Source organism: Camarhynchus parvulus, chromosome 28 (genome assembly GCF_901933205.1).
Source record: "Camarhynchus parvulus chromosome 28, STF_HiC, whole genome shotgun sequence".
Lineage (NCBI taxonomy): Eukaryota > Metazoa > Chordata > Aves > Passeriformes > Thraupidae > Camarhynchus > Camarhynchus parvulus.
In genome coordinates, this window is record NC_044598.1 from 2,629,462 (window position 1) to 2,742,831 (window position 113,370).

A 113,370-nucleotide genomic window follows, 5' to 3' on the forward strand; every position below is an offset into this window, starting at 1 on the left:
ACCGGGGTCCCGGCGGGTCCGTACCGGAGCCGCGGGCGCTGCCCGGGAGCCCCCTAGCGGGGCCGGCCGGACGGGCACGGGGCTCACCCCGCGCTTGGGGTCGAACGGGACTTTCAAGCCCACCCGGTGCCATCCCCCGGTGCCGCCCCCGCCCCGCACAGCGATTCCTCGCACCGGCCCCCGGTGTTCCCAAGCCCGCCCGGTGCGAACCCGGTGCTCCCCCAGCCCCGCATCCCAACCCCCAATCCCATCCCGGGGCTCCTCTGAAACACCGAAGCAAAACCAGCGGAGCAGACGGACAGAACAGGCCTGGAAGACCGAGGGAGTGTAACAACTCTTTAATAAATTAGCTAAATAAACAGCATTTCTGTATATTTTTATATTCCATTGCTGCATCTCCATGGATCACAGGAGTTAAACCAATGTTGATTCCCAAGTCCCACGGCAACACTGATCCAGAAGTCTCAGTTCAGGTACCCCCAAGGCAATGCTCAGCCTTGCAGTACTTAAAAACCTAAAACCACTGAGAAATAAAACAGCTTTTTCGTAAGCCTGAGACAGCTCCCGAGGGGCAAAGTGAATTATCGGGTGATTTCACCTGGCTGGCTCCAGGTGGAAGTGATTAAAAAGATACTGATCCAATTTTTTCCCTCTTAAGAAAAAAATAAAAGTGTTCCTCCACCCCGCAGGGAGGAGGAGGAGGAGGAGGAGGAGGAAGGAGCTGATCTATTGCATGGAAGGATTATCAGTTTAACAATAAACCAGATTGATTAGCAGGGTTCACGTCTCTGTTGCGATGGGTGGAACTGATCGAGTATTTAGGTCATGCATCAGCCGGTGGTGAGCAGGGCCAGCCCCCATCGCGGGCTCCCTCAGTCCTCATCCCGCACGTACTGCCCCGCCTCCCAGCGCTGGGCCATGAGGCTCTTGTGGCGAAACACTCGGGTGCTTTCCACCACCTGCAGAGACCAGAACGAGCGGGATCTTTGTAAAGAAGAGACTTTCACAACGGTCTGGTTTGCAGAGCTGCTCCCACTCTCCTGCCAGCTCCCCAGCCCGCTCTGCCTAACCCAGTGTCCACCCGAGTGGTGCCCATGGGAGCCAGGACCATCCTGGCCACCCCTGTCCATCCCACAAAGCCTCCAGGAGTGAGGGGAGCTGGGGAAGGTGGGGGGTCTCAGGGCTTTACCTCTGTGTTGACCTTGTCAACGGGTTCAATGCCTGCGTACTGTGGGAAGAGGAAAACACGATTAGATAATGGCAGCCTGGCAGGGGAATATCCAGAAGTTGCTGGATCTGGCTCCCAGCAGGGGCACAGGAGAGGCAAGGGAAGGCAGCACATGCAGCCAAACCCTCCCTGGGGCTGGGGAACAAGCCCAGACCCGGATTCCTCACAGGAATCCTCTCCAGTCCCACCCAGTGCTGGCAGCTCTGAACAGCAGGCACTGCTTGGGGGCTCACATGGCCCCTTGATGGTGCCACCACCACCAGAGCTGAGCAGCCGGATCTCCAGCTCCAGCTGGGAGTCAGGAACAGCCACCTCCAGCCCCAGAGCCACCAGTATTCCCCAGGCTCAAGCTCCTCAACCACTTGGCGTGTTCACCTTTCCATCCTCCTTCACCCTCCTCCTCCGCTCCTCGAAGGGGCTGGAATGTGACGAGTCAGGGGTGAGGGTCTCTGCACTGCCCTGGGAGGAACTGGTCACTCTCAGCGGGGTGAAGGATGAGATCAGCCCCAGGATCCCCGTCTGGTGTGAGGCAGGAGAGGAGGCAGGAGACTCGGACACTGAGTAGTTGCCACTGGCACCTGAGGCAGCTGTGAGAGAAAGAACATTTGGGGGGTGACCTCAGTTCCATTCCCAGGGGGTGGAGACCCACAGGAGTGTCAGGCCCCCGCCCCAAACCTGCTTCCATAGCAGGTCCAGCAGGTTTGGTCATAGCTGGGACCCCATGCCTGGGGCCCAGTCAAGGAACAAGGGGTAAAATGCATGAGCTGGGCCCTTCCAGCCCTGTTTGCTGCTGTAACGTGACACAAACTCAGCAAGACCTGAGCATCTGGAGTCCTGCAGAGCCTATCCCTCCTCAGCAGCAGTTCTGCTGACTCCAGTGTGCTGGTATCAAGCACACAGGAATCCTTACAGCCATCCCACCAAATCACTTCTCCGTCCCTGTGCTCCCTTACCAGAGCTGTGCCGAGAGCGGGAGCCCTCCTGAGGAGCAGCACCGCTGTAGGTGTCCATCAGCCTCCTCCGCTGCTCCTGCAGCTCCTCTTCCCTCTGCAGGTCACCCCGGATCTCCTCCTCGATCAGCGCCGACGTCTGCGGCTTCCCCGTGCGCAGCCGGTACTGCTCCTCGCGGCCGTCCTCCCTCCTCTGCGTGCCCATGTCCTCCACGAAGGACACCTTGGGCTTCCAGAAGGAGAGGTTCAAGTACTCTCTGGGCAGGACAGCAGTGCTGGTGGGGCTCGGGGTGGAGCTGGGAAGTTTTCCTCCCCAGGAATCCTCGCTCCCCCATTTGCTGGCGCTGGCGGAAGCGTGCGGGGACGCCGAGGGCAGCTCCCGGCTCCTCTCGCTGGCGGCGAAGCGCGGCTGGGACAGCTGGAAGTGGGCGATGCTCGCTGTGTAGCTGGGGATGTTTCTCCCAGCCTTGCTGTCTTCTGTGGGGCTGGGCTGCTCCGCCACAAGCTCTTTAAGCCAGCTCCTCCTCTCCTCTGCCCGCTTCAGGGGAGTGGGCTTCTCTGGGGGGGCTTCCTCCTGCTCGAACACCCTCCTGCGCTCCTCCAGCTCCTGCTGCGTGCCCCTGTCGTACGCCCCCAGCAGCCTCCCCTGCCTCTTCAGATCTTCCTCACGCTTCGTTTCCTGCTCAATTTCCCTCTGGACATAAAGGGAAGCGCGGCCTCTGTCCTTCCCTTTCCTGCCTGGGCCGGGAGACGAGTGAATGTTGAGGACAGGCTTGGTCTGGATCTCCACCAGCTCGCTGCTGGAGGTCAGCCGCTGGATCCCCCTTTCCTTCCAGAGGTTCTCCTCCCTTTCCATGGCCATGCGGATCTCCCTCTCGATGGGTGTCTCGTTGCTGACCTTCGTCCCGTTGCTGCTGGCCCTCGGATCCACGTTGAAGGTCTCGTTGGAGGTGCTCCCATCGCTGGCATAGCCCGCAGTGGTTTCGGTGTACATCTCGCCCAAGCCAGAGTCCAGGTCTTCTCTGGACCCTGCTTTGGTCAGGATGGACATCTTCCCAACGGGATATGATCTTTCTGTGTGAGATTTTCTGGGAGTGTAAACCTCCTCTTTCTCAGGTGTCTTGTATGAGGACACACCATAAACCTGGCAAAGGCTCTTGTCTGTCCCGCTCTGGCTTGATGCACCAGCACTGCTATAGCCTCTCGTACCCTTTGTGGCCATCTCAGGGCTGTACCACTCTTCTCTGGAGACTTTTGTCACTGACTCTGGCCTTGGGGACATGGCCTGCTGCCCTGGGCTGAAAAACGAGCCGGGGTTGGTCTTCTCCAGCATCAGGAACTGCTGCCGAGCCGCAGAGAAGTTGATCTGCTCTGTGTCAATATTCTCAGGGTCAACGGGCGTTGCAGCCCTGCCCGGGGAAGGTTTGTCAAACCAGATGGCAAAGCTGGTGGGGACGCTGCCCATGTGCCTGCCTTCACCCTGGCTGCTGATGGAGCCCAGCTCATCCATGGAGCTCCACCTCTCCGCAGTGGTGGAGCTTTTCCTCATCGCCTGGCTCCGGATGACCTCCTTCCTCTCATCTTCCAGCTCCCTGGCTTTCTCAGGTGAGATGTTGGGTGGAGGGACCCTGTACAGATCTTGCTCCTCATCATCATAGAGCTTGGAGGGTTTCCTCTCACCCTTGTAAGCCCGGAGGTCGTACAGGCTTCCCGATCTCACCACCTCTATCTTGGACTCCCTGTCCGGGGACGGGGTCCAGACATCTCTTCCACCCTCCAGGAAATACGAGGGTGACTGGGACCTCCTCTTCCAGCTGTAGCCATTTTCCACCCTCTGGGTGCTGTGCTGAGCAGAGCTGAACACATCATCATCACTGCTGGCCCTCAGCTCTGCCAGCGAGTCGTGCCTGTGCGAGGCCTGTGGCTGCTGGAACACAAGGTGCCTGGTGACCCTGTCCATCTCCTGGGAACTGTCACTCCTGTGCCAACCTTGTCCCACACAGGGGCCACTGCTCGGTTTTGGGGTCACCCTCAGAGTCCCAGTTCAGCAGAGGCCAAGGGTCTCGACCTGGCTGGCCCTGCAAGCAGGAGGGGAGAGCAGCCATTAAGAACAGCAGAAGGAGCAGAGGTTGAGATGCAGCCCCTCTCCCAGCCTGGTTCCACTGTCCTTGGCATGGGACATGGAATTTCTAGGCGTTAGCCCTAGACATTTCAAAAATAGCCCAAACACTCATCCTCACAAAACAAACTCCTCTCTCAAACTTCTCCACATCCTTAGGATACTTTAACCCTTTAATCCACCCCCAAGCATAACTAACTTCCTCAACGGAGGACAAAACACTGCCTCTCACCTAACTGACCTTTCCTGATACAAAATACTAGGCCCAGAAGGACTAACCAACCTGCAACTAATAGCAACCAAAGCTGCCACCACCCTCCACTCCGGCCCAATCAAAGCTAGCTTAGGATCATTCACCACACCAGCCTGCCCTGTGTGGGGCAGCACAGCCAGAGCACAGAGCACCATTCCCAACAGGAGCTGCCACAGAGCCCAGAAGTGCCCCCCACCTCTGTCCCCCAGCCTGGCCGGGTGCTGAGGGAGCTCAGCCAAACCTGCCCAGGCACTCAGTGCTGCCTGCACCTCCAAAGGCAGCAGTGCTGGGGGAGATGCAACAGGAAAGCCTTATAAATATGATTGCCTGGCAAAAGATTTTGAGAGTATAGAAACTATAAGTGAGATTGAAATGAAAGCAAGCTTTGAGATCCTTTAGTTACTGAACAACTGGAAAACAATGGTGTGGCTGGCTGAAGGTAAAATCCCCTTTTAATGGAACAACACCCTCTGCCTGCAGACAGGCCCAAGGGTCAGAGCAGACCCTACAGCTTGGCAGAAGGGGCCCAAAGAGGAGTTTTTAGGGTTTAAAATGTAGCACAGTATGGTAATGTAATGATTCTTATAGGCTGTATGTAAATGCTATAGGATTTGTATATTGTACTAGATTGGTTAGTGAGATTAGAATATTCAACACAGAAGAAGATTTATTGTATTGTAACGGGAACTTCGCTCTCTTGCCCCTCTTACTCTCTTATGCTTTTGCTCTCTTACCCTTTTACTCTCTTACCCTCTCATCCTCTCTCCCCCTCTCTTCTCTCAGCCTGCTCTGAGCTGTGGCTGGCAGCTCCCAGCAGGGCCCTGCACCCAGGCCCTTTGCAATAAACCCCAAGTTCCATGACCTGGCTGCAGAGATCTCTCATCTCCGTCCATCCCGACCGTCCTGCCCCCAACACTCTGCCACAGCAGGACCTCAGCCACAAGCTCCTGGTGGCACCACATCCAGCTGGGCACCAACAGCCTCGGCCTCTCCACGTGCACAGGGCAGGGAGAGGTGGTGCCAGGCCAGGGCCACTCCTGCATGGAATAGCTTCTCGTGCCATTTACAGAAAGGAGCCTCCAAATAGCCCAGCTCTAGAAACTGGGGTCATAAACACAGTTTCATGGCTCATAAAACGAGGGGACTTTAACCCCCTGGGGCACACAGGGCAGGAGGGAACAGCCCCAGCCTCGGGGTCAATCCTGGAACAGCAGATCCCAGACAGGGAGGGGTAGCACAGGTGGGTCCCCATGAGACAGCAGCTGCCACCTCATCACACATGCCATCCCTGGCTGCAGAACTGGTGGCACACATGTCACCTGCAGACGAGCTGTGCCTGGAGGCAGCACGGTCACAGACATCTTTTATGGAAAATCCTCTCCTTAGGACTTTTCCTCCTGAGAAGCTGAGAGGCCTCAGGAACAAAATGTAAACAATGATTATCTGCTGCTGTGGAATGCAACAGGTGTATCTGTGATTGGCCCATGTTGGTTGTTTCTAATTAATGGCCAATCACAGTCAGCTGGCTCGGACAGAGAGTCCAAGACAGAGCCTTTGTTATCATTCCTTCCTTTTCTATTCTTAGCTAGCCTTCTGATGAAATCCTTTCTTCTATTCTTTTAGTAGAGTTTTATTGTAACATATATCATAAAATAATAAATCAAGCCTTCTGAAACATGGAGTCAGATCCTCGTCTCTTCCCTCAGCCTGAGACCCCTGTGAACAGGGTCACAGGCAGCCCCACGTCCTGTGCCAGATTTGCCGAGGTGTAGCCACGGCTTTGCCCTCACCTGGGAGCCCAGGCAGGTCGGGGTGTGTCACTGCTGGGCACCATTCCCGGGCACTCACAGCCTCCTGGGAACGTGCAGCAAAACTGGAGCAAGGCCACGGTGACAGCAGGGACAGCCCTGGGGCCACAGTCCTGGCAAGCAGAGCTCAGCGTGAGCTGGCCCAGGTGAGGCAGGTGCCCGGTGTTCCCTGCATCCCGAGCATCCCGAGCATCCCTGGCTCATCCCCAGCACTCTGTCCCTGCCTCCCTCCTTCCTGCAGCGATTCTGGTGCTCTCCAGCCCTCGCAGGCTGCTCCATCCTCCCTCCCACAACACTCCCAGCCAGGAGCTTTTTAAACCTTTCCTGGGGCAGGAGCACGGGGGTCTCATTAGCTGGGACATCCTGGCCAGCCCCGGGCGGTGTTTCACCGCTGGAGCTGCTGCCCAGCCCTGTGCCCAGCCCTGGTGCCTCAGCCTCTCTTCCTGAAGCTGCATTTACCTGTTAATTCCCCTGCTGTGATTCACTCTTGCTCTTTTATTGCCCCCAGTGACGAGGACAATGAAAACCATCTGCCCACGCCTCTTACCATGTTTGGGAGGGTTGAAATCCCGGCTCCAAAGGGATCCCCCTCCCCTGGGAACGCTGGCACAGGAGGGGAGCAGGGACACAGAAACCAGCTGGGCTCTTATCAGGGCTCCACGCAAGCAGAACGGCCCCTCCCAGAGCTGCACCCAAAACATTTCACCTCCCTCAGCTCCCTCTGGAGCTGTGGGCCTGCAGGGGCTCTAAATCCCCTGTTCTGGACTGTCCCCAGCCCAGCCAAGCCCCATGAGAGGTGCTGGGCACAGCAGATGACAGTGCCACCAGTCTGGCATGGGATCCCCCCCATAAGGAGACATCTGGGGTGATTTCCAGGGTCCCCCCAGCTTGAGGGTTCTGCACAGGGCTACACACCCACCCTGTGCCCACCCTGAGCCAAGGGCTGCCCCAGGATGGGCTGATGCACACAAACACCCCAGCACGTGTCCACATCCCTCTGGTGCCCACCCCAGACAGTGCCAGCCCTCCCTGCACACCCCCAGTGCCACCATCCCTGCACACCCTCAGTGCCACCATCCCTCAGTGCCACCATCCCTGTCCACGCTCAGTGCCACCATCCCTCAGTGCCACCATCCCTCAGTGCCACCATCCCTGCCCACCCCCAGTGCCACCCTTGGTGCCACCATCCCTGCCCACGCTCAATGCCACCATACCTCGGTGCCACCATCCCTCAGTGCCACCATCCCTGCCCACCCTCAGTGCCACCATGCCAGGGGCACACAGCGTCCCCCCGCGCCTGGCACTGCCCTCAGCCCCCCGCAGGCAGCACTTACAGTCCATGGAGCTGGCAGGGCAGGGGTCCCCATGTCCCCAGGGCTGCCAGCTGAGCTCTGCCTGCCGGGGTGTGGCAGCTCTGGGGTGTGGGGGGGTGAGGGGGTGGCTGCAGGGCCCTGATAAGCTCAGCACAGGGAGATCTGGGCGATTCCAAGAACCACCTTGGGCTCAGTGCCCTGTCCCCAAATTCCTGAGCTGCTGGGCCCATGCCCGGGGGGCTGCCCTTGGCTCTGATGCCCTGATGCACCAACGTGCCAGCACCCATGTGCCAGTGCCCCAGCGTGCCGCGGCGGTGTGGCCATGCGGCCGCACACAGACCTTGCTCCAGCACTTGCTGCCGCTCCATGAACGGCACTGAGGAGCCCTGAAGCTTCAGCAGAACCTCCACGGCCAGCTCTCCCCCCAGGGAGGGACGTGGCAGAGGAGGGGATGGCAGCAGCGCCCTGTGCCAGGCTCTCCTGTCACCCCACGGGGGCTCCCAGCTGATAACCCCGTGCTTGCCCTCCTGCCACAGCAGCCCTGGCACTGGCAGCCCCAGCTCCTCGCAGCAGGGGACATGCCACCTGCTCTGGGCACCTCGGGCAGGTGCCAGGATAAAGGCAGGGCTGTGGCACAGCATCCCTGGTGCCCTTGGTGCCTGGATCTGGCTGGATCCCGGTGGGGCGGGTGACATTGCCATGCCCAGACCTGGCACGTGCCAGGCACTCAGCCCTGTCCCTGGGGACATCCCTGTGCTTGTCCCATTCCTCCCAGCCCCACTGCCACCCAAACATGGCACTGGTGTCAGACAGAGCCCAGCTCGCCCCAGCTGTGGCTGCTGGGGGTCCCATTTACCCCCTTGGTGCCCCACTCACCCCCTTGGTGCCCCATTCACCCCCTTGGTGCCCCATTTACCCCCTTGGTGCCCCACTCACCCTCCTGGTGCCCGTTCCTGCTGGGCTGGCACTGCCTGGCCTGGGCACAGTGGCTGCTGCCCGTGGCTGCCAGGCTGCTCTGCGTTTCCGGGCAGGTGAGCAGAGCCTGTTCTACCCTGGGGCTGAGCCAAAGTCCACAGGTGATGCCAAGGAGCCAGGAGCTCTCCACGCCCGCCTCAGGGCGTGTGCTGGCACCTGGGCTGGCACCGGCGAGGGCTGAGGCCCCACTGCCCCAGGAGAGAGCCCTGGAATCCCAGCCCTGGGCAGAAACAGGACCTGCACCAGCCAGGGGATGGACAGAGCCCCACAGCCACGTGGTGATGGCACCTGGGGGCATCCATGGCCCCTTTGCCTGGGCACCTCTTTCCTCCCATCTCCTGCGTGCCCCAGACCCCTCTCTGCCCCAGGAGAGAGCCCTGGAATCCCTGCCCTGGGCAGAAGAAGGACCTGGGCATGGACAGAGCCCCTTGGCCATGTGGTGAGGGCACCTGGGGGCATCCCCCCTTCACCTGGGCAGCCACATCCCCTTTACCTAGGGGCATCCATGTCCCCTTCACCTGGGCAGCATCACCCCTTTCCTCCCACCTCCTGGGTGCCCCAGACCCCTCTCTGCCCCAGGAGAGAGCCCTGGAATCCCAGCCCTGGGCCTGCACCAGCCTGGGCATGGACAGAGCCCCTTGGCCACGTGGTGATGGCACCTGGGGGCATCCATGTGCCCTTTACCTGGGCAGCATCATCCCTTTCCTCCCAGCATCCTGCCCCAGACCCCTCTCTGCTCCAGGACAGAGCTCTGGAATCCCAGCCCTGGGCAGAAGAAGGACCTGAACCAGCCTGGGGATGGACAGAGAGCTCGGCCATCCTCCCCTTTACCTGGCAGGCACATCCCCTTCACCTGGGCAGCATCATCCCTCATCCCTTTCCTCCCACCTCCTGGGTGCCCCATCCCCCCCTCTCCCCCCATCCCCTGCCCACACAAGGAGGGACCAGCAGAACCCACCCCAAACCTGCCACCCCCACCCTCCCAGCCTCCCACCCTCGGTGCCTCCAGGCTGGTTGTTCACACAGTTTTATTTGCTCGGTTTTTGGGTGTTTTACAAACAACGGGGTTGAGGTGGATGGGATGGGGAAAAGGGAAAGGGGAAGGGAATTCAAACGGCTTCGGCACAAGTGAAAAGCTCAGGGGCACGGGAAGTGCACTTCAGCAGAGCTGGGAGGGGACAGGGGTGCTGTGGGGCGGGGTGGGGACGATGCCAGGCCCAGCACCCCCTCCTGTCACACCCCACAGCCACCCCGAGGGTCTGCTCTGCCCCCCACCACCCCCAGGGCCGGGCTGGGCTGGGGGTCAAAGCCAACCGAGGGGCAGGGGGTGCCAAGAGTGGGGAGGGAACCCCAGTTTGGGGCCGGGGGGGGATTGCAGGGCCCGGGCTGGGATGGGGTGGGTGGTGCTGGCCCCTGACGTGGGGTGGCAAGAGGTGACATTGCCCCCAGGGCTGTGGGGGCGCCCAGGCCGTGCCCTGCTCTGCAGCAATGGGGCTGCAGCGGTGCCCAGCAGGGGATGGAGGGGCAGGAGAGGCCCCCCTTGCCCTGGCAGTGCCCTCCCAAGCCCCCCTTGCCCTGGCAGTGCCCTCCCAAGCCCCCCTGACCCAGCCGTGCCTCTCCCAGGGGCTCTGGGTGCCCGGGCAGCGCTCAGGACAGCGGCTCAGCCCTGCAGTGACTCCAATGGGGGCAAAACTGCAGCCTGGGGGGCACCTGGGGGGCACCAGGGATGGCATGGGGACAGGGGGTGGCACTGCTCACACGGGGGGAGTGTGGGGGGGAGGAAAGGCCCATCCTCGGGGCAGCTGAGCCCCATCCTTGGCTGCTCCACCAGCGGTGTCCTGGTGGGCTGGGCAGCTCGGCTGCTGCTCCTCACACGTTTGGGGGATCCCTGGGCAGAAGGAACCCTCTCCCATGTGAAAAGGGATCCCTCACCAGTGGCTGCACCCTGCCCAAAGCTCCCGGGGAGCTCAGGGGCAGCTGATGTGGGCATTGGGGACCATGGGGGGCCCCCCTGGCTGCCCCAGCAGGTCTCAGTGGGGAGGAAAGGCTGGTGCTGGTGGTGAAATCCCCACTGAAGGGCTGGGGTGCAGGGTTAAGCTGCCCTCTGTGGGACACCAGACCCTCTGGCAGCTCCCAGAGCCTGAATTTGGGGTGAACTGGGCTGCCCCCCACCCTGGGGACCCCAAAGCTGCAGCCCAGGACCCCAGAACGGGGCTCTGCAAAGCTGCTGAGTGGCAGAGACTGGAAGGGAACAGAGGATGCTGAGCCACGAGGAAGCACAGGAGCCCCAGCCCATTCCTGCCCCATAGGGCTGAGCCCCCCAAGCTGCCCCTCCCTCGCTGGCACTGCCCCAGGGGGACACGGGCACAGTTCAGCCCCCTCAGCTGGCACAGTGAGGGCTCCAGGACGTGCAGCTGAGCCCAGGAGGAGCAGAGCAGGCCCTGCAGGAGCCCCAGGCCATCAGCACAGCCCGGTACCAGGGAGGGACGGGCGCTGCCCTCCATGCCCTGGGCACGCCCTGCCCCGGAGGGCTCGGGGAGCGCGGGGCTGAGGAGATGGAGCAGAGATGTCCAGGGGCAGCCAGCGGCCAGCAGAGCCGAACCTCGCCCTGCTGGAGGCACAGAGGGAGGCGCTGGCACGGCGCTGGCACGGCGCTGGCTCCGATGCCCACCGCGGGCTGGCGGCTCCCGGGGAGTCATCCACGGACACAGCGACGTCCTCCGATCCCCTGCCCATCCTCCGACGGCGCTGGGACGGTGCCGGTGACAGAGGGGCTGTGACGGGGACGGGCTGGGCGCACCGTGGGGCGAGGGGGGGCACTAATAAATACCACAGGCAGCGCTGGTGGGGGGCGGCACGGGGCTGGCACCGGGCACACGGGGCGGGCATCCCCGCTGTTGGCACCGCGCTGGGTCTCCCCGGTTGTGCAGAAAGAGGGGCCGGTGTCCGGTGGGATGGGGGAAAGGGGGCTCGGCGGGGGGCTCACATCACCGTGCAGCACTTGCAGCGCTGCTTCTTCACGTCTGTCTCCTGCTCGGCCTCCTTGGCATCTGTGGCCTTGGCACCCTGCCCCGCCGAGCCCTCCTCGCCCAGGGGCTGCGCGGCCGCCGGCTCCAGGGCGGTGCCGTTGGGCGGCGTGTGGTCCTTGAGAGCCGGCTCCGCCTTGCCCTCGGCATCCTCGATCACCACCAGCTCCGCCTTGATGGTGCCCTCCAGCCCCAGCACCTTCTTGGTCTCGTTCTCATCCTCCACGTTCTGGTAGCCCATGAAGATCATGGTGACGGGCTGCTGCTGCTCCTGGCCGCCCTCTGTCCCCTCGGCCGGTGCCACCTTGGCCTGCAGCCCCGTGATCTCCCGTCTGGGTGTCGCCTTCTGGCTGCCCGGGCCGCCCTTGGCCTCGCTCAGGGTGGCTTCGTCCGCCTTGTGCAGGAGCTCCTCGACCTCGGAGGAGCTCAGGGGGTGAGCCCCGTTCTGCAGGGCGCCGTCCTCGGCACCCACCGCGTGCACCACTGCGGGGACAAGAGAGCCAGGTCACAGGGGCTCGGGATGGGCGCATGAGATGAGCTGGTGATGCTGCTGCTGTCAGCCCCGGCTCCTGTGTGACCCCTCACCCTCCCCAAAGGTGCTGCCACTGAGGCTGGGACTCCCAGAGCCTCCCAGTCCTCCCTGGTGTGGTCACACAGTGACCCCGTCCTCTCCCCAAAGGTGCTGCCACTGAGGCTGGGATCCTCACAGCATCCCAACCCTCCCTCTGCGGTCACAGAGTGACTTCCCCATCTCCAGAGGTCCTGCTGGGACTCCACAGCATCCCAACCCTCCCCTCTGTGGTCACACAGTGACCCTGTCCTCTCCCCAGAGGTGCTGCCACTGAGGAGGGAGGGTGAGAGGGGCTCAGGATGGGGGCACCAAGTGACCTGGCAAAGCTCCTGCTGTCAGCCCCGGCTCCTGTGTGACCCTTTCACCTCTCCAAAGGTGCTGCCACTGAAGCTGGGACTCCCAGAGCCTCCCAATCCTCCCCTGTGTGTGGTCACAGAGTGACCTTCCCATCTCCAGAGGTCCTGCTGGGACTCCCACAGCATCCCAACCCTCCCCTCTGTGGTCACAGAGTGACCCTGTCCCATCTCCAAAGGTGCTGCCACTGAGGCTGGGATTCCACAGCATCCCAACCCTCCCCTCTGTGGTCACAGAGTGACCTCCCCATCTCCAGAGGTGCTGCTGGGCCCCCCCAGCATCCCAACCCTCCCCTCTGTGGTCCTGCCACTGAGGCTGGGATTCCCCAGCATCCCAACCCTCCTCTCTGTGGTCACACAGTGACCCTTTCCCCTCTCCAAAGGTGCTGCCACTGAGGCTGGGAGTCCCACAGCATCCCAGAGCTGTTGCCAGAGCCCTCTCATCACCTGGCAGCAGCCAGGGAGATGAAAACAAAAGCCCAGTGGAAGGAGCTGTCCCCAGAGCCTCAGGCTCAGCCAGCCCTGCAGGAACCACGGCTGTTTGCCAGGCCAAGCTGCCATGGCAGGACGGTGTCTGCTGGCAGCCAGCTGGGCCAGGGCTGCTGTGACACTCTGCCAGGTCACCACTGCCACCCCTGAGCCCCCAGAGATGCTGGGCAGCTGCTGCCCCGCTGTGTCCCCACCACATGGGGCTCTCCCAGCCCACTGCTCGTGGCACTGGGGGCAGAGATGTCACGGCCAGAGCAGCCAAGGGCTCCTTGTGTTCTCCACTTGACCTGGGCCATGATGAGATGGTCAGTGGGCAGGCACTGAGTGAGGGACAGTGGCCAGCCTGGCATGGCCATGGCCACACGGAGGGGCTGAATGGGAGAGCTGTGTTCTCCTTGAGGAGGGGTTTGGTCCACTCAGCCAGCACAATTCCCAGTAGGATGCTCCATTTCCACAGATGGTCTTTGCCACCACGATGGTCCCTTGGGTCTGGCTGGTCCTTGACACCAAAATGGTCATTTGGGTTTGGTTTGTCCTTGTCACCACGATGGTCATTTGGGTCTGGCTGGTCCTTGTCACCACGATGGTCATTTGGGTCTGGCTGGTCTTTGCCACCACGATGGTCATTTTGAGCAGGTTCCCAGATGTTCCCAAAACCAGAAGCTGCAGATGGGGACCAGCCCCTGATGCTGCACTTCTACCAACCCCATCAGCCACTCTCCCTGCTGCCAGCCTGTGGGACAGGCCAGCATGGTGCCAGTGCACGTTCCCTGCCCATGGGACATTCTTGGGCAGCACAGAGCCTCTTCTCTGCTCTCCAGCACTGCAGGGTCACGCTGTGCAAACCACCTGGACCATCCACACCGTGCTGCCATGACAATCCTGTGATCCACTGGGCTGCAGTTGGTGTCAGGAGCATCCCCTGCCCTTCCTGACCCTGCTGGGACGTTTGGGTGGCAGCTCCCTGTCCCCTGCCCCCGGTGCGAGCTGGCCCGTACCTTTCAGCTCGTCCTCGTACACCTTGACGCCCTGCAGGCAGTGGTTCTGGGGCAGCATGGTGGTGCTGGACAGGACCTTGGTCTCCCCAGTCACTCTGTCCTTCTCCACGGTGATCTCCACCGAGTACATGGCTGGGACACAGAGGGGACAGCGCGGGTTACGGTGCCCTGGCCCTGCCCGTGCCCTGCTCTGAGCGTGGCGGCGGGACGGAGCGTGGCGGGAGCGCTGTGGGGCTCAGCAGGGTGAGGAGGAGTTCAGCAGTGCCCAGCAGGGCTCAGCAGGGATCAGTGGTGCCCAGGAGCGCTCAGAAGTGCCCAGTGATGCTCAGCGAGGCTCAGCGGTGCCCAGCAGGGCTCAGGAGCGCTCAGAGGTGCCCAGCAATGCTCAGCAAGGCTCAGAGGTGCTCAGAGGTGCCCAACAGGGCTCAGAGGTGCCCAGCAGGGCTCACCAAGGTTCAGCAGGGCTCAGGAGCGCTCAGCAGCACCCAGCAATGCTCAGCAGGGCTCAGCGGTGTTAGCAGCGCCCAGCAGGGCTCAGGAGCACTCAGAGGTGCCCAGTGATGCTCAGCAGTGCCCAGCAGGGCTCAGCAAGCCTCAGCGATGCTCAGTGATGTTCAGCAGGGCTCAGGAGCGCTCAGAGGTGCCCAGTGATGCTCAGCAGGGCTCAGTGGTGCCCAGCAGTGTCCAGAAAGAGTCAGCAGTGCCCAGCAGGGCTCAGGAGCACTCAGTGGTGCCCAGCAGGGCCCAGCAAGGGTCAGTGGTGCTCAGCAGGGCTCAGCAATGCTCAGCAAGGCTCAGTGATGCTCAGCAGGGCTCAGGAGCACTCAGTGGTGCCCAGCAGGGCTCTGAGGTGTTCAGCAGTGCCCAGCAGGGCTCAGTGGTGCCCAGCGGTGCCCAGCAGGGCTCAGAGGTGCCCAGCGGTGCCCAGCAGGGCTCAGCAGTGTTAGCAAGGCAGCAGCAAGGAGCAGTCAATGGCAGAGGCAGGTGTGGCACATCCCTGGCACATCCCTCCTCTGGGACCCGTGTCCATCCAGGTGCCGCTGGCATCCCCTTACCTCCCTGGCCGCTGTGCTTCTGGGGCTGAGCCGTGTCCGTCTGTCCTGGCAGTGGGCAGTGCTGCCCGTGGGGCCTGGCTGGGAGCCAGGCTCATGCTCAGGGAGCTGCAAGCCCCATGAGGGTGCTGGTGCTGGCACAGCCCCTCTGCCCCCATGGGATGGGTGACTCCTGGCATCTCTCCTTCCACTCCTGGCCAGCCCCTGCCAGCAGTGGGGTGCCCTCAGCTCCATCCAAGGCCCCAGGGTGGGCTCTGGCCCATGCTGGTGCCAGTCTGAGCTCTGTCCCAAACCCCCCCAGCCCAGGCAGCCTGGCCCCTGTGCCCCACAGCCCCCTGTGCCCCACAGCCCCCTGTGCCCCACAGCCCCCTGTGCCTGGCACTCTGCTGCCTCACCCTGCACAGAGAAGCTGCAAACAGAGCAGGGAGGATGGAACTGCAGCAGAGACATGGAGCAGGGCTGAGGTGGAAGGGCCCTGAGCCACAAACCAGCCGCGGGGTGAAAGCAGAACCAGTGAGGGATGTTCAGTGCCCTGCGCTTGGAAAGGCATTGAGCAAGCTGAGGGTGGCACAGAGGGCAGGGGAAGCAGCCTGGAAGGAGCTCGGCGGGCACCTACCCGCCTTCATCATCTCACTGCCTTCCACTGCCTTCATGGGGCTGCTGGAGAGCCTCTTGTCAGCTGGAGATGGAGAGGAGACACTGCCTGAGACCTGCTGTGCCCCAGCGTGTCCCCCCATGGCTGGCACCCGGGAGGGCTCCCCCGCCCAGGGCACACGGGGACAGGGCTCTGGTCTGGCTCTGCCCACCCATTCTGGCCTCGGGGCAGCAGGAGGGCACGGCTGGTGCTCAAACACGGCCGAGAGGGGGTCAGGATTCACCTACCCTTAACTGTGCCCAGGGGACTCTGCAAAAAACAGAAGGGAGAGGTTAAAGGAGCTTCCAGGAGCTGGCACAGAGCCTCTGCGTGCACACCACCACCCACACACCCCCCATGCCCACCAGGGATGGGCATCCAGACCCCGTGGCCAGCAGCCCTGCCCACCTTCTGCGTGTTGGGGACAGCCTCTGCCTTCTTCTCCTCCTTGGCTGCTGCCTCTGCCAGGTTCTCCTTGGTTGAAGCCACTGAGCTGCTGTTCTCCAGCATCTCCAGCTCCTTCTCCAGCCTGCAGGGAGAGCCAGGGCTGAGGGGAGTGTGGCACAGGGGACTGTGGTGCAGGCACACGGGGCAGGGGAGAGGGGACACCCAGATTGTCCCCTGGGCTCACAAGGGACACATAGAGTCTGGCATGGCTGTCTCTTTGCAGAGCAAAAGTGTGGGAGCCCAGGACATCCCTCTGGCTGTCCAGGACCCCTGCCAGAGGGCTCAGAGACCCTGGCACAGAGCCCAAAACACCTGTGGGTTTGATTATTACCAACCTTGTATGAAGATCAGCAAGCCACAACAGTTTAGGTAGAATATTAGTGAAGTTATCACGGGGTGGAAAAGTAGATTTTAGGGATTTTGGTATGGGGGTTCAGGAGGCAAGATGGAGGGAACTGGGTGTGTCCAGCCTTTCTCCTTCTTCTTCTTGGCCTCCATCTTCTGCTGTGATGTTGGCACTCACAGATTGGTTTAGAGTAGAAGCTCACTGTCTGACACAGGTGATAGGGATTGGAAAGTAATTGTAAACATTGTACATGTAGTTTTTAGTATAAAGACATAACCCTGCCCTGGGGCAGGCAGAGTGCCTGGACTGTCTTGCTGAGCGGATCTCGGCAGGGCAGGAGAAAAAATTTTTTAGATAAGATACAATAAACAACCTTGAGACCGAGAAATGAAGAGCCCTGACTCCTTCTTCAAGCGCCGGGCTGGGAAAAGAGACTTTCCAACTTTTCTCGGGGTCACTGTGACCAGCGAGAGATCCTGACACAAAAACCAATGGGGTCAGCACCAAATGGGTGGCAGAGACCCCACCATGGGCACTGGGAGGGGGACTGACCCCTGCACAGTGACCCCTGCACACTTGGTGTTGCTCCACCATCCTTCTGCTCCTGCACATGTTCCTCCAAAGCTGGCTGGGCTTTCACGAGGACAACCTCAGTTCTCAGCCCCTGTGGGATGCAGCAGAGGTCGGGGGGTCCCCATGGATGGGCTGCAGCCCCCGGCAGAGCTCCCCGGGCTCCTCACCCGGCGCCGGCCAGGAATGCCCCGCACCATCAGCCGGGCACAATGGCCCCTTGGTGCCTGACCCCGGTGTGCGCCGCTGCTCGGTAATTAGCGGCTGCTCGGTAATTAGCGGCTCCACCGGGGCTCATTGCATTCCTGCCACGCTGCCCGGACACCTCCGAGCCCGGCCGGGGCTCCGGGCCCGCCTGAGGCTGCCCAGGGACACGGGGAGGGTGGGCAGGGGCTGAGCCATCTCCCTTCCCAACCTCTCCTCTGCTCCTTCCCAAGGGCAGGGCCACCAGGATGAGGACAGAAGGGAGCCATCGAGGGTGCTGGGCACCCTGAGCATCCCAGCCCCATGTCCCCCACCCTGTGGATCCCACTGACACCCAACAGAGGCGCAGCTGGCCATGCCCAGAGGGGCTGCAGGGCTGGGCAGGCTCTCGCTGCAAGAAAAGCTGCAAAGAACCCAGCCAGGGCTCAGGGCTCAGGCTCCAGGGTGGGCCCCAGCAGCTCCATGGGGAGTTTTCCTCTCCTAGCAGTGTCACAGGCAATCCTTTCCTTAGAATTTTTCCTCCTGAGAAGCTCAGAGGCCTCAGGAACAAAATGTAAACATTGATTATCTGCTGCTGTGGAATGCAACAGGTGCATCTGTGATTGGTCTCATGCGGTTGTTTCTAATTAATGGCCAATCACAGTCATCTGGCTTGGACAGAGAGCCCAAGCCACAAACCTTTGTTATCATTCCTTCTTTTTCTATTCTTAGCTAGCCTTCTGAAGAAATCCCTTCTTCTATTCTTTTAGTATAGTTTTAATGTAATATATATCATAAAATAATAAATCAAGCCTTCTGAAACATGGAGTCAGATCCTCATCTCTTCCCCCAACCTGAGACCCCTGTGAACACGCACACAGCAGTTCCAAGCTCAGCGTGCCCTGCCTTGCTCCCAGCACCTGAATCTCAGCATCCACCTGCCCAGGGATGCTGGAGGGGTGCCAGGGATGCCCAGGGGTCTCTGGAGAGACTCGTGTGCCCTCTACCTGCACCCCAACACCCATCCCCACACCGGCCCTGTTACCTCTGGATGGTTTCCTCCAGCTCCTTGGTCTTCACCTCATCCTCCTGCATCTGTTTCTTCATGGCCTCTTCCTCCTCGGAGGCAGAAGCTGGGGCTCCCTCCAGGAGCCATCTCTCCCGCAGAGCCTTGGACTGGGGAGCACAAGGAGGGGATCACGATGCTGCCCTCCGCAGCCAGGGGAGGCTCCAGGGGGCATTCTCACCTTGAGATGCTGCAGCTGCCGCCTGTCATCCTCCAGCTGCCGCCTTTTGTTCTCGATCTCCGTCTGACGCTTCCGCTTCTCCTGCAGGGACGGGAGCGGCGGGGAGGGGTCGGTGCGGGGAGGGGGAGAGCACCGGGGCCAAACCCCCGGGGATTGGGGCTCCCCGGTGTGGAAAATGCGAATTTTGTGATTGGCTTTTAGCAAATAGTCAAATGAATATTACACGTCTTGTGTTAGAAAGTGATGCTGTGTTAATTCTCTTAAGTAGTGTGGTAAATGTAGTTTTGGGTTATAAAAAAATGTTAAATTAGAAACGATGCTTTGTAAGAGACTGTTTTTAAAGAAAGGGCTCGCACCGAGGTAGCAGCCACAGGACACCTGAATCTTTACACTTAAATCTTTCAAAGAAAGAGAATTTATTGCCCTCATCAGAAGAAATGAACTTCTTCCCGCCTTGAAGACACTGTTAAGATTCAGAGGGAGAAGTTGATGATGACCAGACAGAATCCTGTGTTTGAATGGAATTTATGCACCATGTATGAGATGTATGAATATGCAACAAGTTATTGCTTTTAAGGGTTAATCTTTTGTTAACTGTGTCGTTTTTCAGGCTTGTGCTGCCCAGAAAAGGCACCCGGACTGTCCATAACTCTTTGTCTTTATTGTCTCATATTGTCCTAATCCAAATTGTCCAATTTATTACTACTAATTATTAAATTATATCTTTATTATATATATTATATATATTTAATATAACTATTAATATATGGCGATCATATTTACTACATTAATATAAAATATATTTAATAGAATTATTATATTATATATTATTGCTACTATTATTATTATAATTATATATATTATATATATTTAATATAACTATTAATATATGGCGATCATATTTACTACATTAATATAAAATATATTTAATAGAATTATTATATTATATATTATTGCTACTATTATTATTATAATTATGTAATTATACTACTATTTTTGTAACTATTTTATTATTATTAAACTTATAAAATTAAAAAAAAAACAACCAAAAAACAAGTGATTGGGCGTTTTTCACACCAGCCTTGGGAACACCCCGCAGCAAGGCTGGTACCGAATCCCTGCTCTCTCTGGGACAAACCGAGGCATTGAGGCTGTGGAGGATTTCTCAAAATGTCATCTCCAAATGTCACCGTCCCCTCGGGCGGCCCCGCGGGCTCTGCCTCGTCCCCCCCTCGCTGCCACCCATCCTGGGGCTGCTCCAGATCGTTTCAGCAGAGTCAGACCCGGCGCTTTCTGCTCTGCTCCAGAACAATTTGCCCTTTGTGTGGCAGAGATCGGCCGGCTGCCGGCGGGGCTGGGCGCTGGGGCTGCGCTGGGTGGGTTCGAGCAGCTCCCCTGCCCTGCTCGGAGCTGGGAGGGGTCGCTCAGCAGGGCCCCCAACTGCTCCCTAATTAATAGAATATATATTATATAGTTATCTAGAATTAGTTATTTATAATCTGTATACATATTTATTACATATATATATTTATATAATATAGTTATTTATAATTAGATCGTTATAATTTGTATAAATATTTATAATATATATTTATATAATATAGTTATTAATAATAATATTCTTAATATAATATGTAATATACTTGTTTATAATTAGTTATTTATAATTTTATATATTATATATATTTATAATATATATCTATATAACATAGTTATTTATAATAATATTATTCATATAAGATATATAATATAGTTATTTATAATTATTTATAATTTATATCTAATATCTATTTTTAATATATATTTATATAATAGAGTTATTTAAAATAATATTAATATAATATATATAATATAGTTATTTATAATTAGTTGTTTGTAATTCATATATATAACATATATTTATAATATATATTTATATAATAAAGTTATTTACAATGATATTATTAATATAAATATATAATATAGTTGTTTATAATTAGTTATTTGTAATTCATATATATAACATATATTTCTAATATATATTCATATAATAGTTATTTATAATAATATTATTAATATATATAATATAGTTATTTATAATTAGTTATTTGTAATTTTAATATATTATATATCTATAATATATATTTATATAATAAAGTTATTTACAATGACATTATTAATATAATATATAATATAGTTGTTTACCATTAGTTATTTGTAATTTATATATATTATATATCTATAATATATATATGTATATAATAAAGTTATTTACAATGATATTATTAATATAATATATAATGTAGTTGTTTATAATTAGTTATTTGTAATTTATATATATAATACCTATTTATAATATATATTTATATAATATAGCCATTTATAATAATATTATTAATATAATATATATAACATAGTGCCCATGCCGGGCATGGCTGGGAGAGCAGCATCCTCAGCCCTTCCTGGGGAAGGAATCATCACTCATTTCCCTCACTTGGGGCTCGTCAAGGCGCTGCTTCGTTAATTAAACCTCCCGGCTGCCTGTCGCTCGCTCTGTCCCCGTTTCAAGCTGTGACACCCCAAGAAGAGCCCGCACCGGGCCACTCTGAGTCCGATCTGTGGCTGAGCGCCTTCCCCAGCTCTCCTGCCCCCGCCTCCCTGCCCGTGTGTGCCCCCGTGCTGCCGGTGATGCCCCGGGGCCGTGGGGAGGGACTCACCGCGATGGCCTGCAGCCTCTCCTGCTGAAGGGAGCTGGCCTCCACCACCCTGCAGAGAGAGCAGAGAGCAGCTGTGAGCAGTGCCACCAGTGGCAGGTCACTGGGACAGCCGGGACACTGGGACTGTGGGGCACAGACAAAGGCTGAGCCCTTCCCTTTTACCGCCTCCTACCCTGGAGCCAAGCGCCCCTCACTGCTCAGCTCCTCCAGGCACCTCTTGGCCCCTGTCCTGCCCAAATCCTGCCCAAATCCTGCCCAAATCCGGCCTTGCCCAGCCCCTGGAGCACTCATCTCATGCAGACTTGATCCTGCTGTGGTGCAGAGGGAAGCTGTGAGCACGGAGGGGCTGGAGAAGGATGATGGAGCTGTGAGGAGATGGAGCAGGATGATGTTGGAGCAGGATGATGCTGGGGCTGTGAGGAGATGGAGCAGGATGATGCTGGGGCTGTGAGGGGCTGGAGAAGGATGATGGAGCTGTCAGGAGATGGAGCAGGATGATGTTGGAGCAGGATGATGCTGGGGCTGTGAGGGGCTGGAGCAGGCGCTGCTGGCTGCCCCGTGTTCCAACCTGGCTCACGCTTTCCATTCCAATTTCCATCCCCTTTCTTGGCTGCTCACACCTTTCCCCGGCTGTGACCTTTCCGGGCTGCGCACACAGGGACGTGTGCACGGACAGACAGACTGACACACTCGTGTGCACAGACAGACACACGGACACACCCAGACACACACCCCAGCAGCCTCTGCTCCCCGTGCCACCCGCGGGCACCTCAGCAGCCCAGCCGTGCCAGGATGCTGCTGCCACTCTGGCCTGGCACGGCTCTCCCGGGTGCTGGAGTGCAGCACAGAGGGGTCATCCCCACCCCACAGCCACCTGTCCCCATCCCCACAGCCACCTGTCCCCATCCCCGCCCTCCTTGTCCCCAAGGTGTGCTGACCCAGCCCAGCCCAGCCCCGGGGCACCAGGTGCCGGGCAGTGCCCGGTGCGACCGGGATGTGCCACGGGAGCCGCTGGCTGCTGGCCAGGCGGTGCTAATGAAGCGCTGAGCTGTGGCACTAATTAGGGTGGGAGGCACTGAGGCATTGTCAGGGATGGATCAGCTCTGCTTCTTTCCTAGAGCAAGGGGCAGAGGTGGGCTCCGGGCTCCCGGGGAGGGAGTTTGACAAAGATAGGGGTGCTGAGCCCCACAAATGACACCCTGGGCTGTGCCCTCGTGTGCCAGCCGTGTGTGTGCCCTCACAGGCTGCCCCACTCTCTGCAGGGTGAGAGGAGCCTCTGCTCCCTCCTCGAAGGCAGCAATGAACTGGGAGCTGCTCAGAGGCGCCGTCCTCCCCTCACCCCACACAGCCTGGGGATCCCTGTGATGCACAAAATCCAGGCCAGGAAAACAAACCCAGGGGAAGGTGTTGCTTTTGTGGTGGTTATTTTTGTGCTGTTTGCAGCGACGCTGGGACTGCTCCACCGGCACTGCTCTCACACCCCTGTGTCCCCTGTGTCCCCTGGGGTGTCCCCTGTGCCCCTCACCACCCCACACCCCATCATCACGAGCTCTCTCCTGCTCTGGGTCCCCTCAGCCCAGCCCTTGGCACCCCCCCACTCCCAGCCCTGTTTCTCTCCTGGATCTCGCCCTGTTCCACGGATCCAAACTTTTACAGCATTCCTGAAACATTCTGTTCTGCTTTTTCCTCCCTCCTCCATCCTCTTTTATTTTCCATTATTTGCTGCAGACTCCACATTCCCAGGTCAGACGCCAGGAATCTTCCTGGCCCAGGGAGAGACACAAAACAGGCTGGGACAACCTCGCTGCAGCCTCTCAGCCTGCTCACACCCTGCCCTGGGGGCTCTGATCCATCCTGGGGGGCTCAGCAGGGACCCCCCCAGTCCCTGCCTGCTGGGACAAGGTGCTGAGTGGAGGGAGGGGGTCCCAAGCCCCCCAAAACCCCCATCCTGCCTGCCCTGACCCGTCTCTGGGGGCCTTGTGACTGATGGAGGCGGTTCCCTGGCGATGGTTCCCTGGCAACAGCACCATGGCAACGGCGCCATGGCAACAGGAGAGTGCCAAGGGGATGTGGGGGGATGCTCAGGGGGATGTGGGGGGATGCTCGTGGTGCCAGAGGGACCACAGGGGTTGGGGTGCCCTCCCCAGGCCTGGCACCCCAACACAGTGCCAGTCAGAGCTGGGGCATCACCGGGGCATCTCTAGGGGTTCTGGTGCTCCTGATCCATCCTGGGTGCCAGCAAGGGTGGGAAGGTGATCCCAGGAGCCAGCAGCCCAGACAAGGAGCAGGGAGAAGGAGCAGGGACATGGGGGATGGCACCCTGGGAGCACCCAGGGCCACCAAGCTCCTCAGGAGCCACCAGCCCAGACAAGGAGCAGGGACAGGGGGGATGACACCCTGGGGACCCCCAGGAGCAATTCCCAAGCCCGAGGCTGGACCCACACACACGTGTGAGCACACACACACACACCTGGGCTCTCCCTGGGCTCTCCTGCTCATGGTGGCAGAGAGATCACAGGGGTTGGGGTGCCCTCCCGGGCCTGGCACCCCAACACAGTGCCAGTCAGAGCTGTGGCATCACTGGGGCATCTTTAGGGCTTCTGGTGCTCCTGATCCATCCTGGGTGCCAGCAAAGGTGGGAAGGTGATCCCAGGAGCCACCAGCCCAGACAAGGAGCAGGGACGGGGGGATGATGCCCTGGGAGCACCCAGCAGCCATCCCCAGGCCTGAGGCTGGACCCACACACCCGTGTGAGCACAAACACACACACCCGAGCTCTCCCCGGGCTCTCCCTGGGCTCTCCAGCTCTTTCCAGCCCTGCTGATGCTGCCGTTTCCCACCATCACAAGGGAAGCCCGTGACCTTTTGTCTCCTCCCCGCCTGACATGAAACAATAATGTTTATTTGCCTTCCTCCAGTTTTTTCCCATTAGCTCATCCAAATGTGTGAAGAGCCGTTTGGAGCTGCTCCCCTGGCCTGCCCTCCCTCCCCAGCCGCTCAGCCCCGAGCTGGGCGAGCCCAGGAGAGCTCCGTGCATGGGCAGCAGCGCTGTGCAGGCCCGGGGCGTGTGGCAAAGGCAGCAATCGAGGCATCAGCGCTGATTTCCAGCTCCATTCCACGCCAGGAGCCCGGAGTGACGAGGATGCAAAGCTCTGTCACAAAGCCACGAGCAGCGGGGCCGGGATCGAACGCCCCCGATGGCAGGAGAGGGAGGGGAAGGGAAAGGAGGGGAAGGGGAGGGGGCTGCAGCCGCCCCGGGGCCGCCACGCATCGACCATGAAGGCAAATGCATCAGCGGAGCGGGATGGGGCAGGGATGGGCAGAAAGGAGCGTGGCCAGCACAGGGTGGGGACCACGCTGAGATCCTGCTGCATCCATCCAGGGCATCCCCCCTGCCCTGCCCAGCACTGTCTGCATCCCCCCAGCGCCCATCACACTCCTCCCAGCTGCCTGCACAGCGTCAGCCATCCCCCTGCCCGGGGAGGGGACAGGGACAGGGACAGGGACAGGGACAGGGACAGGGACAGGGACAGGGACAGGGACAGGGACAGGGACAGGGACAGGGACAGGGACAGGCAGGGGGAGGAGATGGCAGCCCCAGGCTGCCGAAAAACGCAGATGCATTAAAGCAAGCCGAGCTGCCTGATTGATTCTTCGGGCTGAGACGTGGGCTGGGAGTGCCAGGAGAAAATGGATCCCATGAATATTTGATGAACGGAGGCTCGGGGAGGGAGTTTGATTGGAAAATTACAGATCTTTCAAACAATGGTTCAAGTGCCCTCCAAACACTTGGGTTTCCAGCTCCTTTCCAGTTAGAGGAGCAAGGAAACTCCCCCCAGGATTCATGAATGAGAGTGGAGCCGGCTGCTCCCCACCCCCAGGGGCATTGGCAGTGCTGGCTCTGGCCAGGATGTGGCACCTGTCCCTTGTCACCAGCCATCCCTGGGCTCCTGCGTGCCAGGAACAGCAATGCCATGAGCACAGGCACAGATGATGCTCCAAGAAGGCAGCAGGAAGGGGGATCCAGGCACAGGAACCCCTGGGAGCCCTGACACCCAGACAAGGAGCAGGGAGAAAGAGCAGGGACATGGGGGATGACACCCTGGGGGCTCACAGGGAGCTCAGTGCTCCGTGCCAAGCCCAGGGGCTGGGCCCAAGCCAGGGAAAAACCTGTCTGGGGCAGGATCCACCCGGCTCCTCTCCCTCCTCCAGGCTCATCCTTGTCCCTGACAGTGGCTCCTGTCTGGGACCTGGGGGCTGCTTGTCTCAGGATGCACTGAGGAGATGCAGGAATCTGGGCTGTGCCTCCAGCCCCAGCCCTGTCCCAGGGCACCTCCTCAGCTTTCCTGGGGCACCTCCACTGCTGGAGGCCCAGCTCAGCTCCCAGCACAGCTCCCAGCTCAGCTACAGCCCCATGAACCCCCATCTCCCTGGGGAAAGGGGCTGTTCCTGGCCAGGAAGCAGGAACACCACCAGCAGAGGCTTCCCAGGAAACCTGCTCCAGTTCCTCCCAGTTCCTCCCAGCAAGGCAGGTCCAGCTGAGCTCTGAAGCCCATGATGTGCCAGCCCCAGGCAGGGCTGGGTGCTGTTGTGGGTTGATGTTTTGGGTTGATGTTTTGGGGTGATGTTTTGGGGTGATGTTGTGGGGTGATGTTTTGGGGTGCTGTTGTGGGGTTTGTGGCCTCCTCTGGGACAGCTGGGAAGGGTGACAGTGCTGCTCCAGCTGGACACACGGACAGGACGGAGCTGATCCCTTCTGGAGGCAGCAGGGTCTGGCCTGGGTTTTATTTCTCCCTGGATGCCAGCAGAGAGCGAGGGCTTGAGTCCCTTGCCAAAGGACTCATGGCAGAAAAGTCAGTTATTTCCCAAGCAGAAATCTCCCTCCTTCCCCTGCAACTGCCACCTTCCAACCAGGGCAGGCAGGACCAGGAGAAGCCTCAGTCCAAGGAGACCCTCAAAGCCAAGGGGAGAGCAGCAAAACAAACCAGCAGAGCAGGCAGATGTGAGTGCAGAAGCTGCAGCTGCTCACGAGCACTGACAGCAGCAGGAGCAGAGGGCACAGGAGCAGCTCCAGAGGGACCAGCACAGCCTTTTCCAGACTTGGAAAGTTTCTGCCAAAGCTCCCTGGGCACCAGTGGATGGTGGCAGCCAGGACCCTCCTCCAGGCACTGCCTGTGCCAAGGCAGAGCAGGAGCCAGGGCAAAGTGCCCACCCCAGCCGTGCCCACCCCAACAGCCCTTGGCTGCCACAGAGCCAGGCCAAGCAGCACCTTGCCATGCCCCCCGTGCCCTGGGGCCCTCCTCACCCTCCAGCCCCTCAGCCAGGCTCTGGAGCTGAGTGGCTGGAGGAGTTCTGTTGTTTTGCTTCGTGGCTGTGCCCCCCACCTGGGGTCACTCATGGATTTTCCGTCAAAATAAAGAGACGTTGGCAGGTGCAGTGCATGGAGCTGGCAGGAGAAACCCTTTGCACCCCTCTGTGGTTGTTTGGCCCTTGCTGGGAGGGTTGGTCGAGAGCAGGGTGAATGTGGAGCCCAGGAGCCACCAGCCTGTCCAGCACCATCCCCAGGAGAGCCCAAGCCCAGCCCGGCAGCTCCTCACCCCCTCCCCAGGGCACGGCACACCCCTGGGCTCTGCCCTTCCCCTGGCTGCTGCCTTTTGGCAAATCACACACGTTTTCCTCCCCAAAGAGGCTCCTTCCTGCAGGGACTGTGGCGCCGTGCAGCTGCCCCAGGCCCCGGCCCAGCAGCACAGGGAGCCCTCGGTGCCTCCCCCCGCACCCCCAATTCCACAGCACCCCCAGCTCAGTTCCAGCCCCAGAGCCCACCCTGAGCCCAGGACACCCCCAGCCCACCCCTCCCCAGTGCCCCACGGCCTCTCAGGGCTCCCATGTGCTGGGAGGGACCTGTTGAGCCCCCCTTGTGTCACTGCCCAGTGGCAAGCGGCGAGGTGCCCCCGAGGGTGAGGTGCCCACCAGGAGCACCCCCAAAGTGCCTGGAGGAGCACCCAGTGCCAAGCCCAGGCAGCTGCTGGGCTGTTCACCATGCTGGGCACCAGAGCCACCAGGCCCGGCTGAGATGGAGCCAGCGCTGCCTTGCAGCACCTCGAGCAGCCCCCCAAGCCCTGTCACCCCCGGTGTCCCTAAAAGGGACAAAACCAGTGGGACAGTCGGTGGCCACAAGCCCCTAGTGGCCTCTGCCTGCTCCGTCCTTCCCCCACCCGCCGGGCTCCGGTCAGGGCCCCAGCGCAGCACACAAAGGATGAGGCCGGGCTCCCAGAGCGTCCGTCTGTCCGGCTGCGAGCCGCTTCCCCAGGATCCCCCGGCCACAGCCGCTTCCCAGAGCAGGGGCTGGGGGTGCAGCGCAGGGAGGGGTCCGCAGCTCTTCCCACCCACTCACCCCACCGCACGCAGCAGCAACAACAGGTTCAAAACACAAAAATAAACGCCCTGTCCACCCCCCTCCTCCCGATTCCTGCGCCGCTGCCAGCCCCGACACCCCGAGCAGCCCCGGCACCCCCGCACCCCGATCCCGGCGCCTCCGCCGCTGCCCCCCGAGCCGGGAGCGGGGAGGGGCCGCACCTGCTGAGCGGCACCGGGGGAAGGAGGCCCCGGGATGGGGGTCCCGAGCCCCGGAACCGAGGGGATGGGAGCCCCCCCGGTGTTGGGGTCCTGAGCTCCAGGATCTGGCGGGATGGGAGCCCCCAGTTTTGGGGTCACAAGCGCAGGAACGGGGGGGATGCGAGCCCCACCCCCGCTTTTGGGGGTCCCAAACCTCAGCATAAGGGGATTCAAACCTCCAGTACCGGAGCGCTGAACCCCCACAATCGGGGGGATGCGAGCCCTGCGGTTTCGGGGTGCTGAGTGCCCGGGAGCAGGGGGATATGAGACCCCACGTTCGGAGTCCCCAACCACGGCATCGGGGGTTTAGGAGCCCCCGGTAAGAGCTCCGTGAGCCGGCGGAGCGATCTTCCCGCAGCCCCAGCGCGGGGGTCCCGAGCCCCGGCCCCGCTCCCCGCTCCCCCCTCCCCGCTACTGCGGTCTGAGCCGGCGGGGCCCGGGGGAGCCGCGGCCCGGTACCGGGATCCCGCTGAAGCTCCGGTACTCACTCCATGGTCCCGGCGGTGGCTCCGGTGGGCTCGGGGAGCGGCGGAGCGGGGCCGGCGGCCGCCGGCGTCCCGGCGCTCAGGGCCCGGCGGGCGGCGGCATCCCCGGCGGGGCTGCGGGATGCGCAGGGATGTCGGGACCGCGCCGGTGCTCCCGCCTCCCTCCCTCCCGCACAGCTCCGTCTGCCGGGCGCGCCCCGCCACTGCCGCCGCCCATCAGTCAGCCGGCCTCGGGCCGTGCCAGGGTTGGGTTATTTGCTCCTGGGGGTCCCAGATGGGTCCCGGCCCCCCCACCCCTTACCTGGAGGTGGGGAAGCTTCTGGGGGTCCCGAAGCGGATGCTGGGGCGGGTTGGAGGGGCTGCATTCAGAGCCCCTCCATGAGCACAGCCCCTGCCAGGGTGTAACCCCCCCTCCTGTGAGTGCAGCCACCCCGTCCTGCCCCACTCCAGGAACCGGCGGCTCTTTGCTCCTCCGTTCCACTCCCCTATTTCCCAACCCAACGGCCCTGATGGGCAAACTGCCGCAGGAAGCCCTGAGCCACCCTCCGTTGGGAAATCTACCCAACGCTGGCAGGACAGAACTCTGCTCTTGGCCCCAGAGCAACCCAGGCTCTGCAGTGAGGGTCAGCACATCCCCTCACACCCGTGCCCCCCACCCCTGCACCCCTTTTTGCCTTCCAGGTTGATGCAGAACAGAGGGAGGAAACTGCCCCTCTGCCCACAGCATCATCCCAGAGCCACCGGGGCTCTGGAGGGGCTGAAAGAGGCGTCGGATGGGGGCACAGCACGGTCCCTGTGTCACCCCCAGCAGCCCCGGGGACACTGTGGGGTCTGAGAGATGTCCTGGGGCCCCGCTGCTGCCACCTCCCTGCGGAGAGGGGTTTCACGGCAGGAAAAAAGGAGTCAGGGCTGAGGAGCTGCTCTGCTCCTCATCTCCCTCTCCGGGGGAAGCTGCACGGAGCTCCCCGAGCCCTGAATTGCACAAAGCAGCAGCACCCGGAGGAGGAAGCAGGAGGGAAACACCCGCCCCCATCCCAAGGCTCAGCCCCTGGGGGGATTTAAGCCCCCCCAGCCCGAGCAGCCCCAGCGGCGGTGGCAGTGTCCCTCTCTGTGCCACCATGGTCACAGCTGGGCTCTTCACCCTCATCCTGCTCCCAGCCCTGGCTCCAGCAGGTAATGAGAGAACTGGGGTGCCAGGGCACATCCCCGGGGTGGGAAATACCAACCCTGGCCTCCACCCACCCCCTGCACCCACCAGGCACCCAGGGCAGCCAGATCATCGGGGGAAAGGCTGCAGCGCCCCATTCCCGGCCCTTCATGGCCTCCATCCAGCTGGACTGGGGAGCACGTCTGCGGGGGCTTCCTGCTGTGGCCCAGGTGGGTGATGACAGCGGCCCACTGCTTCATTCCCAGGTGAGCCTCGTCCCCTGGGCACGGTGTGACCCCTTTTAGCCACTCAAGCTGCCCCCCTTGAGTCCCCCTGGCCATCCCCCGGTCCCCGGTGGCCACCAGCGCCCTCTGAGCCCCGCCTTGGCCGCAGGCGCAGCCCCTCGGTGCGGGTGGTGCTGGGAGCCCAGCGGCTGCAGGAGCCCGAGGGGTCCCAGCAGATTTTCAGCGTGGTCGAGTCCATCGCCCACCCGCTGTACACCCCCCGTGCCGCGGACAACGACATCCGCCTGCTCCGGGTGAGTCTGCACCGGGCACTGGGGGGCGAGAGGGAGCTGGGGTGTCCATGGCCCCGGGAGGGAGCTGGGGTGTCCTTGTCCCGGGAGGGAGGTTGGCTGTCCATGGCCCTGGGGCTCTGAGAGGGAGGTTGGGTGCCCCATGGCCCCAGAACACCGGGAGGAGCTGGGGTGCCCCACGGCCCTGGGGCCCTAGGAGGGAGGTTGGATACCCCACGGCCCTGGGGCTCATAGAGGGATATTGGATGCCCCACGGCTCCAGGACACCGGGAGGGAGCTGGGGTGTCCACAACCCCGGGAGGGAGGTTGTATTTCCACGGGCCCAGGGCTCTGAGAGGGAACTGGGGTGTACAGTTCCTCCTGGGTGTACAGGTTGCTCCTGCTGACCCCCCCAGCCCTGCCTTTCCTCCCACAGCCCTGGGGCACCGGGAGGAGATTGGATGCCCCACGGCCTTGGGGCTCTGAGAGGGAGGTTGGATGCCCCATGTCCCCCGGAGGGAGGTTGGGTGCCACACAACCCTGGGGCACCGGGAGGAGCTGGGGTGCCCCACGAGGGCCGAGCCGACACTAGATGTCAGTGCTTCTCCGGAGAAGCAGGACCGCGCCATGGGGTGTGCTGGAGGACACACCGGCTCTGGCCGGGCCGGTCCCTACAGCACACTGGGACCAGTGCAGAGGGGTGACAGGGAGGGGGCCCAGCCTCTGTGGGAGGAAAGGCAGGGCTGGGGGGGTCAGCAGGAGCGGTGAGCTGAGGCAGGAGCAGCGGGGGGGGCTCTGCAAAGCAGCAAAGCCACCCACGGCCTCGCCGCCCCCAGCTGAACGGGTCGGCCACGCTGAACGAGTTCGTGAAGCGGATCCGCCTGCCCTGCCCGCACATCGACCTGAAACCCGGCACTGTCTGCTCCGTCATGGGCTGGGGGGACACCTCCAACTTCGGAGAGCAGCCCACGGAGCTGATGGAGACCAACACCACCATCGTCAAGAGGAGCCTGTGCCGGACGCTGTGGAGGGGCAGGGTCTCAGCCAACATGCTGTGCGGGGCCAGCCGCAGCACCAGGCTGCAGGGAGTCTGTTCTGTGAGTGCACCCCCGGCCCTGCCCCTCACTGACCCCTCTGTGGGACCCTCTGATCTCCCTCCCACCCCCTCATTCTGCAGGGTGACTCCGGGGGACCCCTGGTCTTCAAGGACAAGGTTCATGGCATCGTCTCCTTCTCTGGGGAGAGGTGTGGGGACCGTCGGTTCCCTGACATCTACACCAAGATCTCCAACTACATTGACTGGGTGCATCACGTTGTGCGAGGGTTCCGCCCTCGGGAGGGGGGGCTGAAGCCCTAGGGTGGCTGGGAATCCTGGGGGCAGGCGGGCTGGGGGAAGAGGGGCTGAGATCTCCCATAGAAGGGAGAAAAGGGGCAGAACTTCCACACCTTTTAGCTCTGAAGGGGTTGGGAGCTGATGCTCAGGCCTCCAGGTCAGAGCAGGAGCCCCTCTCTGCCCATAGGCAAGGGGTGTTATGTACCCCCTTAGCTACACCAGAAACCCCTGTACATCCTCCTGCTGTGGCAACATTTACCTTCCTCAATAAACCCTCAGTCCCCATCCCACTGCTCCCCTGTGTGTTTTGATCCCCCTGACTTGTCCTGGCCGTGTGTGGTGGGTGGAGCAGGGGGATACTGGAGGGAGGAGAGTGCAGGCCCTGCCCCAGCCTCAATAAACCCTCAGTCCCCATCCCACTGCTCCCTCTCTGTGTTTTGGTCCCCCTGACTCGTCCTGGACATGTGTGGATGAAGCAGGGGGATGCAGGAGGGAGGGGAGTGCAGGCCCTGCCCCAGAGGAGCCAGGATCCTGCATCCAGGAGCCAGGATCCACATCCAGGAGTGCAGGCCCTGCCCCAGAGGAGCCAGGATCCGCATCCAGGTGCTGCCACCCCAGAAGCATCCCCAGCTGCCTTCCCGCCGGGGTGTGGCTCCCCGTCCCGTCTCACCCCATCCCGCCTCATCCTGTTCCGTCCCGTCCCGCACCGCGCCCTCCCCGCCGCTCGACGTGACCCCCCAAAGAGGGGAACCACAGAGGGGAACCACAGACAGCCCCCGAGGGCAGGCGGGCTCGCAGCTGCGCTGGATCCCGGCGGGAGCCTCGCCCGCCTCCCCCGCGCTCAGAGCTGAGCTGGGTGCCCGCAGTGACCGGAGCCGTGTGCCCAGCCGCTGAGACACGTGTGGCTGTGCCCGGTGTCTCCGGGGACAGACCCAGACGTTGCCTGCTCCTCCTGGCTGTTTGTTTTTATTTTATTTTTTTTTAATCCGCAAATTGCTGGCGCAAATTGCCGCGGCTGCTGCAGGGCCTTGCGCGGGGTCAGGAGATGCGGTGGCTTTGGGGACATCCAGCAGAGGATGGATCCCTGCCGGAGATCTTCCAAAGAAGCCCCAAATCGCAGTGACAGCGTGGGGCAGAGACCCCCTGGAATGCCGGCACAGCGCTGCCAGCCCGAGGGCATCCGCGCTGGCAGGGAGCCTGGAGAGCCGGCGCCTTGTCCCGGCTTGTCCCAGACCACCCAAAAACCGGTGGGAAGGCGGCGCCTGACTCACAGCCGTGTTTTGGAAGCTGAAATCTCCCGCTCATCATCACAGGAGCTGCCGTTGCCGCCGCAGCCCGTGCCCGCGGGCTCGGCACGGAGCCACCGCCAGCTCCGGGGACCGAACCCTGCGGCGGGCAGGGCAGCAGCGGCGGCTGCCGGGGGCAGGAAGCGCCGTGGAGGAGCCCGGGCCACACAGCACCGCCTGTGGGGTTATTATTGAGATTAAAAGGTCCTTATTTATCCCTGTGTATGTTAAGCAGGCGCAGGGGGCTCCATTCCCATCCTGCCGGCCAGGGAGCAGGGGAGGGGGCTCATGGCCGGAGCCAGGCCGAGGCGCCTAGAAAGACACCCAGAAAGACACCCAGAAAGGCACCTAGAAAGGCACGTGGAGGGTTTTGAGAACTCCTGAACGCCCACCCCCAAAAGCAGGGGGATGCTGCTGAGCCGGGCGAGCAGAGAGGGGATGCAGCAGAACACCCCCATGCCCACCCTGGGTTGTCTGAGATGTCTTTTCCAAGGGAAACAGTCCCACGATTCTCTGTGGTGGCCCTGAGGGGGTTGGCCAGGGGTCAGGGGCTGTGCCACACCGCCCCTCGGCACAGGGGATCCGGCTGCAGTTCCTGTGGAGCTCAGCACGCCAAGCCGCAGGCTGCTGCCCGGGAAACATCCCACATCGGGACCCAATTACCGGCAGGAATTGTTTTGTGAAATACCAAACCCTCATGGCACGGCCCGAGATTGGGAACAGATTTATCTGCCGAGCTCTTCCCCGCTCTCCCCTTCCCTCCCACCGCTGGGCTGGAAAAGCCCAGCATGGAGCTGGAGCAGATGGGATGCAGCTCCTCATGGTTGTGGGGGGCTCCCCACATCCCCAAACCCTGGTGTGGACGCACAGCCCCAAGGAGAACAAGGTTTCCTGCAACCCCAGAAGCTGCCAACAAAACTGAACACGCAGCACTGTTTATTCTGGTTTTTAATTGTAATCCAAATCATAACACAGCCGTAAAATGCCCCAACAATATGGAATAGGGAATGTGGATGTTCCCAAAGCATCTACCTCGGGGGTCAGAACCCAGTCATACAAAAATAGAAAATAAGGTATTTTTATATATAATATATATATATGATATTTATATAAAGTCAAGAGCTTTTTGGTGTCAGAGCTGAGCTGGTATTTACACAGGTGACAACGGAAGAAATGAGAGAAGGAGTAAAAATAAATACAGGTGTGGGCAGAGCAGGGGGTGCGGGTCCTGGGGGGGGACAGGGCCAGCTCCCCTTTGTGCCCAAAGCTGTTCTGGCAGGCAGGGATTAGGGGGGCTGGGGGCAGCTGCCCTGGGTGATGGGCTCCAGGTAGGGGGACAATTGTGCCCCCCAGGCAGGGCTGCCACTGCCCCAGCCCTCCAGGCACTGGCATCACCTCCAAAGATGGTGGGAGCCTGCTCTGAATGGGCCTAGAAAAAACCTAAACTGAAATCCATTTAAAACCTAAACTGAAATCCATTTGAACACACACGTGCTGAAACTTTAGGAGACAATAACATACATATGTTTATATATATATATATATATATCTCCAATCTGATGCAGCGTGCACTGCCTTTCCTGCCACTGGCAGCTGGGGCTGAGCCCCTCAGGGAAGGCGAAAGTGCAGATTCCCTCTAGACCTCGAGCTCCTGGCCAGAAACGTCAGCAGAGTACCGAGAATTCATCCAAAAATAAATAGGCCCAGGGCTGCTGGCCAAGGACACGTGGGGGAGGCCCATGGACACCCCTCCACACCGCACTGGCAGCAGGGGAGGGCACGAGAGCATCCCTGGGCACCTCGAGCCCCCTCCCCTGCTCCCTGGCTGGCGGGATGGGAACGGAGCCCCCTGCGACTGCTTAACATACACAGGGATAAATAAGGATCTTTTTAATCTTAATAAATATCAGGTATATGGTTTGTACAATATACACATAATGCCCCTGTCTCCCAGCTCGGCCGAGGGACGATTCACACGTAGTTCTCCTCCGCGCTGTCCGTCTCTGCAGAGAATTTGGCCGCAGCTGCAAACAGAGGGAAGTGGTGAGGGAGGTGTTGTTGGGGAAGATGAAACAGGAAAGCCTTATAAATCTGATTGTCGGGAAAAAGATTTTGAGAATATAGAAACTATAAGTGAGATTGAAATGAAAGCAAGCTTTGAGATCCTTTAGTTACTGAACAACTGGAAAACAACGGTGTGGCTGGCTGAAGGTGATCCCCTTTTGATGGAACAACACCCTCTGCTTGCAGACAGCTCCAAGGGTCAGAGCAGACCCCACAGCTTGGCAGAAGGGGCCCAAAGAGGAGTTTTTAGGGTTTAAAATGTAACACAGTATGGTAATGTAATGATTCTTATAGGCTGTATGGAAATGCTATAGGATTTGTATATTGTACTAGATTGGTTAGTGAGAATCAGAATATTCAACACAGAAGAAGATTTATTGTATTGTAATGGGAACCTCACTTGCTTACCCCTTTTACTCTCTTATGCTTTTGCTCTCTTGCCCCTTTTACCCTCTTACTCTCTTACCCTCTCATCCTCTCTACCCCTCTCTTCTCTCAGCCCTGCTCCAGCTGTGGCTGGCAGCTCCCAGCAGGGCCCTGCACCCAGGCCTGTCGGAACTCAGTGCATCCCTCTGGGTGTCCAGGGTTGCTGAGGACCCTGCCAGGGGGCTCAGAGACCCTGGCACACAGCCCAAAACACCTGGGAATTTGATTTTGACCCCTGAAGCAAGTTGCCAGCTTTGTATGAGGACCCGAAAGTCACACAGGTTTGAATGGTATAATAACAAAATGATCATAAGGTGAAAATGTAGATTTTAGGATTTTTGGTATGGGGGTTATGGGGACAAGATGGAAGAACTTGGGTGTGTCTAGCCTTTCTTCTTCTTCTTGTTCTCCATTTTCTGCAGTGATGTTGGCACTTTGGGATTGGTTTAGAGTAGAAGTGCACTGTCTAACATAGGTGATAGGTGTTGGGAATTAAGTGTAAATATGTTATACGTAGTTTGTAGTATAAAAGGACAACACCAGGTCAGAGTGCCTGTGGCTGCCCTGCTGAGCAGACCTCGGCTGGGCAGAAAGAAAATTTTATAGATAAGAATTAATAAACAACCTCAAGACCGAAAAGTGAAGAGTCCAGACTCGTTCTTCAGCCACGCAGGCCGAAGCAGAGACACCCTGCACATCTCGGGGCAGCAATTATCAAACAGCAATCCGAGACAGGCCCTTTGCAATAAACCCCAAATTCCACGACCTGGCTTCAGTGATCTCTCATCTCCATCCATCCCCACCATCCCACCCCCCGACACTCCTACAGGGTGTGAGGGGGGGGCAGGGGTGTCCGTGCCCGCTGCCCCCTGCCCTGCTCACCTGAGCAGCTGCCGTAGTGGCGCACGCCGATGGAGCGGCCGCGGTGGCAGGTGGCACGCCGCAGGTGGCACGCCGACGGGTAGGTGACGTTGTTGTTGCCGCACAGGGCGCGGTCCAGGCTGGTGGGCTCAGGGCAGGGCGCTGTCCGGCACATCACGCAGTGGGCACTGCCCGTCTGGTCCACCACGCAGGTGTGTGTGCCAGGACACACCACGCTGGAGCAGGACTCTGCAGGGAAGCACGGCTGGAGTGACCCCAGGGATTGCTGTGCCCTTTGGACAGCTATTTCACCCCATGCAGGATTTGGGCATCACCCCATGCCCTTCTCACAGCTACTTCACCCCTGAAATATTTCACAGCTATTTTATCTCACAGCTACTTCACCCCAGGCAGGCTTTGGGCATCACCCCAGGGAAACCCAGTCCCCTCCCTCCTTTTGCTGCCAAGGGACAGAGCAGAGCCAGAGGGCCCTGATCTCCCATCAGAGCTGCTCCCAAGGGCAGGGGCTGGCAGGGGCCGGCATCCTGAGCCCCTGGATGACCTTGAGTCCCCAGGCTCAGCCCTGGCCAGAGCTCTGCCAGGCGGGAGGAGCCGAGGCCCAGCTGCAGCAGAGGAGAGCGGGGCCGAGCCCACGCAGGTGCCTTGGCAGGGAAGCAGCAGCCACTGGGGCCAGGCTGGCAGCTGCCGTGCTGGCCGCGGTGAGAAGGAAGGGCAGGGTCACCCTGGAGCAGAGCCAGCGCTGGAACGAGGGCGCACGGGGGTGGAGGGAGCCTGAGCAGCAGGATCAGAGCCCCTCTGCAGCACAGGGCTCTGCTGGGGAGGGTGGAGGCTCGTGCACCCCCATTGTCCCTCCACCCTCCTCTGTTTCCCTGATGGATTGGAAGATTTGGCATCTGCAGCTCCCAACTCCCATTTCTTGCCCCACGTTTTTTCCCTGCGCAGCCCAGAGCTCGAGAGGCAAAGCCTTCCAGAAAGGAGGGCTGGAAAAATAACCCTAATCCTTCTGACAGCTCTTGGCAGGGCTGGGTGGATCACTGCACTCTTTACAAAAGAGGAAAAAAAAGGGGCTTGACGTTTGTAAATGACATTTTAGGGACTGTTACTGCTCAGCCTGAGGCAAGGCCAAATCCCATTGCACCAACAAGCTGCAATGTCCCCTCAAGGGACAATGAGACCCATGTCATGCAGGGACCTGTACCAGGACAGTGTCGCAGACAACTTTTATGAACAAGCCTTTCCTTAGGATTTTTCCTCCTGAGAAGCCGAGAGGCCTCAGGAACAAAATGTAAACAATGGTTATCTGCTGCTGTGGAATGCAACAGGTGCATCTGTGATTGGTCTCATGTGGTTGTTGCTAATTAATGGCCAATCACAGTCCAGCTGGCTCAGACTCTCTGTCCAAGACACAAGCTTTTGTTATCATTCTTTCTTTTTCTATTCTTAGCTAGCCTTCTGATGAAATCCTTTCTTCTATTCTTTTAGTATAGTTTTAATGTAATATATACCACAAAATAATAAATCAAGCCTTCTGAAACACGGAGTCAGATCCTCATCTCTTCCCTCACCCTGGAACCCTGTGAACACGGTCACAGGACAGATCTTCCCTCTTTGCCCCACAGGGAATGGGGACAGGACAGGCACAGGATGGGGATGGGATGCAGGAGGGTAGAGGCACTTACTTTTGCACTTGCCCTGGTACATCACTTCCAGGTCGGGGTGGTCTCTGCACTTGGCTGTCAGCAGGTCACACTCGTCCCGGTAGGTGTAGCCATCGGAGCCACAGACCTGCAGCTTGCGGGGCAGGCTGGAGCAGTCGGGGGCACAGGCGCACTGGGGACGGCCGTGCTTCATCTTGCACACCTTGTCGGGGCCGCACACCACCCCCTCGCAGCTCTCTGCGGACAGAGGGCAGCACCGCATGAGCGGCTGTCACCCACCAGGGGTGGCTCCGTCCTGTCCAGCCCCAGAGTGTGACACCGAGCAGGACACGGTGTCTCCTTTATTGCCCCAACGCCCCTGTCCTGCCCCACAGTGCGACACCAAGCAGGACAGGGTGTCCCCCTCATGGTCCCCAACTCCCCAGCCTCAGAGTGTGACACTGAACGGGACAGGGTGTCCCCCTTGTCATTCCCAATGCCCCTGCCCCACAGTGTGACACCAAGTGGGACAGGGTGTCCCCCTCGTGGTCCCAAACTCCCCTGCCCCAGAATGTGACACCAAGCAGAGCAGGGTGTCCCCTTTGTGGTTCCCAACACCCCTGCCCAGCCCCACAGTGTGACCCTGAGTGGAACAGGGTGTCCCCCTTGTCATTCCCAACATCCCTGCCCCAGAATGAGACACTGAATGGGACAGGGTGTCCCCCTTGCAGTCCCAAACGCCCCTGCCCCACAGTGACACACCACAGGGTGTCCCCCTCGTTGTCCCCAGCGCCCCCCGGGTCAGGGCACGCGTGCTGAGCCGAGCTGCCCCAGCAGCAGCTGGATGTGCTCAGCCCCGGAGCAGGAGCAGGTCCTTGGCTGCAGCTCCGCGAATCCTCCCGTGCTCACCCCAGCCGGAGCCCCGGCCCCGCTCAGCACCAGCTCACTCCTTCCCATCTATTTATTCTTTGGAAGGAGACGTTTCTTTTTCTTGTGCAATGGAAAAAATCCATCTCCGCAAGGCCCTGCAGAAGGAGCCGGGCTCCGGGAGCTGTCGGGGCGATGGGAATGCCGCGGCTCCCTGCAGACAATGCCCGGCCCTGTCTCGCTCCCTGACTGGAACACAAGAGCAGGAGGCAGCAGCCAGAGCTGCTCCCCAGACAGGCAGATGCTTTGTCCCCCCAGGTCACCTCCCGGCCAGCGTGGGGGCCAGGTCCAGGGGGTGCTGCCAGTGCCCCAGGGCCGTGCCCACGCCGGCGGGGATGGAGCGGGGCTGGCAGCTCCAAGCAGGGGCCCTCGCTGCTGAGCAGGGACACTGGTGCCTCTGCAGGGACAGCCAAAGGGGTCAGCAGCAGGGGTTTTGCTTTAGATTCCCCTTTGCCACCTAAAGCACATCCCTCACCCCAAAAACGCCCCCGCAGCTCCCAGGACACAGGCACTGCACATCCCTCACCCCAAAAAAGTCCCCATAGCTCCCCATAGGACACAGGCACTGCACATCCCTCACCCCAAAAATGTCCCCATAGCTCCCCACAGGACACAGGCAGTGCTGGGACCTAAAGCACACACATCCCTCACCCCAAAAACGCCCCCATAGCTCCCCATAGGACACAGGCAGTGCTGCCACCTAAAGCCACCCCAAAAACGCCCCCGTAGCTCCCCATAGGACACAGGCACTGCTGGGACTGCAGGGCAGGACCAAAAGGATTCCCAAAATGGGGATTCACCCCCGTCAGGAAGGATCCCCGCAGGCAGGGTGTGTGCTGGGAGCTCTGGGAGGCACACAGGGGGATTTCCCTGTGGGAAGTGGGCCACCTTAGGAGACATGAGGGGGAGAAAGAGAAAGATGGGGAGAAGAAAAAGGAAGAAGGGGAAATTCCCGGTCTGCTCGGCCCAGCTGTCCCTGGGGGAAATTCCCTGCTGGGAAAAAAACACTTTCCCATTTTGCTCCCTGATTTCCATAGCTGGGGGCTGTCCCAGGGAAGAGAAGGATGAGACTGGGGGGACCCCAGGACAGAGCAGGGCAGCTCCATGTCCCAATGAGACTGGGGGGACCCCAGGACAGAACAGAGCAGCTCCATGTCCCAAAGCTGCCAGAGCAAACAAGACCCTGTCACCCTCCACTCTGAGACGTTGCCAGCAGTGCAGAATCCAATCATCCAGACTATCCCAGCAAGGGACAGCTTGGAGCAGTTGGAAAATCCACCCGTGACCCCAACCCTGCTCTGGGTCCTGTGGGGGGACACCGTGTCCCCAGCAGCTGGAGCCAGGAATTTCACCTCCCCCCAGAGACCCATTTGCAGAGCCCCCAGGGTCAGGCCAGCACCATCCCTGGTCCATTTTATCCTGGAGTAACCTCTCCCAGCCTCACAGCTCCTCTAACCCGCCCTCTTCCAAGGCCTCTGGAGCCTGGTGAGGAGCAGCACCAGCTCCATCTGGATGGGACAGGCAGGGGCTGCCTGAGGGTGGGGGGTTGTGGTGCACGTGCTGGCCAGGCTCTCCAGTGGTTTCCTCAAAGATCCTGCTGCCAAACACCAACAAACCCCAGGAATCACAGATCCCACCACGTTCTGTGGCCACTGTCAGCCCTCTCTGGGTCCCATATTTGAAAAAAACCCAGGAACCACAGCCCCCACCATGGTCTGTGGCCACTGGGTCCCCCAAACTCCAACAAAGCCCAGGAACCACAGCCCCCACCATGGTCTGTGGTCACTTTTAGCCCCCCCTGTGTCCCTCAGACTCCAACAGAGATAAGTGAGGTGAGTGCAGACTGATGGTTGAGGGCTGCCTGTCCCCTCTGCATTTGCCTCCAGGACAGAGGAGCCTCTGGAGAGGGTCCCAGTGCTCCCAGCTCCCTCCAAGCAGGATGGGGATGGGGCCAGGACCTCACTCAGTTTTAGCTGCCCCAAGCTGCAGCAGGACAGGCCTGAGGAGCTGCCACTGCAGCAGCGCTGAGGGGTGCGGGGAGCTGGGGGAAGTGGTTTCATTAAAAACCTTTTTTTTTTTTTTTCCCCTTTAAGCAAATAACAACATGACCTTCCAAAGCCCTGCTCCTGCCTCCTGCGGGCAGCAGGTCCTGGAGCTGTTCTCACACAGCCACGCAAGGGCTGGAGGAGCCGCAGCTCCGGCACACGCCAAAACATCTGGCGGGGCTGGAACTCACAGCTGGAGAGTTTCCACTTGTGGAACTGCCCGTTACATAAAGCCATTTCACACACGCGCTGGGAGGAGCGAGGGGCAGCCGAGGGGAAGAAGAAATAGATCTTTTTTTTTTTCCCTCAGAAAAAACCTGACAAAGTTTCCTTCTGAGCAGGGGAGGGAGGCCCCAGCACAGAGGGGTTAACTTGGGAACAGCCAGCTCCAGATCCTCTCCCTGCACTTGGCTGCCCGGCCAAGACCTGGGTCATGCATCCCTCTCCACTGGGAGAGCAACTAAAATACACTCAAAACCAGAGAGCAGCTGAGGGACACAGGCTGTCCCGCCAGCCCTGATCCACAGCAGCGTCCAAGCAGGAGCTGCAGCAGCAGGAGCACGGGGTCAGCAGTCCCTGGGGTCCCTGTGCTGCCCCAGACCACCAAGGAGAGCCCTTCTGGTGAGGGGCAGCCCAGCTCTGTGCTGCTGCATCACCCTCAACTCCAGACTCTGATTATTGCCCCCAGGGCTCCACACATTCCCCACAGCAGCCCCTGAGCCCCCAAACTCGTCACCTTTGCAGGGGTGGCAGGTCACCAGCCCCAGGAAGCCCAGCAGGCTGATCTTGTTGCCTGGGTAGGTGTAATTAGACCAGGCCACGTCCACGTTGCCGTTGGCACAGCATTCCTCCCACGTCACGCCCGTCTTCAGGATCATGGTGCACTTGGCCTCCTTCCCCTGCTGCAGCCAGCAGATTCCACCTGTGGAGAGGGCAGAGGGTGAGGGATCCCTGCTGCGCCAGGACCCCTGAGAAGGGCAGAGAGATCCTGGCTGTGGCTGGAGCACCTCGGGGCAAAGGCACAGGGATCACTCCAGAGCATGAGACAAACTGGGGAACTCAGAGATGCCCTGTGCTGGCTCCTGTGGCACAACATCTGTCCCAGAGCAGGCATCCCCAAGGGTCCCTGGCATGGCTACTCAGTGCCCCCATGGCCACCCCAATGCTGCTGCCAGCCCTCTTTTGCCAACAGGCTCCAAATCCAGCACTTGGACCACAGGGATGGAGCAGTTATCCCAGCACTCCCCGTGATGGATGCTCTGGGAGATGCCCAGCTTGCCAGCCAGGATCTGGGCTTTTAGCCTTCCTTGCCTCTGTGCCCAGTTCCTGCCTGGCCCCACAGAGAGGGGGTGCCAGACAGAGTGGGGCCAGTGGGTGGCTGCTGTGAGGGCTGGATCTCCTGGCATGTGCCCCACAGAGGGATGGAACTGTTCCCTGACACCGGAGCCCGACACCCACGGCCTCTGCAAGGAGCATCTGAGCCAGTGGCTGGAGCACAGGGCACTTGCCCCAGCCCTTGGGTCTGGCACTGATCCCTCTGACTCAAAAGCCTGTTTGTTCCGTGACCCACCAGCGAATCAGTTAGAAATATTTTTTTTCTTTTTTTTTTTTTTTTTTGTGAGTGATTTCTTTGCAATTTCCGCCTCTGCAAAACCAGCCTCTTGTGACGCTTATTTGGGTTCGTGCTCTCATTAGCTGCGCTTGAGGTTTGCTAAACGGCGAAAGATGGAAGGGAGGGAGGGATGGGGGCAGGGACGGGTCTTGCGCTGCCAGGCGGGAGTCGCTCCCCTCCTAAGCAGGATTCACCCGGCTCCAAAGCGGAGCCTGGCCCTGTCCTACACCCCCTGTGCCCCTCTTTTTCCCCACGCACACGATTCTGGTGCGGTCACAAGCCCGGGGGGCTCCCAGGATGGAGCAAAGCCCCGCGGAGCAGCGCCCGCACACCTCGGGCAGCACCGGCCGCTCCAACACGCGGGTTTATCCGCCGCGGATTTGTCCAATCGCTTTTCCGAGCTCAATTTCCCCTTACAACACCGCGCTGCCCCCACTCCCCACGGAACATTCAGCACCGTGCGAGGGGAAGGTGGAAACTCCCGCTCCGCTGCGGGAAAGGCGACACCGGCGGTACCGGGGAGCTGGGCAGGGCTGACCGAGCCCCGGTCCGGGCTCTCGGGACGGCCTCTCCCGCTGTCCCGAAACCGCCCAGGCACCGGCAGCGGAACCGGGAGGGTCCAAGCTCCGAACTCCGCACGCCGGGCACAGCCCGTCCCGCCGGGGCACGCAGTCCCGAGGCGGGGATCCCCCGGGACACACACACACCGGCTGCGGGATGTCCCGATCGCCGCCATCCGGGACGCGGCTGCGGAACCGGGCGGGACCCGGGGGTCGCTCCCGACCCGCCCGCCGGAGGGACACCCGGGTGACAGGGACACCGGAGCGACACCGCCGGGCACCCGGCAGCCGCTGCTCCGCCCGGTAAAGGCGGAAAAAATAGAAAAGCCCGGAGTCCGCCCAACGGGACGGGACATCGGAGCCCGAGCCCCATAACGGCGCCGCGACCCCGAGCACCTGCCGGCGGCGGTGGCGTTACCGGCGTGCGGACGGACAGACGGACGGACGGACGGACTGCACCGGGACCCCCGTGGCTCTTACCGTGAGCGGCGGCGGGGCTGCAGAGCGCCAGCAGGCAGAGCGCCAGCCGCAGCGGCATGGCCGGGCCGGGCGGGGACGGGCCGGGACGGGCCGGGGCGCTCCGGTGACCGGTGACCTGTTGCTGTGAGGCGGCGGCGAGACCGAGCGAGCTATAAAGCGGCGGGGCGGCGTGAATCACCGGGCGGGGCGGCGCGGGGGGGGCCGGGGCGGGGGCAGCGGCGGGGGAGTCGGGGGGCAGCGAGGGGAGGCGATGAAGGTTTGATCGTCACCGAGTGGGCGGCGGGGGGTCGTGTCCGTGAGTCGTGTCCGTGTGTCGTGTCCGTGTGTCCCACCGGCACCCCCGGCACTGAGATGGGTCGGGGGAGGTTTGGGGGTGCCCTCGGTGATCGGGGTGGAGCGGAGCAGAGCGTGTCTGTGCACACAGCCCGAGGCGTGGGGGACCCCAGAGCGCTCCCCTGCCCGACCCTGCGCTCCGCTGCCCGAGCCTGCGCCTTCCCCACCCATCCCCGCATGAGGCCGAACCCGCCTCCTCCCCGAGCAGCCCCGGCTGGCAGCGGGGGCACGGTGTGGGCTGTCTCATCTACGGCTCCTTTCATCTCTGCGCCCCAAACGCTCCCACAGCTCCAACACACAGAGGGAAACTGAGGCACCACCCTGAGCCTTGCCAGGCAAGGAGAGGAAGGAGAAGAACTGTGGGGCCATAGCCCTGTGGCATGTGCTGTCCCTGTCCTCCAGAGGTGTCCCCATCACCACCAGGACTGCTTCATCTGCCTGGGCTGGGGAATTGCAGCTGGGCCAGCACTGCCAGGCTCTCAGGGGCTCCCAGGCTTTGTGGGGCTCCTACAGGACAGGGGAAGGCAGCAGAGACCCCAGGGCAAGGCAGAGCAGCTTTGGCCTCGCTCCTTGCTCGGTGCCACCACAAAGAGACCACCCAAACTGTCTGAAGGGGGGTCAGGATGCACCAGGGACCATCACCCCGCTCCTGAGGCAGAGCTTTGGGGACACAGCTGGACACAGGGGGCTCTCCAGCCCCCAAGCTCTGTCCAGCTCCCAGGCATGCAGCTGAGGAACGTTTCACCCCGTGCACTGGCCCCAGCTGAGGTCATGTTTTCGGCAGGGCTGAGCTGGGCTCTTTCAGAGAGGGGCCGCAGGGCCCAGGAGAGCCTGCACCACCCAGCCGGCCCTGCAGCAGCCTCCTGGCTCTGAGTGGTGCCAGCACAGCACAAGCAGCTCGGTTTTGGCGTGGGATGGGGCTGGACACAGCTTTGCTCCTGTGGGACATGGAGCAGCCTGGGGACAGGGGCAGCGGGGCAATGCCCGCTGCCAGCACGGGCAGGCAGCAGTGTCACTGTCCCTGCCACATCTCCATCCCTCCAGCCAGCAGGCAGGCTCTGACCAAGGCAGATCGTCCTTTTCTTCTCCACTTACAGCCCTTTGCACCCCCAGGAGGAGTCAGGAATGGGGAGGGATGAGTTTACCCAGGGTGGCATCGGTGCCATCCGCAGGCACAGGAGCCCTGCAGCACCTCCTGACAGTGTGAGAGGGACAGTCCTGGCGGGAAGGACAGAGCCGGCAGCTCCTGACCACCATGTTCTCAGTGTGCAGCTGGCCCTGGGCTGCTCCTGGCCCTGTCCTGGCTGCCATGACCCAGGCTGGCTCGGAGCAGTTGCCCATGTAAGGGCAGAGGGCTGGGGAGCCAAACGCGCAAGCGGGATGTCCGTGAGCGAGTGGGTGGTGATGCACTCGCTCACTCACATGCTCCAGGATGCGAGAGGAGCTCGCAGAGGCCAGCAAGGGATTTTCCTTGGCTGCCAGTGGGGTTGCACAACCGCAGGCTCTGGCAGGGAAGGGGTCAGACCTCGCTGGGAGCAGCAGGCGCTGCTGCATCTGTAAGGGAGCAGCCAAGATCCTGAGAGAAAGGCAGGAGGAGGCTGCTGGCCAGAAGGGAAGCGGATCCCAGAGCCAAAGGGTGCTCGGGGTCCTGATGAGGCTGCCCTGCTGCCAGGAAAACCATGCTGGGGGCTCTGTCCTGCCTGTGGCTGAAGCAACTTGCCTGTGGTGATACCACAGTGCCGGTTCTCAAGCAAAGCTGGGAGCAAAATTCCACTGGCCAGTCCCCCCACAGGGTGATGTTGTCTCCCTGAACCCCACGGACACCCCAGGGTGTGAGTGACCCCCAGCAGCACCCACGGAGTGAGCGGGGTGAGGAGCTGGCCTGGGAGCTGCAGGAAAGCAGAGCCCAAAGGGAGAGAGGAATCCCTGGGCAGGGCTGGGGGCGGCTGGAGGCACTGGAGAGGGGACAAAGGAGCCCTTTGGAGCACAGTGAATGGTGGCTTCACATCTGACCTTTCCTCTGGGCACTGGTGCCACGCTGGGTCAGGGCTGCAGCAGCATTTCAGGACAAGGCTCAGACCCAAACATTCTCCCCCCCCAAACCCCAGCTGCTGCACGCTGCTGCTGCTGCTGCTGGGCTCCTTTAAGGAGGGAATCTCGCCTCTCTCATCAGTTCAGGCTAATTAAACTCTGCTAAACCAATTAGAGCTGCAATTTGCAACAAGAGGTTCTATTGAGGAGAAGAGCCCAGGGTCAGGGCAGAGGTTTCATACGTGGATCTGTGGGCAGGTGTTGGCCAGGGCCCTGCACGTTGCCATTTCCCTGTCAGGCAGAGGTGATCCTGGCCCCATTCCTCCTCTCCTCACCGCTCTGGGATGTCCCAGTTTCTCTCATGCAAGCGGAGATGCTGCCAAACAGCGCGGTGGGGAGAGGGGCTGCTGCTGGGGGCTCCACAGCCCCAGCTCAGGGTTATCCACGGGGACAGGCTCAGCTCAGCAGGGCTCAGCAAAGGGGACAGGATTGAGCCTGGTCACATCCCCTGGAGCACGTGGCGAGTGGCCAGAGCCAGGCGTGAGCGCAGGGCACGGCCCCGCGGTGCTGCCGGCAGCCCTGACCCGGGGGCGGGATTTTCTCCCGTGTCCTCACGGCTCCTCCAGCCCAGCGAATTGACTCAGGGCTTGTTTGGGGAGAGAGTGTCAGGCCGGCACCTTGATGGGCTCACTCCACCCCCAGCGCTGACACGGAGCTTCGCCCCGCGCCCCGGGGCGGCAGCGTCACCGCTCCGTGCCTCAGTTTCCCCATCTGCTGAGGAGAGATAATGCTCCTCCGCTTGATCCTGCACTATCTCCCAGGAAGGTTGCAGGGATTAGTTTGCTAATGTTTGCAAGGAGCTTTGAAGATGAAAAGCCGTGAACAAATGCCAAGAAGTGCTGAGCTGGATTCTCCTCGCCAAGTAATCGTTTCATGTTGCTGGGACACTTCCACGTGTGTGCAGGAGGGAAGGCAGGGCTGCGAGCCTGGCATACATTCCCAAGACCTGCCCCTCCAAATCTGATCACCCATTCTGTTTGATTCCTGATCAGATTCTGATCCCTCCTGCTGATGGCCAGACCCAGACCCCCTCCCTGCTGCTGGCACCAGCATCCCCAGCACCCTGCAGGCGCCACAGGAAGATCACCCTGGGGGGATCCACTCCCTCTCCCCTTCTCAGAAATGTCATCTTCCTCTCCAGTGCTTTGGGTGCCCCCAGAAACAGCTGCACTTGCCCAACACATCTTCTCAAATCTTTGGTCTCAGTGCTGCCAGCTCTGCCCTGAACTGATGGGAGATGCTCTGAGCTCTGTCCATGCTGGGAAATGCCAGCGCTTGGAGCCAGGAGGTGCAAGCAACATGGGAAGGCTGGGATGTGGCAAAGCAGAGACCAGAGCCAGCAAGGTCGTTGCATCCCATCCCATGGATCCCATCTCATCCCATCCCATTCCATGAATCCCATCCCATGGATGTCATCTCAATCCATGGATCCCATCCCATCTCATGGATCCCATCCCATCCCATGGATCCCATCTCATCCCATCCCATTCCATGAATCCCATCCCATGGATGTCATCTCAATCCATGGATCCCATCCCATCTCATGGATCCCATCCCATCCCATGGATCCCATCTCATCCCATCCCATTCCATGAATCCCATCCCAAGGATGTCATCTCAGTCCATGGATCCCATCCCATCTCATGGATTCCATCCCATCCCATCCCAAGGATCCCATCCCATCCCATCCCATCCCATGGATCCCATCCCATCCCATCCCATCCCATCCCATCCCATCCCATCGATCTCATCCCATAGATCCCATCCCATGATCCCATCCCATCCCATGGATCCCATCCCATCCCATCCCATCCCATGAATCCCACCCCATCCCAGCCTGCAGAAGCCACAGCTCGTGTCCCTCTCAGCCAGCAGCAGCTCGTGGCTCCACTTCCACCCCTCCTGTCCGATTTCCAGCCACCTTAACGAGCTCCTTACGGGCTGTGATCCCACTGCCCACACGGCTGAGCCCAGTGGGGTCGGCCTGGTGGTGCTGCAGGCTCTGTGCGTGTGTGTTTGTGTGTGTTTGTGTGTGTTTGTGTGTGTTTGTGAGCGTTTGTGAGTGTTTGTGAGTGTAAACAAGCCGTGAGTCAGCGCCGGCGGCTGTGCGGGCTCCCAGCACAAACGCTGGGTGAGCCTGGAGGGAAGGGTTGGCAGCACCAGGAATGTCGGGCAGCCATGAGGGGCTGAACCGGGTCCAGCAGAGCCAGGAAAACCTCCTGGGTCATTAAAACCTCCTGGTGAGGCTGGGGAGAGGCGCTGCTGCAGGAAGCAGCACCGGCTGCTCCGCTGATCTTTGCTCCCGGAGCAAGGTGCTGTTATTGGGGTGGGACAGATGGGCTGGTGGATACTCCCAAACCAGCCACACCATGGACCCCATTGGCACTGCAATCCCAGCATCCCAGCCTGGTGGATCCCCATGCCATGGGCCTTTAAAGAGCAGAGCCACCACAGGTCACATCCTCGCTGGAGCCCAACATCTGCCACACAGCCCTTGTCAGCCAAAGAGCCTCATTGCTTGGCCCAGGCTGGCAGTTGTTAGAAAAGCATGTTTTTCACATTAAAATTTCCCTTGAAGAACAATGGTTTAAACCAAGCATAAAAAAAGGAAAGAATCCAAAAAAAAAAAAAAAAAAAGAGAAAGGAAAAATTGTTGGTGGAGCCTAAAATCAGCCCCCTGGGACCGTGAACTTCCCCTCTGCCTTGGCTGCTCCCAGGGGAAGGTGAGCCATTGGGACAGCACAGCTGGGCCAGGGATGGACCACCAAGATGCCAGCAGCCTTTCTGATCCAGGGATCAGAGCCTTGGAGGGCTGGGACCACCCTCCAGCTGCTTCCCCCGGGGTGCTGAGGACGGGGCTCAGCCTGTGCCGCTGCTCCTGGGTCACCCTGAGCTGCTGGATCACTGCCAGGCGGGATCCAGACCCACAGCCTGGAGGTGTGAGGCTCCAGGAGATGAGGTGGGGGATGTAAATCTCTCGATCTGTCTGAGCAAATTCAAAGGAGACCGATTCAAATGCGCCGTGACACGACTGGCTAGCGGGGCGGGCAGACAATCCCCGGCAGTGTCTGCAAGGAATCTCGCCCGCTTTCCTTTGAGTGGCCTCCAATTTATTAATTAAAATAGGCAATTATATATGATGTGGGGTGGAGGGGAGCAGGGAGACCAGCTGCACCAGTTCTTCTCACTTGGCAGGAATTGCTCTGGCTCCAGGAGGTGCTTGTGCTTCCCAGGGCTCAAGGCAGAGCCTGGGATGAGCCCGTGCTCAGAGCTGCCCCTGTGCCTCCAACACCTGGGCAGGGTGGGGGGTTTCAGATCCAGTCCCCAGTTTCTTTAGGAACACACAGGAGGAATCCCTTCACCCCCTGTCACTACACAAAATAACACGGCGTGGACACGCAGCTCTTCCAAGGCAAAAAGAGAATTTTTCATTTCTGACTCCAACATTTATAGATTTTTCAAAAGTGACCCTGGATTGGAGGGTGACAGTGCCACCTCTCCAACGACACTGGACAAACCAACAGTCAATCAAATTTCTCCTCCTCCTCCATAAAAGAATGTAAAACAATGAGTTATTTACAGAAAGTGTGTGAGAAAGTTTGTTACAAGAATGTAAACATCGGAAGGGTTAGAAAAAATTAAAAAATCAGGGTGACAGCCCCCTGTCTGGGACTCGTGTCCCCTCCACTGCTCAGCCCAGGTGGGATGGTGGCTCTGAGCTGCTGGAGGAGCCTCCCACCCTCAAACACTGGGATTTTCCCCTGGGACATTTTCCCCACACCCCCTTCCCAGGCAGGGTGGCCCATTTGGGAGCGGGCTGTGTCTCAGGATGACTCCATCCTACCTGGGGAGGTGTCACCTCCTCGTCAGCCCTCTCAGGTGAGGCTGCACTTTGTCTTTCTGCAGCACCGTGGGAAAAATCCTTCCCTGGGTGACTCAAATCTGCTCCTGAGCAGACCCAGCTCCCTCCGAGGCAGCAGAAGGAAGGGGGACAGGGAAACACAGAACTGCCAGGCTTGGGGTGCCCCTGAAGCATCAGGGATGGGGTGTCCATGGGGTTTTCATGCCCTTTGTGGGGAGGAATCATGGCTGGGGGCAAAGGCAGGGTATGGACCTGTCTGGGATCCTCAGCTGCCAGAAAATGGCAATTCCCTCTCCATGGTCAGCACCAGCAATGAGGGATGGGCACGGTTTGTAGTCCTAACAGGGATGCAGACACCAAGAGATGAGTGAGGGGCTTTTGGGGCACCCTCAGCCTCCAGAGGAGGGTGATCCCCTCTCCATGGTCAGCACCAGCAATGAGGGATGGGCAGGATCTGCAGTCCTGACATGGAGGGAAACCTCAAGGGGTTTTTGGGAGACTCTCAGCTGCTGGAGAAGGGTGATTCTCTCTCCATGGTCAGCACCAGCAATGAAAGATGGGCACGGTTTTTAGTCTTGACATGGATGCAGACCCCAAGAGATGAGTGAGGGGCTTTTGGGGGACCCTCAGGTGCCAGAAAAGAGCAATCCCCTCTCCATGAGCAGTACCAGAAATGAAGCAGGGGCACAGTTTGTAGTCTCGACACAGAGGGAAACCCCAAGAGATGAGTGAGGGGTTTTTGGGGCACCCTCAGCCCCCAGAAAATGGCAATCCCCTCTCCATGAGCAGCACCAGCAATGAGGCAGGGGCACAGTTTGTAGTCCTGACATGGATGCAGACCCCAAGAGATGAGTGAGGGGCTTTTGAGAGACCCTCAGGTGCCAGAGAAGGGCAATCCCCTCTCCATGAGCAGCAATGAGGGATGGGCACGGTTTTTATTCCTGACACAGATGCAGACCCCAAGAGATGAGTGAGAGGTTTTTGGGGACCCTCCCACTGCTCTGTGCCCGTTTTGCTGCCCTTATCCCCCTGTGCATCCACATCTCTGCCGTTTGAGCGCTGCCACGCTCCCCTCCCGCAGCTCCTGCGTCAGGGAATTCCAGAGGGACAAAGTCAGTGCAGCCGGATCCTTCCCCCCTCCACCATCCCACACCGTTCGATCAAGCGCTAACTTGTCCTCCGACGGTGAAACCGGGCGCTGGAGAGCCGCGGGGAGGGAAGGAGCTTCCCTTGGGCTGGGAAATGCCCCATCCGGAGCCGCGGGGCTCTGTCTGGCTCCCGTCTGGATGCGCCTCCTGAATTACAGGAGCAGCACTTTTCCTCATCACCTGTAAAGAAATAAATCGATCAGCCGCTGAACTCTGCCGATCTGCCCCAATTCTCGGCCTCCCAGCCCTCCAGAGGTGTTTGTCACCAGCGTCCAGCCCCTGTCCCCAGCTCTGCCGAGCTCTCCAGAGCTGCTCCACAAATCCCTCCCCGGCTGCTCCATCACCCGGCAAAGCTGCAGAAGGAAATGCTGGGATGAAGATGCCACCTGCTGGGAGCGGGGCTGCCTCGGAATCCCAAAAACCTCACGGCCTCGCTGCGCAGAAGCCTTCGAATCCCACAGTTCTGGCGTTCCAGTCCTGCCCCGCAGCCTCACCATCTCCCCCTCCCTAAAATATCGCAGCAGCACAGCGTGGATACCCCAAAAATCGCCCCAAAAATCGCCCCAAAAATCACCTCAAAATCACCCCCAAAATCACCCATATTACGTGGACATCCCAAAATCACCCCAAAATCACGAACATCACGAGGATACCCCCAAATCACCCCCAAATCGCCCCCAAAAATCACCCTAAAATATCACGTGGATACCCCCAAATCTCCACAAAATCGCCCCCAAAATCGCCCATATCACATGGATACCCCAAATCTCCCAAAATCACCCTGAAAATCACCCATATAACGTAGATACCTCAAAATTTCCCCAAAATTTCAAAATTTCACCCCAAAAATCACTCATATGACGTGGATATCCCAAAATCTCCCCACAATCACCTTAAAAATCACCCAATTTGTGGATACCACAAAATCTCCCAAAAAATCACCCATATCAAGTGGATACCCCAAAATCATCCCAAAACCCTGGCTCGGCAGCTCGTTTTTTCCTTTTCTCTTAAAAATTAAATTGATATTTTAAAGCTCGGGGGTTTCGGTGGGGTTGAGAGAGGGATCAGGCCGGGGGAGAAGGGGGTGCAAGAAGGATTGGGGGTTTCCCGGAATGCTGGGGGGTTCCCGGAATCGGGGATCAATTCTGCCACCTCCTTAGCCACGCCCCATCTCCTTATATGGGCAAACAACGTCCATTCATTTAATATGTAAAACCACGCCCTTGTATTAGCCACGCCCCTCAGCGCTTTTTTTTCCTCCTCCGCGTTTCCGCCACGCGCTGTCCCTTGTCCCCCCTCGGCCGCCGTCGGCGCCGCGGCGCGCGCGGGGGGCGGGGCCGGCGGGTAGGGAAGATGGCGGAGGCGTCGCCGCAGCCGGGCCGGTTCTTCTGCCACTGCTGCTCGGCCGAGATCGCCCCGCGCCTGCCCGTGAGCGGGGCACCGGGGAGGGCCGCCGGGGAGGGCCGGGAGCGCGGGCAGCGCCGGGTGGCGGCTCCGAGGGGGCGGGCACGTGGGGGCGAGGCCTGAGGGGCCCAGGGGGCCTGAGCGGCCGGGGAGGCGGGGGCTGCCCTGAGGGGCTCCGCCCGTGGCACCGGGGCTCGGGGGCGTTGAGAGGGGCTCGGGGAGTGGCCGTAGCGAGGGAACGGAGCTGCGGCGGTGAGGGGAGAGGGGCTGCGGTGGGAACGGGCCGGCCGGGCCGAGGGGCAGCGGCCGGGCGGGGGCGGCGCGGCGGGAGGGGCCCTCGGGCCCGGTCCGCCCGGATTGGAGGGCCCGAGGCGGTTCGAGCCGCCCCACGGGGAACCGGGCTGGGCCGGGAGCCCGTCCGGCAGCAGCCCCGGGGCACAGCTGTGACACCCCCAGGCCGAACAGCCTGATCGCGGCCGGTGCCCGGTGGAGCAGCGCGGGCTTGTGGGGCTTTCTCGGGGTTGTGGGGGTTTGTCGGGGTGTGAGGGTTTCTCGGTGCTCTTTCAGGAGGTTTAATGAGCACCATAAAAGCCCCGCCGTGGGGGCGGCTGGGGCGCAGGGAGGTGCACGGCAATACGTGGGTAGAAGTGCTGTGTAGGCACCTGGGCAGGTGCTTTAATCGCGCACCAAAATCCGGTGTGTGAGTGTGGAGCTTGTCCCGGTGTGGGTGGAAAAGGAGTGTGGGCTGTTAGGGAGGGTCTGGTGGATCAGTTGTTCCCCTGCTTAGCTTGCTGAGGTGTTCAATGTGATTTGGAGAGTGCTGCTGCTCTCTTTATCCTGACACTTTTCACAGCACCTTGTCCCAAAAAGTCATTGCTGGCACTGAACTTGAAACTCCCGTGAGGACAGGCAGAGCTGTCCCTGCCGGGGGTGGCTGCTTTGTGACGTGTGATTTGTCCTTTTGCCCTCTCCTTTGGGCCAGGGTGGGCCGTGCTGGAGCTCCCAGCTCGTGTGTAAGAGTGAGGGCAAACTCACCGAGCTGTGGGGCCAGGAGGTAACCCGGGAAATCAGTTCTTGATTTCTGTTCAAACAGCCCGTGCTGGGCTGTGCTCACACCTGGCTGTGTGCACTTGGCTGGGCACACCTGGCTGTGCCAGCTGGGTTTGGGGGCTCAGATCTGTGAGTTCATGAGCTCTTTTTGGGGATCCAGGTTTCCCTCGGGTTTCACTCACCATCTGCAGGCGCAGTAACCGGCGCTGCCAAAGGAGGGACTCAAACAGCCCGAGAAACAACAAACTTTGACATTTGTGCTGTTCCAGCTGCAGAGGAATGTGCTGATCCCTGTGCTGGGAGCTGCCTGTGAGCACACAGAGACACACACACTGGGGCAGGGTGCTCAGGCCACGGTCACTCACCCTCATGCCATCAGTGTCCCCATCAGTTTGTGCCACAAATGGGGTTTTAATGGGCAGGGGCTTCCTTGGCCAGGGGGTTTCATTCATGGGCTGCTCACACACGAGTCCCTGAGCTCAGACCTGGTGTCAGTGGTGCAGAGATGGTTGTTCCACAGCAGCAGTCCTGTGTGGCAGAGGCAGCAGCCAGCTCTCCCAGTCTGCTCCTGTATCTCCCTGAGCACCCAGAGCACATTCAGGGGCTCCAAGCTGTGCTCATTCCCTGGGGCTTTATCAGGGTTGGCTGTAGGGGCCAGAGGAGCGACCCCAAGGGCCTTAATCAGCCTCAACTCCTTGGGGGAATCCCTCAGTCTGGCTCAGGGCTGTGCCAGTTCCAACAGAGCAGCAAAAGGAAGTGGCAAACATTATTTTTAGAAGCTCTTAAATGCCTTCTGTGCTGAGGCTGGCTCTGCCAGCGCAGGGATTTGGGGTGGTGTGTGCCTGCCGTGGGACGGGGGATGACATTGGCTCTGGGCTGCTTCTTGAGCACTGGGAAGTGAAACAGTTCCCTTTCAAGGTCTGCAGTGTTCTGGGCTGGTTGTAGAGGATAAATTTCTCCTCACTAAGCCCAGGAATTGTGAGGAGGTGGCTGTCACAGGGGCTGCACACTCTGCCTGTCTGTCCTGGCATGCTCAGGGATGGTGACAGGTCTCTGTAGTGAGCTCTGGGTGTGGGACTGTGGGGTCCTGGCTGTCCCTGTGGGCTGTGAACCCCAGGCTATGTCAGTGACAGGCACCATTCAGCCTCCTTGAGCACCACGACCTCACCAAGTCCCTGCTGCCATTCCCACGTCCTGTCCTGCTCCCCAAACACACAGCTGGGCCAAAGTTTGTGGGTTTGTTGTGCAGGGGGCCTTGGGGGTTTCACTTTCACTTCACTGGAACTGCATCAGCTGTGTCTGTACTGGGGGTTAATCAGCATCACCCTCATCATTCTTAAGCTGAGCTCCCACAGGCTTAGGCTGAGCTCTGGGAGGAAATGTTGGGCTTTGGGGTCTCTCTGGCTCTGGGACTGTTGCATGTGCTGAGGCTGGCAGACTGCAGGACCCTCCCACCCTGTCACAGCCTGCAGCTCTGAGGTGCCACCTCCTCCTCTCACCCAGTGTGTCTTCTCCTGCAGGACTACATCTGCCCACGGTGTGAGTCTGGTTTTATTGAAGAGCTTCCTGAGGAGCCGAGGTAATGTGCTGCCCCAGGGGCTGGTGCTCCACTGAGCCCAGGTTGCTTTGCTCCCTTCCTAGTTCAAAGGCAATGTTAATGCACCGTTTCTATTGCTTCTGCCCCAGCTTTAGCTCATCTTTCCTCACTTTTGGAATACAGTGCTTTGTTGACAGAGTTTGCATCCACGGGCCAGTGTGGGCAATGCTGAGTGTCCAATGTCTCTGCTCAGGGGTGGGGCAGGAATGGTTTGATTTCAAACAAACATAAAGAAGTGGTGGGGAGGTTTTCCCTGTGCTGTGTGGTGGCTCTGACCTGATCAGGGCAGAGATAACCCCAGAGAGAGGGATCTGGGAATGGTGAGTGCACGGACACCTCGGTGTAAGTAGTGACTGTGTTGGGAATGAACAGCAAAACGTTGTGGCTGAGACTTTGGACTCTGCCCTAGAGCAGTGAGGTCTGTGTTCCTGTGCTGCTCTGCTGCCACTGGTGGTACAAGCTGCAGGAATGTCTTAAAATGTTTCAGTTGTGTTTGTGGGGCCCCAGCTGTGACTGGCAGTGCAGGGGCCAGGGGCAATGGGTGTTGCTGCCTGCTGATTGTGGTGCATGGCCTGGGGCTTCTGCACTGAGCAGGTGATGTTTTGTTTGATCACCAGCCCTGGAGCCAGAAAATCCATGCTGGCTGATCCTGACTGTTTTGGTGATTCCCTGTGACCTTGGCAGAGTCACATATTTGCTGCATCTCAGTGGTTTCAGTACCATGAACTTGGGTCTGAGCAGGAAATGTTCCTGCAGCTCTAAAAGCAGAAGTCTGACAAGAATTAGAGTTTTCCCAATATCCTCAGCTGTTTGGTTGTGTGCTGCTGCAGTAGAGAAGTTTCTTTGATTCAAGATTAGACTTCTGTGTCTTGGGGTCACAGAGATCAGCATTTGTGCCTTAAGTCTTCCTGGTGCTCTGGAGGATTAGCTGGTGTGTTTGAGATGGATTGTGGGGCAAATCCTCGCTTGACATCGTGGTTCAGGCACTTCTCTGCAGGCTCTGAGATCTAATAGAGTAGGGAGAAATGGATGAGGATGTGGGAAAATGAAAGATTCAGGGAGGGAAAATTGATCTAGGCAATCAGAAAATGAGCAGCTGAGGGAGGACCAGGTTCTGTTGAGCTGCGTCTGCCCTGGGATGAGAGGAGGGGCAGAAAAGCCTTGGAAGCAGCTGTGAGAAGATTACCAGTGCTCTTCATTCTCCACAGGAATGCTGACAATGAGACCAGCTCCTCCACATCAGCCCCTGATCAGAGCAGGCATCCTTTTGAGGTGAGCGAGTCCTTTCACTCTTCCACCACCTTCTGCTTTGCCACTGGATTGAATATTTTTCCAATAGTGCATTGTTTAAACGTTTCCCAGGTCATGACAGAACTTGGAAAGGAGGAATTAATATCCTCCACATGCTGCTCCTGAAATCTCCACATCCCATATTTTTGCTGTGTGTGTTACATAGGACCATCACTCAGCTGATTCCCACTGGGGGGGGCTCAGCAGGATTTGGGTGTGTTGCTATGCAGTAGCCTCAGCTCGGAAGCAGCAGTGACACACCAAAGAGAAAGCAGGGAACTGTGATTATTTCTGCCTTTGTGTGCAGTTCCAGTGGCTGTTCCTCACTGAGCTGCTCCCAAGGGTGCTGGTCCCAGTGTCACCCCAGGCTGTGGGCAGCTGCTGGAACACCAGCAGTGCTTGGAACTTTGATCCAAGCATCCCAGAACTTTTAGGGGCTGTGATTTGGAACTGACCTTCTCGTTTCGCTACAAACTATTTATTCTGATCACTCATATTAGAGAAAATATTAGCACACATGTATTTACTCATAGACTTTGGAACTGCTGCTGCAGGTATGTCATGTTCCAATTAGAGCTGGTCATGAAGTGCACTTGGAGCAATGTCAGAGTGAGAGCAAACAAGTTATGGGTATTTTGGTGAAGTGTGGCAGACTCCAGGGTTAGTGCTGGACTGCAGGGGCTGAACTGGAGGTGTCCAGCAGCATCTTTGTCCTGTTCTGAATTTTACCAAGCTGAGGGGAGCTGAGGGCTGTTCCTCCTGTTGTCACAGTGTTCTCTGCATTCCCTCCCTCCCTCCAGAACGTGGATCAGCACTTGTTCACCTTGCCCCCGGGCTATGGCCAGTTTGCTTTCGGCTTCTTTGACGACAGCTTTGAGTTTCCCTTCGGGTCCAACGTGCAGCAGGCAGAGGACAACCGGGACTCGGAGAACCGGCGGGAGCGCGAGCACCAGTCCCGGCACCGCTACGGCGCCCGGCAGCCCCGCGCCCGCCTGGCCACGCGCCGAGCCTCGGGCAGGCACGAGGGAGTCCCCACGCTGGAAGGGTGAGAACCACTCTGGCACCTCAGGAGGAACCCCTGTTGTTCCTCACCTTTTCTCCTGGTTTATTGGAGCAGCATCCTAAAGATCTCCGGTGCTGCTGTGGGTGACATCTGTGTGCTGCCTGAGCCTGTTGGCAGCTCCTGCTTTTGGGGTCTGTTTGGGGTGTTTTAGCTGAGTGTGGCATGGACTCTGCTTAGGAGTTTGCCCTGTAGTGGGAGAATATTCCCTGGTCATTGCCAGGTGTTTCAAAACTGTTGTACTTGAAGAGAACACCAGACAGTGTGTAAGTGGCATCTTGGGAGCCACTCGCCATTGTGTCAGGAATTGTCCTCTTATGAATCAAATATTGAAATTTTATCAGTGGCTGATCACTCCCTAAGCTGCCATTGCAGTTGCTGTAGGGTATTTTTAATTGCCCCCAACAATGTGACAGTATTCAGCTTATTCAGCCTCTCCCTCCACGCTGGGGTGCTGGGCTGGGAGCCAGCAAACTTTATTTCTTATTTCTTACACAATCCTGCTTTTCTTGTCTTTCAGAATTATCCAGCAGCTGGTCAATGGAATTATTGCACCGACCACAATTCCAAACCTAGGCCTGGGCCCTTGGTGAGTTGGAGGATGTGCTGCTCTCTCTGACAGTGTCTCCTTGGTGCTCCAGGATGAACTCACTTGCTGTCCTTGCTCCTCAGGGGAGTCCTGCACTCAAATCCGATGGACTACGCCTGGGGTGCCAACGGCCTGGATGCGATTATCACACAGGTAAAACTGGGATTCCCTGCAATCTCCATCCTCCTGTGCAGTGCTGCAGGAGGGGCAGCACCTCTGGGGGTGCAGGGAACGAGGGGCTGGGGGACTGCAATGAGAAAGGATCCACAGTGCAGGGTCCAGGTGCCCTGGCTCAGGAAACGAGTGGATTCTGTGTGCTGCTGAGCTCACCTCTCTGTTCTGCCTGCCTGGCTGGTTGTTTTTCCAGTTACTGAATCAGTTTGAAAACACTGGACCGCCGCCAGCGGACAAAGAGAAGATCCAGGCCCTCCCCACCATACAGATCACACAGGAGCACGTAGGTATGTGTCTGCTCCATGGAGTTGTGCACAGGGTGCTCACTGGAAGCTCTCTGTAATGTTTTCTTGGGACTTGAATTTTGTCTGTTTGTACCTTTGAGGCATAAAACATTTCAAAGTGGGCAGAGAGCTGAAGGGGCTCTGCTACACTCACACAAAAAAAAGAGCAGTGTAGGCTGGATGGATTTGCCCTGGGGAGATTGTGAGAAGTTCAGTGTGGACAGAGATGGAAAAGCAGAAGGGAAAGGAAGGATGAGGCATAGCCTGGGCAGGGGGAGGTGGGGTGATGGTGTGGGGACTCCAGAGCACCAAGCTTTCCTCCTGACAGGAGTGGTGTGGGGACTCCAGAGCACCAAGCTTTCCTCCTGACAGGAGTGGTGTGGGGACTGCAGAGCTCCAAGCTTTCCTCCTGACAGGAATGGTGTGGGGACTGCAGAGCTCCAAGCTTTCCTCCTGACAGAGATGGAGCCGTGGTAGGGAAGGGGAGAGGGATGATGAGTCCTGAGTCAGGAGCTTTGCACCTCGTTCTCTCCTCCTTTGCTCAGCTGGGCTTGGCTTTCCCTGTGCCATGCAGATTCCGGGTTGGAGTGCCCTGTGTGTAAGGAAGACTACACAGTTGGGGAGAACGTGCGGCAGTTACCGTGCAATCACCTGTTCCACGACGGCTGCATCGTCCCGTGGCTGGAGCAGGTGAGTGCCTGGGGCCTGCAGCACTGGGGGCTTTGTCTGCTCCTGCTCCCCTCTGTAAATATTTTCCTACCTCCATGATGAGGCCTGAGCACCTGTGGTCAGAGGATGGAGTGTCATCCCAGCCCATTCCTCGAGTGCTGCTCCCCTGTTGTGTTTCTAATCCCGTTTCCCCATTTCTTGTTTTGTTTTTTGTCTGCTCCCCAAAGCATGACACGTGTCCCGTCTGCCGGAAAAGTTTAAGCGGACAAAACACTGCCACAAACCCCCCAGGACTCACAGGGATGAACTTCTCGTCATCCTCCTCCTCCTCCTCTTCCTCCAGCTCACCAAGTAATGAAAACTCATCGAACAACTCATGAATCTTAACGCACCCTCTGTCCCCGGGGCCCTTCCACTGTTCCCCTTCCCTCCCTGGGCACCGCGAGCAGCCAAAGGGGCTTCCAGAGCAGAGCGAGGGGAGGGGACGAGGCAGGAGCAGTGCCCCCAGAATTTCCTTTTGATTTCTGAAGACACGGAGCCTCTGGGTCCTTCAGAGATGAGAAGCCTCAAGTTCTGTGATGAAAAAGGGGGGAAAAGAGCTCTGTCTGTCAATAAAAACATCCTCTTTGCGTGGACTTTACCCATTGCAGTGCGAGGCTGCTGCGCTCCCCGGCTGGGAACCCCGAGGTGCTGAGCGAGTGGTTGAATCCCGAATGGAAAGGTTGTTTGTATGGGTTTGAATTTGAGATCCCTTTCTTTTTATTTCTTTTGCTCCTCCTCCCCTTGGATACTATCTTTTCTGCTTTGGAATTGACGTCTAAAATGGAAGCATAAGGATGCTGCCTCCCCCCCCAGGATCACCAGCTGGGGAGGACCAATAGCTGTCACTGAAACAGGAACTCTCAAGTAGACCCCGGGATCCTTCCCTGTCCCATCTCAAGTCCCTTTTATTTCTCTTTATAACCTCGCCCGCTGATACTCAACACTGAAAGGGGTTTTTATAATCTTAAATTATTACTGTTGTCAATAAATGGACATTTCAGCTCTGCGAGCCATTATGCATGATTTGAGGAAAGCTACAGGGTAAGCTCTGAGGCCACCAAGCTGTCCTGCCTTCCCCAGGCAGGCTGGGCCTCTCTGAGCCCTCCTGCGTGCTGGGAGTTCCGGTGGGAGCCACTGCCAGCCTGTGGATCACTGCACAGGTAGCCAAGGATCGCAGCTGGAATCATCCTCGCCTGGTGTTTTCTATTTTTTACACCTTCTTCCCCCTTACAGTCCTGCCCCCCTCGCAGCCGGGGCAGGCTGTTCTGCTGGGCCGACACAGGACTGGGTGTGCAGCAGAACGAGGACCAGCAAATCTCATTGTGACCGAGTAATTACCAGGAAAACAACGTTTTGGAGAAAAAAAAAATGTATTGCAAAGCTACTTAAAATAGAGCTGATTAAAACAAGGAGAGAGAGAAAAATATCCAGGTATGTTTGTGACTCAGTTTCTGTGAAAGAGCTGGAGCTCGGAGAATGACAAGAATGTCACCAGAGAGGGCAGTGACTGCCTGCCATGTCCCTGCTTCCTGGGCCCTGAGGCATGAGAGGAGAAGCTCTCACCATCATCACTGGGAGCCCCTTCCCCACACAGGGACCTGAGGTGGTCAGGAGGTTTCCTGGAGGGCTGGGGGTCTGTGGTGGTACCACATTTTGGACTGCCCTGTGGCAGAGGCCAGAGCAGACAGGGGAGAACCTGGCCCTGTGGGAGAAGTGGGTGGAGGGTTTGGCAGTTTGGGGGGTTCCCTGCCTCTCCCTCAGCTTTTGGGGCTGCTGGGGAAGGTGCTGGCTCCAGCAGAGCTTGGATGTCTCTTCTAAAGCAGCATCACCCCATGACCTGGCCCCCTTCCATGAGCTTCCTGAGAAGAGATGAACCTCCTTGAGGAGGAGGGGGAAGGATGGTTTGGTATTTCTTGAGCCATTTCAGGACACAAGAAGTTGGTTTGTTGGAGAAAGTGTCCCCAGCTGTGTGCCAGGGCCAGGGGCTGGCAGGGAGCGACTTGCCTGGACTGTTTTTCTTCCTCGGCTTGGCTGGGCAGTGTGGCGGCGCCTTTCATCTCCCAGGAGGGTTTATCTCAGGACTGGTGTGTCGGGGTTAATGGCTCATCCTCTGCCAGGGGTTGAGCCAGAAGCCTGGGCTGCTGAGGTGAGTGGCAGCAAAGAAGGTCCCAGCTAAACCTGCACGTGTCCATCGGCTGACCCAACACTGAGGAAAGGCTTTGCTGTTTAGTCACCAAAACAAGAGACCTGGAAAATCCTTCCCTCTCCCACTATTTCAGCTGTGACAGGGGGATCCTGGCTCCCCCAGGTGCTTGGGGATGATTTCTGTGTGAGCAGTGTTCAGATGGGTTTCAAGTGAGCTGAGCAAAGTCTTGGGTGGGTGCATGGCAGGTGCTGCCCACCTGGCAGGGGCTCACCACAGTCAGCACGGTTAATACAGTGGCTGTTCCTTCTCAGACTCATTTGGAGCTGGTTGGGTCAGAAATGGAACGAGTTTGGTGGTTTTTGCTGGGGCCATTGCTGTCTGACGTGACAGTGACCGGGATGCTGGGCCTGGCCACAGCAGGAGTGAGGAGGTGCAGGGATGTGCCCTGGCCAGGACACTGAGGTGCAGGTGCCATTCCTGGCCATGCTGCCCTCCAGGGGAGGGGCTGCTCCTCAGCACTGTCCACTGTCCCAGCTGTGTTTTTGTTGGGGATGAGGATGCAGAGCTGGGCTGAAGGACTGACTGGCACCGGCTGTGGCCAAAGCCCTGGAGCTGTGTCTGCCTGAGGATCTGGGCTGGCTCCTGCTCCCTCCTTTGTGCCACTGAAGCACCGTGGCTGTTTTCCTGCAGGGTGGGCGGGGGTCGATGAGAAGCTGGATGTGGCAAAGGACCAGCTGGGGTCTCTGCCAGTGACAGCAGTGACACTGGTGGCTGCAGCCACAACCACACGGGAGCCAATCCCTCCCATCCCAAGCCAAGTTCACCATCAAAGCTCCAAGACCTGCTCCTGTTCCAGACCACGAACACAGCTTTAATTGCCACGGAAGCTCGGACACAGACAACCTGCTGGTACATCCCAGCCCTGCAGAGATGCCATTAGCAGATCCTGGCCCCTGCTCCAGTCGTGTTCCCCACACCAGCTCTGTGCCAGGCTGTCCTGGTTTAGGGCAAATTTGGGAACAGTGGGAGAACCACAGCCCCACACGGCTAAGCCTGGAGCATCTACCTTCCACATCCCTCTGCCGTGCGTTAAAAATAAAGCAATAAATAGCAAAAAATAGATATGTACATAAATAAAATAACTTTTTTTTTTCTTTTTCTTCCTACAGGACCGTCTGGAGCTGCCCACGGTGTTCAGCTGACGAGCATGGGGAGGAAGTGTGTGGAGAGGTGCTGCCGGCTCGTCCTGCCCCCTCTCTGTGGCCGGCCCTTGCTATTGAGCGAGAGGAACATGGGGCGGCCGCGGTGCCGCCAGCGCAGCGACGCGTAGGTGTTGTAGCCGTTCTCTTCGATGCGCTCCGTGAACTTGCAGTTGGGGCTGAACTCCTTCTGGCAGGAGAGGGAAGGGGGTGAGGGGTGGCTATGCTCAGCTGGAGCCCCTCGCACCCCAAGAGTGGGGCAGGGCAGGGCCGTGGCTCCTCCCTGATCCCCTGGGGGCAGAGGGGCTTGGTGGGTGCCGGTCAGGGCATGGGAAAGCAGGAGCCTGTTCCGAGCCTGCCCTGAGCCTGTGACTCTGGTGCAGTCCCTCCCAGGAGGCAGCGTCCGACCTACCGACCCGTAGAGCCTCCCCCGCTTGTTCATGGCTAGGTAGAAGCCGGTGTGCACCGCCCGGATGGCAACGACGCCGACACGAACCGACCGGATCTCAACGATGCCTGCGGGACAGGGAAGCGCGGCATGAGCCAGGGAGGGACAGGCGACCTTCCCTGCCCCTGCTGGCTCTGTGGCCAGTGTCCTTCTAGAAAGACGGAGTTGCTGCAGCCCAAGCTGGGAGTGGGAGGAGGAACCTCTGATCCAAGCAAGGTTTGATCTTTACTCCTCTCCTCCCCAGGGTCCAGCCGCTTCCCAGAAGCGGGAGCGATGCCAAGCACAGCCTCGTGTGTGTCCTCCCCTCACTGGCAGCTCTGCCCGTTCATCCATCCCCAGCACGGTGCCCGCGGTGCCCCGGGGCCCTGACCCGCCTCCCGCAGGGCACTGAAAGGGCCAAGTGGGCACGGGGGGGGGCAGCGACAGCGCTCATCCTGTTATTGTGGACAAAGGCACACAGCAGATCTCTGTGGGGCAGGAATAAGCCAGGACAGTGCCGTCCATGCATGCCCAGTTTCCTGGTGGCACAAACGTGGACGAGCAGCCCCATTCTCAGCACTCTGAGCCCTGAGGATGAGCCCGGGGGAAGGCTGTGAAGCCACAGCTGGGCTGGCGTGTGTGTGCCCCGACCGCCGAGCTCCGGCTCGGCCGCTAATGGGAAAGGCATGCGGTCAGACCAGCGGCTCTGGCACGGGGAAACACCCAGAGCATCATCGGGGCCTCTGGATTCCTGCACTGCCTCACGCCGGCCGGCCCCGAGCGCCGCTGCCCGCCAGGCACAGTGGGAAGGGGAGAAGGAATGTCCAGCGATGTGGGCAGGGCAGCAGGAAGGGCTGGAGCCACAGCAGGATCGGCCACTGGGCACCACTGCAGGGGTGGACAGGGTGGGAGACACACAGCGTGGGCGCTGCAGCCCCTGGGAAAGGGGTTTTCATCAATCTCCCGGTGTTGCTGGCATTCCTTGGGCATCACCTGCCTGCGGGTGGATACAGCACTGGGGCAGCGTTTGGCTCTCCTGGGATTTTCAGCCCTGCTGCCACGGGAAGCCACCGGCAGGGCACTGACAGCGAATGCCTGTGAATCCATCCCACTTGATCACTGTCTGAAGCTGCTGCTATTTATAAGGACTTGTGCTTTTCTAAAAATAACCCCCTTCTGTTCCCAGCGCTCCGGCCGGCTCTGCCGCCCTTTGTTTGCAGGTGCCTGGCCAGTACCTGGCCAGAGCCAGCTCCCAGTGCTCCCAGTCTCCCTCAGCCCCAGAGGGGTCTCCAGGAGGCTGGGGCAGATGCAGGGCTTGAGGTGGGGGAGTCCCTGGAAGATCCCCTGCCACCCTAGAGCTGCCAGTGGGGCTGGTCCAGCAGCTTCTGCGAGGGCTGTGGAGCAGAGCCCGCGCCCAGCCCAGGCGCACACAGATAAGCAGAGTGCGCCTCGTGTACAGCCCGGAGCTGCTCTGCCTGCCAGCTCCCATGGCCACACCATGGAGGGAACGTGTTGGGGTGCTTTGTGCTGGCGCTGTGCCTGGTCGGGACTCCCGACAGCCTCCGACACCACAGGAGGGTTCCCTGGGCTGGGCTTGGCTTGGCTGCCGTGTCCTGTGCTGGCTGGGAGATAGGGCAGCCCCTGCTGGAGCAGGACATGGGCTGGGGGTGCTGCAGCCCTCCTGCCCCAAACCCCAACACCCTCTTAGGGCATCTTTTCCAAGGCCCCCAAGATCCCCCTCCTTGTCCAGCTGCTGTCCTGGTGCCCCCATCCCCGTCCCAGGGGCTGGGACCCTGCACCCCAATAGGCAGCTGGGCACTCGCAGCCCTGACTCTTGCTGAAGTCACACAGTGACTGCCACGTCCTTGGGGACTCTGTCCCTCTGCCCACCCTGCTGTCTTGAGTCCCAACCTGCTCTGCTGCTCCATGGTCCCCTCTGACAGGGATGTTCTGCTGTCCCACATCGGACAGATGCCCCATTCCGGGACCAGCATCACCACAAAGCTTCCTACATCCCCCCTCCTCCTCCTCAGCCTTCTTCCCCCGCAGTGTGTTGGTGGGGGAACGATCAGATCCAATCCATGGGGAAGGCAGGGCAGGGGGGCATCGTGAACTGGCAGGACGAGATGGGACAAAGGACCCCCGAGAGACCCCCTAGGAACCCCCAGCCGCTGGGAAAGCAACGCCGGCTGCCCGGGCAGTGCCCGCCGCTGTCCGCGCCCCTCTCACGGCTCCCACAGCGCAGTGACGGGGGCAGCCGGTGCCGGTGCCGCTCCCGGAGCGCCGGGGGACAGCGGGGACCCGCCGCTCTGGCGCTCCCGGAGGACCGGGCACTGAGATTTCCCCAGAGGGAAGAGCCGCGGGCTCTCTCCGGGCAGGGCATGGAGGGTCCCGTCGTCGACCCGAGGAGCCTCCGCCGCGGCACCGGCACCGGCGGGATCGCTCTCCCGCCCGCCGTGGGCGGGGGGCGGCCCCAGATCCCGGCTCTTCCCCGTCCCGGTCCCGTCCCCACTCACTGCCCGGCCGCTCCCTCCAGCGCGTTCCCTCCACGCCGCCGCCGCCGTCGATGCGCAGGAAGAAGCGGGTGGCGGAGAAGAGCCGCCGCCAGCGCACGTCGCCCTCCAGGTGCCCGTAGCTGCGGGGAGGCCGCCGGCCGGTCCCGGTGGCACTGCCCGGCCCCGGCCCCGCCAGCACGGCCAATGCCCCGGCCAGGCAGGCGGCGATGGCGGCGGGGCCCCCGCGCCTCATGGCAGCGGGCGGCGGGCGACAGGCGGGCGACGGGCCATGGGCCATGGCCACGGCGGCGACCGGCGACCGGCCCCGACGGCGCGAGCGGCCGGGATGGGCGGCCCGGGGCGGGGCGGTGGCGGCCAAAGGGCGGGGCGGGGACCGGGGCGGTGCCTCCCATTCATAAATCGGCGCCCCGACGGCTGTCTCGGGTCACTGCCCGCGGTCACTTGCCCACCACCGGGTGGACGGCACACTCCGGTATCCGCCGTCAGCCGCGATGGGCGGGCACGGGACGGGCGGCGCGGGCACAGAGCGCGGGGAGAGGCGGAGGGCGCAGGGCTGCGGAGGGTGGTGTCCGTCTGTGGCCCGACCTAAGACGCGCTGAGCTCGGGCCGGAGAGGCGCGCGTCAGCCGGGTTCCACCGTTTTCCCGCGGCCCCGCCACCTCCCGGAGCCTCCGCCGTGTCCGGGGCTCCGCGCTCCTCCCGGCCCACCCCGTCGGGGCCGCCTCGGCCGCCAGGGGGCGCGGGAGCGCGGCCGCGCTGCACCATGGGAGCTGTAGTCCGGCGAGGCAGGACTCGCGCTCCCGGCGTGCCCCGCGGCGGCGCGGCGCATGCGCGGGGGCGCGCGGGGCGCGTGGCCCGGGGATGTCGCTGCTGAGGCTGCGGGCGGTGCTGAGGGGCCCGGGCGGGCTGAGGGGGCCCGGTGAGCGGGAACGGGGACCGGGGGCACAGCGGCGCTCCGGGGGGGCATGGAGGGACGGCAGGGACACCAGGAGAGCGGGACACGGCGCGAGTGTGCGGACGGAGCTGGGCCGGGACGTCCCACGGTCCTGAGCGTTCTGTGGGATACACCTGGAACATGGGAGGGTCTTTTTTGAGTCGTGAGCATTTCGGGGATAGAGTCGGGCTGTGGAAGTGCTGGGATGTTGTTGCTCTCCAAAGGGTTGATTTGGGGGCTCTGGGTCGTGTCCTAGCTGGGGGAGAGCACCCACATGCTCGGGGGGTCTCGGGGTGCTGCCGCCCCATTGACAGCGCTGGGGTTTGTGGTGTCCCTGGGGCCGTGTTCCTTCTGAGCCCCTGGTTCCGGGGGCTGAGGGGTGGCCCTGGCCCTCCTGCCCTCCTGTGCTGCTGCTGAGAAACATCCCTCTCTCAGCCTGTCCTGCAGTGTCCACCTGGGGCCATGGGGCACAGTGGGGGACAGGGAGTGCTTGAGGGTGTGGAGCTTCCAATCTTCCTCTGACCCCAACACCTCTGTGTTCTTCATGTCAGGGATTCCATGGAGAATCTTCAGGAGCTACTCCTCTGCCAGCACCAAGGAGAAGGCGAACAGAAATGGCCCCTGTGAGAGGACAGAGCTGCTGGAAGGTGAGTGCTGGGAGAGATGCAGTGAGCAGACAGCAGGCAGAGCAGCCTGGGCTGTTGCTTTTTCATTGGCAGTGACACTGGTGGGCTCCAGGGATGCTGGGGTGAGTTCCTGGGATGCTGGGGTGGGTTCCAGGGATGCTGGGGTGGGTTCCTGGGATGCTGGGGTGGGTTCCTGGATGCTGGGGTGGGTTCCAGGGATGCTGGGGTGGGTTCCAGGGATTCTGGGATGAGCCCCAGCTTGCAGATAGATCTCAGAGAGACAGAGGTTGGTGTCTCTGTTTTGGAGCCAAGGAGGGATGAAGTTCTTGTGTGAACCCTTTTTTTTGAGCACAGTCCTGGTACTTCCAGGGTGAGGACAGGACAGAGATTTTTGCTGTGCCCTGTCTCCCATCACCTCTCTGTTTCCCACTAGTGCTGAAAGCTCGAGCCAAGCAGCTCCAGGGCAGTAACATCCCAGAGGTGACAGTCAGCAAAGTGGAACTGGCTGCACTGGACAATGACAAGTACCAGGAGGCTGTGGTCCCTGGCCCCAAGGAGAAGCAGCCCATTCCCAGGGCAAAGGGTAATAGCCTGGCTCATTCCAGCACCTGGGCCAAAAAGCTGCAGAAGGAGATGTACAGCCAGCAGCCAAAGATGAAGCAGGAATTGGGCAGTGCTGCCTCCCAGCTGGCTCTGGGGAACCAGGCCAAGGCAGAGGCCACACCCAAAACAAAAGCCATGAAGAGCCCAAAGATCCCAAAGACAAAAGCAGCCACTGCCTGGACCCAGAGCTCTGGCAGCCCCCACAGCAAGCCCAGGGTGGTGGAAGTGAAGAGAGCTGCAGAGCTGAAGAAGCCTCAGAGGATGCCAAAGGACAAGAGTAACCAGCAGGTGCTGCAGCAGACCATCCAGGCCAACCTGGAGTGCTTCCTGTTCCTGCAGCAGGCAGAGGAGGCTGAGAGGTACCTCCTGCTGTGCCACAGCTCCCCTGTGAAGAGGAAGGTGCTGGATGTTGGTGCCTTCAACGTTGTCATGCGCATCTGGGCTAGGAAGGTACCAAACCCTGGCTGCTCCGGGTGGGAGAGGGGCTGGCTCGTGAGGAAGAGCCTCCAGCTGGTTTGACCTGTGCTTGTCACTTCAGCAAGTGTCCAAGCAGTGCTGCTGGCAAGGGGGACTGAGCTGGCATGGGGCCACAGATCCCTGTGAGGTGGCTTTGAGAGGAGTGGGGAAAGGGTAGGGTAGACCTGACTAAATCTGAGCAGTATAGAGGCATGGAGCTGTGATTTTGGGGCTGTTGGTGTCAGTGTGCACAGCCCCTTTCCCTTCTCAGTGTGCACAGCCTCCTTCCCTTTTGAGTGACCCCAGCCTCCTTCTCAGTGTGCACAGCCTCCTTTTCTTCTCACTCCTTCCTTTCTCAGTGTGCACAGCCCCTTTCCTTCTCAATGTCCACAGCCCCTTTCCCTTCTCAGTGTGCACAGTCCCCTTCCCTTTTCAGTGACCCCAGCCTCCTTTTCTTCTCAGTGTCCACATCCTCCTTCCTTTCTCAATATCCACAGTCCCTTTCTCAGTGTGCACAGCCTCCTTCCCTTCTCCATGTCCACAACCTCCTTCCCTTCTCAGTGTGCATAGCCTTTTTTCCAATGTCCACAGCCCCTTTCCTTTCTCAGTGTGCACAGCCTCCTTCCTTTCTCAATGTTCACAGCCTTCTTCCTTTCTCAATGTGCACAACCTTCTTCTCAGTGACCCCAGCCTCCTTGCTGTGTCTCCTGCAGGGCTGTTTGAACCGCCTGGACCGATTGTTTTCCATCCTGGAGGCCGCTGGTCTCCAGCCCAACCTGGACTCCTACGCCGCAGCCCTGGAGTGCACGGGCCGGAGCCAGTCACCTCCCAAAGCCATCCTGAGGTAACACCTGCCTCAGGTGCTCCACATGCTGTGCTTGGAGAGCTGGGAGATGCTGCAGGGGGTTGGGGTCAGGAAGAGCTGTCCCTTCTGTGTGCCCACCTGGATGATCTGAGCCACTTCTCATGGCCAGATTTTGGGGTGGCTGGAGCACACTCCCTGCCACCCCCAGCTGCTGGGGAGTTTGGCTGAGATTGTGCAGGGAGAGGAGATGTGGAAGGTGAGAACAGGCACTGTTCCCCCCAGAGCTGGGCTGGGAGAAGCCCTCTCCAGTCAGGGATTCCTTGGTTCCACACCCATCCCAGGCATCTCTCTCTCTCCTTCTGGCCCCTCTGTTGCTGCCTGGTGGGAATAGTTTGGCTCCTCTGTTTGGTTTTATGGCTCCTCTGTTTGGTTTTATGGCACTTCTGTGGGGTTTGCCTATTTTGGTGGGCTCAGTCACATAGCTGGTTCCTGCAGAGCTCTCCAGAAGAGTTTGGTGAGGAGATTCAGGTAGATTTCATGGAGCATGAACAGGAAAGTATCAGTGCTAAAGATAGCAAGGTTGTAGATGGTAGATTTCATGGATAGGAAAGTGTCAGTGCTAAAGGGAGCAGCTCAAAGAGCTGTGGAAGATCCCACAGGCTGGGGCTGGAGGCAGTGCCTGGGGCTGGAGGCACAGCCAGCTCCTGTCAGAGGATGGAGAAAGCTTCTGATGCACTAGTGCTGAACCTCAGGGATGTATCACTGCTCCAGGTCCTCTGGCTGCTGACACATTCTAGATGCCTTCAGGGGAATATCTCCAGTCATCTGCCTCTGAGGGGGCTGGCAGTGGCTGTGCTGGACGTGTGGAGCTGTGTCAGGACAGCGCAGGCTGTGGGCTGCCTGTGGGCAGCTGCAGTGGCCTCCCTGCCCAGGAAGCTCTGCAGCAGTGCAGGCTGAGGGATGGACACCTGATCCCTGTAACCTGAGGCTGCTGGTGACCTTGTGGGACGGGCTGTGCTGAGGCAGCTCCTGTACAACATGCTCAGGCCCTTGGGGAAGATCCAGCCTGTCCTGTCTGCCCCTCCTCAGATACCTGCAGCAGCTGAACAGCAGTGGCTTCCATGTGGATGAGCTCTTCCAAAAGTGCCTGTTTGAGGAAGATGAGAAGGAGATGGTGCTGCGGGCCATCAGGGCTGTCCAGCCCAACTACCAGCTGCCTCCTCCACCCAGCCCCAGGATCTCCAAGTCTTCTCTGCTCCAGGACTTCTATTCCAGAGTAAGACACAGCACTCAGGGAGCTGTTGAAGCTGGCCAGGTGTTCTTAGGTACAGCCCAGGGGAGGGCTAGAAGGAAAGAGCTTTTTAACCTGATCTGTGTCCAACAGCCCCAGCCCACACAAATCATCAAATGAATGATGTTACTAACAGCCTTACAGGGAAACAGCAAAGCAGGGGGCTGGAGATGGCCTCCATGCAGGGGAGGGGGTGCTTGGGGAAGTGCTTGACCATCACACAGGAGCAGAGCAGCCTCTGGGGTTTGTCTGCCAGAGACCTCTAGACCCAGCAAGGTGCTTTCAACCCAGAATTGTACCACAGTTGTTCCTCTTGCAGGGAAGCTGGGAGAATGAGCATGGCTTCTCTTCCTCCTACTGCCTCTGTCCCATTGCAGGAGACGATGGGGTCGTACCCCAAGCTGGATTTCTCCATGCAGGAGTTGCAGGAGCGATTCCAGCAGCAGCTGGAGATGGAGCTGAAGAACACTGTGACCATCGACTCAGTGGAGGCAGCCAAGCCCCTGACCCCACAGGCCATCAAAGCGGTAAAGCTCGGCTCTGGGGCAACCCTCAGGACCTGTGGGTGAGAGCTGAGGGTCCATGAGCTAAAGAAGGGGCTGCTCATGCTGACCAGCTCTCTTTCTTCCTTTTCCCTGCAGCGTGAGCTGCTGGGCACCCTCCGCTCGCAGTGGCGGGATGCCATCCTGCAGGCCCTGCAGAACTCCAAACGCAGCATGGCCAGGCCCAAGAGGCTGTCCAAGTACAACATCCTCTACCCCTACCTGTGTCTGCTGCCAGATGAGGAGTATGTGGACATCATGCTGCAGGTAGGAGCCTGCCCTACCCTCCCAGGAGTGGGGCTGGACTAGCAGCCATGGGGCTGTCACAGAGCACTAATGTCCCACTGGAGCAGAATTGGGATTTCCTGAGAGGTTTACCAGGTTATTAGCTGCAGGCTGTCTGCTCCCTCTGCAGAGCAGCTAGAGAAATCCATGCTCTGTCCTGGGTGTTTTTCCTTCCTCGCCATCTGTTCTGTATCATGGAAATCAGCATCTTTCTGTGCTCCCTGCACAGCAACTTTAACTCCTGCTCCGTCTCTCTGCTGTGTGTCTTTGTCCCTCCTTCCTAAGACCCTTTTTGCCTTCCCCTTTCCCAGATCCTCAATGATCTGTCTCCACAAGGTGAGTCCCTGGCAGTCCTGGCCAGGGAGCTGGGCTCCAAAGTCTACGACAGGTACATCATCCAGAGGAAGCTGCGCAGTGGCCAGCTGGAGAAGGTGCAGCAGATCTATGAGAGCTACATCCAGCTGCTGGCAAAGGACAGCCAGGTAGGAGCCCTTGGAACCAGGAGTCCATGCAGGAAAGCTCTAGGCTTTGCAGGGCAGGAGAGGACAAGAGGGGAGAAAGGGAACAAGGCCACTGCCCTGGGCACCTCAAGGACCAGGTGAGCAGGTTGTTCTCAGAGCTGGGTGCTCATAGGGGCAGGCAGGTCTGCAGTCTGGGTAAGAGATGTGGGGACAGGGTGTCAGCACTGGGGTGTGATGCAGTGCCACTGTTCCCATTCTCACTGTTGGGCTCAGCCCAGCCTTGTGACCGTGTTCACAGGGGTCTTAGGATGAGGGAAGAGATGAGGATCTGATTCCATGTTTCAGAAGGCTTGATTTATTATTTTATGATATATATTATATTAAAACTATGCTAAAAGAATAGAAGAAAGGATTTCATCAGAAGGCTGGCTAAGGATAGAAAAAGAAGGAATGATAACGAAGGCTTGTGGCTTGGACTCTCTGACTGAGCCAGCTGGGCTGTGATTGGCCATTAATTAGAAACAACTGCATGAGACCAATCACAGATCCACCTGTTGCATTCCACAACAGCAGATAATCATTGTTTACATTTTGCTCCTGAGGCCTCTCAGCTTCTCAGGAGGAAAAATCCTAAGGAACAGATTGTTCATAAAAGATATCTGTGACAGAGCCTCCTCAGCCCTCCTTCCTCAAACACCCCTATCAGGAAGGACCTTTGGGGACACAAAGATAGGAGAGTCCTTCTCAGAGCCATATCTCAGGTAGATTGATCCCATCCAGCTGACTCCATTTTCTCCCTCCACCTCCCAGCCTAAGCAGCACTTGCCACGGGAATACTGGGAGAAGCTGGTGGCAGAAGCAGGCTTTGGGCCTTCCCTGAACCTGAAGTCCTGCAGCTGGCCGTGTGTGCTCCTCATGCGCCTGGGCATGCACATGCTGGAGCTCTTGGTGAAGGCTGTTAAGGTGCCCAGGAACATCCTCAATCGTCGCCTGGAGTCCAAACCTATCCCTGTCCTCTACCACGTCTACTCCTTCTACAGTAACTGGCAGGTGAGCCTCATCCTGGGGCCTCTAGGGCTGTGCAGGACACCCCTTCCTCAAAATCAGGCCCTTGCAAGGCCCTTTTGTGTCCTTGCTGCCATTCCTGCTCAGGGATGCTTTAGGAGCTCTTCATTCTCAGAAGGAGGTGAGGCTTTCTGTTCCAGAGTGGATGGAGATTGTTATTGGAATTAGGCTGATTAAGAAGGAAGTTTTGACTGTGTTTGTAATTGTGTTGGGGATGTTCTTGAGGTTGTTGGATAGAAGTGGAAATAGGATGGGGGTGGAGAGGGTTACTAGGGTTAAGAGTATGAGTGTGTTTAGGACTAGTGAGAGGTCCATTACTTTCACTTGGGCTTGCACCAAGATGAGTGGCTCCTAAGACCATTGGATTACTATTATCCTTTGAAAGTAAGGAGAATGAGGTTTTATACTCAGATACAAGAGTTAGCAGTTCTCGCTGGTTTGACCTCTCCTTGCAGGTAAGAAGGGTTTAACCTTACTTGGCATGATCCTTGTGGAATGTCTGACTGACCACAGGCTCTTCCACACTCCAGCCCTAAGCCTCTGCTGCTGATCCTCCTCTCCAGGTCGGGCTCATAAGGCCCCATCCCATCTTCTCCCAGCTTGTGTCAAACGCTGCAGAGACCACGCTGACCTTCAACTCCTCTGCCATGCCCATGCTGTGCCCCCCTGTGCCCTGGACCTCCCCCACTTTTGGTGCCTTTGTCCTCAATGACACCAAACTGATGCGTTTCATGGATGACACCACCCACCACCAGCTGCTCCTGGAGCAGTGTCCCCTCGTGAACCTCCACCCCGTGCTGGATGCCCTGAACCAGCTGGGCAACTGTGCCTGGAAGATCAACCAGCCAGTGCTGGATATCATCATCTCCATCTTCAATGACAAAGGGGATGAGAAGCTGGACATCCCACCACCCCTCTCTGAGGCTCCCAAGCCTCCCACTCCTCCTGGCAATTCCTCCACCTGGAGCAAGTCCTTCAAGCACGAGGTGTTCCTGTGCAAGAAGAAGGCTGCAGAGATGCACAGCCTGCGCATGGACGCTCTCTACAAGCTCTCCATCGCCAACTATGTCAGGGACAAGGTGTTCTGGTTCCCTCACAACATGGACTTCCGTGGCAGGACTTACCCATGCCCACCCTATTTCAACCACCTGGGGAATGATGTCACCAGGGCCATCCTGCTGTTTGCAGAGGGGAAGCCACTGGGCCCCAAAGGACTTGACTGGCTGAAGATCCACCTCATCAACCTGACAGGGCTGAAGAAGAAGAATGCCTTGCAGGAGAGGCTGGAGTATGCCAATGAAATCATGGAGGACATCCTGGACTCGGCTGACCACCCGCTCACGGTACGTGGGAGCTTCTGGGGAGTGAAATAAAATGGAAATCAGAATTGATTTTGTAACAAAAACATTATGAAAGATACACTTTTAAGAGGTAAAAAGGGAGAAGGCAATGCCTTCCTAAATAACTTAAATTCCTAAATAACCTGTTGCTGTCTGAAAACATGATGTAAAACTAGGGAAGTGGAGGCATGGTGGGAGGAGGTGCTGTGCCCAGTGTACCCCAGGTGCTCAGGGGCTCCTGCTGATTTGATTTGAGGGGCTCCTGCCTGTGATTTGAGGGGCACAGGAGCACTGCCTGCTCCCACCAGCCTGGCCTTTCTCATTCCCAGGGCAGGAAGTGGTGGATGGACACGGATGAGCCCTGGCAAGCCTTGGCATGCTGTATGGAAATTGCCAAAGCCTCGAGGTCCCCAGACCCTGCAGCCTACATCTCTCACTTCCCAGTTCACCAGGTAGGAGCCTGGCAGATCCTCACAGCCTGTGTGAGGCTCAGCAGGGCAGGGAAGGAGCATCCAGGTCTCCAGCTCTGCAATCCCTGCTCCACCTGACTGGGTTTTTTTAGGAATGGAAATACAGTGTTGGGCATTTTGGCATGAGAACTCTGGTAATTTGCTGCTGCCTGCAGCCATCCATGAGCTGGTACATCTGAGGCCTGCCTCACTTCCCTTGGCTCGAGCAGAGCCCAGCTGGGAGCTCCCTGGCAGCTGCTGCAGGGTGAGAGCCAGGCCAGTGTCACCTTCTGCAGCCACAGGATCAGGACTGGAAGTTGGCCCAGCAGGGCAACACCTGGCTGGCTGGAGTGCTCAGAGCTGTGCTTTGGAGGCCTTTCCTCCACTCCTGCTCTGTGCCTGCAGCCAAGCAGCTCTGCAAGAACCAATATGGCAGGTCTGGAACCCTGAGGAAGGGCAGGGGGACAGAGGTGGTTGTCCCCCACCTTCAGTGGCCTGTCACCATGTGCCCTGTGCCTGCTCAGGTGCTGCTCAGCTCCCTGAAGGCACCTGCCCTCCCTGGCTGCACAGGGACAAGGCTGATAGTGGCCATGGGTAAAGGAAGGGGGGCTGCTCCTTTCTCTTAGGAAAAGATCAAGTGGCCATGACTGAGTGGGGAGGGCAGCAGTTTTTCTGCCTGGAATATACATGAGAGAGTCAGGTCTGATATTTTGATGACAACAAAAGGTCAAGAGAGCAGCTGGGGGTGTGTGGAGGGTGCAGCTAATGAAATATCAGCAAGGACTTCTTCTGGAGGGTTCCAGAGTCTCGTTCAGCCTGAGTCATCAGTGCTCAATTAACAGAGCCACCAGGTCCTGGTGCTGCCTTTCCACACTGCAGGGAGTGGGGGGAGAAAGGGGGCCCTGCTTGAGGAACCTGACAGTTCTGGGGTGTCTGGGAGAGCCTGAGTACAGCAGGCCAGGAACAGCAGCACATCTCTGAGAAACATCACTGCCAGTGCAGTCTGGGGAGAACCAAGATGTTCCTGCACCATCATTCAGGTCCTGTCTGCCTCACCCAAGCTGCTCTCGGTTCCAGGAGGGCTGCAAGGGCAGCTGCTGTGGCAGAAACTCACCATGCCTCTGATGCAGCTTTGGGAAATCTGGGTGGGAGCTGGTTTCTGTCAGAGGGATGTTTTTCAGAGCCAGCTGGGGCTTCCTGAGGGATCTCTGCCTTGGCCTGCCTTTTCCTGCCTCTGATCCCACTGCTGAGGTTGTTTTGACTGCTGCCTCTTGAGGCTGCTTTTAGCATCCCAGATATATTCAGTGTTTTCCCAATTTTCTGGTTTTCAGTGTTTCCACAGAGCTCTGATGTCTTTGGAAACCCACAGAGGTGGTGATGTGAGGTTTCTGATTTTAAACCTCACAGGTCACAGCAGTGAGGGATGGACCCAGGCAGGAAACCTGGCCAGAAGGCAGATGGTCACTGCTGGGAGATGGTCACTGCTCTGAAGGGTGGGGAAGGGAAATAATGACCACCTGAGGCCAGGGTAGCTGTGCATGGGGAGGGGGCAGATGAGCAGGGCTCTGTCCGTGCATTAACTCCTTGTTTGCCTGGTGCTCTCCCTGCAGGATGGCTCCTGCAATGGGCTGCAGCACTACGCAGCGCTCGGCCGGGATCTCAGCGGCGCTGCCTCCGTCAACCTGGTGCCCTGTGGGCTCCCTCAGGATGTCTACAGTGCAGTGGCCCAGCAGGTGAGGCTCTGTGGGGACACACGGGGTCCTTTTGGACCTGCCTTCTCCTCTTGGTGTGCACAGGGTGACACCTCCCAAGAAGAAAGGTGGGGATGAGTGTGCAGAGAGCTGGGGAGGCATGAGCTGGACTGTCTGTCCCCAAGTGGATCTGACTGGAGATCTGTCCTCATGGAGAAATCCCCTCTGATTTCTGCTGTCCTCACTTGTCCTGAATGAAGCCTGGGAGAACTAGGCTGGACAGGTGGAAGAGAGCAAGGGATGCTGCTCATCTCTTGGTCACAGCTGGCTGGCCCATGGGTTATGAGATTTTTCTTCCTTGAGCTGAGTTGGAAGGAGTGGGTAGAGATTCAGCCTTGGTTCTGCTACAAAGTGTTTGGTTTCTTTGGCAAGACATGATATGAAATTTGCCACTGGGAGAGAGCTGAGAGGCTCACTCAGCTGGCATTGGACCCTGCATCTCCCATCTGGGTCTCAGCAGGTTTTCTCCAGAGAGCAGGAAGAGTTTATGGGCGTGTAGGCCTTGCTCAGTTATCACTGGGGGGGCAGAAGCAGGAGAACCCAAGTTCTGAGCCACAGTCGAGCTGTGTCCTTGTCCCAGCTGCCACCACCCAGTTGCCAAGGGACAGTGCTGAGGCAGCAGGGAAGACTCTGCAGGCACAGTTACCCATGCTGGATCCCTTTAGCAGGTGCCTTCTGATACCCAGGGTGGGGAAAAGGGTCTGCAGGGATTCTGGTGGGAGCTTGAGCCAGGCAGTGCCCAGCTGGGAGGGTCTCACCAGCCACAGAGGGGTCTCCAGCCAGCCTAGCTCATGTCAGCCCTGACTCAGAGGCACTCTGCTCAGGTGGAGAAGTTTCAGAAGTTCCAAGGCAGCAGGGAAGGCTCTGCAGGCACTGTTATCCATGCTGGATCCCTTCAGCAGGTGCCTTCTCTTATCCAGGGTGGTGAAAATGGGCTGCAGGGATCCTGAGGGCAGGCAGTGCCCAGCTGGGAGGGTCCCACAGGCCTCCAGCCAGCGAGGCTCATGCCAGCCCTGACTGGAGGCACTCTCTCAGGTGGAGGAGTTTCGGAAGAAGGATGCTGAGAGGGGTTTGAAGGTTGCCCAGGTGCTGCAGGGCTTCATCAGCCGCAAGGTGGTGAAGCAGACGGTGATGACGGTCGTGTACGGGGTCACTCGCTACGGCGGCCGCCTGCAGATCGAGAAACGCCTCAAGGAGATCGATGAGTTCCCCGAGGTAGCATTCCTCTGTGTGTCCCCCTTCCCTGGCTCCTGTCACTTTCCTCTCTTTGGCTGTCCCTTTGTATGACCCATGGCTCTCTGCCTCTGCTCTGTGCCAGGAGTATTTGTGGGAGGCATCTCATTATCTGGTGAAGCAGGTGTTCAACAGCATCAAGGAGATGTTCTCAGCGACACGAGATATCCAGGTAAGGAGCCTGTTGCCCTGTACTTCCACTTTTTCTCCTTCCCTGGTCCATTATACATAGACAAGGGGATGCTCCATGGGGAGAGATGGTTCTCCTGGCTCCTGGCCCAGAGAGGATCCTCCTGCCCCAGCCCAGAGGTGTGGGATTGTGCCAAACACCCCCAGTAAGCACTGGGGAGTTCTGTGGCAGGATGGGGGTGGCCTGTGCTGGGAGGGGATGGGGTCTCCCAGCTCCACACTAAGTCCAGCTACTTCCTCCCCTCTTCTGAAGAACTGGCTGACAGAGAGTGCCAAGCTCATCGCCCAGTCAGGCCGGACAGTGGAGTGGGTCACACCTCTGGGACTGCCCATCATCCAGCCCTACTATCGCTCCAGGTCCACTGTGGTGAGTGTCCAGTGGCAGGTCTCATGGCCCCCACCCTCCCTGTGCCATGGTGGGAGCAGGGAAAAGACAGCCTGGGCTAAGGCCTGGCAGGTTGGCATCACTGGTGGGTGAGCCTGCAGAGCAGGTAGGATCCCTGAGTGCAGGCACATCCTCCAGCCTCATGGCTCCCTGCAGAGCCTGGAGTGTGTGGGTGAGCTGCTGAGGAAGCTCTGTGGCTCCATCCCACTCAGGCAGCTGGGGCACGGGCCGTTCCCCGCTCTGAGAGCCTCCTCAGGGCTCCTGTGACTCAGTCTCAGTGCTGTCACCTCCCACGTGCTGCTGCGCTGACTCACAGCCCCCCAGCCCGGCTCCAGCAGGGCCAATTCACCCTGAGAGGGTGAAGGGGTTCAGATGCCTGCCAGAGCCCTCAGGAGGGGAGCTGGGCAAAGTGTCACTGGGCAGTGGCAGCTGCTGTGGTGCTGGGACACTCTGGAAAGGCACAGACCCCTCTCCAGAGGAGGGGGGCAGTGCCCAGCCCAGCGTGCTGCCAGGCAGTGCAGGGTGACACTGTGGTGCCCTCTCTCCCCACAGCTGAATTGTGGCATGCAGCGTTTGAGTGTGAAAACCTCCAACAGCAGCCAGTAAGTACAAAACCATGGCCTGTACCAACCTGTGCTCTGGGGACAAAGCTTTCCTATCAGGGAAGCTCTCAAAGAGTGCCAGAGCTCCTGTTACTGCCCCTGAGCTGCAGAAGGACAGAGCAGCAGGGCTTTGGGGCCCTTCAGGGCAGCCCTCTCACCCCCAGGCTGGGGTGTCACCATCTCTGTGCCAGTGCTGCCATCTCTGGCCCTGAAATGTCCCAGCTCCTCTGTGCCCTGCTTTGTCCTCCAGGAAACCTGACACTGTGAAGCAGAAGAATGCCTTTCCCCCCAATTTTATCCATTCTCTGGACTCCACTCACATGATGCTCACAGCACTGCACTGCCTCAGGTAGGGAGTGGGCAGCTGGGCTCTCACCTGGCTCAGGACCCTCATGGGAGAGAATTTTTGGGGCAAAGCATCACATGGGACTGAGGAGTCCATGGTGGGTGGGCATTTGGGGCTCCTGGCAGAGAAGGAAAGGAAGCAGCAGGACAGGGACAGGGAGATCCTGGGATTGGGAAACTCCCTCTGAAAAGCTGCTGTGCAGGGAGTCCCCCTCTTGTGTGGGGATGCTCCTGTCCCAGCTAGAGGTTCTGCATGGGGTGGGTCCATCACACAGAGGGCTCTCAGCTCTGCTTCATGGCACCTCTGCCCCCTCCCAGGAAGGGCCTGACCTTCGTCTCAGTCCACGATTGCTACTGGACTCACGCGCTCACTGTGGATGTCATGAACCAGGTAAAAGTGTCCTCCTGGCTCCCTTGGGAGCAAGATCTTGCTGATCTGTGCTCTGGGCCCACGCCAGGCCTCGCCTCCCCTGGGCTTTGCTCCATAGGCTGATTGATTCACCCGAGTGAAGTGAACCTGGGATGTTTGCTGGCGGTCACAGCTGATTTCCTGGTGCCCCTTCTCCTCCCACTCTGCAGGGAGTGTGTGGGGAGAATCTGTGGAAACAGGCACTAAACAGGTCTGTTTCCACAGATTCTGGCAGCCAGTGTCCCTGCCCTGCCCTGGGACCTGCCCAAGGACTTTTGTGCTGATGAGGGTCAACCTGTGCTTCACACCTCCTCAGGCTGATTCCCTTCACCCTTGTCTGGCAGCCCCCCCTTCTCACTCCTGCTGCTTTCCCTGCCCCTCGCCTCTGTCACTAGAAGGAGAGAAAACACCTGCTAAGCTGCACCTCACTGTTGTGTCCCTGGGTCAGGTCTGTCGGCAGCAGTTTGTGGCTCTGCACAGTGAGAAGATTCTGCAGGATCTGTCTGAGTTCATGCTGGAGAAGTACTGCAGGTATTCCTGACCTGTTGGATTTTCCCCCCACCTCACAGAGGTCATGTCCAGGTGCTCACAGGTTGTGTCACCTGCCTGGGGGTTGCTCTCTGGGGAAGCCTGACACCCAAATCACCTTCAACAGCTGTGTAAAAACCCAGGGCTCTGCACCCTCTTGCTGCAGAGCCAGAGAGGGTTTGGCAGCCTTAAAGCCTGCCCTGGGCTGCTGGGGCTGAGCTCCTGCTCTCATTCTGGGGTGCCTGGTCTGTTTTGGAAGAGGTGAATCCTGTTGTCAGAAGCTGCATTAGGGAGCAGAGGAGGGTGTGCCTGGCTCCAGATAACCTGTGTTTTTAATCTGCTCCCTTCTAGTTCATCCAGCTCCAGCACAGAGCCCATAGCCCACTGGCAGAAGAGACTGAAGGAGCAGCTGTCAAATGTCCCCAGCACAGGTAGGAGCATGGGGCAGGAACATGCAGAGCTCAGGAGCATTTTGGAGACAAGGAGAATGAGAGTGAGATGGAGTGGCCCCCAAAACCACCGCAAGGCAAAAAGCCAGAGCTGTCTCCTTGGATCAGGTTTCCTCTCCTGTGTTGGACTGCAGAGCCATGGGGCAGAGCAGTCCAGCATGTCCACATTCCCCTGTAGCATTCCTGTCAGTGCTCCCTGCCATCCTCACTGCGTCCCTGGGATTTCCCCCAGGCTGACCCAGCTCTTCCCATCCTGCTCTTGTTCTGCTCCCATCTGTTTCCAACCACGAGCATTTGCTCAGAGATGGGAGCGAGGGCCTCGGCATGGTAATTGCCAGGATCTAGATGATATACATGCAATGGGATTAAGGCAATTAGTTTAACTCCTTCTAATCCCTCAGCCCTGTGTCTGCCAGGCCATCTGGCTCTGCCTGACCTCTCTGTGGAGTGGTTCCATGGGCAGCACAGTCCAGGGGCAGGGATCCTTCGTGCACTGAAGCACTTCCCACTTCACTCTCTGACCTCTCCTTTGCTCCCCTCAGGTGAATTCAACCTGAAGCAGGTGATGGATTCCACGTATTTCTTCAGCTGAGCCTGGCAGCCCACAGGTCCCTGGGATACCTCTGGACCTCCAGCCATGGTGGGCACTGGCCTGCAATGCTCTTCTGTCCCACATCTCATGGGGAAGAAGCTGCAGCCTCCAGCCCAGCCTCACTCTGAGGTGCTGGGGCAAACTGAGGCTCTGCTGGAGCAGCTGCTGGGGGACAGGGGCTCTGCACTGTTTGCTGTCACTGCTGTCCCAGCACAGGGAGAGGGCAGCAAGCCCTGCAGAGGGCTGCAGCTCTGGGCTGGGGGCAAAGGGGTGGCAGGAGCCAGGGTGGCTCCCCTCAGCCCTCACCCCAGTGCTGTGAGCACTGGCTGTTGCCTGTCCTGGGGCCCTGTCCCTCTCCACCAGCAGGGTTTCAAACTTGGCAGGGCAGTAACTGATCTGCTCTTGGGCACAGGGCAGGTGCTGCTCAGTGCTCTGCTCCAGCTCTGGGCACTGTCCTCACTGTCATAGCACAGCCTCTGCTCTCCACTCTCTTTTGCAGGGATGAGTTTTGCTGCTGCTCACTGGGGCTCAGGCAGGGAAAACTACTAACTTGGGGGTCAACATGTATAATATTGTAAATAAAATGTTTTTTTTTGAAATAGAAGATGGCACCTGTGTCCTCTGAAATCTTTGCCAGGGGCATGGGGAGGTGGGATTGCTGCCTCCCAGTCTGGCCCTGCTCTGCTGACTGGTTGGGCACAGGGTGTCACATTCTGAAAATGCTTTTGTAGCAGAAACATGGAATTGTGCCAGTGCAGCTACAGCAGGAACTGGACTCTCACAGGGACCAACTGCAGCTTTTCCAGCTAGGAGGTTCCCCTTCTCACTGCACTGTGGCTTCCCAGACCTCCTCTCCACCGGGCTGGTGCTGGAGATGGTTGCACCTTGCAGCTGGAGCTGTGCCCCATAACCACAGGCTCACACTCAGCCTGCACCTAGCTTCTTCTGGCTGCTGCTGGAGCTGGCAGAGGCTTTTCACCTTGTGGCTTTCCTGGCAAGGGACACAGCTCTTCAAAGGACAAAGCTGCATCCCACAGCCTGAGCTGGGGCTGTGCCCAATGTTCCGGCTCCCGGGGCGGGCACGAGGAGCGGGAGGCGCGGCGGGGAGGGACGGTGGCGAAGAAGCAGAGCCGGAGTCGTGCGTAGCTCTGTCAGCTGCTGACGTTTATTGCACAGGATGGGCTGGATGGGAAAGTGGACGCTTGGAGTGGGGCCCTGTCCCTCCGGCTGCTCGGCCGCAGGGTGCCGGGGCTGGCACGGGCCCCGCGCTCGTGGTACATTCAATGTGGAAGGCTCCAGAGTGCGAGGCAGCGAGGCACACGTGCACACACACCTGCACACACACCCACACACACACACAACACACGCACAGGCACCTGGAACGCTCAGCAGGTGCCTGCCCCAGCCCCAGGGCTCGGGCTCCAGCGCCTGCCTCCGTCCTAGCGCTGCCTAGGGGGACACGGGGCCGTGCTCACCGCCAGCCCCGGAGTGGGGGACAGTGTGTTCGTGGGTGCTCAAAAGCCTCAGGGCGACCATCCCTCAGACCCTTCCCAACTTACCTCCAGTCCTGGACCATCACCCCTCGCCTTGGGTCTGTGAGAGGGGCGCAGGGACACGCGCGGCGCCGGGGCTGCGCCGACAGCCCCAGGGAGGTGTCCTGCGGGTCACACACAGGGATGTGTTCAGGTCATAGATATCATACACAGAGTTGGTCATGGCGAGAATGCAGCTGTGGCTTCTATGGGCAGCCGGGGAGGCCAGGGGGCAGCGGGGCTTCGCCGCGGGGAGCGGGCGACAGGGTCAGACTTTGGTCGGATACGACACACCCGGGGGGCTCAGCCCAGTGACCCCGCGGTGGGGAGAGGGCCCGGCAGCCCCAGGCCCACCCTCGGCAGCTGCCCCGCTCTGCAGCGGGTGGCAGGAGGGACCGGGGGAGCGGGGCTGGCGCCGTGGCTGGGGGCGGCAGCCGGCGGTGCGGCCGTGGCCCTCACCCGGCGGCGCAGGGCGAGGCGAGCTGGGGGTCCCGCCGCCCGCCCCTCGGCGCGGAGGTCACAAGTTGGAAGACAGCCTGGACTTGGCCGGGTCCGTGTCGGGGCGTGCTGGACGCCGAATCCTGCGGGCGCCCGCCGAGTCCTGCGGCAGGGCGGGCGGCGCTGTCAGCCCCGAGCCCGTGGGCGCCGGGTGGGCCGGGGCCCCCCGTGAGGGCGCCTGGGCCCGCAGCCCGGCGGAGGGCCCGGGCCCGGCGACGCGGCGGCCGGGCCCCCTCCGATGGAGGTGCTGGACTTCGCGGGCGGACGCCGGGGGGCTCTGGGTGCTGCCGGCCGCCAGCCCGTGGGGCAGCGAGGGCTGCGAGGCCGAGAGGGGCCGCGAATCCTGGCTGAGGCTGCTGGTGTGCAGCGCCTGTGTGCTCTTGTGCGTGCGGCCAGGCGCTGCGGCGAGCCGGGCGCCGGCTGCTGGCTGAGGGACAGCTGCGAGCCCAGCGGCCCGGGGGTACCTCCGTAGGCGAACGTCCGGCTGGCCAGCGGGCTTTGGGACGGAGGGCTGGCCGCGGCCGCGGCGGCGCTGGTGGAGGCGGGCAGGGCCGTGGGCTGCGCCGGGTCCTGCGAGGGCGAGGGGTTGGCGTGGGGCACGGGGGGCTGCGGCTGCGGCGGGGGGCTCTGCTGCAGCAGCACGGGGGACACGGCGAAGGGGCTGGGCACGGCCTGGGCGTACTGCAAGCGGCGCATCATGCGGGGCGAGCCCAGTGCCATGGAGCCCACCAGCGGGCTGGCCATCTGCGGGCAGAAGCTCATGGCCACGGCTTGCTGGAGGGTGGCGATGGCAGAGGTGACCTGGGGCTGGACGGGGCTGTACATGGCCGTGTGCTGCTGCAGCTCCGCCTGCTGCACCATCTCCCGGTCGTACTTGACGATCTCCTGGATGATCTCGTTCTCCTGGTTGTTGAAGACACCTGAGTTGAGGTCGTGCTGCACTTTGTGGAGCAGGATCGAGTTCTTCTTCCCTGCAGGGAGAGGAAGCACCGTGAGACCCTGTACTGGAGCTATGCTGGGTTCAAAATGGGAATCACAGCTGCCCCCTTTGCCAAGACACCCCCTCTCCCCTCCACGTCCTCCTGTGTCCTACCGATGCGGTCGAGACGGTCGATGGCCACAGTCTCAAAGGCCCGTCTCATCATGGGGTACTCCTCCAGCACCTCGTTGAAGTTGTCCACGGAGAGCGAGTAGAGGCGGCAGTAGGTGTCCGCACGGACACTGGCCGTGCGCCGGCCGCGGGTCAGCAAGCAGATCTCTGGGGGAAAAACGCCAGGGCCAAGGTCAGAATCCACCATCCAGGACAAAACAGGGCTGGGTGTGAGAACCACCAGGCAGTGGGTGCCCTGGGACAGCAGAGGTGTCCCTGTGACTCTCACAGACCCTGGCTCAGTCCTGCCAGTGCTCACCCCCAAAGTAGGAGCCATCGGAGAGTTTCATCTCCTTGTTGCCCTTGGTGAGGATGCTGACCACCCCGTGCTGGATGAAGTACATCTTCTTGCCGATGGTGCCCTCCCGGATGATGTAGTCACCCGGCTGGAACACCTCGAACTTCAGCTTGGTCAGCATGGCCGTGACAAAGTTGGGGTCGGCGTTGGCAAACAGCGGCATGGAGGCCACCAGCTTGCGGCAGTTGAAGTTCACGATTTCCTGCGGGGAAGTGGGTGAGCCCAGGGAGCTGGGACGTGCTTCCCCAGGAATACACTCCCCACCCCAGTCTCATGGACACTCTGGCATGCAGATTGTGCATGGACATGCTCCTATAAAGAGCTGCAAAGCTGCAGCAAGAGGTGTTTGACCCCAAGCATGTGCATGGCTGGTGGGACCCACAGCAAGGAGCAGGGAATCCCTTCCCCTGGCAAGGGGGGGTAATCCCCATCCTCCTCCCAGCTCTCCAGCCCTCACCTCACGCAGGGGCTCGTTGAGCTCCCCCAGGATGCTGTCCTCATCAAACATCTTGCCCTGGTAGCGATGCTCATAGTAGTCGTGGATCTTCTGTCGGAAGTCAGCGGGCAGCTTGTGGAAGGACATGTACTGCTCCACCTGCTTGTACTGTGGGGAGAGCTGTGTCAGCTGGGACATCCCCACTCCATGGGGCTGGTCCCACTCCTGCTCCTGACTGGGAACCTGTCACAGACATCTTTTATGGAAAATCCTTTCCTTAGGATTTTTTCTCCTGAGAAGCTGAGAGGCCTCAGGAACAAAATGTAAACAATGATTATCTGCTGCTGTGGAATGCAACAGGTGCATCTGTGATTGGTCTCATGTGGTTGTTTCTAATTAATGGCCAATCACAGTCAGCTGGCTCAGACAGAGAGTCCAAGCCACAAGCCTTTGTTATCATTCCTTCTTTTTCTATTCTTAGCCAGCCTTCTGATGGAATCCTTTCTTCTATTCTTTTAGTATCGTTTTAGTATAATATATATAATAAAATAAAAAATCAAGCCTTCTGAAACATGGAGTCAGATCCTCATCTCTTCCCTCATCCTAAGACCCCTGTGAACACGGTGACAGGAACCCTCACCCCACATGGCTCCAAGAGGGGACAAAGCTGTGGCCCCATCCAGCGCAGCCCTACCTTCTCCTGGTACTGGCGCCGGGAGGAGTCCAGCGACTGGATGAGGGCGGTGGCGTGGCCGATGAACATGGCGTAGCAGGTGGCCCCCACGATCATGCTCAGCATGGTCAGCCAGATGTCTGTCATGCTCTCGGGTGCCTGCTTCCCGTAGCCGATGCACAGCATGTGGCTCATGGACTTGAAGAGGGCGAAGGAGTACAGCTCACTCCAGGAGTCGTTCTGCAGTGACAGGGACAATGTCAGCCATGCACGGGTGTGTGTGTGAGCATTGCTCAAAGGCCCTGGCTCCATCAACAGTCCCAGTTCTCTCCCAGCAAGAGGAATATGTTGAAAAGCAAAGTTTTCAAACTTTCCAAACTCCCCCAGCGAAGTAGGCAGGGAAGGAATAGGGTGAGACAGGCAGGGGAGGAAGAGGAGGAAGCCAGGCGGAACAAAGCAGAGATGGAAATTTGATGAAACAGGATGAGACAGACAGGGGAAAAGGGCCATTTGCAGGAGGCTGCAGGGCTGAGAGGCAGCAATTAGAAACAGGAGCCATTATTTATTAATAGCAGCTTTGTGGCTAATGAGCAGGAGAAGGCAGCAGGGGATGGGGCCAAGAGCCCCATGTCAGCATATTCCTCCCACCCTGATCAATGCCCTGCTCCAGGTCCTGTGAGACCTCACCAGGGTGACACCAGCATCTGGGGCTGGGTGCTCTGTGCTCCTCTGCCCTGGCCTACGGGGAATGGCGTCTCCTGGGGCTGGAGGATGGAGGATGGATGACCTGGGGATGGGTGGGAGCCCCGGGGAGCAGGCAGGAGCACGGGGTGGGGCAGATGGAACTCACCACCATCCCATTGATGGAAACCCAGCAGTTCTGGGGGAAATCCTGCAGCATGGGCACCAGGAACTGGAGGCAGCCATCCCAGTGGCAGAGCAGCAGCATCATCCCGATGAGGTTGATGATCCTCATCACGGCGCTGGCCAGGTCGTAGGTCATGTGGAAGATCTGGGGGTGGGTGGCATGGCAGGAGCTGAGCCTGGGGACTGTCCCCCAGTGCCCAGCCCTGCTCAGGGCACCGACCTGCATGGCCTCAGCTGGAAGAGGCTCCTGTGGCTGGCCTGGCTCTGGACTGAGGTGGCTGTGCCTATTTATAGCCGGCGGGTGCCGCCGCGCTGCCGCCCGGACAGCGCTAATGGCAGCGAGCCTTGACGAGGATCAGGGAGACACAAATACTCTGGGCACTGAGGAGGGAGCAGGGCAGCTCCCAGGGCATGGCCAGAGCCATGCAGCAAGGCTGAGTGTCCCCTCAAAGCAGGGAGGACCCTCAAAGATGGAAACCCCACAGAGCTGGGGGTCTTGCTGTCCTCCCTGAGCTCCTGGTGGGGTAGGGAGGCAAAGGGGCAGGAGGTGCTGAGCTGGGCAGGGGGAATGAGTCTTACTGCTGGCAGGGCAGGGAATGGTGTGCCAGCATGTGCCAGCCATGCCTCCACCCATGGTGGGTGTTATATCACAGCTCAGGGATGGCCCAAACCCTCCAGGGTGGGTCACAGCCACCCATCAGCCCCACAGGTCCTCTGCACCCTGCCAGCTCGTCAGGGAACCCAGCTCCCACTCTCTCCAGCCATCCAGAGGCTCCCAGGGCAGGCCCTCACCTCCTCCCACTGGTGGATGTAGCGGATGAGGCGGGAGAGGCGCAGCAGCCGCAGCAGGCTCAGGATCTTGGTGAAGCGCACGATGCGCAGGGCACGGGCTGTCTTATAGACGTCCGAGTCTATGCCCTTCTCCACAATGAGGAAAACGTAGTCCACGGGGATGGAGGAGACAAAATCCACCACAAACCAGGTCTTGAGGTACTTCTTCTTGATCTTCTCGGGGTCCAGGATGATTTCGGTGTTGTCCTCAATGACAATCCCTGTCCGGAAGTTCAGCACCAGGTCCATCAGGAAGAAGGTGTCAGAGACCACGTTGAACACGATCCAGGGGGCCGTGGTCTCCTCCTTGAAGAAGGTGATGCCCACGGGAATGATGATCAGGTTGCCCACCATGAAGAGCAGCATCGTGAAGTCCCAGTAAAATCTGGGGAGCGAGAAGATGTTGGGGGATGTCACCAGCGCCCCAGAGTCCCCTCCACGCCAAGGGGACCATGCCCTGCCCTAAGGGACCTGCACCACTGGGCTACTGTCACTCTAATGCCACCTCAGCCACAGGAACCCCCCCTCTCCCCAGAGACCACATCCTGCCCCCAGGGTGTTCTGTCAGCCAGCAGAGCCCCTGACTGAGGCAGAGGATGGGACTGAGGGCTTCTGCTGGTCTGATTTGGCCCGTGGCAGCAGGTCCTGGGGGAGGGGACAATGATGGCACCAAGCACCAGAGGGGGACACGCTCCAGCTGAGCTGCCCGTGGGCTTGGGGACCCCCAAACCACCGGGTGGAGTCAGAATCCGAGAGCCCTGGGTGCAGCCCCCTCTCTCTGCACTCCCAAAGTGGGGACCCAAGGACAGGGGAGGACAGGGGACAGCCCCGGGGACAGCCAGGGCCAGGCTGGGTGGCGGATTGGGGGTGCCCGGGTGGGCTCTGCCCGCAGCGCGGGGGCGGTGGAAGGAGCGGCCGCGGCTCCGGTGCAGCGGAGCACGTACGGCTGCAGCGGCGGCAGCGCCCGCAGCAGCCCCGGCCACACGTGGGGGGGTGAGCGGCCGCCCCCGGCCCTGCCCGGGCTGCGCTGCCCCTCTCCCCCCTCTGCCTCACCCCATCCTTGTCCCCTTTCTCCTCGCCCCCCTCTCCCGGGCCACCCATGACCTTTGTGAGCATCTGCAAGGTCACAGCGGCTCTGGCACGGCGGGATGAGGCGAGGCCACCTCGGGGCGGGGGGCAGGACTGGGGCGGATCCTCTCGGTGCCACCTGCACGGACACGCGGGACCCTTGCCCACGCACCCTGCCCAGCCCACCCCGGGAGCTGCGGGAGGATGGGCGGGGGTGCCATGGCCACGCTGTGCCCTGGGGGATGGGGGGATGGGGGGATGAGGAGGAGACCCCCACGCACACGGGAGGGGGAGGTGGGCCAGGTCCTCACCCCCTCATCCCCCCCCCCACTGCGCAGACTAGCGCAGGACAAGAAGGAGCCGAGCATCCCAGCTCCTGACCTTTCTCCAATGACACCTTCCTCATGTGAGCCATTGCCGTGGCAACCGTGAGTGATGTCACTGCTGCAAAACGATGACTTCACACCAGGGCGGTCCCCAGGGTACCCTCGGCAGAGGAGCCGTGCCCCCCCCTGCACCCCTACACCGAGCCCTGGGCTCCCACGACCTCCCAGGGATGCTGAAATCAGCAGGGATGCTGTGGGGCTGGATCTGTCCCTAAAGCCCCTGGCAGTTCCCTCTCAGACTGACCCTGCTGCGCTGCGTGGGTCCCACAGGGGCATTAGCCATGCAAAGCTGCGAAGAACAGAGATTAAATAACCATGCCAGCTGGGCAAAACTCCCCTCTGGCTCCAATCCCTCTGCAATCTGGCTGAGCCAGGGCAGAATTGGGCCTACAGAGACAGATAAACTGCTCCTGATCCCCCCCTGCACACAGCTGACCCTGTGCCATCGCCCCGGGGAGCAGCGTGCCATGCCAGCGCCTGCTTCCTTGGAAGGTTCATGTGCACAGAAAAAAGATCCAATCCAGGCTACTAAAAATATCTGCAAACAAATTAATCAGGATCCTCGACACCCCTCCCTCGCTTCTGACCCAATTGTACGACAGTGATGATGACAGGAGATGCCCAAAGCCCCTGCAAGAGGCAGCTGCCACCTCCCCGCTCCATCACCCGCCCAAGGCCTGGCTCAGTGGCGCTGCCCTGAGGTCCTGGGCAAGATAAGAGTCGGGTCCAAGCCCTAGAGGGGGGCATCTATGCCAGGGTGGTCCCTGCTTAACTCCACTGGCGGCACTCAGAGCTCCAGGGATTGCCAGGGATGATCCAACCTCTCCTGTCGGTGCTGATCCCATGGCAGGATGGACAGAGCTCCTTCAGACCCCCTGTGCCCCTGAGGTCTGAGCCCTTTGGCTCTGGTGGGGCCCAGATGCCAGCCAGGCTGCTTGGTGGGCAGAGCAGCACGGGATCAGTGCAGGATCTGTGTGGGATTGGTGCGGGATTGAGGCAGGATCGGCACTTTGCAAACTCGCACTAAATACTCATTTTCTAAAAATGAGATTGCTGTGAGAAGTGGGCTGTGGAGCCAGTGGCAGAACTTTGCCCAAGCTGATGAGCAGGGGTGGCCAGCACAAAAATCCCAGTACAGTTATGATGAATGAGTGGTGCCCTCTCCCCTGGAAAAGCCTTTTACCCTGGGGAAGGGGGTGCAAAGGCTTTGCAAACTGCTCAAGGACCCAAACCTTCACCATGGCCCAGGTCGGTCACAGCCTGTCCTCCCCTTGAGGTGGCTTTCAGCAGCTGACGCTGCAGAGGGAGGGGCCCAGCTCCCAACAGCCTCACCACAGGCAATGGGAACACCAGAGCTGCCACACACACCAGGAGCAAGAGCAGCTCTGAGCCACGTCCCTCTGCTCAGGAGCCCCTGTGGTGGCACCATCCAGGCAGAGGGAAGCATTCAAACCTGGGTGAGGAAGGCTCCAGGCAAGCAACACCAGGGATGTGTTCTGGATGCATCTTTGCCCCTGATTCACAGGCAGGAACGGCTCTTGCAACAGAAAATCATCATCGGGGAGAACCTCCTGCTCAGCTGCAACCCCAGTCCCTGCCCAGCCCTGCGGAGGAACCCCTGAGCAGCCCCTTGGTGGTCACAGGGTGATGGGCACTGCCACCACCTCCAAACCACCACCAATGCCCCAGGGCTGGTGCAGAAACCCCAAATGAAGCAATGAAGGAGTTGCTGCTGGCTTGGCTGTTCCTCCAGAAGTGGCAAAGTGGATGACAAACATTGCCCAGCACCCAAAAGGAGGTGGCCCTGCTCCAGCACACACTTACAAGGTCTCTTTGATCAGATTTGCAGCTCAGCATCTCACCAGCCGCCCTGATTGCTTCCTCATCATTCAATATTTATGTAAATAGCAACTTTGGTTCCTGGAGCAAATCTGCCCTGAATTGTGTGTGAATGATGGCAGCACCATGGCCATGAGGAGCCAGGATTGCTAAACGCTGATTATGAAATGATGTCACAGATGGGGACTGATTTTCTCTTAAGATGGGAAATGCAGGGCAAACACGGCCAGGTCACGCTCCATTATCATCAGTGGATAAATGCTTTTTTGATTACTTTAAGGCAGGACAGCATGGGAGGGATGCACTGATGTCCCCAAGGGGCACAAGCAGAGCTGCTTCCTCAGCCCAGCCTGGCGTGGGCCGATCCTGTTCCTGTGCACGGTTGTGGAGCTGGAGGATGCCATGGCTCTGCCTGCAGCTCCTCCCCACTGGGCAGGGAACTCTCCTACGCCACTTCCAGCATCAAAACACAGGCAGCCACTCTGCCCCAATGGCTTTCCAGTCTTCCTCGTTCCAGGAGGATGAAGCCCGTGCAGGGCAGGACAGCCAGGGTGACTCGCCAAGGTCACCCCAGCACCCACCTGCCTGCTGCAAGCACCAGTGCAGGGAGTGATGCTGCTGCACTCTGGGGAATCCTCTGAGGCCTCAAGCCCACTGCAGGCTCACCAGAGGGAGATCCCCGCTCTTGGCAGCTCTGTGGGCTCTGCCCCCAGTGCCACAGCTCTGCCAGCTCAGAGCAGCAGGGCAGGCTCTGCCCCGGTGCAGGAATGGGGGTCACCCCACTCCCAGGCTCCCCCAACACCCCACAGCTGCTGAGGGTGAGGAGGAGCACGGGGAGTGAGGAAGGGTGAAGCCCCCAGGAGCCGCCTGGCACTGCCACCTCTGCTCTGTCACGGCAGGGACAGTGAGCTCCCCACAGGGCTGGCAGTGGCCAGGCAGTGTGACCAACTCTCACCCCACACCTGCAGCAGAACCCAGTGCCCAGCCCATGAGATGAGGAGGGTGCTCCACTGGGTTCCCACGGCAGGTTCCCAGGGTGGAAGGGCTCAAACCCACCCCTGTGTAGGAAGTCAGCCCTGAGGGGTGCCCCAAAGCCTCCAACTGCTCCTCTGGAAGATGCCAAGCAGCCCAGGAGCAGCACACGAGGGTGAAAGCAGGAGGGGAAGGTGCTGCTCCCTGCCCTGAGCCCGTGGCCACCTCACCTGCCTCAGGGAACCCCACGGGGACCCATCAGTGCCACAGAACCTGAGATCTGTCTGGGGGGATCCCCCACTCAGGCACCCAGCAAACCCTCCCTGAGCCCCCCCAAACCTCTCAGCAGCACAACGACGTGGGGCTGAGCCCCCCCAGCCCCTGGCCAAAGGCTCCTCCAGCCCTTTGGAGGTGTCTGGAGCAGGGTGCTCCCAGCGCTGGCTCAGCAGCAATGCCAGCAGGGCTCGGTGTGCCCATCCCTGCAGGATGCCGTGCTGCCTGCCCCAGCCGGCGCAGCCATCCCTGCCGGCGGCTTTCACACGGCTCGGGGAGCGTTTGCCACTCCGGAGCTCGCCAGGGAAGGAGATGGAGCTGCAGAGCCCTTCTCCCGGGTTTGGCATTCCCTGCCTGGCAGACAGGCTGGATCTGGGGACTCGAGTCCTCCCAGGAGCCAGGAGGATCCCCCTCAAAGCGGCTGAACCCCAGGGACAGCATCAGGCCTCCCTGGGGGAGGGGGCAGCCCCCCAACGCTCTGCAAAGCACATCCCCCTGCCCAGGGAGGGGACACCGAACCCCAGCGAGCTCCGGGGACAGCACCAAGGCCCGCTGGGGCTCAGGAGGGCCGAGCCGGGCCGAACCTGCCCGGGAAGGACAAGGGGGACGAGGGGATGCCCTTGCTCAGACACCGCGAGGGCTCCCGGCATCCCTGCCGCGCTGGGGAGGGGGATGCCCGGCTCGTCCCCTCCCGCAGCCGGCGGCGGCTCAAGGTGCCCCCGCTCCCCGGCCCGGCCCCGCGGGATGCGGGATGCGGCCGAGCCCCGCGGGTCCCCCCGCACCTGAAATCGCTGTAGGGGTGGATGATCCAGGCCCCCGCCGACTTGACGCGCTCCTGCTCCCTCTCCACCGCCTTCTGCGAGCCGAACATCCGCAGCGAGAACTTGTTGACGCCGGGCTGGAGCATCGCCCCGAACTGCCGCTGCATGAAGCTGGCCTGGCTCCCGCGCACCTCCTCGGCCGCATCCTCGCTCGCCCCTTCCTCGGCCGCCTTGGCCCCGCCGGGGGACGCTCCGCCGCCGCCGCAGGAGAACGAGACCTTGGGCTCGCGGGGCGGCTCCGGGCCGGGGCTCCGCGGCGCTTCCCCGCGCCGGCACTCGCCGTTCGGGGACCCCTTCCCGCCGCGGCCCCGCGCCCGCCCCGCCGCCGCCGCCGCCCCGCCGCGCTTGGCCCCATCGGCCGCCGCCTCCTCCTCGGCCGCCGCCGCCGCCGCCGCCTCGCCGCCCGCCGCGCCGCGGCCCGCCCGCATCCTGCCGCCGCTGCCGCCGCCACCGAGGCCACCGGCGGCCGAGTGGCGCCCGCCGGCGCGGCGGGGGCGGGCCGGGGGCGGGCCGGGGGCGGGCGGCGGGGCTGGGCTGGGCTGGGGGCCGGGCGGCTCCGCAGCTCCCCCCGCCGGTACGGCCCTCTCCGGTGGGATCGGTTACCGGGAGCGAACACCGGGATGGGATATCCACCTCCCGCCCCGGCGGCCCCGGTGTCCGGCAGCGCAGTGCCCGGTGCGGTGTGGGCGGTGCGGGACCGGGCGCTCTCCCCGCGGGGCTCCGCTGCCCCTGCCCGTCCGCATCGCCGCCGAGGGAGCGGCGTTTCGAGTTATAAGCGCTGGTGCTCGTAGTTCTCTGGTGGATGCTTTAGTAGGGGTGACTGTGACTGTGTTCACAGGGGTTCTTGGATGAGGGAAGAGACGAGGATCTGACTCCATGTTTCAGAAGGCTTGATTTATTATTTTATGATATATATTATATTAAAACTATACTAAAAGAATAGAAGAAAGGATTTCATCAGAAGTCTAGCTAAGAATAGAATAGCAAAGAATGATAACAAAGGCTTGTGGCTCAGCTCTCTGTCCGAGCCAGCTGGGCTGTGATTGGCCATTAATTAGAAACATCCAATATGGGCCAATCACAGATCCACCTGTTGCATTCCACAGCAGCAGATAACCAATGTTAACATTTTGTTCCTGAGGCCTCTCAGCTTCTCAGGAGGAAAAAATCTTAAAGAAAAGATTTTCATGACAAGATGTCTGTGACACCCTCCCACCCCACCAAGGACCCATCGCTCCAGCGCTGAGCCCCCTCTGAACCCAGCTGATGGCAGGGGGAGCCCCCCGAGGTGTAGCCGGGGATGGAGACCCTGAACCGGCACCTGTCTTGGTTTGGAAAGCCAGGAGTCTGCTAAGGAAGGCAGGAGCCTCCCCTGAAATGGAGAATGTGAACCTCCCCACCCCTCCAAATTGCTATAATTTTAAATTAAGGGGCTCTCAGGCAAAAATATGGGAGCAGGAAATAACAGTTCTTTAATAGGGAAGAAATAAAAAGAAAAAATAAACAATGCAGTCCACTAGAACAACACTGACAGAGTCAGAACCCAAGCTGACACCCTGTGGGGCAGGGTGTTGGCAGCAGTCCCATTGGAATTGTGGCTGCAGCCCTCCTGCAGTGTCAGGGGTGGTTCTGCTGGAGCAGGGATCCTGTAGAGAAGGATGTATTCTTCCTCTGGAGATCCAGTGGAGGAAGAGGCAGCTGCTGTTCCTCTGGGAAATCCCGTGGAGAAGCCATGCTGGTGTTCCAGAATCTCCAGATTATATCCGGATAGGAATGCTTGGCTCCTCCCTCTGGGCTCACATCTCCCAATGGGATGCTGTAGTTCTTATCAGCCATGCAGCGACATTCAATAGTCTGTTATCAGCAGACGTCCCCTCCCGAGGGCGGTGTGAATGTGGTCACTCAAAGAGAGAGATAAGGCAAACTGCCCACTTGACAAGGTAATCTGCTATACAGATGGGAATGGAAAACATCTTGGTGCAATCTTCAACAGCACCTCAGCACCCCAAGCTGGACACCGGGCACCGCCGAGGGGGTGATGCTCTGGGAGAACACCGGGACCGGCACCTCCTGCCCTCTGCCACGGGAAAGTCAAACATTCCCATTGATTAACCAGGCATTGAACTGGGCCAGAGGAGTCTGGAACAGAATTTGAGCACCTAAGTTTGAATCATGTTAAACATTTCACATGGAAGATATACTGCTACGGAGAAAAAAAGCTTTTTTCATCCATGTATTCTATCTAGTTCATGAAATTAGAAGTCAATGGGAGCAGTATTCAACATATTATGTCCTAATTACAAGTGAGGAGGAGATACTGAATACCATTTTATTGGTATCTTATTCTGAATATTTCTTAGGAAAAAATAATTTTTTTTTTTGCTCACGTGTGCATGAACATAGAGGCATCAAACAAAATACTAGTTAAACTAAGAACTAATTTGTAGAAGTTCCATACTGTTTATTCATTTGTAATAGGGAAATTAAATAAATTAAATACTTCTGTTGTTGCCTTTAATTTAAACCCCATGGAGACACTGATTGAGCTGGACCTGAACGTGAGGCTGGAGATGCTGGAGCCAGAAAATCAGCAGCAGCAGCAGCTCAGGGCTCTCCTCGAGAAGCAGGGAGCTCAGAGCACACGCTCCCTCCCTCTGGAACACCATGGGGCACCACAGCAGGGCCTGATTGTGCCCCCCCTGCCCGAGGTTCCATGTGGCAGCCCCAGGGCTGTGCCACAGCTCACCAGGACACCTGACACGATGCCAGCCCCATCCCCTGCCCTGTCCCGTCCCTGCCCAGCCAAACAAAAGGCACAAGTGGTGCTGTGTGCTGTGACCCAGAGCAGGCTCAGACAAGATCCAAAATTCTCGTGAAGGAGATGAAACCACGCGTCGATTTTTCACCAAGGCCAGGGCTGTGAACGCCTTGCATAACCCATTTACGGGGCACAGCAAGGCACGGACACTGGCAGGAGACCCATCCACCACAGCACCAGGCTGTCAGCACTGCCACCAGCCCTGCCACCACCTCCCTGGGCACAGGGGGGCCACCCCAGCCGTGCTCCCCCTTTGCTCCATCTCAGAGCAAGGCCGTGGTTCAGTCGTACCCAGAATGAAGCCCCTCAGGCCAGCTGGGAGCTCAGGGCAGCTTCTCTCCACCCCACGGGCTCTGCTGCCTCACTCCAGGGCAGGAATGCTGGCTGAAGTCCCCACCAGACCCTGTCCTGGCCCCAGGGCCCTGCTCTGTGCCCAAAGGTCTCACACTTTGCTCTCTCCAACTATAGAGGGCAGAAAAAAACCCCAAATAAACCTAGAAAACGTGCTTGGAGAAGTGTGAGACACACAAACAGCAGGGCCTGGGGGGGCTCCTCGAGGCTGGGGCTGATCCTTGGCCCCACAGGCACAAGAGCTGTGGAGCAGGGCAAGGGGAGACTGTCCCACAGAGGAAACCCAGGCTGCTGCAGGCTCTGCAGAGCAGGGAACTCCCCTCCTGAAGGCTTTACACCCATCGAGCTGCATCGCCTCAGCAATTAGAGGGCAGCCAGAGCTGGCACCAAACCCAGACACAGCATCGTGCTCTGCAGCCCAGAGGGTCAGACAGAGACCAGAGTCCAGAGGTGGAAAAAAGAGAGAGGAATCATCTTTATTTGTGAAGTGTTAACAGATGGAACAGTTCAATGCTAACCAGCAGTAAAGGTGTTAGACTCCCCTGAGCACCTGTCTGCTCACAGGCCCATGGCTCAAGCACAAAGCACAAAGCTGTGAAACCTTAAAATCACCCCCCCCAGCCCCAGCTCAGCCTGCCCCTCCCCACTGCACAGACATGAACAACCCATGGAATAAGTTACAGCAATCATTTATCCAGCATCCAGCTCCTGGCTGCACAGTAACCCAGAGCAGCTTGGCAGGAGCTGACTGGGAGCCCCGGCCAGGGAGAGGTGCAGCCTTGCTCCTGGTGATGCACTGGGAAAGACACAAAACCCCTTCCTGAACCCTCTCAGGTCATCTCCCAACAGCCACCAAAGCAGCTCCTCCCTCACCCCCACAAACAGGTGGGACACAGCTGCATTCCCACCCTCCCTCCCCACTCTGAACCAACATGAAATAACCTAGGACAGAGACAATCAAGAGACCTAGACTACCAGGAACAAAGGATTTACACTTACAGGTAGAAAAAACCCTCCCACGACTCTTTAAAAAAAAAAAAAAAAAAAAAAAAATGTATTTTATATTCTACAATTTAAGTTTCCTTAGAAAGTGAAGTAACTGAATCTCAAGGACGCACTAGAATATTCCATGGTGCTATTTTACCAAAAAAAAATTAAAAGAAAACATAATTGTCCAGACGAGCTCTTCATCTACACGTCACCTGGCAGGAGAGAAAGAAAAGCCAGTTAGATAAACTGCAGTGGGCTGGTAGAGCTGGGCCAGAAGGGGCTCTGGCTTCTCCCAGAGAGCCTCAGCAGGGTCAGACCTGCTGCTCTTGCCCCAGGCTCTCACCTGGCCCTCCCTCAGTTGGCGTTTCTCTGGCGGACGTTCTTGTCCTTGTGGTTTGTGGCATTGCTCTTCCTGGGGAGGGAGAAGGGAGGTGAGGAAAGGGAGAGCACAGAGTTCCCCCAGCAGCGCCCCTCACCCATTAATGGCCAACAGAGGGTGCAGATCAGATCCCAGAGCAGGGTCAGACTCTGGTGCCACCCCAGGGATGTGTGGGGACATTCAATGAACCATGGGGGGACATCTCCCCCCACTGAAGATTATCCCACGCTGTCGCAGACATCTTTTATGAAAAATCTTTTCTTTAAGATTTTTTTCTCCCTGAGCAGCTGAGAGGCTTCAAGAACAAAATGTAAACAATGATTATCTGCTGCTGTGGAATGCAACAAGTAAATCTTAGATTAGCCCATGTTGGATGTTTGTAATTAATGGCCAATCACAGCCCAGCTGGCTCAGACAGAGCACCCGAGCCACAAACCTTTGTTATCATTTCCTTCCTCTTCTATTCTTAGCTAGCCTTCTGATGAAAACCTTTCTTCTATTCTTTTAGTATAGTTTTAATGTAAAATATATCATAAAATAATAAATCAAACCTTCTGAAACATGAAGTCAACATTCTCATCTCTTCCCTCATCCTAAGACCCCTGTGAACACCACCACACCAGCCAGCTTTTATCTTTACATATAAAGCTTTTATCTTTGCATAAAGCTTTTATCTTTGGAGCAGATTCCCTGGCTGGATGAGATGTACCAGTAGAAATCTGGCTAAACAGGAACAGGCAAAGGTACTCACAGTGGTGCAGAGCCTCCATCATCATCTTCACAATGAGGACAGCACAGAAAAGAGAAAACAAAATACAGTCAGGGAAGAGGACATACAAAGTGACCTCTGCTTCTCCTTAGAGCAGTGGGAGCTGCGCTCCAGGCAGCCATTCCTCACCACCTAAAACTGGGGAGGGTGAGATCAGCTGCCCTGATCCACCTCCTGTGCTCACCCCCAGGACTTGGGATGGCTCCCAGCCCCCAGCACACTCCCAGCAGGTAAAGGGGAAGCCAAACAGGATGTCTCAGGAGCGAGGCTTTAAGCAGCAGCAGCAGCAGCAGGAAGCCCTCCCTCCCTCCCCACACGTTGTGCTACCAAAACAAACACTGCACACCACGTTCTGAGCAGCACGGCTAAGGAAACACCTCTGCCAAGCCCTGCAGCCTTTCACCAGCTCCCTGAGGTCTGCCACCCCACAACAGGAGGCTCCAGGTGTCTCCTTGGCTCTCCCATCACCTTTTCTCCAGCCCTGGGTCCCCTGGGCACCAGGATCTGCCCGTGGCTGGTGAGAGGACAGGGACACACAGCTGGAACTACCTTTACTTACCACGAGAGGTGGCACCCAGCAGCACAGAAAGGAAGAGTGGATAGGTAACACCAGCAAGGATATCAGCCCTAAGACAGGTCAGACTGCCCCCACCCCATCCCAGCAGGGTCCAGCTCACAGAAAGTTCTGGGGGGAACGTGTTCTCTAACACACCCAAGATAGCTCAGCTACCTTTGGAGGCATAAAAACCAGCAGGATGGCTTCTGTTGCAGTGTTGGAAACAAAAAAGGTTTGATAAAAGGCAAAAGAACAAACAGAGGAAAACTGAGCGAGGTGCAGGAGGTTCTTGCTCCTGGTAAAACACCTCACAAAAACCATTAGTTTATTTGTTCACTTCTATTTCTAGTAAATTGTCCAGGCAGGACTTTTTAGTTTCTGTCTTTAAGTTTGAGGTGAAGCCCCCCAGGCCTGTGAGGTGGCTTTTTTCACCTAATGGAGGAGAGAAACTTCTGGGCTTCTTTCCTTTTTAAGGGGACAAAAGATAGTTTTGTCACTCCATCAACAGGAAGCACATTCCTATAGGAGCTGGCACAGACAAGCCTCACTGTCACCCCTCAGGAGGGGCAAAGCTACAGAGATTTTGGGGCAGAAAAAAACAAATTATACCAGGGAAGTAGGGGCAAAGCTACAGAGATTTTGGGGCAGAAGAAACCAAATTATGCCAGGGCAATGTAAAGCCATGTGTGGTTACCAAAGGGGTGTGATGCTGTCTCCTCATCCATGAGCATTTGGGAACTTGAGCTGCTCTTGGCAAGGAGCATCAGAACATTTCAGGACATTCACCTGTCTGTCACAGCATCTCCTACAGCTCTGATCACAACGTGGTTTTGCTAGGAGATGCAGCTACAGCATGTTTAGGACATCAGGGGTGTCAGAGGGCAAAACACCTGCTTGTGAAACTGCCTCTGGTGGAATTGCAAGCCCTGCAATCAGGGCAGGGATCTGACATTTATCCCCTGTGCTGCTCTGCTCCTGAGCCTGTTCCTGCAGGGGTCCAGGGGCTCTGCAGGGTCCCGGGCAGGAAGGATGCAGAGAATTCACACTGCATTGTTAACTGCATCAGATAAAGGAGCTGACACAATGCAGATCCTCAGCGATAAGGAAAGGGAGGAGCTGCTGCTTCCAGAACAGATTAAAGATAGCACCGGGTCTTTGAGATCCAGGATGTGCGGATCTGATGACCCAAAACATCCTGAACTGAACACAAGTTTTACAGAGCCACTGACACAGCTCTGCAGCACCACAAAAGCTCTGGTAACTTATTTACAAACCACCTTGTCCAGAGTGGGAGCTGCCAAAGCAAACCCAGCCCTGCAGACACTCAAGGAGAGGAACTGGTGAGACAAAGGGTCAGGCTGACCTGCTCAGAATCCTCTCCTGCTCCAGATCTCACTGCAGCACTGCCACAAACAGTGCAATTCCAGCAGCTTCGTGGCTGAAGCACAGACTGGTTCCTCAAGTGCCCTCAAACCACCCCTGCTCTGAGAGAGGGACCTCAGAACCCCCTGCAAGCTGCAAACCCCTGGATCTTCCCGCAGTGTTTGGTGTGATTTCAGGGTTTACCCCAGAACCTCGGGTCCCTCCCCTGATAATTCCCTGCCAGGTGTGTCAGTCACCTCTCCTTTCCCCTCCCAGCACTGTCTGTCAGTCCTGGCATTCCAGAAGGGATTAGCAGATTCAAAGGATGCCCTCTACCCCCGGAGTATGCTGCGCAGAAAAAGGCACCCAGATGTCTGTAACTCTTTGTTTCTATTGTCTCATATTGTCCTAATCCAAATTGTCCAAATTATTATTACTCTAATCATATTACTATTTTTATAGTGTATAAACTATATAAATTCATAAAAAAATATATATACACTATACATAGTATATAAATTGTCCAAATTATTATCACTCTAATTATATTACTATTTTTATAGTGTATAAACTATATAAATTCATAAAAAAATATATATACACTATATATAGTATATAAATTGTCCAAATTATTATCACTCTAATTATATTACTATTTTTATAGTGTATAAACTATATAAATTCATAAAAAAATTATATACACTGTATATAGTATATAAATTGTCCAAATTGTTATTGCTCTAACTATATTACTATTTTTATAGTGTATAAATTATATGAATTACAAAAAATATATATACACTATATATAGTATATAAGTCGTCCAAATTATTATTACTCTAATTATATTACTACTTTTATAGTGTATAAATAATGTAAATTAGAATATATATTTTATATAATATAATGATATAAATTAGAATATATTATATATATTCTATATTATATATAAAATATATTATATATAGAATATATTATATAAATTAGAATATATATATCTAAATATATCTATTCTACTTTATATAATTTAGAAATTTTATAGAAATTTTATAGAAATTTCATAAAAATTTATATATGATATATTATATATAATTTATATAAAATATTATATATATATCTCTAATTTATATAGCTATAATTTATATATATAAAGTATATATATATAAAGTATATATATAAAGTATATATATATAAAGTTTTATATAATATATATATATATTTAAATTTTTTAAATTTTATAAATATATATATATATATTATATAAATATATATATATATAAAGTATATATATATAAAGTATATATATATATAAAGTATATATATATATAAATATATATATAAAGTATATATATATATATATATATATATAAATTATTTATATAATATTTTTTATTATATTATATTAATTATTAATTATTAATAAAATTATATATATAAATTATATATATAAATATATATATATATAAATATATATATAAATATATATATAAATATATTATTAATATATTATATAAATATATATATATAAATATTATTTAAATATTATTATAAATATATTTATATATATAAAATATATATAAATATATATATAAATATATAAATATATATATAAATATATATATATATAAAGTATATATATATATATTTTAAAAAGTATATATATATATATTTTAAAAAGTATATATATATGTATATATATATATATAAAAAGTATACATATTAAACTTTTAAAATTTGAAAAACAAGCGACCGGGCTTTTTTCACCGAACCCAGCTGCCTCTTACCGTCAGGAACCTCGTCTGGCTTCCTCCTCTTCTCGTAGATGAAGATGATGGTGACCAGGACCAGCACCTCCGCCACGATGCCCAGGAAGGGCCAGAGGGCGGCCAGGCGGCTGCGCACGCGCAGGTTCACGGTGGCATCGCCCGTGCCCAGCGGGTTGGTGGCGTTGCAGAAATAATCCCCCGTGTCCTGCTCGATGTCCAGCTTCAGGATCCTCAGCTCCGTCTTGTTGCCGCTGGACTTGATGATGTATCTGCCAGAGGCGTTTTCCAGGCGCTGCAGGGAGGAGGAATGGGGAAAGAAACGGGGATTTATAGGACTGGGTCTTGGCAAATACGCAAATGAATACTCTGTTATGTTAGGAAGTTTTATGCTGTGTTGTGAAAAATGATTGGCTCAAGTTAAGCTGCGTGAAAAACGTGTATTTTATGATTGGCTCTTCACAAATATTACAATGAATACTCTGTGCTATGTCAGAAAGTTATGCTGTATTAATATCTTTTAAGTAGCATGGTAAATACACCACTACTTTAGGCTGTAGTATATTATTATAATATGCTCTGTATACTTACATAGCACAATATTAAAATAGAAACTATGCTATGTAAGATACTTGTTGTAACTAGCTCAGTGTAAAAAATGTGTTTTTATGATTGACTCTTTGCAAATGTTCAAATGAGTACTGTATGTGTTATGTTAGAAAGTTATGCTGTGTGGAAAATGGGTATTATAGGATTGGCTCTTCACAAATATTAAAGTGAATATTATATGTGTTTTATTAGAAAGTTATGCTGTATTGAGAAAAATGTGTATTTGATGATTGGCTTTTGGCAAATATTAAAATGAATACTCTGTGTGTTATGTTAGAAAGTTAGCCTGTATAATTTTCTTAAGTAGTGTGTGTCCTTTTTTGGGCTTATTCTGCCCAGAAAAAGATACCTGGACTGTCCCTAACTCTTTGTTTTTATTGTCTCATATTGTCCTAATCCAAATTGTCAAAATTATAATTACTCTAATTATATTACTATTTTTACAACCATTCTATTACTATTAAACTTTTAAAATTTTAGAACAAATGACTGGCATTTTTCACAAGGAAGAAGAGGGATCTCAGGGTGATGGGTTTCTCTTTGAGCCAGGTTTTATGAGCTTTTAGAGAACTTATAACACTTGAGATAGCCCAGCCAACCCAAATGGTTTAAAATTAGCAGGATGGCTTTTGAGGTAGTGTTGGAAACAGAAAAAAGTTTAATAAAAGGCAAAATAACAAAGCTCTTACAGAGAAAAGCTGAGCTAGAACACCCCACAAAAGCAATTATTTCCTTTATTCTCTTCCTTTTCTAGTGAATTCCCCAGGTGGGACCTCTTGGCCTCTGTCCAATGGACAGCCCCAGGTGTGAGGTGAAGCCCCAAAGTTCCTATGAGGTGTCTTTGTACCAAATTGGGAGAGAAATTTCTGGACATTTTACCTTTTTAAGCATTCAAAGAATAATTTAGTCACTCCATCAACAGGGAGCAGTGTTGAGAAACCCCTTTTCTGGGGAGCACTGAGCTTTGGAATAATTCTGGTGCCACAAGGACTGGGCAGGAGGGGAGAAGAGCAAACCACAGCGCTTACCCCATGCCCACTTTTGTGCCAGGACCAGGTGGTGACAGCAGGGAAAGAGGGATTCTTGCAGGTCAGCACCCCTGTGTCCCCCTCATTGCCATGCTCTGACTTCTTGTATGCTGTCACCTGGGGGGGAACTAGGCAAGAAAGGGGAAAAAAAATGTATAAAATTTGGACATCTCATTATAGAAATCACATATTTGTGCTTCCTGCAGCTCACCTCAACAGAATCAGCTACCCCAAAAATCTCAGTCAGGTTGTTCTTCTCACTAGTTTGGCATTTTTTAAAGAGGGAAGTGCTTCAAGCTGCTTCAGGAATGGCTGAAACAGATTTGTGCAGCAGGCTTTATCCCTCTATCCATTATTCCTGTGGGAACATGCCCACAGAAGGGTGGTTTAATGCCAGATCTCAGGGCTGGGAGCAGCTTTTTCAAGCTGAAAAGACACTTTCTGCTTTAAAATCACCTTTCAAGCAGAAGTTCAGTTGTAAATATGTGTTCCAAATGCATCTTGTTGACTTTCCAAGACTTGTAAATAGATGGTGCTGTCAGTCAGATATACTTTAATGATAAAACTAAAAACTCTATCAAGCACAGCAGCATGATGCAAAATCTTCCTAGGGAGTTTTTGGGTCAGTTAGAAATGGGAATTTCAGTATAAAAGTAATGCATCTGTCAGCACACATAATGGGAGGCCAATTTGTGGGAATTTGATTGTTTGCATCATGTATGAAATATAGAATATGCAACAAGCTATTGCTTTTTAAAGTGTTTTTTTTTAAACACTTTTAAATTAGTGTTTTGTAAAGGCCTGGTTGCAAATAACTTGTACAGTGATTAATTCTGAAATATAAGCTTTTTATTTAGTCATCAACCTCCAGCAAAGTGTTCAGGAGGTCACAGCTTCCCCTCAGACCCCAGGAGCAAAGAGAAGAAATTACCAGAGATATTCACTTGTCCTTTGATCTGCGGGTTGGCTTCAAAGATGCACTCGTAGATGCCAGAGTGCTCCTCCATCGTCCCCTCAATTCTGCCAAAAACAGCACTCAGGTGAGCACAGCTTAACAGCAAAATTTAACTTATCCAGAGATTCTGACCTCCACACTCAGGGAATCACACACCCAGCAGCATCAGCAGCCTCCTCCACAGCAAATTTCTGTCACTACAGGACACGAAAGAACACGAGCACACATCGCTGCTCTCAAGGTGAAGAAGAAAAATGAAGTTTATTTTCTGACTTTAACATTTATAGTTTTTTAAAAGTGGCAGTGGATTGGAGGGTGACAGTGCCACCTCTCCAGTGACACTGGTCAAACCAGCAGTCCATCAAATTTCTCCTCTATAAAAGAATGCAAAACAATAAGTTATTTACAGAAAGTGTGTGAGGAAGTTTGCTACAAGAATGTAAACATCAGAAGGGTTAGAAAATCTTAAAAAATCAGGGTGACACCCCCAGGGCACTGGCACAGGTGTGAGGTGCCCCCATGTCACTACAGGACACAAAACAACACGAGCACACACACCGCTGCTCTCAAGGTGAAGAAAAAGGAAGTTTATTTTCTGACTCCAACATTTACAGTTTTCCAAAAGTGACAGTGGATTGGAGGGTGACAGTGCCACCTCTCCAGTGACACTGGACAAACCAACAGTTCATCAAATTTCTCCTCCATAAAAGAATGCAAAACAATAAGCTATTTACAGAAAGCGTGTGAGAAAGTTTGCTACAAAAATGTCAAGATCAGAAGGCTTAGAAAATCTTAAAAAAAACCAGAACAACAAATTTCCCCCATTCCAGCAGAACATTTATCTATGTTGCACTGTGTACCTACAGCAAGCCAAGGCTCCTCACACACACTGAGGGTGGCAGAAGAGGGTTTCATGTTCACCATGTCTGTCAAGTTCTGATCACTGCTCCAGCTCAGTGAAACACATGGCAAAGATCACCCAGGCCGTGCTGCTTTGGGTTGATCCCTTCACAGAGAAAAAAAAACCTCACATTCTCCTTCCTGTAAAGCTGCTGCAATGAGATTTAGTGGATTATGCAGCCCTGCAACAAACATCCCATTCTGCTGCTCAGTAATACCCACTCGAGGGAAGGGGCCCACACTTTGTCCCATGGCTGCGCTGGGACAAGGAGCTGTTTGTTAATTCTGCCCTGCACGGCTCTTCCCACTTCCAAAAACCACTCAGCTGAGGAATTGAGGTCACACGAGGGAGGCCGGGTTATAAATACTTTAATCCTTGTTCAGCTCCCTGTTGCTATGGGGAGACAGGCACGTCTGCAGTGCCACACAAAGGGACATGATGCCTCCACAGCTGCTGGGTCACTGCCAGCCAGGCCTGAGTGTAATCAGAAAGGAAAGCTCACTGCACTGCCACAATAAGGCTGCTATTCCTGCCCCCAGCTCCTTCTGGGACTCTGGGAAGGGAAGCTCCAAGTAGAAACAACATGTGTCACTCTGGTTTTTTTAAAAGATTTTCTAAGCCTTTTGATGTTGACATTCTTGTAACAAACTTTCTGTAAATAACTTATTGTTTTGCATTATTTATAGAGGAAGAGAAATTTGATGGACTGTTGGTTTGTCCAGTGTCATTGGAGAGGTGACACTGTCACCATCCCACCGGCACTTTTAGAAATCTATAAATGTTAAAGAGTCAGAAAATAAACTTCCCTTTTTTCACCTTGAAAACAGCAGCGTGTGTTGTTTTGTGTCCTATAGTGACAAACGTGCACTGGAGCCTCTTGCTGGTGGCCTGCCCAGAGCGCTCCTTCAAAGCTCTGGAACACTGAACAGCCAGAGTCCAGCTGAACACCTGCTTAAAATCAGGAAATCTCCTTCTAAGAGGATATTTGTGGCACAAAACTGCCCCTTTTCTCCGCCCATGAAGGAGAGTGCTGGGCCTCACCAAAACTCTGCTAGCCCCACCCCTGCAAGAACTCAGCCCTGGTTCCAGCTGACAGCAAACACCAGCTGCTTTCTGGGATAAAAAACCTGAGGTTTGTTTTTGTGCCCAGGTTCTGGCCTTGCCCTGACACTCACGTGTAGCTGGTAGAAGCACCCGAGTTGTTGTCCTCCTGCAGGGTCTTCTCCTTGTGAATCCACTTGTGGCCAGTGATGGTGAGTTGTGGTGCAGATATGCTACAGCTCAGGGTCACCTTGTCAGCACCCACAGTGACATTAGTAGCAATTTCAGGACCTGCATTGATAAAAAAATTGGATTTAAGTTAACCCAGGGTACAGCAGAGCTGATGTGGTGCCCGAGAACCTGCAATGCAAACCCCACAGAGCTCCTTGTCTCTATTCCCAGCTCCCACTTACCTGCACACAGCTCCCTACCAGACCTGGCCAGCACCAGGGTGTCCCAAGGGCAGGTGAGCAGCCCTGGGGTGGCCCTGCAGCTGCTCCCCCCAGGAGCAGGCTGGCTGCTGCGTCCTGCATCGCTGCAATCTCCATGTCCCTGCCACGGCTGCAGCCCCAGTGCTCAATAAGCAATGGAAAAGGTCACTCTGAAGGGCAGAGCACGGCTCTGCTGCTGCTGGGAGCCACCACAGAGCTCCTGTGTCAACACCTCCCAGCACCTGAGCAGCTCCAGACACCTGCAGGGAGCACAGAGGGCAGCAGGAGCCTCTGTGGTAAAGGGGGAGCAGACAGGGTGGTGCGGCAGCCCCAAAGGGTTTGGTGAGAATGGCTCCAGGGAGAGCACACAGCCGTGGCTCCCAGAGGTCCTGGGCCTCCTCCATGTGCCAGGCAGCAGTAAATTATGCAAGCTAAGATGACTCAGGCATTTCTACTTGTAGGAGGCTGTCCAAGAAGGCAGCTGCCATCAGCAGCACCACTGCACAGCCCCGGTGCCACTACAGCCCCTACCCTCCCACCCCATCTCTTGCCAGGACATCTTGCATTTCCTCCTATCCAAATTCCACTGGAAGAAGGGTCCTGCTGGAGCTCTGCACTCCATTCCTGCTGAAAAGGCAGCTCTCCTAGCTCCAGCACTCACAGGGAGACCTCAGCAGGATTTTATCCCCCTCACAAGTTTCTAGCTCTGGAAGCAGCCTGGGCGCTGCAACACTCTGTGAGTGGGAACCTGTCACAGACATCTTTTATCAAAAATCCTTTCCTTAGGATTTTTCCTCCTGAGAAGCTGAGAGGCCTCAGGAACAAAACGTAAACATTGATTATCTGCTGCTGTGGGATGCAACAGGTGGATCTGTGATTGGTCTCGTGTGGATGTTTCTAATTAATGGCCAATCACAGTCAGCTGGCTCAGACAGAGAGTCCGAGACAGAGCCTTTGTTATCATTCCTTCTTTTTCTATTCTTAGCTAGCCTTCTGATGAAATCCTTTCTTCTATTCTTTTAGTATAGTTTTAATATAATATATATCATAAAATAATAAATCAAGCCTTCTGAAACATGGAATCAGATCCTCGTCTCTTCCCTCATCCTCAGACCCCTGTGAACGCCATCACAGGAACCCAGCCACATCCACAGGACAAGCAACACCACCAACACTCAGGTGTCACACAGACACGGCCATTTCAAAAACGGTTGCATCTCAAACCTCAAAGCAAGATTTGTTTTTTTCCCCCACCAAGAGTCTGGGTTCACCAGCACGGAAGCGAGCTGAAAGCAGGGCTGCTGCAAGGAGAAGGAGCTGGATGAGCTGCAAGGAAGGGCTGCTGGTCAGTGGTGGTTGGGGAAGAGTCGACCACAGAATGAAGGCTTGGGGACAAGCAGCAGCTTCCAGGTTCTTTGGCTCCGGAAAAGGCGCGGGATGGCCGGAGGGCGAATTTTTTGATCGGGGAGAAGCCACAACCCTTTTTGAGCAGCGGGTCAAGTCACAGGTAGTGGTGGTGGTTGGGGGGACATCAACACAGGGTGGGAGTCTCTGACTTCTACAGCTGGGGTGGGAGGGTGGGGAGAGCTTTCAGGACACGGGTGCGGGGGTGAGCACGGCGGGAGACTCGAGACACCGGTGTCCGAGCAAAGTGCCAAGGCCTCGGCGTGTGGCCACTCACGTTCGATGACAAAAACGTTCGCCTGGGAACGGATCCACTTGACTTTGGGGCTCTTCGACAAGTGGTTGCGGTCGGGGTCGTTGCTGGCCCTGCACTCGTACATGCCCGAGTCGTCGGCCGTGAGGTTGGCGATGGAGATGGTGCTGGTGGAGTGCAGGTTGTAGGTGGCGTTGATTTTGACACGGTCCTGCCGTGCGCCATCCCAGAGCTGGGCATGGGTCTCATTGGGGTCGTTGCCCTCAAACCACCACTGGATCTCGGGGATGGGATTGCCAATCGCCTCGCAGTACAGCTCCACGCTGTCCTGAGCCAGTCTCTTTTGAGACAGCGGTGACTTTATAAAACCAGCTATGAGTTGGAGAGGTATTAGTGCAAAGTGTTAGTGCAAAGCAAGAACTCACCTTCCACCAGCAAAAACAACACTCTGCGGCTGAGAAGAGGCTGCAGGCTGTCTTCCACATCAGTGTGCTCATCCCTCCCTCCCCTCCACACTCTGAGCTCTGCCTGGCTCGCTTGCATTCTGCATCTCCACTGCAAAACCAGCACTCAGTGCGTGCCACTATCCAAATTGCAAAACCAGCACTCAGTGAGTGCCACTATCCAAACTGCATCTCCCACCTGCTGTGAGGGACATCCCAAGGCCCCTAAGCACGATAAAACCACTCAAATTGTGTTTCAAGGGCTTATGCAGCCCCCACATTCCCCAGCCTGTGCTCTGGCAAGGTGCTGCACAGGTCACATCAGCGTGGAAGGCTGGGGACAGCAAGGCAGCAGGACCCTGAGCCCTCTCAGAGCCAGTTTAATTAAGACAACTGCAATGAGAAAAGAGCTTCAGAGAGCCCCTGTGGCTCCAGGAGGAACGTGTCTGTTCCCCCTCAGTGCACAGCCCCGGGCTGCCCTGACTGTAATTGGGAGCTGGCCGGGGTCCAGGCCCCCCCTTGCTGAGCCATGGCACAGCCACACGTACCAGCCACAGCCACACGGACCAGCCCACACCCTCCTTCCATCCCTCAGCCCCCCAAGGTGCCCAGCAGGAACCCCTGAGCACAACCCCGAGGTCAGAACTTTTTTTGGGAGAGGCGAAAATTCTCGCGGACCGCAAGATGTCACGAGGCAGGTGAGGAAACGTGTAAATTTGTTGTCATACAAACAGAGAAATCTGATTTTTCATCTCAGGCGAGACCAGCCTGCAGAGCTGAACTGGCAACCAACACACCAGAGGCACAGGCAGCAGCTGCAGGATGGAATTTGGGTGTTTTTCACTCTGCCCTCGCAGCCAGAGGGCTCAGTGCTGGAATCAGCCAGTCCGAAGGTTGGTTCCTATTGGAATTAAATACCTGCAGTGCAGCTGCCAAACAACCCTGGGGCTCCAGGGCAGCAGCCCCAGCCTCAGAAGCCCTTCCCAGGGCAGGCAGGAAGGGAGGCTCAGCAGCTCCACTTGGGGAAAAACCATCAGGCACAAGCAGAGCTCACTACGTGACCCACCCCAGCCAGATTTCAGGTGGAGTCGAGATTGAGACACATCCTTCCTGTACGAACAGGCATCCCAAGAACCTTCCAGGAATGAATTTGCTCAGTTAAAAGCACTTTGTGATTACACACAACCCTCCACGGATGCACCATGATGTACAGGCACAGAGGAACTGGGCTTAGGAGAAGTTTTTTGGGGGTTTTGAAAGCCTCAAGATGTTTTAACAGGAAATCCTAAGAGGAAGAAATCAGTGTTACAAACCCAAGCTTGCTCAAACTCAATAAAGACACAAGTTAGCCCATAAGCTAAGCTTGACTCCTAAAGAAATTAATTCCACATTTTTTTAAGGGAAAAGTAGCTTTTCCTACTCAAGCTTTGAAACTCTTGAGGAACAAGCAAGGCTGAAAGAGAAAGGATTCCTCGTTGTGGGGTGACTCCTAGAAGAAGGCAGACACGGATTTATCCAAGCAGGAGGTTCAGGGGCACCCAGAGATGTTATGGGATGGGGCTATCAGCTCGGTTCCACCCCCAGAACCATGCCAGAAGGGTTTTTTTCCACACCACAGACCTGTGATCAAACACTCCCAAGGCTGCCAAGCCCTGGAACTGCCCACAGCACTTTGTGTGAGCCCCGTCTGCTCCGAGCGCAGCCCGAATTAAAGCGGGAGCTGGTAAAGATCAAGGGGTTTTACAGCTACAAGGTGATTACTGTACGCTGACAAAATAAGCTCTGCAAGGTTATTTGCTCCGAGTTCGAGGGTGCCTCGTGCAGTTCAAACAGGTTAAAAGGCTCCAGCAAGCAGCAGCAAGCACCACTCACATTCCCATGGGATTAATGCCCTCCCTGGGCTCTCTGGGCTGGGGAAAATGCCTGTGGAGCCCGAGGCACAGGAGAATGGCCAGCACAAAACCACTGGGATCGATCAGGGCTGCTGCCACATTTCCCAGCGGGTGGGAGGCTCCAAGTGGGGCTCAGCTCCCAAAGCCCAGGGCCGAGCCCGGATGCCTCCCCGGGCACAGCGTTGGTATCTGAGCCAGCAGGACAGCAGGGGAGGCAGAGAGAGCAGATAACATTCTCCAGAGTCACCTTCAAACTAAAAACAACCTCTCCCCCCGCAGAGGGAGGAGTCCCCGGGGTGTTCACAGCAGTGGGACGTGCTCGGGGTGGCAGAGCCTGGCCAGAGCCCCGCTGGGTCCGTGTTCCTGCCCGGCCTGAGCTTTTGTTTCTCGGTTTGGGAAGGGGATCGTTGAGGATCTAACCCTTTTTTTGCCATTTAAAATAGCTATAAAAGCTGCCCTTAAGCTTTGCACAGCCAGGTCAAAGTCAGGGTCCCTCCCCCTGAGGCAGGCACAGAGTCCAGGCACAAACTGACCCATGCTCTGTGGAGCGAGCTGCTACCCAGGCTGCTCCATAAAACCAAACCTAAACATTGCTCAGAGGCCAAACCCCACTCTCCAGCCCCTAATCTCCATAAAACCAAGCCTAAACATTGCTCAGAGGCCAAACCCCACTCTCCAGCCCCCAGTGTGCTCCATAAAGCCAAATTTAAACACTCCTGAGAGGCCAAACCCCACTCTCCAGCCCCTAATCTCCATAAAGCCAAGCCTAAACATTGCTCAGAGGCCAAACCCCACTCTCCAGCCCCTAATCTCCATAAAACCAAGCCTAAACATTGCTCAGAGGCCAAACCCCACTCTCCAGCCCCCAGTGTGCTCCATAAAGCCAAACTTAAACACTCCTGAGAGGCCAAACCCCACTCTCCAGCCCCCAATCTGCTCCATAAAGCCAAGCCTAAACATTGCTCACAGGCTAAACTCCACTTTCCAGCCTCCAGTCTGGTCCATAAAGCCAAACCCCGTTCTCTAAACCCCACTCTGCTCCCTGGAGGCACCAGCACAGCTCCGCACCAAGCCCAGGCATGGCCAGGCAGGACATGGGCATTACACAACTGATGGGCCAGCTCGGTTTTTCCAGGGTTTTTCCCATCCAGGGCAGGAATTGCCTCCTCCCCATCCCACTGGTGCCAGTCCAGGCTGGAGGGTGATGCCAGGAACCCCTCAGAGCCAGAGAGAGCGGGATTTGGCCGAGCTGGGCAGCTCCAGGTGATAAATGTGAGGTTTAGAAGGAGAATTAAAACGCTGCAGAATTAAAACGCAATTCTGTAAAACGAAACTATTAGAGCACACGCTTTCCATGATCCACCCACTCCTTCAGTCTTAAGGTTCGGTTCCACCGGGCTGAATTAAGTGCGAATAGGGTACAAATTGTTTAAGAATTCAAAACACCGAGCAGCCAGCACCGGCGACCGAATCGAGCCTCTTCCATCCGCACCTGGGGCACGGGGAGAGCCCGGCCGGGTTCGCCGTGAGCTCCTCCCAAACCTGCGGGGGTGAAAGTGGAGCCCAGCCCCGGGCAGAGCTCTCGGTGCCCACCGGGGCTGCAGAGTCCCAGCCCCGGGCAGGGCTTTCGGTTCCCACCGGGGGCTGCGGAGCCGCCGCCCCGCACCGGACCCGCCCCACGGATTATCCCGAACACCTTTAGGGTTTTTTAAAGCCCGGGAGGGACTCGTTGCTGCTCCTCAGCCGCGGAAACCGGAGAAGCGGCTGCGGGGAATAAACTCCTGGGTGCTCCTAAGGAGAAAACAACCCAGCGCGGTCCCGGGCGCCGCTCCGGTTTAAGAGATCACCGGGCACGCGGCGCATCCTCCGCTCGATCTCCGGGAGTGCCCGACGGCAGCACCGAGCCCAGCCCGGCCCGGCCATTCCCGGATAACCCCAGGGCGCCTCCGTTCCCCCGGCCCCGCCCGCCGCGGACGTGCCCCGCCGCAGGCGCCCGCGCCGCCGCTCCTCCCCCCACGCCCGCCGCTCCCGGAGCCGGCCCGGAGCCCACCCGCGGGGCAAGGATCCCGCCAAGGCCCCTCGGAACCCCCGCAGGACGCGCCTCGGTCCAACCCCCCCCCCGGAGCCCCCCGCCACGCCGGTCCGCCCGAATGGATCCCCCCCCAGCCCGGAGCCATCCCGGCTCGCCCCGGTCCGGTCCGTACTTGTCCCCGCGGCGCCGGCGGCCATCGAGCACAAGACGAGCAGCGCCAGGACCGCGCGCGTTCCCGCCGCGCCCGCCGCCATCTCCGCACGCGCCCCCGCCGCGCCGCGCGCGCGCTATAACCGCGAGCGGGGGGCACCGGGGGAGGCGGGGCCACATAGAGCATCGCCCCCTCGCCCCCTCCGCTCAGCCAATCGCACGGCGCTGCGCCGCTCAGACCCCGCCCATTCGGCGCGGCGCAGCCAATCAGAGAGGAGATCGCACCGAGCGCCTTCTCCTCTCTCCTGGCCCCGCGGGCCGAGCCGGTTCGGGCCGGTCCCGCCCGGCCACGCCCACTTACCGGGACAGCCAATGGGAACGCGCGATGGGGGCGGGGCTGAGGGTCCCGGGGGTGCCCCCGGTGCAGCCGCTGCCCCAGGCGGGTCCGGGAGCGCGGAGGGACGGACGGGGGGGAGGCGAGCAGGTCCGCACGTGTCCGTGCCTGCCGAGCCGGGGCACGCACGCACCGGGGGGAGCACCGGGACGCGCACGCCCGCCAGGCCGCGTGGCTCCGCGTGGGCAGAGTCACGGGGGAGCCAGCGGGGGCTCGGGCAGGCGGGTCCCCGGTGTGAAAAATGCATGTATTTTATGGTTGGCTTTTCGCAAATATTCAAATGAATATTATATGTGTTGTGTTAGAAAGTGATGCTGTATTAATTTTCTTAAGTAGTGTGGTAAATATAGTTTTAGGTTATAACAAAATGTCAAAATAGAAAAGATAATTTTCTTTAAAGAAAGGACTCACAGTGAGATGGCAGCCACAGGACACCTGAATCTTTCAGAGAAAGGGAATTTATTGCCCCATTATCAGGAGAAACGAACTTCTTCCCACCTCGAAGGTGATGTTGGGATTCAGAGGAAGAAGTCGACGATGACCAGACAGAATCCTGTGTTTGAATGGAATTTACGCATCATGTATGAGATGTATGAAAATGCAACAGGTTATTGTTTTTAAGGGTTAATCCTCTGTTAACTGTGTCCTTTTTCGGGCTCGTGCTGCCCAGAAAAAGGTACCCGGACATCTGTAACTCTTTGATTCTATTGT

At 57.5% G+C, this 113,370-nt stretch overlaps 9 protein-coding genes across 13 annotated transcripts; 3 read left to right on the forward strand and 6 right to left on the reverse strand.

Annotated features, from left to right (window-relative positions):
* Nucleotides 1-323: 323 nt before the first annotated feature.
* MISP (mitotic spindle positioning) lies at nucleotides 324-7,744 on the reverse strand. 2 transcript variants are annotated; one of them, XM_030966757.1, is made up of 5 exons: nucleotides 7,693-7,744; nucleotides 2,182-4,256; nucleotides 1,604-1,815; nucleotides 1,190-1,228; nucleotides 324-959 (listed from the first exon to the last, which is right to left on the reverse strand). In XM_030966757.1, the coding sequence occupies exons 2-5, from the start codon at nucleotides 4,136-4,138 to the stop codon at nucleotides 873-875; spliced, it is 2,295 nt and encodes a 764-aa protein (XP_030822617.1). In that variant the 5' UTR covers nucleotides 4,139-4,256; nucleotides 7,693-7,744; the 3' UTR covers nucleotides 324-872. The 2 variants fall into 2 exon arrangements, with proteins under 2 accessions (XP_030822617.1, XP_030822618.1); XM_030966758.1 differs by lacking the exon at nucleotides 7,693-7,744 and adding an exon at nucleotides 6,906-6,983.
* Nucleotides 7,745-9,664: 1,920 nt separating this feature from the next.
* PALM (paralemmin) lies at nucleotides 9,665-28,497 on the reverse strand. 3 transcript variants are annotated; one of them, XM_030966759.1, is made up of 9 exons: nucleotides 28,362-28,497; nucleotides 21,259-21,307; nucleotides 18,563-18,643; nucleotides 18,361-18,491; nucleotides 16,178-16,298; nucleotides 16,018-16,039; nucleotides 15,752-15,814; nucleotides 14,084-14,215; nucleotides 9,665-12,155 (listed from the first exon to the last, which is right to left on the reverse strand). In XM_030966759.1, the coding sequence occupies exons 1-9, from the start codon at nucleotides 28,364-28,366 to the stop codon at nucleotides 11,629-11,631; spliced, it is 1,131 nt and encodes a 376-aa protein (XP_030822619.1). In that variant the 5' UTR covers nucleotides 28,367-28,497; the 3' UTR covers nucleotides 9,665-11,628. The 3 variants fall into 3 exon arrangements, with proteins under 3 accessions (XP_030822619.1, XP_030822620.1, XP_030822621.1); XM_030966760.1 differs by lacking the exons at nucleotides 14,084-14,215; nucleotides 28,362-28,497 and adding an exon at nucleotides 21,431-21,773; XM_030966761.1 differs by lacking the exons at nucleotides 14,084-14,215; nucleotides 15,752-15,814; nucleotides 28,362-28,497 and adding an exon at nucleotides 21,431-21,771.
* Nucleotides 28,498-29,131: 634 nt separating this feature from the next.
* PRSS57 (serine protease 57) lies at nucleotides 29,132-31,376 on the forward strand. Its single transcript, XM_030966960.1, is given in 6 exon segments — nucleotides 29,132-29,531; nucleotides 29,617-29,696; nucleotides 29,698-29,771; nucleotides 29,899-30,043; nucleotides 30,856-31,116; nucleotides 31,197-31,376. Coding segments are annotated over 6 exon segments (1,140 nt in total).
* A 2,817-nt stretch (nucleotides 31,377-34,193) lies between these two features.
* On the reverse strand, nucleotides 34,194-43,391 carry FSTL3 (follistatin like 3). Its single transcript, XM_030966779.1, has 5 exons — nucleotides 43,272-43,391; nucleotides 41,356-41,541; nucleotides 37,690-37,905; nucleotides 36,011-36,238; nucleotides 34,194-34,662 (listed from the first exon to the last, which is right to left on the reverse strand). The coding sequence occupies exons 1-5, from the start codon at nucleotides 43,327-43,329 to the stop codon at nucleotides 34,610-34,612; spliced, it is 741 nt and encodes a 246-aa protein (XP_030822639.1). The 5' UTR covers nucleotides 43,330-43,391; the 3' UTR covers nucleotides 34,194-34,609.
* An 8,617-nt stretch (nucleotides 43,392-52,008) lies between these two features.
* On the forward strand, nucleotides 52,009-60,285 carry RNF126 (ring finger protein 126). Its single transcript, XM_030966608.1, has 9 exons — nucleotides 52,009-52,136; nucleotides 54,683-54,741; nucleotides 55,968-56,031; nucleotides 56,850-57,094; nucleotides 57,630-57,698; nucleotides 57,782-57,851; nucleotides 58,066-58,159; nucleotides 58,731-58,846; nucleotides 59,053-60,285. The coding sequence occupies exons 1-9, from the start codon at nucleotides 52,062-52,064 to the stop codon at nucleotides 59,203-59,205; spliced, it is 945 nt and encodes a 314-aa protein (XP_030822468.1). The 5' UTR covers nucleotides 52,009-52,061; the 3' UTR covers nucleotides 59,206-60,285.
* Nucleotides 60,286-62,207: 1,922 nt separating this feature from the next.
* Nucleotides 62,208-65,432, reverse strand: FGF22 (fibroblast growth factor 22). The gene is made up of 3 exons (XM_030966961.1): nucleotides 65,156-65,432; nucleotides 62,625-62,728; nucleotides 62,208-62,402 (listed from the first exon to the last, which is right to left on the reverse strand). Exons 1-3 carry the CDS (start codon nucleotides 65,430-65,432, stop codon nucleotides 62,208-62,210), a joined length of 576 nt encoding a protein of 191 aa, XP_030822821.1.
* Nucleotides 65,433-65,986: 554 nt separating this feature from the next.
* On the forward strand, nucleotides 65,987-81,051 carry POLRMT (RNA polymerase mitochondrial). The gene is made up of 21 exons (XM_030966861.1): nucleotides 65,987-66,073; nucleotides 66,640-66,735; nucleotides 67,148-67,767; nucleotides 68,487-68,617; nucleotides 69,668-69,854; nucleotides 70,247-70,396; nucleotides 70,511-70,678; nucleotides 71,008-71,178; nucleotides 71,968-72,207; nucleotides 72,786-73,565; nucleotides 73,892-74,014; nucleotides 75,622-75,744; nucleotides 76,798-76,977; nucleotides 77,081-77,167; nucleotides 77,438-77,551; nucleotides 78,122-78,171; nucleotides 78,422-78,520; nucleotides 78,835-78,907; nucleotides 79,374-79,456; nucleotides 79,805-79,884; nucleotides 80,445-81,051. Exons 1-21 carry the CDS (start codon nucleotides 66,016-66,018, stop codon nucleotides 80,492-80,494), a joined length of 3,663 nt encoding a protein of 1,220 aa, XP_030822721.1. The 5' UTR covers nucleotides 65,987-66,015; the 3' UTR covers nucleotides 80,495-81,051.
* Nucleotides 81,052-81,645: 594 nt separating this feature from the next.
* HCN2 (hyperpolarization activated cyclic nucleotide gated potassium and sodium channel 2) lies at nucleotides 81,646-92,428 on the reverse strand. The gene is given in 11 exon segments (XM_030966679.1): nucleotides 81,646-82,719; nucleotides 82,722-82,776; nucleotides 82,778-82,912; nucleotides 82,915-83,495; nucleotides 83,618-83,782; nucleotides 83,934-84,174; nucleotides 84,430-84,576; nucleotides 85,103-85,321; nucleotides 85,932-86,093; nucleotides 86,741-87,164; nucleotides 92,100-92,428. Coding segments are annotated over 11 exon segments (2,451 nt in total). The 5' UTR covers nucleotides 92,246-92,428; the 3' UTR covers nucleotides 81,646-82,543.
* A 3,330-nt stretch (nucleotides 92,429-95,758) lies between these two features.
* Nucleotides 95,759-112,421, reverse strand: BSG (basigin (Ok blood group)). Of its 2 annotated transcripts, XM_030966833.1 has the most exons (9): nucleotides 112,288-112,384; nucleotides 107,773-108,120; nucleotides 105,795-105,951; nucleotides 103,695-103,783; nucleotides 102,764-102,891; nucleotides 101,148-101,421; nucleotides 97,428-97,452; nucleotides 96,641-96,709; nucleotides 95,759-96,509 (listed from the first exon to the last, which is right to left on the reverse strand). In XM_030966833.1, exons 1-8 carry the CDS (start codon nucleotides 112,367-112,369, stop codon nucleotides 96,652-96,654), a joined length of 1,161 nt encoding a protein of 386 aa, XP_030822693.1. In that variant the 5' UTR covers nucleotides 112,370-112,384; the 3' UTR covers nucleotides 95,759-96,509; nucleotides 96,641-96,651. The 2 variants fall into 2 exon arrangements, with proteins under 2 accessions (XP_030822693.1, XP_030822692.1); XM_030966832.1 differs by lacking the exon at nucleotides 107,773-108,120 and having other exon boundaries at nucleotides 112,288-112,421.
* Nucleotides 112,422-113,370: the final 949 nt, after the last annotated feature.

What these genes read in the sequence shown, in the direction of transcription:
- MISP (XM_030966757.1), bottom strand. Translation starts at nt 4,138, where the DNA reads ATGGACAGGGTCACCAGGCACCTTGTGTTCCAGCAGCCACAGGCCTCG. An exon ending in CCGCTCTCGGCACAGCTCTG is followed by an intron (nt 1,816 to 2,181) that starts GTAAGGGAGCAC and finishes TTTCTCTCACAG; the next exon opens with CTGCCTCAGGTGCCAGTGGC. An exon ending in GGGTGAAGGAGGATGGAAAG is followed by an intron (nt 1,229 to 1,603) that starts GTGAACACGCCA and finishes CTCTTCCCACAG; the next exon opens with TACGCAGGCATTGAACCCGT.
- PALM (XM_030966759.1), bottom strand. An exon ending in GGCAGCTGCAGCATCTCAAG is followed by an intron (nt 18,492 to 18,562) that starts GTGAGAATGCCC and finishes TGTGCTCCCCAG; the next exon opens with TCCAAGGCTCTGCGGGAGAG. An exon ending in CTGGAGGAAACCATCCAGAG is followed by an intron (nt 16,299 to 18,360) that starts GTAACAGGGCCG and finishes CTCTCCCTGCAG; the next exon opens with GCTGGAGAAGGAGCTGGAGA.
- FSTL3 (XM_030966779.1), bottom strand. Translation starts at nt 43,329, where the DNA reads ATGCCGCTGCGGCTGGCGCTCTGCCTGCTGGCGCTCTGCAGCCCCGCC. An exon ending in CAGCCCCGCCGCCGCTCACG is followed by an intron (nt 41,542 to 43,271) that starts GTAAGAGCCACG and finishes CCCTCTCCACAG; the next exon opens with GTGGAATCTGCTGGCTGCAG. An exon ending in GACCTGCCACCCCTGCAAAG is followed by an intron (nt 37,906 to 41,355) that starts GTGACGAGTTTG and finishes CTCTGTCCGCAG; the next exon opens with AGAGCTGCGAGGGGGTGGTG.
- RNF126 (XM_030966608.1), top strand. Translation starts at nt 52,062, where the DNA reads ATGGCGGAGGCGTCGCCGCAGCCGGGCCGGTTCTTCTGCCACTGCTGC. An exon ending in GAGCTTCCTGAGGAGCCGAG is followed by an intron (nt 54,742 to 55,967) that starts GTAATGTGCTGC and finishes CATTCTCCACAG; the next exon opens with GAATGCTGACAATGAGACCA. An exon ending in GGAGTCCCCACGCTGGAAGG is followed by an intron (nt 57,095 to 57,629) that starts GTGAGAACCACT and finishes CTTGTCTTTCAG; the next exon opens with AATTATCCAGCAGCTGGTCA.
- FGF22 (XM_030966961.1), bottom strand. Translation starts at nt 65,432, where the DNA reads ATGGCCCATGGCCCGTCGCCCGCCTGTCGCCCGCCGCCCGCTGCCATG. An exon ending in CTGGAGGGAGCGGCCGGGCA is followed by an intron (nt 62,729 to 65,155) that starts GTGAGTGGGGAC and finishes CCTGTCCCGCAG; the next exon opens with GCATCGTTGAGATCCGGTCG. An exon ending in GGGGGAGGCTCTACGGGTCG is followed by an intron (nt 62,403 to 62,624) that starts GTAGGTCGGACG and finishes CTCTCCTGCCAG; the next exon opens with AAGGAGTTCAGCCCCAACTG.
- POLRMT (XM_030966861.1), top strand. Translation starts at nt 66,016, where the DNA reads ATGTCGCTGCTGAGGCTGCGGGCGGTGCTGAGGGGCCCGGGCGGGCTG. An exon ending in TCCAGGACTTCTATTCCAGA is followed by an intron (nt 69,855 to 70,246) that starts GTAAGACACAGC and finishes GTCCCATTGCAG; the next exon opens with GAGACGATGGGGTCGTACCC. An exon ending in CGGCTGACCACCCGCTCACG is followed by an intron (nt 73,566 to 73,891) that starts GTACGTGGGAGC and finishes TCTCATTCCCAG; the next exon opens with GGCAGGAAGTGGTGGATGGA.
- BSG (XM_030966833.1), bottom strand. Translation starts at nt 112,369, where the DNA reads ATGGCGGCGGGCGCGGCGGGAACGCGCGCGGTCCTGGCGCTGCTCGTC. An exon ending in CGCCGGCGCCGCGGGGACAA is followed by an intron (nt 108,121 to 112,287) that starts GTACGGACCGGA and finishes TCCAACTCATAG; the next exon opens with CTGGTTTTATAAAGTCACCG. An exon ending in AGGACAAGTGAATATCTCTG is followed by an intron (nt 102,892 to 103,694) that starts GTAATTTCTTCT and finishes TTTCTTGCCTAG; the next exon opens with TTCCCCCCCAGGTGACAGCA.